Here is a 121,896-nt window from a genome sequence, read left to right on the forward strand (position 1 = left end):
CTGGCGCTGTCGGGGAAGAGAGCAACCAACTGAGTCCCGAGCATGCTTTCCTTCAGCACACAGAGAAGATTTCTGATGCTGCTGGACACTGACATTTAGCTGCAACAAGATCCAATGGCTGAAATCTGAAGTCAGGCAAAAAAAAAATGCATTTGTTTAACAGCAAGGATAATTAAGCACAGGGACGAAGGGGATTTTCTGTCATGCAAATTCTTTAAGTTGGGATGGAGCCTGTTTCTAATGCTGCTTCAAACAGAAATTGTGGGCTCAGCTCAGGAATCCCTAAGATTCCCTGTATACAGTACTGACCAAATTAGACAAGTCCTTTCAGCCTCTCAGTCTGTGAATCTAATGGCTCTTTGACCCAAGGAGGCTCAGAGGAAGTCCCCAACTAATTCCCTTCTGAGCAGACATCAGCACTCAATGCTATAGCGTTCACTATTTGGGAAGCAGTATAGGAAAGGCAACACATGTGGTCACCATATGAGCGAGAACCCACAAGATAAAAGACAGCATGAAGATTAACTTGAGAAGAAAAATGATATCTGAAAAAAGAAAAAGAAAAACAGTAGGTGAAGAGCCATTACAGCTATTTCTGAAGAACAATTTATTTAATTTGGCCCTTCTGTTTCTGAATTGTCTGTGATGTGGAAATGCTGGAGGGATTTTTAAGGGGGGCCACAACAATGATCTCTGGGACTGGAAAACAAATCTTATGAAGTGAGATTTAAGGAGCTCAAACTATTCAGCTTATCAAAGAGAAGGATGAGAGGGGATTTGATCATTGTATGCAGGTACTCATGCATGGAAAAGGCATCTGATAGTGGGGTACTTTTTAACCTTTCAGACAAAAGTATAATGAGACCCTATAGCTCGAAGCTGAAGTCAGATGAATTCAGCCTTGGAATATGATGTGATTTCTTAGTTGTGGTGGTAATTAAACAATGGAAAAGATTACCAGGGGAGGACATGGATTCACTATTGCTTGGCTCTTTAAAACAAGATTAGATATCTTTTTAAAAATCTATGCTTTAATTCCTCCTGGGAGAATTTTATGACCTGTATCAGGCTGAATAGTGGCAGCTTGCAGCCCTTGTCTGGCCTGGAATCTGAATTCCTAACTTCATCCCCTTGCTATGTGGGCCATTCAGAAAACAGGTTTGCTTCTATTACCCTCAATGAGCTCATAATACTAGCAGCTCTGCATTATGATGGCTTACAAGAAGCTTCAGGCTTCAGAGCTTCAGGTAGTCACCAACAGGGATTGCTTCTCCAGTCCCCAATTAGTTAGATATATTCTGGGTTGATTTTTTTTTTCCCCACATTCCTCTGAAACATTGTAGATTGGCCATTGCTAGAAACAAGATGGGATGAAGTTAAGGTACTACAGCAAAATCTCTGTGTCCGGACCCCTATAAGGAGTGTCTTCTTATGCTAGATGTTATATTGATCACCAGATTTGGAACCAGGAAGGAATCTTCTCCTAGGTCATCATGGCAAGGGCTTGGTGGGGAAAGAGAGAAAGAGGAAGAGGGAATCTCACTTCCCTCTGCAGCATGGAATGAGTGCCCGCTGGAATCATCTAGGCCAGGGGTGGGCAACCTTAGGCATAGGTGCCACACATGGCATGGGCAGCTTGTGTGTATAGCACTAGGAAGACCGGACAGGGGACAAGGAGCAGAAAACAGAGTGACAGATCAGGCAGGGAGCCCAGGGAAGCGCAGCTGATCAGGGAGACAAAGCAGATAGAAGTGATGCTTGGGGAGGGTGTGGTGCTAATTTGTGGCACATCTGCCAAAAAGATTGCCCTGCGCTGTTCTATATACGTCTCGCCACTCAGTTTCTCTTGTTCTCCGTCTGTGGCACAGTTTGGTCTCCTGAAGACCAACACTAACAGTTTAAGTTAACTGAAGTTTGAGGGTTTAGGGGAATCTGGGTCAAATGTAATGGCTGGAGGTATGCAGGATATTGGACTGGATGATATGAGGGACCAGATCTTCTAGTTTACTTACCCTGAACTGTCGCAGCTATAGCAACATCCCAACCCTCCTAGATGATCTCCGTAATCTTTCTGGTCCTGAATTCTCTGAAACTAAGAAGTATTAAGAGTACTTAATATTTGGCATTGGGTGTCTGGTTATCTGAGTTGCACCGTGTGTTTTCTGTTCTCTTTTATAATGAGCAGTAATACCTGAAGAAACCATTAGAGATTTGAATCTCTGGGGAAAGGGATATGGGGCCCTTTTACAGAAAGAGCCATAGAAGATAAATGATCCTGGAAAATTAAGGTATCTGAAATCTTTTCCTTACTTCCTTTGCACAAGAAAAAACATGACATCTGACTGAGCTGCTGAGGGCTACTGAAAAGTGCCACACATGAGCATTATTATTATTATTATTATTATTATTACGTACATGGCCATGCATTTAAAAACTGGGAGAGGCAAGTACTAGTTAGATTTATTGTCTTTCTAGTAGACTTTATTTGTCAAAATTGAATAAAGAATGATTTCTATTACAGTAGTATGTACAGGCACTGACTGTAATGAAGGCACAGTTTTTCTATATACAGTACAAAATATAGTAAGAGAAAGTCTGTGCCCTAAAACAGTGGTCTCCAAAGTGGGGTGCGTGTACCCCAGGGGATGCGCACGATGATCCATTGGGGTGCAGGAAGAAAATATTAGAACTTTTATTTATATTTATATACATATACATATATTGGGGGTGCGTGCTCAAAAGTTTTTAATGATAGGGGTATACAATCAAAAAAGTTTGGAGACCACTGCCCTAAAAAGCTAAAAGAGACAGATGGGTGTTTTGCAGATGGGAAGTTAAAACACAGCGACACCAGATCACGCTGAACCCTGTTTCTCACACCACTGTCCAGTGCCTTTACCACAAACCATGCTTCCTTCCTGCTGCAGGGCTACGAAATGATCATAAATATATACACAGTCATGAATATGGTTGATCACAAGGATAAAAGCACCTGTTCAAATATTCAGGTGAGCACAATCAAACAAGCATCAGTAAAGCAGAGAAATAAAAAAAATAAAGGACTAGATTTGGCTGGACAAGACGACAAGCTGGATTTAGCCAGCATATTCACAAATTACTATGTTTGCTAAGCTGGTCAAGAAAATGATTTTCTTTAGAAAATGCCAAAATCAGCAAAATGGAAGCTTTTTGAAGTAATATTTCATAGATTCATAGATTTCATAGACATTAGGGCTGGAAGGGACCTTGGGAGATCGAGTCCAGCCCCCCGCCCAAAGGGCAGGAAGTCAGCTGGGGTCATAGGATCCCAGCAAGATAAGCATCCAATTTACTCTTGATTTCCTTTGATGGAAGTTTGTTGGGAAAGTTTCTTTCCAATGGGCTGGTATATCTGCTCAAAACAAGAATGAGAGAGAAAGCGGGTTAGGGTAGATGGGATGTGGAAGAAGTCCCTACTTTGAATTGGGCCCTAGCAGAGGTGTAGCAGGGCAACTGTGCTCCAGGGCAGCCGTGAAGCATGGTGCAGCACTGACTACAGGGGAGCCAGCTGCAGTGCCCAGGGCTTCAGGGTGGTGCCAGGTGCTGCTGCCCACTCCGTTACACTGCTGGGCCCTAGCCACTGGGCAACTAGCTATGCTGGGTTGGGACTTTCTCAGTCTTTCCTGGCACAAGGCAAGGCAGGGTGGTACCTTACAGATTAACTGGTTCAGAGAGGCCTGAGCTTTCGTAGCCTGCAAACTACTTTGTCAGATACTGCTTCCCTCCCTCAGTCTTTCCTGTTGGAGATGTTCCACTTTTGTGTAAACAATTTTAGACGACCTTGATTTTACCCCAGCATGGAACAAACCCAATGCCAAAACCTCAGTTTTCTCATGAACTGAAACTGGTTTTCCAGATGACTGTCATGTTTGCTCAGTTCTAATCTGTAATGCTGTGTACCTCTGATACCCCGTGCCAGCCAATTGCCAGGAAATAGATGGTGCAATTGCCACTTTTCCCCTCTACAACGTTCAAGAATAAGTTCTTCGTGCTGTTACTGACCAGTGTTTATATACTGCTTTCTCCCGTTACAAAATGGTGTTCCTTGTCGATCGGAGGCAGTGTAGACATACCCTTGTAGATGGGAAAGCAGCAGATATAAACAGGCTGCAGTGCTCCTGGCACACGCGCAGATTTGCAGTGTGAGGGTACTAAGGCTAAGCTACAACTCCATTGGAGGGAAAGTTTTCAACAGGCAGCAGAGACATTGTTAGGGGAGGAGTAGATCACTGTATTTGTCAGACAGGCATACATATTCCAGATTTCCTGGCCCATTTACAACTGCAGACCTTTCTTCTATATAGTTATAATTACAATTATGAATACTGCTGAGTGCTCTAATTCCCATGCTTGAACTTTTTCAGCTGCTGTCTAATAATGTGCTTTGTACTGCTTTATAATTTATTCCCTATAATGGCTTTTTTGGAAATGTTTATGGGGGAGTAAAATTTGGTTCTGAGTCCTAATTGACTGATTAAAGCACTTTGAAATCCACAGATGAAGCATGCTATGTATGGGCAAAACAAACACACAAACAAAATCTTAATGGTATGGCATAGGGAGGAATAAGCTTAAAACACAAAAAGTGCCATAGAGAAAGGCTTGCTTCTTTCCTCGCCTTTTTTGGATTTTTTCTGAAACGTTGCCCTTGAAGAATAAACTCAAGTCAGAAGGGGAACATCTAGAACTGGGCAAGCTGGAGCGGTCGTGAACGTTTGTTAGGATTCCAATCAGCTATTCACTTTGACCAGGTCCATGCCCCATTAAGTTTGCTATTCATTAACATTAGAGTAAAACGAGTTTTTTGTTCATGTCAATAATTAGGGCTTTGCTTGACTCCATATAAATAACTGCATTTGCATGTGAATATGGGTATTCATGCCTATTCATTACACAATTTTCCTGTTTTGGTTATCCAATCAGGTAACCGAAGCAATACCATATGATTTAGGTTACCAGCCACTCACTGTGAATAGCCAATATGACCAGTTTGCGAACAGTACGTGAGGTGAAACTGGTTTGCATGAAATGGTTAGAGCACTTGCAAATAATGTGTTTGAAAAATAAAAGCTTGTTCATGAACAGAAATGATGGGCTCTGTTACTCTAGTAAAGCAAACGGGGTAAAGAATTTGGCCAGATGCACTGCAGATAGTTATATTCTAAATATAATGTTTAATAGTGTCATAGAGAAAGCATTCTAGCTACAGTCAGAGAAAAGGCAGAAGTCCATGAGCATTTCAGGCTTGGTAGCTAAACTGTAGGCAGATCTGGTAGGTATCATTTATGTCTAAGTCTGTGTCTTGTGTTTCAGCACCTTATTTGGATATTGCTGCTTTTGAAGAGTGAGTAGTTTTTACAAACAGTGGGAAGAACTCGCAGCTACTTTACTGCCTCTGACGCAAGCGCCTTGGTTTTTCATTTGTGACCCTGCCTTTGAATTTCAGTAAAGAATTTGAGACAATGTCGACTGCATATCTGCACACACATCAATCGAGCAAGAGTTCTGTGAGCAAAGAAAAAGTATTTGGAAAAATGTCATATTAATGTTTATGAAAGCAAGGCACAAAACTGCATTGATCAGAGCTTTGCCCATTTTAATTCAAACAGAAACTTGGAAGGAATATCCCTTTATATTATCATCCCATTGCTTTACATTTACAGCAATGTACTATGATCCATTTTTTAAAATGGAGATTACAAAGCTGCTCCTTTTTCCTCAGTCATTTGTCATGTAAGCTAAGTCTATAACATCCAAGTTTCAAAGCGGGGTAAGGGGGAAAGCAGTAGGTAGAGAGAGATCAAGTGGCAGTGAGATAATAGCCTTCATTTAGAGGCTACCAGAATATACAGTTGTAAGGATAGGAGGAAAGCAGGGGAACAAACATTTATAAAGCTATAAATGTCTAGATTTACAATAGAAATTGTAAACATGCTGTAATAGATTACAATCTCTATTACAAGGTTATTCCTGCTCCCATTTCAGACAACAGAAAAACTGCCATTACTTTTAGTAGCAAAGGAGCAAATTTAACTCCTTGTGGAAATATATTCTCTAAGGTGGGGGTGTCAAACTCATCTGGCTCCATGGGTAGGGTGAAGGTTGCTGGACCAGGCTGCAAGACGGACCAGAACTGGCCCCCTGGGGAGCGGGGTCCAGCCCACAAGCCACGCAAAGCACGCACTGGCCCCAGGGCTTGCTGTGCACGCACTAGTACATGTGGTCGGGCACAGGGTACACGCTGCCAGCAGCACAAGCTGGACCCAGCACTGCAGGCAGCACAGGATCCAGCCTGCATGCTGCATGCTAGGCATGCGGCGTTGAGTCCAGCCCACGCTCTGTGCAGCACGAGGCTGGGGCCAAGGCAGGTGCATGGGTTCAGGTCCAGTGACCAATGGGCCAGAACATATAGCTTTGTGGGGCTAACATTTGATATCTGTGGTCTAAGACACTACCATACTGCCAAAGAAGTTGGTAGGGATAAAGATTTGGATATGAAAAGACTAGAGATTGTCAGGATGTGTGCTTCTGCATGAAAAATAGTGCATCCCTTTTTAACATCCCCTTCAAAACTGTTTTTATATATTATAATTAAAGTTGTTCTGTCAGACATCCTTCTCAGGAAACCTCAAGCTGTGTTTCCAAGTTGTTGCCTTGGCAAGAGACATGTGTATCATTGGGTGGAGGACTGCAGGAAGCAGAGATCTTTTTTTCCCCCTACATCAGCTCAGACAGTTTTAAAATATTTTTACCAGTTCCTAGATTCACACAAGGACAGAAGGAACAATTAGGTTTTCTAGCCTCAACTGCTTTATGGCACAGGACATTGACTATTACAGGCCTTATAGATGATGTTTTCATCTATTACAAAATATGGACTGTGAACTATTTACTTTATAGCGCTCAAAAAGTGACAGCTAGCAATCAGCTGTTAAAATTTTAGGTCTGGTGAAAAGTAGAACAATTTAGCTTGCACTTAAAAAAAGAAAAAAAAACCCCTATTGAAGCACACCACCCAGAGAAAAATTTAGCCTGCAATAAATGATAACAAAATGGATAAATGGGGTGCGTGATGCAAACATTTGCTCAAGCTTTATATATGTAAAAATTCAAAAAGAGAAGCATCAGTTTAGAATCTGCTAGCTTTTTAAATGATCAAGCTCTATAGAAAAACTTTTTTAAATGATAGAAAAGGAAATAAAACAGCAGAAAATGAAAAGCCACCTGTTTAAAAAAATGTCACTGGAATGAAGATCCTATCAACATTCCCATGGACCACATGAGGTTCAGCAAGGGCAAGTGCAAAGTCCTGCACTTAGGACAGAGCAATCCCATGCACCGGTGCAGGCTGGGGTGACTGGCTGGGCAGCAGTTTTGCAGAAAATGACCTGGGGGTGACAGGGGAAAAAACCTGAATAGGAGCCAGCAGCGTGCCCTTGTTGCCAAGAAGGCTAATGGCATGCTGGGCTGCATCAGTAGGAGCATTGCCTGCTGATCAAGGGCACTGATCCTTCCCCTCTGTTTGGCACTGGGGAGGCCACATCTGGAGTCCTGTGTCCAGCTTTGGGCCCCCCACTACAGAAAGGATGTGGATAAGTTGGAGAGAATCAGCGGAGGGTGACAAAAATGATTCGGGGACTAGTGGACATGACTTGTGAGGAGAGAATGAGGGAATTGGGTTTATTTAGTCTGAAGACTGGGGGTTGATTAAATAGCAGGCTTCAATTCTCTGCAGGGAGGTTGCAAAGAAGATGGAGCTGGACTGTTCTCAGTGGGGGCAAACGACAGAACAAGGAGCAATGGGCTCCAGTTTCATAGTAGCTAGGGTTAGGAGGGACCTGAACAGATCATCTAGCCTGACCCCCTGCCACATGACTCCAAGATCCCTTCCTGCCTCTGTGCTTTCAAGAGGGGAGCTCCCCAGCCTTTCTGTGCTGTGGATTCCTTCTCCCAAGATGCAGCACCCTGCATTCGTCTACGTTGAACCCCATCCTATTCTCATCTGCCCACTTTTGTAGTCTGTCTAAATCTGTTTGCAGCCTTTCTCTCCCTTCAGGTGTGTCCACCTTGCCCCACATCTTAGTGTCATCAGCAAACTTGGACAGCGTGCTTTCCACCCTCTCGTCCAAGTCGCTGATGAAGATGTTAAACAGTGCAGGCCCAAGAACCGAGCCCTAGGGTACCCCACTGCTCACATCTCTCCAGTTTGAGTACAACCTGTCCACTACTACTCTCTGGGTGTGCCCCATCAGCCAATTTTTTACCCATCCAACTGTGCAGGCATCAATGCCACAGTCGCTTAATTTATTGATGAGGATGAGGTGAGACAGTGTCAAAGGCCTTCTTAAAAGTCTAGACACCATCATCCAAGGATTAGTTACTTGGTCTTAAAAGGCAGTCAGGTTGGTCAGGTAGGACCTGCCTTTGATAAACCCATGCTGATTGCCCCTGAGCATGGTCTCCCCTGCAGGCCTCCTCCTCTCCCCCCCAGATGCCCTCCTTGATGATTCTCTCCAAGATCTTCCCAAGCACTGAGGTGAGGCTTACGGCCTATAGTTACTTGGGCCCTCCTTCCTCCAAGGGAAGCTGAGTTTGGATATTAAGGAAAAACTTCTCACTAGGAAGGTGGTGAGGCACTTGGGCTACCCAGAGGTTGTAGCATCTCCATCCTTGGAGGTTTTTAAGATGCAGTAGACAAAGCCTTGGCTAGGATGATGTAGATGAGGCTGGTCCTGCTTGGAGCTGCGGGCTGGACTAGATGTGACCGCCTGAGGTCCCTTTCAGCCCTCGCTGCCTAGGATTCTACGGCCTTTGAGAAACAGAGTTTCAATAAGCTCTATAGAAAAATCCCTTTTGATGCTGGTCCCATAAAACCATTTGTTCTTTCTACTTAAAATTTCTTCCCAGCATAAGATGCTTGTAGAAAACCAGCGCAGAGCTCATCTATGCTAGAAGGCTGTACTGCTTACAGCCTCTCCAGCATGGACAGTAGTGCCCAGGCACAAATGCTTATATTGCTTACTTACTCCCCCGTGGAAAGAGAAATAAATACGCATGTAGGAGCCCCAGTTATCTGGGAAGCACTGTGTTTAAAGAAGTGTTACTATCCTGGTTAACAACCACACCCAGCCCAAGGCAGCTGGAGGGGGCTGGTTATCCAAAGTGGAGACCTGCCTTTTCCTAAAGCCTGATACGTGAGCTTTACACTTGCCAGAGTCTGTAGGACTCATGGGATGCTACTGCTATCAGAGGTTCCCAACCCCTGGGCCACGAAAGGTTGGCTGCTGGTCCACAGGAGGCTTGGCTGCTGGACGAAGTCTGGAAGTGACCAGCATACTGCGGACCAGCAGCCATGAGTTTTATACTTAGTATGAAAAAGGGTTGGCTGTCAGTCCACAGTGTGCCGGTCACTTCTGGACTGCAGTATGCTGGTCCCCAGTTTGCCGGTCCACGGTCACTTGTGGTCCATGGTTTCCCAGTCCATGGTCTAAAAAGGTTGGGAAGCACTGACCTATATTACACAATTCACTGATGAAGCACGCAATACATGTAGACGGGCCGTATGTTACCTATATTATGTAATTCACTGGTTAAGTGTCACACAGACAGGAGCTATGCCTCTTCAGCTCTATTGAGAGCCGACCCTGTATAAACTTAGGGCTTGAAAATGTGTCACAACCCCAGAGCAGGTTTCTCTCTGGCTTTCATTTGAAGGTGAGGCACCGGGCGCCGCCATGCTGGTGCACACCCCCGCAGCTGGCCGGCGGGGACGCAGGCTGGGCGGGAGAGCGGGCTTGGGTGTGGGACCGCAGAGCTGGTGCGGCTACAAAGTGCCTAGAGGCCAATCTGAGGTGACCACTTCCCCTGTGAGCTGGCTGCGGCTTCCTCTGCCCTGCTGAGGCAGCTCCTCCGCGCCCTCGTGGCCCTGAGGCGAGGGAAGGAGCAATTTTCACTTTTGCCTCTGCACCCCAGGCTGCCTGGCTCTGGGGCAGCAGCGGCGGGGAGGGCTCCGCCGCTCCGCACCTTTGCCTCAGCACCCCGACTGTTGGGGGCACATTCTCTCCCCCACCCACCGTAACTTTTGGGGACACATTTGCTCCCCCCCATGACCACTGGGGGCACCCCCCCATAACCATTGGGGGTACATTTGTCCTCCCATAACTGTTGGAGGGCATGCTTGTCCCCCTTGTGATTGTTGGGGTCAACACTCACCCCCTCTCCCCCCAGTGACTGTTGAGAGCACACGCCCCCCATCAATGACCACTGGGGGCACACTTGCCCTCCCATGACCTTTGGGGTACTCGTTCACCCCCCCCATGACCGTTGGGGGCACATTTGCCCTTCATTCCCATGACTACTGGGGGCACACACCCCCCTTGATGACTGTTAGGAGGTTCACTTCTCCCCCTTGTGACCATTGGGAGCACATTCACTCCCCCCGTGACCATTAGGGGCACACACCCCCTTCACTGACTGTTGGGGGCACATTCGACCCCCCTCCCATGACCACTGGTGCAACACTCGCCCCCTCAATGACCATTGGGGCAACATTTGTCTCCCTCATGACCGTTAGGGGGGCCCGTTCATCTGCCCCCCTCATGACCGTTGGGGGCACACCCGCTCCCCCCTCACGGCCGCCGGGGTCTACCAGACCCGCTGCGCCCCGCCCCCCGCCGTGTCCCGGATGTGAGCCCCACCCCTCCGCGCGCTGCCCGCGCTTCCATACAAGGGCAGCGCCTGCGGCCCCGCCCCCGCTCCGCCCCCCGCGACCCCCACGGCTCCCGGCCCCTCCCCTCGCGGCGGCCCCCTCAGGCGGCGGCGGCGGCGGCGGCCGGGGGCGGGGGTGGGTGAGGCCGCTCTAATCCGCTCCGCTCGGGCTGGACGGCGCCTCCATTACCCCGGGACCGGGAGCGGCACACGGCGCGATGGCCCTGGACGGCATCCGCATGCCGGACGGCTGCTACGCGGACGGGACGTGGGAGCTCAACGTCCATGTCACGGACCTGGGCCGCGACGTGACGCTGCGGGTGACGGGCGAGGTGCACATCGGCGGCGTCATGCTGAAGCTGGTGGAGAAGCTGGGTGAGGCCCGGACGCCCCCGCCGGGGTCGAGCACCCCCGGTCCCCGGGCACGTGGGCTGGGCGTGGGGGGGTGGCGAGCCCCACACCCGTGGCTCTGAGGCCGGGTTTGCAGCTTGGCTCCCGGGGCTCGACCTGGGGGAAGATTTGGCCTGGGTCGGGGGTGGCACGGGGCAGCCTCGGGGGGCTGGCAGTCGTGTTTCCTGCCTCCCGGCTCGGGTGTAATCCAAGCAAATCGCCGCCGCGGATAACAGAACAGCCAGCCCCAAATGGCAGCAGGGGAAGCTGAGGTTGGATATGAAGGAAAAACTTTCTCCCTAGGAGGGCGGTAAAACACTCGGGCTTCCCGAGAGCTTGTAGCTCTCTGTCCCTGGGGGGGTTTCCGACCTGCTTGGGCTGGGGTGATGTAGCCAGGGTTGCCCTGTGAGCCCTTGTGAAATAACGTCTCCAATTTGTGCCAAGACGGTTGTCCGTCTGACCGGGGATCTCTGACCGAGTGAAGGGTCTGGGCAGGCTTGTCAAGGTTCGGAGAGGCCGGCACGTCATGGGGTTGCATAGACCCGGAGGTGAAGTGGATTTTGCGCTAGCCAAAGACAACCTGATATTGCAAAACGCAGTTGCAGTGTTAGGGACCATACGTACGTGACCCTCCACAGGTAATATTGCTGACTGAAAGCTAAGCTGGCCCCTTATTTGCTGCACATCCTCATGTTGGTGTCAGCTCGCAGAAGTTGACTTGAGGCAGGCGGAGAGCACTTGTACGTGGTTTTTTGGGGCGAGTAGAAAACTTCTGATAGGAAAACCTAAGAGGGCCAACAAGAAAATTCTGTCTGGGCTGTCGAACGTTAATGACAGCATTGCAAGAGCATGTTATTCCTTAGTAATTATTACACATGTTTGTTCCTCTTCTGCCTGAGTGTGAGTGCCTGGCATTGGGCATGCTAAATTAGGACCTGCGCACGGGTTGAGTAGGAGGAAGTTGATTTCTGGGAATATTTGCAGGGGGCTTCCCAGTTTTACGGGTAATACTAATTACCTCTATTTTTGAATTGAGGCTTATCCTGTAGCCTTCCCTTAAACGCATAGTTCTGCTGAAGTTGGTGCAGCTGTTCCCGAGCAAGATTGCAGTTTAGTCCACTGACTTCAATTCAAGTGAATCAGGGCTTGTCTTTGCACCAGGTCTTTCAGCATTGAATGGAGAGGAGTTGTGGGCAGCATCATGGTATCCCCATAACCTTGAGTTTCACACCTGGACAAAGGACCCATTTGTGTGAGCTACAGTGAAAAGGAAACCTGAACCAAGAGGTATAAAATAGCTGGCTTTACCAAAAAGCTAATTTCTTTAATATCTAGTGGGTAAATAGTTTTACAGTACCTGTCCTAACTGAGTACTCCTAAAACTCTCCAGTCACAATGAGCTAACACTTAGTCTGAAATGCTCATCAGTAATCACAAACTTATGTCAGTAGTCATGCTTTTGTTCCTGTAGCAATATGGTTTACACTGATTGACGTAATTGCTCGAATAAAATAAGTCTTACACTATATCTGATCTGATTTTTAGCTGTACCTACAATTCCTTTCAAATAAGCTATTTATGTAGCCTGGAAAAATCCTGTCATGCACAATACTAAGATTTTGATACTAGTTTATTAATTATCTGAAGTTGAAGGAAGGAAAAGGCAGATATAAATATACTGGCTTCAAAAGGAAACAAGTGTTTGTACCTAGGATTTTTGAGCTTGAGATCTTTGGCTCTATAGAAAATTGGTTTCAGTATGTTATTTTTATGTCTTGGCTACAAAGGGATTTTCAGAAGGTGTTGGGGGGGGGTGAGACTCAATCCAGTCAGCTTTCATAAATGGTAAAGCAAAACTACTGCTTATCATGTAACAAAATAGTAATGTACCCTTTAGTCTGTGTTTTGTTTATAAGCTTATATATACAGGAATTTGAGACAGGAAGCTGCTTAAATGAACCAGAGTGCTCTGAGACCCCCAGATCAGGACAGTTGAAATGACTCAAATGGGATGAGTTTTGCTAAGCTTTAAGACCATACTGAAGTGCCTGGCTGAACTGGGCATTTAATCAGTGGCTGATGTTATAAAAAATACTTAATTCCCATAATGATTTCCTTATTTATATGGCATTTATTTGGATCCATATTTTTACACTGCATTATCCAGGGAAGTGGTAACTATCACATTTTAGGTTCCAGAGAAAAGAATGGATTTCACATCTGCAGCAGATTTATTACTGTGGGTATACAGGTAGCACCCTAAATAACTTCTCTACTGAGGATGGTCTCATCCTTAAACTTTTTTTTCTTGCATTGCTGTCCTCCCCTTCTGCAGCTTTAATCTTTCTTTATGTAAGTTCTTCCCAGCCCCTAATTATTTTTATTTGCTTTTTATATTCCCTCCAGTCTGTCAGGATTTTTCTAGCGCTGAAGTATACAGCATTGGGAGCAATGTTCCTTTTACAGTTGCATTAAAATTGTATAACAGGGGTGTCAAGCTCATTTGGTCCTGTTTTCCCCTCTCACTCCCACCTATTTCCAGTATATCAGATCTGGTGGCCAGTCCAGGACCACTGCATGTGGTGCCTGCTCCAGCTGATCCATGCTCCAGCCAATCCAGGTTTTGTGCCACAAGTGCCAGAGGCGCTGGATTTGGCATGAGGAGGGGTATGTCCCAAACTGGGCCCATATGTGCCGAACCAGGTGGGACAAGTGCCTTGTGGATCAACTCAAACTGTGGGGGCAGCACCGGGGTCTAGATAATGGGGCTTCACGAGCCAGATCCAACCCAGCCATATCTCTGATACTGCTGATGTATAGAAGAGGCTTGTCTACTCAGGCATGGCATGGCACGGCACTGCTATGTAATGTGGGGAAACAAAACAGCTGGTGACTCCTTGTAGGCTAGCACAGCCTTAATGTCCAGTCTTGGGATTTGGGATTGCTTTCAGAATGCCTCTTTCCCAATGCCTTCTTTCAGCTAAAGACCTGTGTCTGGAACTTTTTTTTTCTTCAGACATATTGGCTTGTATCTGTGTTTAAAAATCTTTTTTGTGCGCATGTGAAAAACCTTTGTCCTTACTGGTCCCGTTGTAGTAAATGTCCACTTTTTATTATGGTTTACAGTTCCGTCTTTTCAGGTTAGTAATGAAGATTTTAATGATTTCCTTAATTTGAAGATTAAATTCTATGTGCAAATGTTGAAACTTCTAATTTTAAGTAATGTCTGTGATTGCTATATGCTGTTCTGTTCTAAGGGATTTTGTTGGACTCGTGTGTTCATTAGGTTTGTACAGTCATTCAGCAGGGAGAAACTAAGGCCCTTATCCTGAAGCTGAACCCTGCAAGTTGATCTTTCGTTCATCCAGAAATCCACTGATGTCAAAATTTCTTGTTTCATAGTTTCTAGGGTCGGAAGGGACCTGAGCAGATCATCTAGTCCGACCCCCTGCCATGGCAGGAAAGAGTAGTGTGGTCAAATGACCCCAGCAAGATGTTCATCCAACCTCCTCTTAAACACCCCCAGGGTAGGAGCCTGCACCACTTCTCTTGGAAGCTGGTTCCAGACCCTAGCCGCCCTGACCGTGAAGTCGCACCTCCTGATATCTAACCTAAACCTACCCTCTGCCAGCTTGTGACCGTTATTCCTGGTCACTCCTTGCGGTGCTCAGGGGAACAGGGACACCCCCAATGCCTGCTGATCCCCCCTGACTAGTTTATAACAGGCCACAAGACCCCACCTCAGCCTTCTCTTTTGGAGGCTGAACAGGTTCAGGTCCCATCGCCTCTCCTCATAGGGCCTGCCCTGTTGTCCCCTGATCATGCAAGTGGCCTCCTCTGGACACTCTCCATGTTGTCCACATCCCTCCTGAAGTGTGGCGCCCAGAACTGGACGCAGTACTCCAGCTGCGGCCTGACCAGTGCTGCGTAGAGGGGGAGGATCACCTCTTTGGACCTGCTTGAGATGCATCTGTGGATGCATGACAAGGTGCGGTTGGCCTTCCCAACTCCACACTGCCGGCCCATGTTCATCTTGGAGTCAGTGATGACCCCCAGATCCCTTTCTGCCTCCATGCTGACAAGAGGGGATTTCCCCAACCTGTAGGTATGGCGCTGGTTGTTCCTCCCGAGGTGCATCACCTTGCACTTGTCTGTGTTGAAACCCATCCTATTCTCGTCCGCCCACCCTTGTAACCTGTCTAGGTCTGATTGTAGCCTGTTGCATCCTTCCAATGTGCCCACGTCCCCCTACATCTTAGTGTCATCAGCAAATTTGAACAGGGTGCTTTTTACCCCCTCATCCAAATCACTGATGAAGATGTTGAACAGTGCGGGCCCGAGGACCGAGCCCTGCGGAACCCCACTGCCCACATCCTTCCACGTTGAGAAGGACCCATCTACTACCACCCTCTGGGTGCGGCCCTCCAGCCAGTTGGCCACCCATTTGACTGTGACCATCCAGTGCAAGGTGGCAAAGGCATGCAGTAAGGCAGCGGCCCTAGATTTCAGGAGGGCAGACTTCAACGAGCTAAGGAGGATAGTTGGAGAAGCGCTGAGGTCCCGGAGGGGAGGGGAGCCAGGTGTCCAAGCAGAGTGGTCGCTCCTTAAGGAGACGATCCTCCAAGCCCAAAGGAAAGTAATCCCAACGAGGATCAAAGGGAGCAGGAGAGCACACAAGCCTCCGTGGCTCACCAAAAGCATCCGGGAATGTCTCCTTGCTAAAAAGGCTTACACCCAATGGAAAGAAGGGGTCATCACCAGGGAGGACTATTCTGTAGTTGCTCGGGGATGTAGGGGGGTAGTTAGGAAGGCCAAGGCAGAGATGGAACTGGGGCTAGCTTCCCAGATTAAGGACAATAAGAAGTCCTTTTTTAAATATGTAGGGGGTAAAAAGAAGGTCCCGGGTAATGTGGGGCCCTTGCAGGACGCGATGGGAAACTTGGTCGTCACACCAGACAGCAAAGCTAACATGTTTAACGATTTCTTTGCCTCTGTCTTCCTAAGTAGGGGCCAGAACGGCCACCTCCCTGCTGGGCCCCCCTCGGGCCCCAGGGGAGGCACACATGGGCCACGGGTTAGCGAGGATTTAGTTAGGGGGCTTCTGGAGGGGTTGGATTGTATTCAAGTCAGCCAGGCCCGGATGATCTGCTCCCTCAGGATATAACCTATCTAAATATCATAGATTCATAGATATTAGGGGCTGGAAGGGACCTTATGAGATCGAATCCAGCCCCCCTGCAATAGGCAGGAAGTCTGCTGGGGTCAAATGACCCCCTCAAGATAAGCATCCAAACACCATTTGAATGAGTCCAGAGTAGGCACTTGCACCACCGCTGGGGGGAATCTATTCCAGACCCTCGACACTCGGACAGTAAAGACATTTTTTCTTATGTCCAGTCTAAATCGGCCTTCCAGAAGTTTGTGGCTGTTAGACCTTGTTATCCCTTGGCGTGCCCTGGTGCACAACTGTTCTCCCAGATCCTGGTGCACCCCTGTATGTACGTATAGGCTGCCATCAAGTCCCCCCGATCCTTCTCTTCGCCAGGCTGAAGAGTCCCATGTCCCTCAGCCTCTCCTCCTAAGGCTCGCTGTCTTGGCCTTTGATCATATGGGTGGCTCTCCTCGGAATTCTCTCAAGCTTATCCACATCCCTCCTGAAGTGGGGGGCCCAAAACTGGACACAGTACTCCAGCTGCAGCCTCACTAAGGCTGAGTAAAGCAGGAGGATGAAGTCCCTGTTTTTGCTTGAGATGCATCAGTGGATGCATGCCAGAGTTTGGGGAATGGAACTGATTGAGCCAGATGCTCTCCTTTCAGGACTACGTCTGGGTAAAAAACAATTCTTTCCATTTTACTGGACAACTTGGCAAAGAAAAGTGGTGAAGCTCCAAATTTATATCTAGCCTCACTCACATCATGGGTATTTGATAAGATTGTATGGGGAAAAATGGGGTCTACATACTACCATTTGTTTAGAAAGAAAAAGGTCTGTTTTTAGCCTCTGGGAGGTCTGGAAATGAACTGGTATGTTCAGTGGGATGCTGTCCTACACCAGAAGGAAAAGAGAACACTTTTCTTCCTCCTTAGCTGCAAGTTTGTAAGCAGAGAGGTCCTTGCAGATGCAGTCTGCATTTACAAGTATCAAGTGACTATTCAAATCTGGAAAACCCATGAAGTGTATGCACTGTACAGAATCTAGTTTTGCTGTTTCAGGCAGTGATTGAAAACACACCTGAGCAACAGATGAAGATCTGGGGTATTCAGGTGAATTAAAATGATCTGTTCATTTCCCTATTGTAATGATCAATATACAAATATTATTACATACAGTATTATTTAATGTGAAAAGACCATGTTTTTGGCACTGTCCTCTTTAAAAGTAGTAGTATCTGTTATGTAGCCAATGCCATAATAGGCTTCTTGTCAATTGTATAAATACTGAGGAGAAGCACAGATCACTACTGGAAATCAGTTGTTAATCGTATAGTGTATTGCATGTTATGACAGTTGTCACAAACTATCGATTCAGCATACTGAGTTAGATTTTATTCAGTGTTATCCTATAGCCTTTTTACAACAATTTTTTCCAACAAACTTCCAAACATGGCTTACAGCACATCAGTTTGGTTAAACCCTCAGAATCCGAAAAACCTGGTATGTCTGGAAAAGGATTGCTTTGTGCTGGGAAGCAGTGCTTTAGATCTCTTCCTTCACAATTTATAAACGCTGCTTATTGATTCTTCTTACCAAAATGGGGATCTCTTGGGTTGGAGGGCCCGCAGTGAAAACACAGGAAACTCACATTGGTTGCTCTTGCAGTGGCTTTGGAGAGTTTTGCCGTGCTCATTTGTAAACAGAAAGCTCTTAGTAACATTGGTGAGAGCAAAGAGATGATGAACAAAGATGGTTGACTACCTATGCTTTGTTTTAAATACTTACTGATTTAAATCTTACTCTTTTAAAATAGCACAGCTTTTTAACATGCTGTGCATTGAAGAGTACATTTAAGAGGTGCATTCTTTTTATTATATAAAGTATTTGCACTGCTGACCAGCTGCATTCACAAATAACAAATTCACATGGTAGCACCAAATGACAAACCTAATCTCTTTAATAGATTCTTTGCTTCCACTTTTCTGAGCAGGGACAGGGACGTCCCCCGCACGGGGATTCCAGATGGACCCAGGGGAGGCTCGACCAGGCCCAGGGTCAGTGAGGACCTAGTCAGGGAACTTCTGGAGGGACTAGATGTGTTCAGATCAGCAGGTCCTGACGATCTCCACCCCAGAGTGCTTAGGGAACTGGCAGAGGTCATTTCAGGACCCCGGCACAGCTTTATGAGCACTTGTGATGCTCTGGTGAGGTGCCTGACAACTGGAAAAGGGCCAATGTGATCCCCATTTTCTAAAAAGGGAGGAAAGAGGACCCAGGAAACTATAGGCCCGTTAGTCTTACCTCAGTCCTGGGGGAGCTCTTTGCACATCTGCAAGGGGCCAGCAGGGGACTTTATGCTTGGGGGCAATCAACAGAGGTTCATTAGAGGCAGGTCCTGTCAGATCAACCTGGGGGCCTTCTATGACCAGGTCACAAAAGCCTCAGATGCAGGTGTCATGGTGGATGTAGCCTTCCTAGACTTTAGGAAGGCCTTCAACACTGTCTCTCACCCCATCCTCATTAAAAAATTAGGGTTCTGTCGTGTCGCCGCCTACACAGTCAGATGGGTCACAAATTGGCTGGAAGTCCTCACCCAGAGAGCGGTGGTGGATGGGTCATTTTTGACCTGGAAAGATGTGGGTAGTGGGGTTCCCCAGGGCTTGGTCCTCAGGCCCGCACTGTTCAATATCTTCATTGGCAATTTGGATGAGGGGGTGAAAAGCACCCTGTTCAAGTTCATAGATGACACTAAGATGTAGGGAGAAATGAGCACGCTAGAGGAGAGGGACAGGCTACAACTAGATCTCAACAGGTTACAGAGATGTCAGTATTGAATCCCATCCTATTCTCATCTGCCCAAGTGCTGGGTGTTGCACCTGGGGAAGAAGAACCAGCCCCATACCTACAGGCTGGGGAACTCCCTTCTCAGCACAGAGGCAGAAAGGGATCTTGGAATCATTATTGATTCCAAGATGAACATGGGCTGCCAATGTGGGGATGTGGTCATGAAGGCCAGCCACACCTTGTCATGCATCCATAGATGCATCTTGAGCAGGTCCAGGGAGGTGATCCTGCCCCTCTGCGACACTGGTCAGGCCACAGCTAGAGTACTGCGTCCAGTTCTGGGTGCTGCACTTCAGGAGGGATGTGGACAACATGGAGAGGGGCCAGAGGAGGCCACTCGCATGGTCAGGGGGCAGCAGGGCAGGCCCTACGAGGAGAAGTGACGGGACCTGAACCTGTTCAGTCTCCACAAGAGAAGGCTGAGGGGGAATCTGGTGGCCACCTATAAACTTCCCAAGGGGGACCAGCAGGCATGGGAGAGTCCCTGTTCCCTCCAGCACTACCAGGGGTAGCAAGAAACAACGGCCATAAGTTGACTGAGAGTAGATTCAGGCTAGACATCAGGAGGTGCTACTTCACAGTCCGGGTGGCTAGGGTCTGGAACCAACTTCCAAGGGAAGTGGTGCTGGCTCCTACCTTGGGGGTCTTCAAAAGCAGGCTAGACAGCCACCTAGCTGGGGTTGTTTGGCCCCAGCATCCTTTCCTGCCCATGGCAGGGGGTCGGACTTGATGATCTGCTTAGGTCCCTGCCGACCCTTGGTGTGGGGTTAAGCAATAATGTAATAGATAATGTAAAGGTTTATCAGGCAGATAATGTAAAGGTTTGTCAGGTATGCTTGCAGAGCTGTACAGTAAAAGGATGTCTCTTCGTCAGGGATTCTTTCTATAAAGATGCCTGCATGTTAGCATTTGATAAGGATGTCGTTTATTGGGGGTGGGGAAGAAAGCACAGTTATTGGTATCTAATAAAAACAGCTAAAGGGAGTGGGGACTAGACTAAGAAAACTAACTGTTTTTGGAATTTTGAGTCTTTCTGTTTTGAAAATTAAACAGATCTAACATGGAAATCTCTCAGGTGTTTTTCATGAAAGCCAGCAAATGTGACAAAATATCCCATGTGTGTGGAGAGATTTAGCGATCTGTCTTGGGCCTGAAATGCATGGTTCCTAGGAGTCTGTGGCATCTTACCTTTATGTGCAATAAATATAAAACTGCTCTTGATGGGTTGTTGATAAGCTTTTATGTAGAGGCAGTAAGGTTTTTCTGATTTAGCTTTTTATGAATCGCATCCATGAATGTGACTTCCTGTCATTAAAAAAATGTTGTCACTGGCAACATTTTGCCTCTTCTCATTTTAACAATGAGTTGTCAGCTGCCTGGGAGGTGGTGTGCTTTGCTAGGTCTGTGTTTGCGTATGGGACATGTCCAAAATGAAGTGTAGGGAAGGAGTCACATTCAGTATCAAATATTTTTTCATCAGTATAGCTCAATTGTATTCCTGCTTGTGCTTAAAACTTTGAAATGGGAGTTCAGTTCATGAAATTAGTCAAGAAAATCTTATGCTCTGTAGATTTATTTTGTTCCGTCTGTCCTTCTTACATTGCCAGTAAATTTAGTGGTATTATACCTCTTTAGGGAAGATCAATTGTACAATTCGTAGCAACAGGTCATCTTTTTTGTCTTAATGGAACATTTTAGAAGGTTATGAATAAGGTACCAAGGAAACGCAATGCTATTGATTATCAATTTTGAATTTGAAGCTTTATAGTACTTGATAAACTGCCTTGTACACTGTGAATGCTGTATGCAGAAAATCATTATCCTGAACTTGTAATGAGCCCTCTTTAAACAATTTAAGATCTAATAAAAATTTAGTCTAAACCTAGATTTAAGAAAAGTTTAGCACTGGAGTTCCTCTGTTGTCTGCATTACAGAACATGGTCCAAAATGACTTTCTCAGCTGCTGCTCTCTTCCTTATGGCTCATTCCATTTACTTCGAACTTCTGTGAGAAGGCTTAAACGAAGGCCAGTTGGCGACTGAGTTTGCTTTCCCATAATACAAGAACAATGGGGCACTTGAAACTGAGAAGTAACAAACATAATATGGCTATAAAGGAAAATCTTTTCTTATACAATGTATAATCAAGCTGTTATTCTCAGTGCCCCGGGGAGAGTGAGACAAGGCGTTTATTCAATAAAGATTAGCTCTTACTTTCAGAGCATCTACACGTAACTTGGACAAAGTTTTATAAGAGCTACAGCTTCTGATCATAAACTGATCATCTCCATGCATCAAAAGGAAACTTATTTTTAAAAAACAACCATTTAAGCAGTCCTTAATGTATGCTTATATAACTTGTTGCTATGAAGGACTACTCTGTATGACCCCCACACCTTATTTAAGGGTGCATACACTTGAAAAACTGCTTATGTTTTTTTGAGGCATGATAGTGAGTGGTTTTCCTTGTATAATGCAGTAAATGGCTCAATGTGCTAAAATTCCATAAATTTCCTTCCTAAACAGGAAATGACTTGTACAGTTTGGCATGCTCTCTGTTTAACAAGCAGTACTTGCTCCTAAATGCAACTTCAGCTACTTGAGTCTTGTGTAAAAAGTATTTGTCAAACATTTAGTATTTTTAGTCATTTGAATGGTTGTATATATTTTAATTTTGGTACAGGTCACTTTTAAATAGGAGTGCTTAAAATGGCCTGGGAAGATGTCAGCTAATGACCACAAAAGGTATTCAAAGGTATGAGAGAGGTGGAAGGTGGAGTGGGGAGGGCTTAAGGTTTCATAGTTTGTAGGGTCGGAAGGGACCTGAGCAGATCATCTAGTCTGACCCCCTGCCATGGCAGGAAAGAGTAGTGGGGTCAAATGACCCCAGCAAAATGTTCATCTAACCTCCTCTTAAACACCCCCAGGGTAGGAGCCAGCACCACTTCTCTTGGAAGCTGGTTCCAGACCCTAGCCGCCCTGACCGTGAAGTCGCGCCTCCTGATGTCTAACCTAAACCTACCCTCTGCCAGCTTGTGACCGTTATTCCTGGTCACTCCTGGCAGTGCTGGGGGGAACAGGGACTCCCCCAGTGCCTGCTGGTCCCCTCTGACTAGTTTATAACAGGTCACAAGATCCCCCTCAGCCTTCTCTTTTGGAGGCTGAACAGGTTCAGGTCCCGTCGCCTCTCCTCATAGGGCCTGCCCTGCTGTCCCCTGACCATGCGAGTGGCCTCCTCCGGACCTTCTCCATGCTGCCCACATCCCTCTTGAAGTGCAGCGCCCAGAACTGGACGCAGTCCTCCAGCTGCGGCCTGACCAGTGCCACATAGAGGGGGAGGATCACCTCCCTGGACCTGCTCGAGATGCATCTGTGGATGCAGGACAAGGTGCGGTTGGCCTTCCTGACCGCGTCCCCACACTGCCGGCCCATGCTCATCTTGGAGTCAGTGATGACCCCCAGATCCCTTTCCGCCTCCGTGCTGACAAGAGGGGAGTTCCCTAACCTGTAGGTATGGTGCCGGTTGTTCCTCCCAAGGTTTGGCTTGTGGCGGGGGCCAAAGTTATCCTTCCTTCAAAACCTGCCAAACGCTCCCTATTTTGAGAAGTGCTCTGTATTCTTAAATTCTTTAAACTATGTTTATTCAACCTATGTTTATTCTCCCAGGCAAGAAAAAATATAATCCCTTCTTTAAGACAGTAGTGGCCCCTAGCATTAAATGACTTAATAATTTGTTGGCAATATTATCTTTTGCTTTTGATGTATGCAAAACTCTCCCTTGACCTAGAACAATTCAATATCTGGAATACAAATGGAAGATTTTTCTGAGCGCTAGAAGACTGTCTCCATTTTCTCACTTAGTTATTAATTTAAACAGTTAATCTTATGCATTCAGATTGAACCCTCAGATGGATCTGGGTGATCAATAAACCCCTTGCCCCAACACTGAGCTGTCTGGACTCCAAAGAGGTACAGTAAATTGCAGAATGAGAACTTAAGTGCTGTAGCCTTTATTTACATAAGTGAAATATTCACCTCTGCCTCCAAATGTCTGAAAACTGGGTACATTTTCATCAACTTTAGTGAAAAATATTAATTGATTTAGCCAGTATTTGCAGATGGCTGTATAATCTTGTATTTAACAGTCTGTCCCCTTTGTGTGCAGTCTGCATTGATGGTCAAGTCAAATAGAAAGCCGTAGCTCAAAGCTTGGATGACACTGGCAGCCAGTACCTGCAGATGAGGGAGAATTCCCACAGATCTCCGTCGTCTTTGGTTATCAGTTTACTTGAGTGGGGTTCAGTTTACTTTTAAGCAGATGACATGGATAGCTTTCTAAGTTCCAATTAACTCTTTGCTTGAAACAATTCTCTCCTGTTTCTCCGTAATTTAAAAGCTTGTGCAGTATTGGAAAGAAAAATCTGGGAGCTGGTTTCCTTTAGTAGACTGCGACAGTCTTCTCATGAACATCAAAGCAAAGCTTGTGTTATACCACAGACAGGAAATTGTTGGGTTGCAGTTTAGACCCAGCCCAAATCAGTAGCTTCCTCTTAAGACTTTCAGGTTTCTGTCTTACGTAATGTGTTAAAATAATCTCACTTCTGGAATGATACTTGCTTCTCTTTCTATATTTGAAATTGTTTGAGTTTGTGCAAATAGGTCTTCTAATGTGTTCATATACTTCCCTTTCTGTTTCTTCCCTTTCCTCCCTCCCACACCACCTATTTATTTTATAGCTTACCATTTTACTAAAATGCTTGATATTCTCTTTCTGCTCTGTTAAAATCTTTAAAAGTATTCTGTGGTGACTAGCACTTTCAAAAGGTGAATTCAACATTTATGTATTACAGATGAATCTGAAAATGTCCTATACACTTTCTATTGGGTAATACGTCATGCTTGGCAGTGTTTTTCCAACTGCATAGTGGAAAATGTTGGGTTTTTGGTTGTAACTATGTTGGTCTAAGGACAAAGGCAGGCATGCTTCTTTGGGTAGATGTGATCTTTTTAGACCAACTGAGTAGTTGGGAAAAGTTCTTAGCAAGCTTTTGGGCAAAAATGCTTCATTATTGTTGCCAAGGTACGAATCTGTGTTGAGTACGTATGGGGTGTCTTCCCTCTTCTGAGATGAACAAGGAAAAGGTAGTATATAGGGTTTGAAGAGAAAAAGGATTAATGATATAGAGATACCTTCTTAGATGCATGATGTTTAATCCTAAAACCTTACTAATCAGTTTGGGAGCCGTGTTTATAAATGCCTGTTGCTACGACTTCAGCTGGGTAGCTGTTTAGATGATGCCTCATGATAGTTGGTCTCATGTGGGAAAGTAGATTGAAATGCATGCCTCTTGCCATAGAGAAAAAATGGCTTGAGTACCTTGCTTTTCTGTGCTTGCGTAACAGTCGTTTCTCTTTCAGACACAGGTACACACTAGGATGACAGCCCAGCATCTAGACTTTTTATGTCACTTCCTGATAGTCTTTGACGCATGTTTTTTATGACCCGAGGTAAAAACCAGGGTAATTAAGTGAGCATAATTATTTTCCTAGGAGCTGGGTGGATTGGGTATTTGCAGAAGTTGAGGCAGAGACTATGGAGAAATATTTGCACTTAAAGTCATTATGACCTCCTAGGCAGCAGTAGTTTGAGCATTGTTGTAAACCAGTAACTGTGGGGCAGGAGGCATGTGCAGGAGAGGGGTGGCTGTTGTTTTTTAAGAGCTGGTTGGGGTCTGACTAAATATCTTTGTCAAAAAAGCCGATTCATTGAAACAGCCTGTTCATAGGAATGGGTGAATTTCCTGTGTCAAAAATACATTGGCAAAAATCCCTTATGCTTGGATGTTATCCTGATTGTTCTGGACTACTCTATACAGCTAAACTAATAATTCTATCTTCAGATGGGGGTTTGAATAGTACATAGCAAATAAGTCATGGAGTGAGATGCTGAACGGCAGCATGGATTTCTCTGCTGCTGTGACTAGTACCTGCACTAACTCGTTTAAATCTAGCTGGGATTTGTCTAGTGACACTCCATTCACAGGAATGACTGCACAAAAGATGTATTCAAAGGCTATTCAGTAGCACAGACATTTGTAGAGATTGTGTTTGAAGAGTCTAATGACAGCTGGATATTGTAATGTGATTGATTTTCAAAAGGAGCAGCTGACTGTATGAATTGCTGCATCTATGTATTCTTTGGTATAGCATCAAATGGTACACATGTAAATAGCGTATAACAATTTAAATGGGTTTCTGCAAACCATTGTATCCATCTTTCTGGAGTCTTCATCCAGAAAAGTGGGTAGTTGTTTCCAATTTTGACAAAACATACTTGTCAGGATGGCCAACACAGGCTAATCATCTTTGGTCCTTCTTATGGCATGTGGCAGTATTGTTTCTCTCTTTGCAATACATTCTTTGTCTACAATGAAAATAGCTTCTAGCATAACGTTTCAGTCATTTAACTTCCTAAAGTTGAGAAGTTGCTAATTCTTTAACAAGCCAGGTTCCCTTCTGTAGATTACAAAATGTCAGGCTGAATCTTTCTTTTGAACTCTTCTGCCCTTGCAAGTATGCAGATGAATTAATTGACAGTCCAAACCCAAAAACTGTTGTATGGCATTTTGCACCCAAACTAAAACAGTATCAAACCAACTAAGCAACCTGGTTTTTCAGACATCAAGCACTCTTCCTCAAGTCTGGAGGCCTTGATGCCCAATAGCTTGTCCAGCAGCTCTCTCAACTATACAGAGTTAGTCCTTTTAAGATACCACAAAATACTTGAACAGTCCCTGGACCATTATGATGACTACAATACTTCAACTCTACTATGGCCTGCAAGATATTGAGATTTGCTGTTTAAAGCAGAAAATCCACAACCTGAAGAAGAAAGACGACTGACTACACAGTGACATCTACTTAGCCAGTGTGAGAAACATAACATCATCCCCTGGGGTCTTACCACCTGTAACTCTCTGGCTAATGCACACAACTCCAAATATGCAACCCAGCTATGTCAGAGGATGTCAGATAAACTGAGAAACCATCTTCTTCAACTAACCCCCACTAAAAGAGACCAACTAAAAAAACCCACATCTTGCTTGAGACCTTAGGAGGGGCCCTGGATGCCCAAAAACTTATCCAACAACTGTCACAACAATAAAAGATATCACAAAAATCCTTGCCTCTCAGAAAAATACTTTCCCCAAAACAACGTGTTTTTTATTTATAATACAAATGTAACTATTCTATTTAATATATTGAGAGGCCTGGCAACCTGCCTGAAACACTAGACGGGTAGAAGCGGGCTCGTGCTATATAGTACCATACTTTTCAGGTAGTTCCATTGAAATCAATAGAGGGGTAGTTAGCCATGTTCGTCTGAAGTCAGGTAGAAGGCAAGGCATCTTTGGCCTCTGCTACATGTATTAGTCAATTAACTGGTTAATTGCACAATAAATTTAGACTAGCCACAAGTGCAAAGGAATTAGTACACCATAAAATGACTATCCAGCTATAAAAAGAGCTAACCAACTGCAAAGTTAGTGCTTAAAAATGTGTAACAACTCTATAGCTGGTTTCTATCCAATTTTATTTGAATGTGTGGCATGGCCCTTAGAAACTAACTGATTCAGAGAGGCATAAGCTTTTGTAGGCAACAGCCTATTTAGTCAGATGTATGTGTCACCTTGTGCTGCTTCTTACTGAAGTCAGTGAGACTGCTTAAGGAGTAACATGAATGTATGGACTTATTTCACAGACCAAGTAAGTGTATCATCTTGAACAGCCCCAGTGATACTAGCTAGTGTGAGTCTGCCTCCTCCCCCCCCAGCTTCATGCACCCCCACTTGCTGCATAAGCCACTCTGGCCCTGTCAGAGCTGCAACAGCTGCTTGCCTGGCTTGTACTTGAATTCAAGACGAGGGTTTTTTTTCCCCTTATGCTAAATTGGGGGGGGCTTATCTTAGATTTGAGTATTGGTATGAACTCAATTACCATATTTACAAGTCATTGCCTGGTTCTGCTTTTTTCCAGAATAGTGCTTTTCAGTGGGCTTAGGGGTTGGTTTTTTGTCGTTGTTAATTTATCTAGAACTAGCTAACTGGCTGTCAAGAATGACAGATTTTGGGGAGTATTTACATGGCCCCCTCTTGGCCCCCTGCTCACCCTTTGGAGCCAGCCATGTAAAGACTCTCTCTGCCACCACCACTGCTGCCTCCTCCAGCCTTTGGTGCGGGGGCTCCCTCCCCTTGCCCACCTCCACCTCTCAGTGGGGCTTCTCCCCGATGGCTGTTGTTACAGTTGGGCGGCAGGGGGGCGCCACCACTGTGACCCCTCCATCCCCTCCCCTCCCCTTTCTGCTTGCTTCCCTTCCTTCCTTCTCTGCTGCCTGTCCCCAACAACAGCCTCTCCCCTTCCTCCCTGCCTGCTGCCTCCCCCTTCCTGCCAGCTGTTCTTGGGGCAGCAGGAGGGCCCCGCCACCGCAACCCACCCCCTTCGCTCTCAGGCAGGGAGGTGTGGGGAAGCCCCACTGCTCGGGTGGCCTATGCATGTTTACCGCCACCACAAACCCCCCCGGCAGCAGCTCAAACTTAAGCCTGTGCAGCCAATCGCTGCCTGTCCTGTCGGGGCGCATGTGCAGCTAGTCAAAAGTATGACAGGCAAACTAAGCCCTATTTTTTATTTTTTTTTATATATATGTGTGTGAATTATATGATATGATATTAATAATTATTTTGTGTGTGTGTGTGTGTGTGTGTGTGTATGTATATGTGTGTGTGTATATATGTATGTGTGTGTGTGTGTGTATATATGTGTGTGTGTGTGTGTGTGTGTGTATATAGAGAGAGAGAGAGAGAGAATTACTGAATGGGAGTAAAAGTCAAGACAGATTTCAGTAAGCTTCTTCATTTGCCCGCCTGTTTTTGTTCACAACTGCTTCGCTATATCCAGTTGATGTCTCAAATTGAGCTAATGTCCAGAATCCAAAATGTTCTTTTTGAATCTGGCAAATACACTGCAGGAAAAAGGTGGTTTCTTTCTGTAAATGGCAGTAGCATGTCTTGGAACTGATTCTCCCATCACTTCCGGGGGTTTTTTTGATTACTTAAGCAAAAGCACGTTTGTTGGCAAGTGGCTTTTTAATGTGCACTTTCTTTTGACTAGTTAGGAAGATTTCGATCATTTAATAACATTTACTGACTTTACCTTGTTAGCTGGGGTGGGGACTCTGAAGTTGTGCATTGCTTGCTCCACCTGTCTTCTGCACCCCTTGTAATAGAGGCTTGTCCCAGAGTATCTGTTCCTTCAGTGTTTCCTGGCACTTCTTCATCAGCACTGTAACAGCTGTCTGTCAGGCAAAAAGCTGGCCAAGAATTTTTTTTTTAAATAAATGACAGGTTTTGGCTCCTTTTTCTTTTTTTTCTGGTGATATGGTGTTTGTTGTTGTCAAGTATTTCATGCTCAGCCCCTTGGAAGGTCACATTCTGCTGCTACTGGAAAGCAATAGATTGTTCTGGGAAAGCTGTAGCCATGGCAGAGTGCCTACCTTTTTATATGCAGTTCTAAAATAAAAGGGAAAAATAGCCCAAAATCCTTAATCAAAACACTATAAAGAGTAAAGTGGACAAACTTTCATTTCAAACTCCTAGTATCATTCCAAGGTTGTATATAGAACAATATTTTTTGTGCCTGATCTTGGCTTAAAGCTTGTTTTGTTTTTTAAATAAATTTTAAAAATATGAAATCAATACTATCAAGTGACGCAACAATTCAAAAATAATGTTTTCAGATAGGATCTTTATGACCTGAAAATATATATTAAGATTCTCACTTCTGCCAGGAAAAAGTCCGTTACATCAAAATTTGGGTAGAATTGTTTAAAATGTATTTAAAGCAACTGTGTGTTAGACTTTTTATGAGTACCCTCAAACGATTTGGTTATAGGAAGTAATTTGTACGTGGGAAGGAATTATCAAGGCTGTGTAACATGGCAAATTAATAGCACAACTTGAATTCTTCCTTGCTGGGACTTGTCGTTTTTTCCGCCTCCTTGACTGCCTTTCCTCCTTTGTGCTCCTCAGGAACAGTGTTGGAAGTAGAATATTCTTCCCTTTATCCTGCTGATACAGGAAGTTTTTTAGGTCATCATAACAGAAGAAGATGCATTCTCCTATTTCCATCCCATCCCTATTTGACACCTACAGAAACATCACAGACCTACCTGCATGTTTGCATACTGGCTTCTGTCCCATCCAGGAGAGCACAAAACAACCGCAGACTCGCCCTCTGCCTGAAGAAGGGTGTTTGTACCCGAAAGCTTGCAGAGAACAATTTTCCCAACTATTTAGTTGCTCTAATAAGAGATACCGCAGTTACCCAGAGAAGCTCATCTGCCTCTTCCCTTCCAGACTTTTCAGTCGGGGGGGTGGCATAGGCAAGCCATTTGCTTTTTAAAGAACTTGTGTCTATTTTATATGATACAAATGTAGGATTAGTAGTTCAGTCAAAAGATATATGGGACTTCAAATTACAAGCATGGCTGACTGGTCTGATCTCAAGGCACACCTTAAATGTGTGTTTTGGTCTTTGGCCCTAACATTGCCCACAAACCTTGGAATATGTTAGCAGTGCAACACTAACACTTATTTCTACCTCTTTTAGAATTACAGAAAAAATAAAAATTACCTAGCTAGGAGAAATGTTATGTCTGGGACAAGGCTTTTAGTTTAAAACCATTTTCTTCATTTGCGTAAATTAAGTCCTGACCTTAAGCCTCCCAAATGTCTTTCAGCAGAACCAAGAAAGAACTGACTTGACTGTTCTGATGCTTACAGGTAAAAAGATGCGGGATGGCTTAATGGGCGAATCTAGGATTTTTGGAAAGGGGAGCGGCACATGCAAATGGCATGGCACATCATCCCATCCACATGGGGCTAGCACTGTATTATTCAGTTTAAGATCAAAGCAAAAACAAATGTCAGTATTGGAACGTGCACTAATTGGTAGATTATATATAAAGTTTAACAACACCACACACTAGGCAAAAACAGTCAAATGATAAGGTGTCATTACTCCTGTAGCTATTATGGTTAAATTCACATCACATTCAGATTTATAAAACAAAACATAGCCTGTCTTGAGTGTCTTGACAGTGCCTCCCGTATTTTTCTGTCAGTCATTTCCACATCTGAATTAATATCACCATGTCTGAGTTAAGGTTTTTAACTAGAGCTAAAAACATTTTGCAGGGCTGTGAAATAGAAGACAGACATTACCAGGAATGGCTAACAGACAGAAAGCAGAATTGCAAAGAGAGGATTCTTTGAATAGTGGAACGTCAAGACCATTAAAAAGGAGAGAGGGTTGTTAACGCCTGTGGAGTGGAGGAATCGGGGAGAAGATTATGAGCCATGGAGTGAATTGACTGTCCCAGCACTGTCTAGGAATGCTGCTGCCACTGCCAGGTAGTTGGTATCAAGGTCTGGGTGGAGCAGGAATCGGAGGGGCGTGCAATGGCACCATTGAACCCCCTGGATCCCCCGTGGCTGGTTTGATATTAAGTTGCACAAAGGCAGAAGCCCTATTTCAAGTAAACTTTAAATCGTGGATTACCTCTTGAAGATGGCAGCCTTTTTAAATGTGTCCTCTATCAAACTTTTTGTTGCAAATGTTGTAAGAGGAATGCCACCACTGTATACAAAACAGTCCTTGGCAGAGATCCAAATGTGGTTTCTGACAAACGTAAGGTGGCAATGTGGTTTTTGAAATTCTTTTATCTCTATATTTAGTAAGTGTACCTATATCTTGTAGTTTACAGATACAGTTACATAGATCAGGGGTGTCGAACTGTGGCTGTGGCCTGTGGAGCAGTGTCATGTGGCCTGTGGCAGTGGAGCAGCCAGAAATTTGGGGGCTGACCCGCCATCAAAATCCAGGGTAGGGAGCCCCCTGGGAATGTGTGTGGGTTGGGTTGGGGTGGAGAACGGTGAGAATTGTCTGCGTTAACCTCATCATGGCTTGCCCCACCGCTGCATTCTGATCCAGCCCGCGAGGAGCCCCATGGTTTGTATCTGGCCCTGGGGACAGGGTGAGTGCTTGTACAGCCAAGCTGTAGACTGATTTCAGACTTTGTTAAATGCCAGTATCAATTAACTTTGTCCCTGGGCTTCTAAGGATAACTAGACTGAGAGAGATTGCATATGGCATTCAGCGTTTGTGAAAGTTGGAATCGGGGAAAGGTTATGGGCTTCTCAATTCTTTCCCACCCTCCCCCCTTGCCGTGGAAAAATAAACAACTGGGCCGAGACCGCAACTGCCATGGTCTTGTTTTGGTTAGGCTGAGGTTTTGGGGGACCATGACTCTTTATGTTTGCTCTTCACTGATCTTCCCAGAAGCACAGTGAGACTACATGCTGGCTTGGATAATAATTTAAGAACTAAATGGGAGCCTTTGTCTCACAAGATCTCCAGTCCTTCAAATTAGTTTCTTGCCTAAGAGCCTAGGGGCATGGGAGGGAAAAGCATATTTAGCTAAAGGTCTTTGATTTCACTCTTCCTATACCTTTTAAAAAAATCCTAGGGTGCTCATACCAGGCACACTCATAGAAATGTTACACCTACTTACTCAAGTTCATGCAGAGAAAGGATTCTTTTTGATATATTTTCATTGCTAACTTTATGACATTGCGGGCATTAAACAGTTGAATCGAGGTTCCTTGTATAGCAATAGCTTCATTAGAGACCCATATGTAAAATGGAACCTACTCTGCAAAAACGGTTTCCTGAGGTGGGGACCACTGCTATTGCAGTTTCCTGTTATCCTAATATAAATATCAATATCACGGAGGTTAAGTGTGCACAGAAAAAAATGTGACTTTCAGCACCTGGTGGTTAGATCGTTAGCTCTCTGTTCTTAACAGTACATAGCAGAAAGATGACTTTGTCTTAAATGAGGGAAATCCCAAAATAACAAGGAAAATACACTGTTGTTTATATACTGCCAGAATCTTGTATACTGTTACTGGTAAGTCATAAGCCTGCAGAGAGTGTTTGCCAAGTAATATTAATACCTTCATTGAAGGGAGTAAAAATACCATCTGTTGAATTGGAGAAGAAAAGTATTGTTCTTAGTGGGTAGTAGTTTATACTCTACTTTTAACAAATGGAGTAATTGTCCAGCAAAAAAAAATGTTTTGATCAGTTGGACTTCCTGGTATAAAGAAAACAAGTCAAAAAGCTTTCCATAAGCAATGTATGCAGTGGCCTTCTTTGGTATCCTGTGCAAGAGAATAGAAGTAACCTTAAACTTTTTCTTCTAATCATGCAAGTGGACCACGCTGCATAATTTTCGAAATGTTTTCCCTTTAAAACTCCAAAGGTGCCACTAGTGCAATAGTAAAAAATGACTCCCATGATCAAAACATGTAATGGAGTTTCACTGTAAGACTTGGAAGCTGGGGGCTTCATTTCAAAACTTGCAGAACTTCATCTTAAATGATGATACTTCAGTAACTTGGACATATGCCACTTCCCAAAACTGCTTCACTTTGAAGTGCCTGTATACTATGCCTAGCAGCACCAGGTTTTTAACCTTTTTTTTTTTTATCTGCACATTGACAATCCAGAAGCTAAAAACATGCACAACATGCAGCTCAATTAAGGCATGTTTTCTGCTGCATAAACTCTAGATTTGAAGTCAGTGGTGGTTTTAAAATAAAATTATCATTTCTAATTGCAAGGATTGATGGACTGGCATGCTTATAACTGCGGTGCATCTGCATGAGTTAATAACAAAGGCAATTTTATTGTTAAAATATTCACACAGCAGACCTTCGCCTCTGTCTCTTCTCTCATCATAAGGTTCTGCCCTTGGAGAGTTCTTTCCATGGGAATTTAAAATGCTTCTTAGGCTTGAAAGGCTGTTTGAACAGATCCAGGCTTCAAGGTGAACTATAGAAAGTTGACCCTGTCTTTGTTTTCTTTTGTTTTTTTTCTATCTATAAAGTGGTTTCAAAGTCCTTTTTAGTAAGGACTCCTCCTCTGCTCTTGCACCTGGTCTTGGTAGGCTGGGCAAAATATGCATATTCTTTCTGTCTGGGTGTGGGATTGTTTTTTTCCCCAGTTCTGTTAATTTAATATGATTAAAAAAGCCATATTAAAAGGACTACAACAGTGATCCTCAACGAGAGTGTCGAGAGACTCTTTGAGGGGTGCTGCAGGGCTTGGTATGCAAATGCCTATTTATAATTCACAAAATAAACCCAAAGATTTCAAATAGGAATCCATGGAGTCAAAAACATTCTGATCTGTTGTGGTCTTACAGCAGTTCTCCTGTTGCAAAGAATTCAGACTGATTTTTCTGTAGTCAAGCAATAAGTAAAAGCTATGGGTTGGCATTTTTTGGGGAGGTGCCTTGAGTTTAACAAGGGGTGCCTTGAGTTTGGAAAGGTCGAGAACCACTAGGCTATAGAGTCTAAAGCTGTGTTAGCCGGCTGGATTGTATGTAGCTTTTGCTGCAGAACAACTTCTGATGTGTTAGTCTTCGAAAAATCCCATTGAGTGCTGTCTGAAGCAGGTGACAGCATTTTGTAGCCCAATCTGTATTACAGCCAGCTGATGCAGCTGCTGACTTCAGTAGTGTGCTCTTTTATATTTTTAATGTTGTTTTTGCAGTTGTGTTAAGATGACCTGATGGGAGAAAAGGGAATACTTCCTCACACCCAATCTGGGGGTCCTTACTTCTTTCTGGTTGCCAGAGGGGTGTGAAGCACTGGACCGACTTGGTCATATGGCTGGAATATACATTTCAACTTCGTGATGCATTATTTGAGGAGAAATGTTTGAGGTTTTAGACTGTTCAAATTTCGGTAAACCAGTGTCCCCTTTTTCAAATTACGTAGCGCTGGATGCAAGTTAGGACCTGAGATTATTTTTAACGCAGGAAAGGAAGTATTGTTCTTCCTTTTCCCACCAACTTTGAGCCAGTTTCTTTGTATTGCGATGGAACGCGAGTTGCCCAAGCCGCAGGCCCACTTCAGCTGACAGCAATAGGCTTTGTGTAACTAAAAGTCACCCAGGAGCCTGTGAACAGTTGGGCCTGTCTCCTGAACCTTTTGAAATCCCTTGGCCACAAGAGTGTTTATTTTTATCAGAGCTAACTGCCACTGACAGTCTCACATTACTCTCTTAATAAAGCAAACAAAAGAAACAGGTCTCCTATAGAAATGCCAGCCATTCTTCTCTTGAGATCCTTCTGTGGATACCCTCTTCCCAAGAAAAGCGTGGAAGGAAGGAAGCCTTTCTAAAATGGACTATCTCTGTCCTGAGAATTAGCAGACAGTTGTGGATTTCTGAAAAGGCCTGTGTGCACAGGCCCACTGTATCACGTCACTCAGATCTGCAAGTAAATTTTACAAATGGATGCAACGTGTACCTTTTCTCTATCTTGGACCAATGCTTGAGAGGTCTGTTTGTTTGGCAGGGCTTGTTTTCTTTGGCCTGCAAATAGTCTAATTGAATTAAATAATTTGTAGTTTTTCTTTCGCATAGTATGATTATAGGGCAGCGAAACAATAGCTAAAAATATCAGTGCGTGAGTATTATTTGGTAGTTAAAGTAAGGCTTCTGGTCCTATTACCATCCTTACTTTGATTCATTGTATAAGGTATATATGATGATTTTTAGCTTTGAGATCTGAACTCTCTGAAATAGGTATAAATGTACCGCAGATTGTAGGGCTGTTGGAAAATTTACTGCTTGAAGGGAGGGAAGCAGTGTAACACCCTTGTTAAATGCTCAAACTCTGTATTTGTAGTAGGGAATACATTTCCTAAATGAAGCATGGAACTTCAAAACACTTTTCCTTTTGCCATTACACTGTAGTAAGGACAAATTGGCAAGTGACAAATTCAGAGCATAGCATGTGTTTAAGAACTGACAGTAAGGCTTAGTTTCAGATGTCTATTTGCTATTGACCCCTGTGTAAGAAAGTCACAAGACTCTGCAGAACTGTTTGATATACCTGTCTTAGCATAACCATTTGCTACACTCTTCTAAGTGTTAATTAGTCTCAGCTTAGGAATTTGCATGATATTGTCTTCTACTGTGGCTAAAAACTACTAATATACCATGTAAAGCCAAATCCATCCATTTTGCACAAAATTCCATGTTTGTGAGTTAAAGTGCCTCTTGCTTTCAGTGCCAACTTTAAACTTCAAGGGTAGCAGAAGCTGGACTTCATTACCAAAGTTCATTGTAATGATTTGTCAGATTTTTTTGAGAGTAGTCAACACTTGTGCAAGTTTACATGCTTTTCTATATTTGGTTTTGTTTAGTTTTAATTGAACAAAGCTCTTGAAAAGTCAGGCTGACATTCTTGCTTTATGTCTGTATTAGTATACTAGAAGAGGGGGAGTTTATATTTTTTTTAAGATTCTATACGTGCTATAACATTTGTTTATCTCAAGATCAAGTGCAGCATAGAGGTGAAAAGGAGACAGAAAGTTGATTGTAAATTAATTTCTTCCATCTTCTTTCCTTACTATAGAACCAGTTAGTTCCAGAAGTTCAAAGATAATACTTGTGAAAATGTTCCTTCTGATAAAAACTTCTAGAATATAGTACTTGGTACACTATTGGCCATCTGACTTGCAGTTTACTGCCTTAAATTATCTTGCTTTGCTTGTTTTTTAGCTGGCTAGTGTGATTATTTGTAGTCCAGATTTTAGGCATGAAACAAGAGACCTTTCAGTAAATGTTAGCAGCCATCCATAACATGGGGCAAACTAGTTCTCTGTGTTATCAGGATCCGATCACAAGAGAATCTGGAGATGGGGACCCAAGTGGTGTTCATATGACACCAGCAAGTTGACCAAAAGAGCCTTTCATTTGTTTTATGTGCTTTGGCAAGAGGCACTGGGTTAGAGTTTCCTTTTTATTATTAAAATCCTAACACAAGCCACCTGAGCTTGAAATACGCTGCTGATGTACGTTCTTCCTAATGATACTTAGTCTGTGAAAGACCCTACACTTTCTTTCCTATAGGATAAGTAAATATATTGAGAATCTCATGTATGGACATGTGAGCATTTGCTTTTATTGCAATAAAAAAATATAGAGACTGCCATTTGTCACAGCTCTATGCTTGCACAGACCCTAGTATTTTTCAAAACTGAATTCTCAAGTGCAGTGGAGCATGTTTTGCAGTACCAGTTAGACATGAGAGAGCAAAAGTGCCTGCATATCCCCCTTTTGGTTCCTGTTTGAAACTGGTTTGACCCTCAATTTTAACTTGGAGCAGCCTCACTAATCCCTTTAAGAGCTATTGTGAATTTGGCAGGACTGTCTGCCCCACAACATCAGGACCTCCAAAAAATGTGATAATGACAATGAAGGATGAGTGAGGAAGGAGAAATCAATGCGATAGATGCACTGTAGACAAGCAAAGTCCTACCACTATACAGTACTGTGCTCTCCTTGTCTCATCATGTCTGGTAACATTTAGCTAGATAGTAGGATTCTTTAACAGGCACCCCATCATTATTCTGTATGTACGGCCTTCACCTAAACTGCTAAATACAGATGTTAAATACGTAGCTCAGGGGATCACTTGCTTGGTTGTTAGACTTAGGTTTTAAACTATGACTAAGAAGCAATGCTTGTAATGAAAGCACTGAAAGAGACTCCATGCCATGCAGCACGTGGGATCCTGGACCTCTGAGCTGAAGTGAAAAAATTCTGCGTGTGCACAGCAGGTCAATTTACGCAGTTGCTAGCCAGAATTTTCAAGGTTACTGTTGATTATTATGTACCTCAGCTTTCAGCATTTGCAAAACCTTTTTCAAATAGGGCTGGTTTTATTTCAAAAGTCTTGGAAGAGCTTAATGTTAGTAGAAGTTATTTGTGACTGTTGACTTTGTCATTAGATAACTGTAGAAAGGAACTTTGCAACCTCTCTTCTAGTAAAAAATATTTTACCTTGTTAATTAACACCAGGAAAAAATGGGGGGGAGTCTTCATCTTGCAGTGCTGATTTGGTTTCACTGCTTTCCATGTGTCGTAGGAGTTCTGTTCCACCTTTTGGCAGTGAGGACCTTCTTTTGTCATAACCAGGAAGAAATTATTTTTGTATGAAAATTCAAAATATGAAAAGGATTTGAGGGGATGAACAGTAGATACTTTTTCTAGCTTTAATATATTGGGCTAGGACTTGACACCCACCTGGTCTTCTCCCTACCTCTGCCTCCAGTTGGCTGCAAGATACTTGGGCAAGTCACTTTACTTCATTGCAGCCTGCCCCTGCCCGTTGACTCTGTGTTGGCTAATCTAAGTCATGCAGTGCATGGGGAGCTCATACCTAGGTCAGGACCCCATAGTGCTAGGCACCAAACAAACACAGAACAAAAAAATGGGCTCTGCTCCAGCAAGCTTTAAGCCAAAGTAGAAGAGGTGAAAGGTGCATGAGAAAAAACACTGCTAAATGGGGAGAATACAAGGAAACAGACGGCAGAGGTCCCTGTGAAAAGTGCCCACAGCATACCAGCTTCTTAAACACCCAACCTGTAAACTCCTTCAGACAGGGCATGTCTCTGCTGTATTTCTACAGCACTCAGCGGGTGAGGGCACTGACAGTAGTTGTTGCCTGTGGGCACAAGTGGAATACAAGCAATTATGTATCTGAAATTTTGTATTTCAAACTCTCTGGCTAGCTTTCAGGTGGATTTTCACTTTTTAAATGAGACCTTCTTTAAATAGAAATAAAATCTTGTGCTTTAATATTTTCCTGTTGTAGCTTAATTTTTAAAATCTCTTTTCTCCTAGATGTCAAGAAAGACTGGTCAGATCACGCACTGTGGTGGGAAAAAAAGAAAACCTGGCTCCTCAAAACTCACTGGACCTTGGACAAATATGGTATACAAGCTGATGCTAAGCTCCAGTTCACTCCTCAACATAAATTACTTCGTCTTCAACTTCCAAACATGAAGTATGTGAAAGTGAAAGTGAATTTCTCTGATAGAGTCTTCAAAGCAGTATCTGATATCTGTAAGACTTTCAGTAAGTATCAGATTCTTAGCAAGCTCAAAGGTCTTTGCTCCAAGATCTAAATGGCTTTACAGTAGTTCTTGCTGTATGTTAGTTTGAAGTGACATTTTTTCTACTGTCAATTATGTAGAAAATCAAACATGAAGCTTTAACCTTTCTTCTGTCTTGAGTTCTATACCTTTCTAACTAATTCTTGATGCTGCTCCATCTTCAGCACTTAAAATCCAGATAACTAAATTGTCTGTGTGTGTGTCTAGTTACTCTAGGATAGGGTTTGGCTATCTTAAACTGTGCTTAAGATAGCCAAACCCTACAAAAGTAATTGGTAAAATAATGTTGTTGTTGCAAAACAGCATTTAGTATGGAAACAGATATAAAAATAAGATGACTTACGAGGCAAAGCTATACCAGTTTTGCTTTAAGTTAAAATTGTTGGTGTCGCCTCTTAATTTTCATGCAAAACAGTACACTACATATTTAAAAAACTGAAAAAGAATATGTGCCAGGCTCATAGGTCACCCTCCAGTGGCTGATCATGTTGGTGATCAAGCCATCATACTTCACTGTAAAATTCTGTGCATTGGAAGTGCTGGTTCATTCTCACTTCCCCTCCTTGATGAGAACGAAGGGGCAATGGAAGGAAGTGTTCTTCACTGAGTTCATTAGGCTCCCCACTAGGGTAGCACTCCTATGTAGAGGTGCACTGATGCATTGGTCCAATATTGGATTGGCACCGATATAAAGAAAATTGACTATATTGGAAATCAACTTTTTTTGCCTGATGTAGCCAGTAGTGTGGACAATAAATGCCCCATGCACACCTTGGGTTTCTGAGGATATAAGGGCCAGATCCTGGAGACTAACAGTATCCAAACAGCTAAGCCAGGTAGAGATCCATACAGGAGACTTAAGATGCAACATAGGAGTAGGGGTGCACCGCTAGAGATTTTTTGGGCCAATACTGATAGCCGATTTTTAAGGAAGCATATCAGCCATACCAATCCTATTTCCAATACGCAGCCCGGCAGCTTAAAGAACAGTGTCCAGCTGGTAAGTCTGTTGTGGTAGAAGGGAAGGGGCAGAGGGGAGAGACAGATCAAGGCCCCCGCGGTGAGGGAGGGAGTGGAGCTGGGGCTCAGTCTGCTGGAGTGAGGCAGGGCATGGGGCAGAGCTGCGGCTCGTCTGCGGGGGATGGGGGTGGAGGGAGGCTCCCGCCACTGTGCACCCTGGGAGGGTATGGGGGGAGGGGTGTGGCTCCCGGATCTGCATGGAGCAGGGCAGGGCAGCTGCCATTGCTGACTGAGGCTGGTGTTGGGCTCTTCCTGGCAGGGGCTGGGCCGGGCTGTGCTCAGGGTGGGTGGCGGCGGTGCTGGGAAGGGGGTTGGGGAGGCTATTGTGATTTTGGGGGGGGGAGGGCTGGCTGCTCCCATGCCCCTTCCCTTCCCGTTCCATCACAACAGACTTACCAGCTGGACACTGCTCTTCAAGATGCCAGGCTGCATATCGGATGGGTATTGGCCGATATGCCTCCTTAAAAATCAGCTATCAGTATCGGCCCAAAAAATCTCTGTTGTTGCACCCCTGCTCCTATGTTGTATCTTAAGTTTCCTGTAGGGACCTCTCTCCCTGCCTTAGCTGTTTGGATGCTGTTAGTCTCCAGGATCCAGCCCTTCTATCCTCAGAAACCCAAGTTGTGGCTTGTAATCTGAGTATTGAGCACAAAAGGTGGCTATTTGTAGATGTCTATCTTAAATTTTATGTTCCAGTTCTGTGGTCATCTCTTTCTATTTAGCACTGCCTAATAACAGTATTCAGCCTGGCTTATCACACTGTGTTCCTTCACTCAAGGGCAGTCTCTGTTCCAAAAGGAAATGAGCATCAGCGTGTCTTCCTAACTGGAGTCTGCAATTTGAGCTTTGTCATAGTAAATCTATTTCTGCTTTCAAAAAGAAGATATGGATTACTCTTGGCTGACCCATTTATGTCATTAGGCAGGAAGTGCTTAGCTATAAGTGAACTATTATGACATGGCCTTAATATGTATTTAGCTACAAATGCATGTGGTTGATTTAATTCTTTCACTAAAATAGCAGTAAAGAATCTTAAGTTTTCCCTCTTTCAATTAGGCTTTAAAAGCTTTATTTGAATCCCCTTCCATCCACCATTTTTTTTTTTAATACTTTATCTATCAAGTATTAAACCTTTTGCTGCCAAAGATGTCATGAGCTTCTGCTTTGTTGCTAGTGAATCTGCAGAAGTGAGTCACATCAGGAAATTCTGGTAAGGTTAATCACTTAAGATCTGTTACTGATGCCACAGAACATTCAGCGCCTTACATGGGTTTAAGCATAGTAGTTTATATTATGTCTGAGATGTTTTTGATCAGTTTAAAGAGCAAATGCTCAAAGATGCTGGTAGGTAGGATAAGGTAAATGATTCCATGCAGCTAACTGAACCTCAGCTGTGACTTTGTATGGGTGACAGGTATTTTTGTTGCAGCTAGAACCTATGCAGTTCTTGGGAGCATGTTCCCATCCCTTCCACTCTTCCCCTAGAGCGCACGAAGAGTTTGAGTCAAGTATCAGATTAGCTCTGCTGGTGTAGAGGGGAGTGTTGTAATTAACCCTGTCCACCTATCTTTAGTTAATTTTATTTTCTTACTAGGCCAGATTTCTTAGATCAAAAACTATTTGATTTATTTATAATTGGATTCCCACTGTCTAGTCTTTGTCCCTCTGGGTTTACTGGGGGCCACATATTACTGGCTCCACAGAGCATAGCTACCAAATCGAGTAGTAGCAAGATGGAAGGGGAATAGCAGTGCTTGCAGGATGAGATGTGGAAGGAGGGAAGTATCTGAACAGACCTCTCTGAATTTTCTTGGGGCTGCACCAGAAGCTGTTCATGTGGAAGTAATGGTACCCAAACACTTCTACAGGAAAAAGGATATAAGAGCTGATTAAAGGCATATGAAGGACAGATGATATAAAGGGCAAGTTATCTTGTTTTTTCTGTAGTCCATGAACTTCCTGAGTGGATCTTGGAATCCTTCCTGGCTGCTAAAACATACCAGCATTTTGTTTATCCTCTCTTCCCAGAGTTTGCCCAAAAAAGCTGCCACTTAGACTTCTTCTGTGTCTGAGACTTACTTGAGATATATGTGAAACCTTTTAGGAAAAGTCTTGAGCACTGGCTCTGCCCTTTTTCTTTCCTGTTTGTGACCTCCATGGTGGGCCAGGATTCAGAGGAGGGAAGGGCATGTCCTTGGACACTAGATCAGTGTGCTGCATGCCTGAGGATTGGAGAATTGAAAATACTTATTTGAGGCTTGTTATCTTGCAAAATTCCTTTCCATGCCAAGAGACCACATGACTGTTGGGCAAAAGGAGTGGTGCCTTGCTGAATCTGCACAGGGACTGTTTGCTGCTGGAAGATTTTGGAGATATGTGGCTCTGTCCATTTGTCAGTGGATTTCACATTTGTGTCATTTCCCTCCTCCACCTTCCCTTTCCCTCTGTATTGTGGGCTCCCTCCCCCTCTCCCCAAGACCTCTTTTATGAGTGAGTCAGCCTAAAGATCTGTGGGTGGGAAAACAGGAGCCCTGCTAGACAACTGAGTGCTCTGTGGCTTTTGGACACAGGGTGGTCAGACAGATGACAGACTAGTTAGTTGTAGCCGCAAGGTTTTTGTTCTTTACTTCCCCAAAATGTGTGTGTAATCATGGGCTAACAAGGGTCTCTTGCAAACAGTAACTTGGACACTGTTGTCCATGGTGTTCCCAAGTTTGGGTTTGTTCCCCCTCTCCTCCTCCAGGGGAGATGACTCTTTTGGTGGCTAGGTCATCTCAGCTCTGCGGCCCCCCCATTGGGCACCTCAGAGACGGCCACCCAGACGGAGCCCATGGTTCCAGGCTCCGCGCAGACGGAGCCCCTGGCTCTTGGCTGCGGGGGCTGCCTGTCCCTTTTTCAGGCTCTGGGGCCAGGGAGCATGGCCACCTCCCCTTGCGGGGTCTGCTCCCTACTGGGGTCTCTGGCGCGCCAGCTGGAGGAGCTCCAGGCCACAGTCCAGAGACTGCGTGCCGTAAGGGACTGCGAGCAGGAGATCGACTCCTACTGCCAGGCCCTTCTCCCCCGGGAGCCGCAGGGGAGAGCACCGTCTCCCTCCAGGACTAAGGAGGACTCTGGGACCTCCCGCTCTGCCCAGTCAGGGGCATGGACCAAGGTGGTCAAGGGCCCCAAGGCCCGCCGCACCAAGGCCCCTGCCCTGCCGGAGCTTAGCAACAGGTTTGCACCTCTTGCAGCCCCGGCAGAGCCCGCGCAGTTGCCAGCTCCCGCAGGCAACGCAGGCTCAACCACAGCTACTGCCCCCGCTCTCCCCAAGACGAAACGAAAGGTGTTTGTTGTGGGAGACTCCATCCTGTGGGGCACTGAGGGGGCAATCTGCCGCCCCGACCCCTTAGCCCGGGAAGTCTGCTGCTTCCCTGGGGCCCGCATCCGAGACATTGCGGAGAGGATGCCGCAGCTCCTCTGGCCCACAGACCACTACCCCACGCTCCTTATTCATGTGGGCACCAATGACACAGCTCGGAGCACCCCCAGCCAGGTCATGAGGCGCTACAGGGAGTTGGGAGCGGGGCTTAGGGGTCTGGGAGCTCAGGTGGTGTTTTCGTCGATCTTCCCAGTCTCGGGCTATGGGCTGAGGAGGGAGAGGAGGATCCACGCAGTGAACCAAAGACTGCGGAGCTGGTGTCATCGGGAAGGCTTTGACTTCCATGACCACAGCCCACTGTTTGGCGAGAGAGGCAGCGAGCTGCTGGGAAGAGATGGCCTCCGCCTCTCTCCCCTGGGGAGGAGGCTCTTCTCAGCCAGGCTGGCTGACCTGCTCCACCGGGCTTTAAACTAAGCCCGCTGGGGGATGGGGGGACTACTGCCCCTGCTGGCCCGCTGAGCAACCCTTGCAAAGCCAGCAGACCAAGGCACTTAAGGGAGCCCACCCCTGCCCCAGCCCTGGCACAATCTGTGGGCAAGGCAAGAGCCCCCAAGGGGACACTTGCCTGCCTGTACACTAATGCCAGGAGCCTGGGCAACAAGCAGGAGGAGCTCGTCCTCCTGCTCAGTGCAAAGAATTATGACGTCATTGGGATAACGGAGACCTGGTGGGACTCCACCCATGACTGGACCACAGGTATAGAGAGCTATACCCTGTACAGGAGGGATCGTGTTGACAAAAGGGGCGGGGGTGTAGCTCTCTATGTGAAGGAAAGCTACATGTCCCTGCAAGCTGATGTTGGCGACCAGCATGGACAGCTAGAGACCCTCTGGGTAAAAATTCGTGGGGAATATGGCACAGGGGACACAACGGTGGGAGTCTACTACAGACCTCCCACTCAAAGTCCTGAGCTTGACCAGGAGTTCGCCCGGGAACTGACTGAGGCCGCTCGCTCCAGGACCTTGGTTGTCATGGGGGACTTCAATTACCCGGACATCTCGTGGGAAGATCACTCAGCAAAATCCGAGCGGTCGCAAAGCTTTCTCTCGTGCGTGGATGACCTCTACCTGACTCAAGAAGTCTATGGACCAACAAGAGGCAAAGCGCTGCTCGACCTGGTACTGGCTACGGGGGACGACCTAATCGGCAACCTAGCGATCGATGGGAAGCTGGGTGACAGCGACCACGAACTGATTACCTTCGCCATCTGCCATAAAGCTGGCAAGTCAGTCAGCAACACCGAAGTCCTTGACTTCAGAAAAGCTGACTTTGACAAGCTCAAGAGGCTAGTCGGTCAGGCCCTCAGGGACCATGACGCCAGGGAGATGTGAGTTCAAGAAGAGTGGTTGCTTCTCAAGGAAGCGATCCTCAGTGCACAAGCTAAATCTATTCCAACACAGAGGAAAGGCAGCAAGAAGGCACAGCAGCCCTCCTGGCTCTCCAGGGACCTAGCGGACCTCCTGCGGCTAAAAAGGAAAGCCTACAAAGGATGGAGGACGGGATTCACCTCCAAGGAGGATTATTCTGCGCTGGTCCGGTCCTGCAGGGACCAAACCAGGAAAGCCAAGGCTGCAACTGAGCTCCAACTAGCTTCAAGCATCAAGGACAACAAAAAGTCCTTTTTCAGATATGTGGGGAGCCGGAGGAAAGGCAAGGGCAATGTTGGACCCCTGCTAAACCAGATGGGGCAACTGACATCTGACGCCCAGGAAAAAGCCAACCTATTAAATGGGTACTTTGCGTCAGTCTTTCATCAGTCCCATGGGACGCCCATGCCTGCTATGGGACAGAGAGATCCGGGTGATGGGGATCCCCTACCCTCCATCAATGCTGACCTCGTGAAGGAACACCTTGAGAAGCTGGATACCTTCAAGTCAGCCGGCCCTGACAACTTGCACCCCAGGGTACTCAAGGAGCTGGCGAGCGTCATAGCCCAGCCCCTGGCACGGGTCTTTGAAAACTCCTGGCGCTCTGGTGTAGTGCCCGAAGACTGGAAGAAGGCCAATGTGGTGCCAATCTTCAAGAAAGGGAGGAGAGTGGATCCGGCTAACTACAGGCCCATTAGCCTGACTTCTATCCTGGGGAAGATCCTAGAAAAGTTTATTAAGGAGGCTATCCTTGATGGACTGGCCCAGGCTAACATCCTGAGGGACAGCCAGCACGGGTTTGTTGCAGGTAGGTCTTGTTTGACCAATCTCATTTCCTTCTACAACCAGGTGACCTATCACCTGGACAAGGGAGAAGAGATTGATGTCATATATCTTGACTTCAAAAAAGCTTTTGATCTGGTATCCCATGATCACCTCTTGGCCAAACTGGCCGGTTGTGGCCTTGGCTCCACCACGATCCGCTGGCTGGGAAACTGGCTCCGTAGTTGGACCCAGAGGGTTGTGACTGATGGCAGTCACTCATCGTGGTGCCCTGTGACCAGTGGGGTCCCTCAAGGCTCTGTCCTGGGACCCATCCTGTTCAACATGTTCATTAATGATGTGGACATTGGAGTCAGAAGCGGACTGGCCAAGTTCGCCAATGACACCAAACTTTGGGGCAAAGCATCCACGCCAGAGGACAGGCGGGTGATCCAGGCTGACCTGGACAAGCTCAGCAAACGGGCAGACGAGAACCTGATGGTGTTTAACACCGAAAAATGCAAGGTTCTCCACCTTGGGAGGAAAAACCTGCAGCTTCCTTATAGGCTCGGCAGTGCTACGTTGGATAGCACTACAGAAGAAAGAGACTTGGGGGTCATCATTGACCACAAGATGAACATGAGTCTGCAATGCGATGCTGCGGCTAGTAAAGCGACCAAAACGCTGGCTTGCATCCATAGATGCTTCTCGAGCAAATCCCGGGACGTCATTCTCCCCTTGTACTCGGCCTTGGTGAGGCCGCAGCTGGAGTACTGCATCCAGTTTTGGGCTCCACAATTCAAAAAGGATGTGGAGAAGCTTGAGAGAGTCCAGAGGAGAGCCACGTGCAGGATCAGAGGTCAGGAAAACAGATCTTACGATGACAGGCTGAGAGCCATGGGACTCTTTAGCCTGGAAAAGCGTAGGCTCAGGGGTGATCTGATGGCCACCTATAAGTTTATCAGGGGTGACCATCAGGGTCTGGGGGAACATTTGTTCACCAGAGCGCCCCAAGGGATGACGAGGTCGAATGGTCACAAACTCCTGCAAGACCGTTTCAGGCTGGACATAAGGAAGAATTTCTTTACTGTCCGAGCCCCCAAGGTCTGGAACAGTCTGCCAGCGGAGGTGGTTCAAGCACCTACATTGAACACCTTCAAGAGTAAATTGGATGCTTATTTTGCTGGGATCCTATGACCCCAGCTGACTTCCTGCCCTTTGGGCAGGGGGCTGGACTCGATCTCCCGAGGTCCCTTCCAGCCCTAATGTCAATGAAATCTATGAAATCTATGAAATTGGGTTGCAGAAGTATGAGACTGTGTGTTTAAAAATAGTTTTTCCTACCTGGTATGAGTAGCAAGTTTTATCTTCTGGTGCCAGTCTCCAGGTACCATGGTTCAGTTATGGGAAACCTGCATCATGGTCCAGTTACGTGAAATGGGTCAACAGTTCATTTTTCATAATAAGCCTAGGGTCTTCCTTTCAGGCCAAAGCAGGAGTGCAATAGATTTGGACAGCTGACAGTTTCCCTTCAGATTTGCCTTCATGAAAGGGGAAGCCAAGTGAGAAGCCAGCTTGGCTTTTTCCATATGCTTCCTTAGTTTCCAAAGGGTTATCCTGTCTGTGTTCCTTCAGCTTACTTTCTTCCTCAGAATAGTACCTTTCTCAAATCAGGAGAAATCAAAATAGTGGAACAGGAACTTTAACTTTTAATGCCTTTGCCCTTTCAGATGTTTATGGTACCTGTCTTAATATTATACTGCTGACCATCCCCAAAGTATTTTAGTACAGATGGGGAGATGACTGTTTCATAGTATTTATTTTGCTGATGGTCTTGAGACTATTTCCTCGTTGTATCCCTAAAAAAAGAAGTTAATACTATTGGTGTGGTTTAAGAAGAGACACTGCATTTAGTCAAGTGATTACAGTCCAGTTTTGTTAAAACCAAAGTGTTGGAGGAAAAATCTGTATTTAAATGTTCAAAATCACTACCTCTCTCAAGTCCCTCAAACGGTGCAGCACACCTGTGGTATGGCTTCTACCCCTTGAATCAGAGTGGGCAGGTTGCTGCATAGGAGAACCTACCTTACTGCAGTCCTGGAGGCCATGTAAGGCTGGAAAATGTCAGATTGCTGAACATTAGTGCTAATTTTTTTTCCTAACAGCTGACACAGACATCATGGTATGCTACCATAAAGCAGAACTAAAGACCAGTACAGTAAGTGGGGACTCCTGCTGCATGAGATCAGGCTTTCTGCCATCAAATTATCATGAAGGTCCTTTGTAATTGAAGGGTAGTAGCCTGTACTACACCAGGGAGGAACCTGAAAATCCAGTTGGGTTATAATCTGCCATATTCCCAAAGGACAGCATAATGGTAATTCCAGAGTGGCACTGCATGTGAGAATTGGAATGGGAGATCTAAGTATCTTTCTCCCTACTTCACTCCTACTTGTGACCACTAGTGCCAAGGCTGTTCATGGCTGAAGGAGGGGAAGAAAGAGAGTTTGCCTATGCTAGTTCATCTCGTACAACTGGAACTCTGGAAATGCCATCTAAGCAATTTTGGAGAAAGGTTTTATGCTCTGTCTTTACAGAGGTGATGGTGATGGTCTTGCTCAGGGTTCATTTTGGGACATTGTCTGGAGAGCAGTAGGGTAGCTGAAAAAAATGTTCAAGTGTAAAGTCATGTTTGTCTCCCCGCCTCCCTCCCTCTTCATAGCTAGGCATTAGAGTAGAAAAAGTAAAGCTTCACTCTTAATTTTTTGAGTTCATGTCATATTACCTGGTTATGTCTTTAGTGTTCTGTCTGCCTTCCATATTTCAGATACAAATCAGTAGAGCATGTTCCTGAGAGCAGTAATGTCCCTGCCCCCCTTCTACACCATACACCACTGGTGCTTGTGTGTGCTTTTTCCTTTCTCAGGCCCACCAAGGATTTTTTATATGGCAAACAGCCCCCAAAATATTCTTTTGTATTTTCAGAGATCACTATAGGTTTGGTTAGCCTCTTTTTTGGGCATAAGATTTGGTGGTAGAAGGGAATGTCAGGATTGTGACAGCTTCTGTCTATTATTGAGCATCACTCGCTTCTTAGGGCACCTATACACAAGCAGTGAGGCTGTCTTGACATGCTGTAATTACAATGCGTTGGAGTGTGCTTATATGCTCCAGCGAACCCCAGCATCTCGTGTATCAGCATCCCTGCACTTAAAGCACCCCCGCTGCCATTTTTAACTAGAGCTTTCTTGACAAGCTTTAGTTAAAGCGCCCCTGCGAGCATTTTCAAGAGCAGGGAGACTGATACATGAGGTGCTCCGGGTGCTTTAATTAGAGCTGCTCTAAAGTATCCCCTCTCCACTTCCGGAGCACATGTATAAATGCCCCTAGTTTTGAGCAAGTAGTAACTCCTATATAGTGCAGCAGTTTTTAATGCTGCCTGAGTACTTCACGTAAGCGTCAACAGAAAAATCTTTCTTTGTTGTATAGTGGACCCTTGGAAGCCTTGCATCTTCCCATGCCCTTGTACAGCTGTCTTGCAGGCTGCTCCCACTCATACTTCTGCTGCTTGTAGCTAGCATTTTGTAGTGTTTTGGCAGGAGTCACAAAGTCACAAGGCAGGAAACTCCTCTGCTGCTGTGTGGGCATATGTGAGAGGGAAAGCAAACAGCAGACTGCAAATGCGAAGCATTTCTTCAGTGCTTCTGTTTTTGCCCGTCATGATGCTTTTCCTGGAGCTGTAGAGTGAAATTTGTGGAATAAACTCCCTCTGGAGGTGGTGCAGTCACCTACCCTGGAGGTTTTCAAGAGGAGACTGGACAGTCACCTCTCTGGGGTCACCTAACCCCAGCTGCTTTCCTGCCTAGAGCGGGGGGGCTGGACCCGATGATTTGCAAGGTCCCTTCCAGCCCCTAACAAGGTATGAATCTATGAAATGGAGTCAAATGTCATCATCTTTTGTGGAAGAGGAAATACTGTATGCAGAATACATATCTGAGGGAGCCAAAAAAAGGAGGAAGGATGGCCCAGGATAAGTGAGGAGATGCACCTTGCAAATATTCTTTATGCAGGCCCTAAAACAATCTGCCAACCAGAGGAATAAAACATTAGTGGCGAACAGATCATTTCTATTGGTGGAAATTTCTGAGAAGCAGGCAGGGCAAAACATACAGGCATTCAGTCTCCCAGGACAAACTCTCCTAGGAGCGATTTCTTTCTGGTTGTTGCCAGATTATTTTTCTCCCAGAGTGATCATTTTTGCTCCAAGCCAAAAAGCTTGAAAGCTTGGGGACACTCCTGTGAGAAATGGAACGGCTGTATATAGCTATAGTTTAATTTTTTTTCCTTTTGAGCCTACTTTTATTGGCATGTTACCTGGGACAGCTGAAATTCAGACTGCTGAAAAAGTGTTATACTTTGCCTCTTAGCTGTGGATGTTCTGTAGTACTCTCCAGGGAATGCTTCATGTTTCCTGCCTTACTAGTGGAAAGGAAGTGCAAGACATGACACAAAAATTCCCTTCCCTTCTCCCAGAGTAGGAAACCAAACCAGACAGAAGTGGAAGGATATCAAGAGAGGGAAACTATGCAGGAAAAAGAATCATTACTCTAGGGCCTTCTACACATAGATTCTGTAGTAATCCTGCAGTATAAATGTAAAGCCAAAAAACAGAGGAGGAAAAGATGGGGATACTTAGACCCCTTACTCTCTGCTTGACATAACTCTTTGATCTACAGACAAGAGGCCAGAAGTGTGGTTAGCACCTATGAATAATGTCCAGCAGCAGACAATATTAGTGCCTCATCTCTAGCCATCCTCTTAATGAACTTCAGAATATTGCCACCTTAAATGCTTTGGTGACTCCAAAGCAAATTATGGAGGTCACCGTGCTAGCACTGGGCTTTGTACCCAGAACCCCAATATAGGAGGGAGAGTCACTGGCAGGGAGAGAAGTGAAAGAACCTGGTCTATGTGGATGGGGCGGAAGACAGGGAGGGAAGAGAGTGTGGGACCCTGGCCTGCGGTGGTGATATATAGACCCCAAGGCAGGAGGAAGAGTTGCAGGGAGTCTCTGAAAGAGGGAGAGGGGAGGGTGGCACACTCAGATCTTTAGGGATGGAATGGACGGATGCAAGGAGCCCCTCGGGCCCACATGACGCTTTGTCGAGAACAGTGGTTCTCAAGCTTTTTGAACTCAAGGCACCAATAAGAGAATTTCAGCTCCTAGTTTTATTTTTTATTTTTTTAGTACAGGAAAATTTTAAAAAGCAAGTCTTCTGTTGCAAAGAATTCAAAGACCACAAAAAGGAAGAATAATTTTAACACTCTGGATTTCTATTTGAAATCTCCTATTGTCATGTCAATCGTGTTTGTACAGATAAAAAGCAGGCAGTGGTGTCCTGCAGGGTTCGGTCCTTGGACTGGTGCTATTTAATATCTTCATCAGCGATTTGCACAAGGGTGTGGAGAGCACCCTGTCCAAGTGATCTGATGGCCACCTATAAGTTTCTCAGGGGTGACCACCAGGATCTGGGGGAACGTTTGTTCACCAGAGCGCCCCAAGGGATGACAAGGTCGAACAGTCATAATCTCCTGCGAGACCGTTTCAGGCTGTACATAAAGAAGAATTTCTTTACTGTCTGAGCCCCCAAGGTCTGGAACAGCCTGCCATCGGAGGTGGTTCAAGCACCTACATTGAACACATTCAAGAGCAAATTGGATGCTTATCTTGCTGGGATCCTATGACCCCAGCTGACTTCCTGCCCTTTGGGCAGGGGGCTGGACTTGATCTTCCGAGGTCCCTTTCAGCCCTGATGTCTATGAAATCTATGAAAGTTTGTAGATGACACCAAGTTATGGGGCAAAGTTAACGTATGGGAGGGCAAGAAGTGGATATGGGCCGATCTGGATAGGTTGGATCAATGGGCAGAACGCAACAGGATGCAACTTTAACAAAGACAAATGCAAGGTGCTCCACCTAGGGCGGAGGAATCCCCAACCACCTATAGATTGGGGGATCACCTCTTCAGCTCAGCAGCTGAGAGGGGTCTTAGAATCATAGTTGACTCCCAGATGAACGTGAGCCGGCAGTGTAATGAAGCCATCAACAAAGCCAGTCACACCTTGTTGTGCATTAGCAGATGCATGACCAGCAGATCAAGGGAGGTGATGCTCCCCCTCTGTGCGGCATTGGTCAGGCCGCAGTTGGAGTATCTGTCCAGTTTTGGGCACCGCACTTCAAGAGGGATGCAGAGAACCTGGAAAGGGTTCTGAGGGCCACTCGTATGATTGGAAGCCATCATGCGGCACCCTATGAGGGAAGGTTGAGGGATTTCGATCTTTTCAGCCTTCACAACAGACAGCTGAGGGGTGACCTTGTAGCCGCCTATAAGTTTATCAAGGGAGGACAACAGAGAATTGGAGATGCGCTATTTACCAGGGCACCCCTAGGAGTAACTAGGACTAATGGGTACAAACTAGTGGAGAGTAGATTCAGGTTAGACATTAGGAAGAAATTTTTCACAGTAATGGTGGCCAGAATCTGGAATGGGCTGCCAAGGGAGGTGTCTAACTTAGAGGTCTTGAAGAGGAGGCTAGATAGACACTTGGCTGGGGTCATCTGACCTCAGCGCTCTTTCCCGCCTGGGGCAGGGGATTGGACACGATCCTTCAGGATCCCTTCCGACTCTACAGTCTAGGAAAAGTACGAACCTAGCAGTGCTATTGCATGGCACCCTGCAATACCCTTGAAAGGAATCTCAAGGCACCCCAAGGTGCTGTAGCAGCCTGGCTAAGACTCTAGTTTAGAAACTGTAAGCATAACGTCTCTTTCCCCTTCTGCCTTTATTTTAAAACAGCAAGGTACTGTAGAAGATGACTCAGGGGCAAAGGGAGCGTGGAGAGGAGTAAATATGTTTCATTCCTAAAAAAATGCTCTTGCATAAAGCCACTAAATGCAGCCTGACATTATGTGGCATTGGCATTTTGAAGCAGCATGATGCAGGTGGGACTGTGGAACACAGCTTCCCAAAGGGACACAGTCACAATCAAGCAGTCTAGACACCAAATTTGACCTACTGTAATAAAATGGTTTCTCATTCAGTACAGAATGTCCTCTGACTTCTGAAATTTAATATTTCCACCTCCTCCCCGCCAAAAAAATTCTATAAAAAGCTGCTGCTTTTGTAAAATGTAAGCTGTTTGGTGCTCCTAGTAGTGAACCCACACTGTTCCCAGAACTTTTGCCCAAGCTTGGTGACCATACATAAGGGAATAAATCAGTATGCAGCAGGTATTAGCCTTAGGAGCACTGTTCATGAATGTCTGAGAATTACTGTAAAAGCAAGTGCCAGAGGCAGCAGCCAGGGGCAGCGGGAAGAAGCAAAGGATTGTTCAGCCCATGTCCTGCCTCCCTTGCAAATATAAATAAGTCTTGTCATGGTTTATCAACAGCAGTATGTGGAAGGGTCATCTGATCTTGATTCAGTCTTTGTCTCTTTAAAGACTCACGGAGGACTGTTCATCAGAGAGTGGCTCCACCTCTAAAATCACTTTTCTTCTGGGAGACAGATTAGTCTGGTTTCCCTTCTAGACTTTGTGCAGAAATAAACTTAATTTTCCATGGCAAATTGGTAGAGTCTGAAAAGCTGCAGTAAAGACCACAGTCCTGGTCCTGCTTAGTAGTAGGACGTACACCTGTTGCATTAGTGATTAATTTCTCACATCAGCACTGTCTCTTATCTCTCAGGACTATAAATGTTAATTTAGGTGTCATCTTCATAGAAAGAATTCCAATTATGAATCTCTTCTCCCTCCCCTCCCCCCCACCTCCTAGCCATAAACAGAAGCAACATTTATCTTAATGTCAGGACCTAAATGAAATCCTGATAAATCTTTTGCAATGTCTTGGTACTATCATGTAGCTAATAAAGATCTTTGTAAGCTGGATATACAGCTGGGAAAATATCTTGAAGGGACAAAGCACTTGGGAACTAACAAATGTACCAGTTTACAGCATGGACCCAAAGCTAGTGAAAAATGAATAAATAAGGTTTGCTGACTTGATACTATGATGATGGAAGATTTAGCAATCTTCGGCTGTCCCTCGATGTGAGGATGATGTCTGCTGGGCCTGGGGATTACTGAGTTAGCTGAGCAGTCCAATCCATGCTCTGCAAGTTTTCCCACAGATGTAATAAGCAGCGCCTTGAGGGGAGCACAACTGTTGGCCAGGATGGTGTGCACTTTCCTTCCTCTTCTGCCATTTCTCAGCTGCCTGAGCAAGACAGTTCTCTTTGAAGTGGGCTGTAGGTTAATGTGTGGTGCCGTGCCATTGAGACCTGTTACCAGCCAGCACTTCCCAGTTTGTAAGGTAGATGCCACCTGTCTTAAGGCATGCTTTCAGGTTGTCCTTTGTAGCACTTTCTCTGTCCTTCACGGGTCCTCTTAACATGACTGAGTTGAGAGAAGAGGACTTGCTTCAGGAGGCGAGTGTCAGCCATCTACACACAGTGGCCAGCCCAGTGGAGTTGATGTTTCATGATCTTTGCATGATCTTAGCTTGGGTGCGGTGCTCTTCCCATCTAATGCGTAGGAACTTCCTGAAGCAACACTGATGGAACCACTCTGGTGCTTAAGATGGCTTCAGTATGTCACCCACATCTCTCCCCCGCAGAGGAGCGTGGGGGTAACCACTGCATTATAGAGCAGGATCTTAGTTTCCATCTGTCGTATGCTTGGGAGATGGGATTGGAAGAAACCCTTAAGATGGGGAGACGCAGTCAACTCTTCAGTTTTGTTTTGTATTTAATTGCAATTACTAAATGCACCCCAGCAGGGTGGTGTGTGGGGGAAGGTGGATGTTGGGTTTTTTCCATTGTTTTGGTTTGGTTTTTTCTACAATTGTACTTCAGAACAAGTTTTTTTCTCTCCTGTTCCTGCATAAGAACCAAATATGAGGAACAAATTTTAAAAGATAATTAAGCTAAGTGTCCAATGTCCACTGGGTAACAGAAATAAAATTCTCCCCTTATTGTTCTTCTCAACTAATATTACGTTATATGAAAACAAAAAGTGTCTTTAATTTTTTTTCAACCACTGCTTAATGACAGTGGTCATTTAAATAGGTTTTTTGGATCATAATTTTGAAGGCATCATTCAATGGCAATGAACTTGACCTTGTTGTATTTCTTACTTATTCTCTCTCTGATTGCTCTTTGTAGTTTGACATGGAAAATATAACTGGATGTATTCACTGTGTCCTGATTTGAATCCAGCTACAGTCCAGGATTTTTAGTAAAAGGAGTTTGGGGTGCTTCCAGAAGGCCTCTGGCTCATTTGGGAAAAAGACAACTTGGGGATTCATTCCCACTTGTGGAAAAACATCAAGTATGCAGCAGTTGCAGACCATTTTGCTTCTGACAGTCTTTTTGTTGTATATGCCTTAACATGTGCTCCACTGCAGCACTTGTGTCCTCCTCTCTGCTAACTCTGCGTGACTTCTTTCTACTCTTAGTAGTTCGCTCTCTTGTAGCTGGCATCTAATACAGACATGCTTGCATGCCAGCATTAATACTGGAACAAAACAATTAGATAACTGTCAAGCATGCTCAAATTCCTATCTGATCTTGCAGATAATCTAGCATAGATTTTGGCCTCCTACCCCAGTTTAGGGAATCAGTGGCCTAGGGACTTCAGGATGTAGGAGAGGAGAGAGAGTTCTCTTTAAACCAGTCTGTTTTAGGAGAACTGGAGTTGTACAACAGCTGTCATGACTGAGTCATTGTAGTTCATAGTCCTATCACATTCTGCCATTCAAGTGAAAATTTCCATATTTGATCTCCTTCTAAATGTGTACTGCCTGTTATACATGTTTGACAACCTGAGCAAAAAGATTCCGCTATCCTTTAATTAAATAAAAGAGCTAATGAGTGGAGGGGCTACTTTCTTGGTATACCAACCCCTTCCTCTTGTCCCCCATCCCTACAACTTCCCCTCCTCCTGCATGCAGATATTTGAGGCGTCTGCCAAGTCATTTCCACAATTTCCAGTGATCCAAGTGATGGAGTAGAGAGAAAACGACAGTAGGATTTTGAATTGACCTGAGCGTGGCACAGTGATGGTGTGAGTTCTTACTGTTTGCTCACTTCACCATACAGACAAGCCGCAGTGTGAATCTATAGGGTGCTAGCTGCTCTACGCTAACTCTGCATGCCTTAGCACTTTCTTTAGGTGAAGGTGGCCAGCTCCACTTGAAAACTGCTTCACGCTACTTTTCTCGAAGGCACTGCTTAGGGTCCACATATGAGTTGCATCAGAATAGCTAGTCCCCTATAGAGTTGCGCTGTCTTGTCTTCATGCCAGCTTCCCCATGCAGACAAAGCCATTGGAAGCTGGCAAAGAGAAAATTAGCACTTGTTCAGTCTTTCCCTTACTGCCCCCTTCCTTAACCTCGTCAGCCTTTCCCTTTCCTTTTTTTACTGCCATATTTTCAGAGTGCTGGGATCAGATCCAATTTGTCCTTCATCCTCAGAACTTATTGGGCATTTCAAGAGGCCTTTCTTTGAAAGAATGTTCTCAAATAGCTGTTTCAGCTTTGGAGGCGAGGCAAGGGCTTGGCCCTCACCCAAATAGCTATTTAAACAATTGGCCAACTGTAGGAACTGTAAAGCAGTGTTCTAAATATTGTCCATTACTGCATATACGAAGCCAGTAAAAATTCATTGAGGGCATATTGACTGGTTTTATACTCTAATAATGCACAGCTTCTAATACAGCCACAGTCTTATCCCACCCTTTGACTGGAAAACCAATTTTTTTTGCCTTTGGCATGTGCTCTAAAACTTTAACTGATACAGTTGTATTATAAAGACAAGCCTATTGTTACTTAATTGCTCAGACTTTATCCAGGAAACAAGATCTGTACAACTTCACAGGCATTCAGAAAAAAGTATGGGTTTGGGTCCAAAATGGTATGGGAATGGTTTTTGAGGTTTCATGTTTCTAGGAATCACCATGCAGATGTGAAACAGCAGTAACTTCTGTGCAGTGGTGAGCTAGCTGAAAAATATTCCCACTTTAAAACACACTTCTAATTTAGGGGAATTGCATCAGCACTAAACACTGTTTGCATGACTAACCTGTAACTTTTTAAAAATGAAATTGTAGGGGTTCTTGTATGTTTAGACCTATTGCTTTTCCTTTAAAAGAGCCATGAAATGAGGCACTCTGAATAAAAAAAGCTGAAGCTGAAGAGCATATCTTTCTATAAGATGAAGTTTTCAAAACCCAGTTGGAAACCTGTATAAACATTTTACTCACTGTTACAGTTTTGAGTGGTTTTTTACTTTGTATTTCTGATCATATAAATGTTACCTGTTGAATAATCACTTCTATCAGCATCAATTCCTGCAACAATCTGTGGCTTTATTTTGTACAGACAAAAATGTGCAAGCGGAACTATGAATTAAGCTGGCTATGTTGTGTAGCAGTAGCCTTCTGTAAAGTATTTTGTTTGGTTTTCCTCTGTAGTCCTAATGTGACTTGTGCTGCAGAACACTATGTCTCTTCAAGCCTGCTGAGATCTGAAAATTATTTTTTGATAACCTTATCCTATCTTGATGCACACAAGTATTTCTATTCAGACAGGCAGATAAAATATACAAAAACACTACATATTTACAACCATGGATTTCTCAAATGAAGGAGGAAAACAGCCCTGAAGAGTCAATGACAATAGGATTAATCAAGGTTACTTCATATCCCTTAAACCATTTGCTTTCCCAGAAGCCTGGGTAGGAGAAAAGTGGCTATTGCTTTGCTCTGCATCTTGATAGCTAACAGCCATTTAACCCATACCATTCCATAAGGTATTATTTAATCTCCTCTGAACTCTGCTATCATCTTGCTGCCACTGAGGGAGGAGGGAATAGGCAGTTAGAATGACAGGTCCCAAGCTAGATCAGCGAGGCATTGAGCAGGGAGGTACCTGCAGAACATGTCTGTCCATGCTATTAATGCACAGTAAGGTTACTGCATATTAAAATAAGGTGCAGTAAACTGCACCCCAGAAAGGGTCTACATGTGTTCCAGTTTGGGACCAAATTTGCTTCCAGCCAGAGCTGTTGAAACCAGGCGTGTTCCTGCCCTGCTTGGCCCCACTGCAGCAGCCCAGGGGAGCTCCAGGCTCTCCCAGGTGCCAGCCTGGGGATGGCAGGGGGCACAGAGTTAGTCTCAATTCCCCATATAGGGGGAGGGGGGGAAGAGAGCTGTCCCAGCAGCTGGGACTACTGCATTCCAGCCATGTGGGGATAGGAGCCAATCCCCATATGGCTGGGAGAGATATTCCTGCTCAGCAGGGATGCTCTGTGGGGACACTGCCTGGCAGCCTCATGGGGTTCAGGAGAGGGGTCTCTGACTGGGGAGATGCTGCCTAACAGCCACATGAGGATCAGGAGAGTCCCGATCCCCACATGGCCAGGAAAGGAGTTTCCACCTGATGAGGATGCTGCCTGGCAGCCACATGGGAATTGAGAGACTCCGATCCCCATGTGGAAGAAACGGGCCCGTGGGGATTGGAACCCTCCTGATCCCCACATGGCTCCCAGGCAGCTTCCCCACCAGGTGGGGACATCTTTCCCAGCCACATGGAGATCAGGAGGGTCCCAGTCCCCACATGGCTATTCCATGCCCTTTCCCCCCACCCCCCAAGTTATTGACCCGACCCAGTCGCCACCTGGCTGGGATGCAGCAGTCCCAGCTGCCAAGATGGCTCTCCTGGCCATGTGGGGATCAGGACGGTCCCATTCCCCATGTGGCAGAGACAGTTGCCATTACAGCTAGCATAGCATCCCCTTACATGAGGGCTTTAGCCAGGCAGTAGCGGGCCCCCTGCTGCTCCCCCCCTTCTCATCACATGAGAAAATGGCAAATTGGCCACATTTAATGTTCCACATTACTGTAGAACATCTTTGTGGCTGGTTTGTATCATGCTTTAATTTGAACATGTGACATGTTTAAAGCCCTATGATACAGTACAGCTGGATGCTGGCTGCGTGATTTGGGCAGGGGAATCCAATGAGCTCCCTGTCCCCAACAAGTGTAAAGCCCTATATGGTGCCACCCCATGTGGGGTGTAGCAAGCAGGTGTACGGGTAATGCTTGGGGCTTTAAACTTGCATGGTTTGTGTAGCCTGTCGGTTCCCCTTGCCCAGCACGTGCACCAGGCTGAACTGTGCAGATCTCTGGGACTGCACTGCAGGCTTTAAACTTCAACGGCTGAGGGAGCCAACGGCTTACATGATGCAGGGCTGCACCATGGGGCTTTAAAGTTGCACATGGATCCTGGGATCAGGAGTTGGTAAGTTGAAAGGGCACAGAAGGAAGTGCAGCATCAGGAACCAGATCTGAGGCCAGGCTCCCTGTGTGGCAGTGGTCATAAGTTCTGAGAGAAAATCTGTCAGATCCCAATCACAGAAATCATGCATCCTGCTATGATAGCTGAGAGAGTCATCAAACCCTAATCACGTGACCTGATTCAATATCCTTCCGGGGCTAGTGTGGCTAATCATGAGGGTGTCCACCTTTTTTGCATAACAGCCTATTTGTAAGAGTATTTACGCAGGATGTGGGCAACCTGGGTTCTAGTCCTTCCCTCAGGCTTAGTCATGCATTTCACTTTCAACAAAAGCAGAACCTTGGGCTCCCGTCTCCCAAGATCCCGTTCTCATGGGATCAGAGTTAGATTCCCACATTTTTTTGCCAAAATCTAGTTAATCTAATGAAGGATATCACCTCTACCATGAGTCCTGATTGCTCATCAGCCCAATGAATTCTGCACTGTGGGTGACCAGAGTCTAAAGGAGGAGTTGAAGGGTCAGCCAGTTTGTAGTCAGGTGGTTAGAGCACGTTCTTGGAAAGTGAGAGGTGTGGTTGAATCCCCTTAGGCAGAGGGCTCATTTTCTGGGCAAGTGCTCTAACCACTTCTGCAAAAAAAGGCACCACCATTGCCTGTGCCTGAGAGCGAGCATTCTGTGAAGTGGTAGCCAGGTGCGCTCTGCAAACACTTGCTAAACTAGAAACAGTGGCAGAGTGTAGGTTCCTGCAGCACCAGGTTGGATCCCATTGCTCCCAAGTGGCTTGGTCTGGATTGCTTCTGAGCATGTGCACAAGCCCAAGGCAGGACACCTCAGCAGTGTTTTAGGCACTTGTTAATGAATTAGGCACTTGCATGGTTTTGTGGCTGCTGGAGCAGGATTGTGATAGATCACTTTTTAAGACCTGGACATTTAAAATTCCACCAAAGTCTCATTTAGGCACCTACAAAAATGATTTGGAACCATTGCAATGTATCTTGAAATGTGGGAGTGAAGATGAGAGAAAATTTAAGAAAGGGATGATTAAATGAGAGGCCGGGGAAGTTTCTTCTACTAGCGATGGTGTCTCTGGTCTGAAACAAATTGCCATTTGGGGCCTTTGGGAGTAAGGGTGCAGAAAAGGGGAAGAGGAAGTATGATTCACAAATTGGAGGGACATCTGCCTGCTTACATTCCTGTCCTAAAGCACATGAAATGGGTTTGCGCTTTATTAGCTTAGTATTAGAGAAGGATTTTTCTCATTAAAAATATGTCTGGAAAGGACCCATAGTCTTTCTGGTCATTGCACTGTGCTTCCTTTAAGATATTTCTGGTTAGCGTGAATTTTGCAGCAAAATGGCTGAATGCTAAAGGAAAATGGTTTATGTGGGAAGCATAGCAAGAATTGACACAACAGTATCAAGAATATCTCACTCCCCCCCACCCCCACCCCGGCTTCCTCCTCTTTACTTCTTTTACTTTAGTTTCCCCTTCAGGCTTCTGGGTCAAATTGTATCATTTTAAAAGTGTTCCTGTTGCAAACTAATTTAAGTCAGAGATGCACTAGAGAATAGTACAACCTAACAGCATCTGTACAGACCTGAGCCCAGAGCCTTTTAACCTTCCAAGGAGGGGTTGGGCTGGTCTGGGCTGCGCTCCGGGTGGGTGGCAGCTGTGCTGGGAGGAGGGTCGGGGGGTGTATAGTGAATTTTTGGGTGGCTGCAGTGGTCTGAGCACAGCGTGTCCCACCGCCCCCACCAGAAAGAGCCTGGCCTCAGCCTGCAGCAGAAGCCAGCCTTGCCCCACGTACAGATCTGGGGGCACATGCCCCCTGGATGAGCCACTCGCGGCTCAGTCCCACGCCCCGCCCTGCTGTGCAGGGCCTGCCCCAGCCCCATTCCTTCCCTCACCGCTGCTGCAGCTGTCCACGCTGCCCTGCATTTGGGGGGGCACATGCCGCCCCCAATATGTGCATGGGGCGGAGGCGGCTGCTCTTGCAGCCTGAAGCCATATGGGTCCTGCTGCTGTGCTGAACCACATGTGCACATGGCCAGATGCAGTGGGGCTTGAGGCACAGCGGGCAGTGGCAGCCGCCTCCACTCCATGCAGAGTTGGGGGACCATGTGCCTCTAGGGCCTCTGGCTGGGTGTGCCCAGCAGCGGGAGTGGGTTTTTCCCCCCCCACACACCCCCTCCTGTGCCCCTGGAGGAGCCTGCCAGGCTCCAGTCCTCCCAGCACCCAGCCAGACTGGGGCCCCGCTCACCTTCCCCTTCTCCTGGCTGAGCCACACCATCCATCCCACACTGTGGGGGCCTCGATCTGGCCCCTTCCTCTTCCCTCCCCCAACAGATTGACTTGTTGGGCTAGTGGTGGGGGATGTGTGCGTGCATGGGTAGGCACCCAGCTCCCCCCACCCCCAGCCCAGGATCCACCAGAAGAGGCTCTGCGATTGACCAGTCGATCATGATCAACTGGTTGGGGACCACTGTACTAAACCTTTTGCTCCAGCTTCTTCTGGGGGTGGGAAGGGAAATAAACCCTCTGGTATTTCTTTTCTAGAAGCAGTATTTCGCTAGAAGGTTGTGTCATCAGAGTGATTCTTTGCCAGCTAGATCCTGCTTCCCCTAAAATAAACTGCCCAAGTCCAGTTAATTTTCAGTGGTGAATTTCTCACCAAGAACAACACCTTGGCTTGAGATACATTACCCCATGCACTGGGTGTACTTAACAGCAAATGTTTCCAGCATTTTAGCCAGTCAACTGACGTGAAACTTTGCTAAAAGTGCAAACCTGCTTGGAGGCTTAAATTGTGTTCTCCCACTACTGTCCTTTAAGGGAATGTCTCTTCCTCTATCTAACTAAAATAGAAAATCTGGAGCTAATAGTAACTCCTTGACTCAGTTTCTAATTTACTAGAGCATTACCATCTGGTAGTCCTTAAACCTGTGGAATTTCTTTGCTTTAACTATAAAAACCAAGCAACATGTTTTCCAAGACTGTCTCTTTATTTAAAGCATGTTTTAAGATCCTTTGTAAACCTATTAATCATGTGGTGAACTTTTTTTCCACCAATAATTTACTAAGTAATTAAAAAGTACTTCAGTAAAATGCACAAAACCTACTGCTTGGTTGTCACTGTCTAGATCTATTTTTCCATACTTCTGATTCTTGTATAGAAATTTAAAGCTGTGTAATGAGCTCTTTTTTCACATAAAGCCCCTTTTCCATCATTTGTTTTAAAAAATACTGTGCTTAGCATTCACACTGAAGCCATTACAGGTTCTGTGGTGGGGAAAAACATATCTAATGGACTAAAATTTCTGTAGCATTTGTGGTTTGTCAGTGCAAAACTTCCGAGCCTGCAGAGAAATGGGTATAGTGGTTGTCAGCAGTCTAATGATGCAGGACAGCAGTTGCCTTTTACTAGCTCTCCTTTGAACATTTTTAAGGCAGCTGCTTTATAATTTTCAATATGCAATCTTTGTAGTCTTTCTATCTGAAGATAGCTTTGTAAGCAATTTAGAAAGAGCTATAAAAACTTGCTTTGAAATCAGATGGTAAAACTTGGTGAACTTCCAAAACAGATTTCTTTCAGGAGCTGAGGTTGGCCTGTAGCCCACCTCTCTGTTGTCTCTGTCACTTGAATTACATTTGAATAGCTTAACTTGAGGCAGAGTTTCAGTTGTTAACATACCATAAATAAGCATAGGAATATAAAATTTGCAGAAACATTAAGGCAACTTCATATTATGCTGCCTCTTCCTTAATTGCACTGATGTTTCTTGCACTGATGTTTCTTGCACAACAATCTTGGCTATTGCAGCAGATTTTCCATAACAGTGTTATATGCATTTGTGTCTTATTTTTAAATAAAGCCATGCCTGCATGTGTTGCTCACAATTATGCAGTGGTGGTGAATGTAACTTGTCAGAGGGCATAAAATGTATTTTTTATTTTGGTAAAATAGACTCATTCATTTATTTGAATTACAATAGCATTTAAGTATATAGCCAACATAAAACCTGAGGAGATTTAAATCAAGCAAACTGGGGGGGCGGGAGGCAAGACTAGAACATCTGGCAGTTGATGGAAGCAAAGAGCAAAAGTGAACATTGTGATTTTGCCTTTTTGAAAAAAGATAAAAAGTTAGACCATTCAGGTACATACACACTTCACTAATCTTCCTTCCAAGCAGTCACAATAGTTCGTGCCACCTTCTTGCATTGTTACAGATAGGGTATACGGAGGTTTGGGACTGTCACCATCTAACGGGGGTCTGTTTTGTGACAGTGTTTGAGACATGCCTAGATTAATAACCTGGCGCTGTAGCAGAGCATGGAGGGCCCTGCTGGTAAAGTTGCTGTGTCGTCAGAGAATGTTGTCTCGGTCAGATCCTCAACGTTATCAGCTTACAGTACAAGCGTAATTCAGATTTTAAAATAGTCTCTTAGCACAATAGACTTGTGTAACAGCAGTGATGATGCTACCAACATGTGCTACAGGGAACTCTTAATCTTTAGATTAACATCATAGAACAGAACAGCTTCTTCAGAACTGATCAGATCGCTGTTCTGGATGCTTTAATTCTTGAGTTATTGGCACAAAGAGCCACAACTGCTCAGAGGAAATGTGGTCTATCCTGTCACTGGGTTCATAGCTTAAACAAAAATACAAATAATGTACAAGCACTACATTTCGAGACAACCCAATAAAGGCAGTTTTATGTGGATAAATGCAATATAATTTTATTCCAGGTTACTAGGTTACTGATGTGCATAATTTTTACCTTTATTTTTTATATTGATGTTATTTGCTGGGTTTTGTGTAGGGCATTTGTTTTTTTTTCAGGGGGAAATCTGCATTTGCATCATAATAACTCTAAACTTAAATTATAGAGTGCAGAGGCCATAACTCAATCTTTATTACTATGATAAAAGTAAGATAGCACCAGCTCTTCAGTGAAAGATTTGGGTTTGACAGGAGCAGTTTGGGGGATGACACACTCCAAAGCAGAGAAAATCAGACACGTCTGTCTAGACTACAGTAGCCATCTGTTTCTCACGTATTACTAATAGCGTAAAGCAAACACTGTGCACTTGGCTTGCAGTGTGTCCCTGCGAGGGGTTTTTGTTAAGTTTTATCCTAATGCTCCACTAGTAGTTTTTCACAGACATGGATAATGTATGTCCATATGTGCAGATGCTAACCAGCAGTATAGGAAGTGCATTTGTCTTGGTGTGCGGTTCAAATGTGTCCAGTGCATTATGTGATGAGGCCCAAATCCAAGCTTTATATTCCTCTGGTTGAGGTTATACATTGTACACAGATCCACAGCAAATTCCTGCTTCTGTAAATGGAAAGACTGCAGAAAAGATCAGGGGTATAATGTGACCCATTTAACATTTAGTTTATTAGCATCGTTATTTACTGTTTCATTTAGCATCCCTCTTGTTCGGAGAATATGCTCATGCTGTAATATTGAAACTACTTCAGTCATTTGTTTCTAAGCCTTCCCCTTCCTGGCCTTTGTCTCGTTCTTAGTTCCTTCCTTTTCCTGTTCCGCAGCAATTCTCCTGTGTGAGGTTTTCTTATAAACTGTTCTCCTTACAGAGTATCCAAACAATCTGCAGTAAAATTGAATTTGACATTTGAAGTTTTGTTTGTTCTTGAGTTAACGCATAAGGAGATGAATCGGGGTGGATGTTGTTCAAGTCTGTGCATAGGTATAGTCAGGGAAACATCACTGCTGGACTATGTTCAGTTCACAGCCATGGGAGTTAGGAAGGTAGCTTTCTAGGGACAAAAAGAAGTCCAGCAAAACCACAGAGCTAGGGACCGAAATAACACATGAACTGATATTAGTGATCGGAAACCAGTTCATATCTGTAACGCAACAGAAGTTCAGTGCATATAAACCACTTTTGAAATGGCCAAAACCGGCTTCAGATCAACCTGGGTGGATGTAGTATCAGACTGAACTGATTTAGCTGAAATTTGGTTTATTAAACTTCTGTCCCAGATTCCCTCCAGATTCAAGTTAACTCACAGTCCTCCAGCATCCCAGGGTGCTTTGCACCTCTCCCGCAAATCCCCGCTCACAAAATGGGCAGGCTAGCCTTGGCTCAAGCTGTCTGCTTCAGCCCAGCAGGGAGGTATGCTCTAGCGTGCCCCCCCCGAGCTGCTGGCCTGAGCCACTGCAGGCATATGGCTGCATTTCCAGAATCCAAAAGTGAACATCTGTTCACTTTGTTTATCGGTTCAATCTATGTAGCTTAGACTAAGCTGTGGTGGTTGAACTGATTCAGCTGCAGGCTTTTTGACTGGCTGTACTTAGCCGTGTTTACCTGGAAGTCATAAAAATAGATCCAGAGGGCCTATGTTCGCAGGCCAGTAGCTTGCTGTCAGTGCAAATAATGGAATAGCAGGTTTCAGGCAGTGGACTATGGGATTCCTCTAAAGAACATCATCAGTAGCTTTATTCTACTTGTCTTTGAAGCTGTTTAAGGGTGAGCTTTCAGTTAACACCTGTGAGCTGCCCAAATTGAAGTGGATTAACGAATAGGTTGAAAACAGTGAAACCATACCAGGTACCTCCATTAGGTATTTTAAAACCTACAGACTACAAGACCTGCTCATGAAGAGAGCAGGTGGTGGTAGAAATTGTGTATTTTGCTTTCCTTACTCCTTATCGACCATATCTTACATAGCGCTGTCTTCATATAATTAGCCATTGTCACATGGAATATGCCGACACGAGTTAAAAACAAAAGGAGTCAAAAACACAGGTAACTAGCCTTGAAACCCTAGTTTCCAGATTTCTAAGTGTAGTTGATAATATTCTTTTTTTAATACAAGTCATATTTTAGACCTTCTAGATCAGGATTCTGTGGGCTTTCATCATCACAGTAAAATGGATTCTTGCCCAGGTAAATGATTTTCCAGGTCAGGTTCTTAAATATCAATCCCGTATAACTTGTACAGTATTAGACAGAGTTTTGTTTTTTCAGTGTCAGCAAGGGGACCTGGATTGCATCCAGCCTGTTTACAGTTTAATCCAAGCTCCAGCAAATACGAATTTCATTATAGACCCATTTTCCCAGTTAGAGCTGCGTACGGACAGACATGAGCATACGGAAGCACCAGTATCCTCCAGTGTATTGGTGTTTCTGGTCTGGAATGTATATGTTATGTAATGTGTACGTTTTTGTTGTTGGTTGCTTTGGGTTCAACACTTCTTCTGGCTATGCTGGTATTATTGCTATTTCTACAATTCCTCAGTATTGCAGGTCCATTTCTGGTAATGCAAATACAGACTGGTTGCCATTCCTTAATTAACATGTCACTTAACCCTGCCCAGTTGTGAGTAGATGACTGACAGGCTAGCTAAAACTAGTATTCTGACTATTGATACATCTCATTCATATCTTCAGTTTGGCCGGGGGGGGGAAATAGCTGAAAAGGTTGTATATAAATATCAACAAAAAAGAAAACTGCTGCATATTTTAAGGGATTTCTTTTTAATTTAGGTCATATCATGCATCCTTTTTAATATCAGAAAAATGAAATTTGAGTATTTGTCACATCCAATAATACCAATTGATGCTATCCCTTTAAATCAAATAATAGGTCTTTTTTTAAAAAATAGTCGTCAAATTACATCATTTTCTCCCCTCTGAGAAAAACCTTTCTGGATTCTGGTCACTCTTACTGATGAAGGAGCAGATTTTTATTTGTGTTTCAGTAGGTGATCTGTAAATCCTCAGCTCTGGTACAGGCTTGCCTGACACTGCTACCTGAAGTCCTTCCCTAGGGTTGTATGTTCTTACTTTTTGTCAAAACAAGCTGTCTTTGTATATTAGCACTTTGTAGAAAAAGTTTCATGTTTGTCTCTCTCCAGCAAGCTGGTCTGAAGCAAGTATAATGTCCCAAAACACCTCTTTTTTTCTCGGAACAAATTAAAAAATCATAGTAAATAAAATCATATATGAATAGCTATGTCTTTCACAGCCATGTTTCTGTGACAAAAACTTTAACTTTTTAAAAATGTGGTTTTGTTACTCCCTTTTTTTGCACAGTGAAGACAGTGGTATTGTAGCAGGGCACTGGTATGTGTCTGCTCCTTCAAGGGGAGCTAGCAGCCTGCGAGGCTGCTTGCCAGTGGTACAGGGGACTAATGAGAGACTCACCTGACCAGAAGAGGGCTTAGGCTGGAGCTTTATAACTCTGGAGCCTGAGCCAGTTAGGCAGTCTCCCCCTGGCAGCCACAAAGTGAGGAGCTTCTGGCAGTAGGGCTCCTGAAGGGACTGGAGTTTATATAACCAACCCTGCAGGCACGGGAACAGAGGAAGGTTACCTGGGCAGAGGAAGGCAGAGTTTTGCAAGCAAGTGGCCTTTTATTTTGAACCCACAGAGGGCCCATGTGCCCAGGGAGGGGGCAGTGTGCAGGACCAGGAGCCCAGGGAAGGGGCGGTATCTAGGACCAGGGGTCCAGGAAGGGATGTGTAGGGAAACACCTGCAAGGCTCGTGGCACGGTGTAGGGGAAGCAAGGAGCCCTTAAGGAGACAGGTCCCCAGTGGGCTACAGACAGGCTGAGAGGGCCTGCTAACCTGGGGGCTCAAGACTGTGACTGAGGGGACCCAGGAGAGGCCCAGTGGGGATTGACACAGGCTCAGGCTCACTTGGGCAGTCTCCCTTTTATAACCTTCATTAAGAGCAAGGTGTAGCAGGCGAGATTCAAGGGTACGGCTGCAGCCGGGCAGGGGCTACATGGCTGCCAAAGGGCGTCCTGGATGCTCCTGTGACCAAGGATGTGCTACAGACATAAACGCTGATAGATTTTTCCTAAATGACATGATTGTAATGAGGTATAAGAATGTGTATGAAAAACCTGCATCATGTATCTGTCATTAATATTTAAAGAACATAAAAATTTTCCAAGAGCAAATAGAAACATTACCTTGAAAATAACAATTTTCAAGAAGGGGTGGCTGAATGCCAGGCTTCTAAAATCCATAGTCTGGTACCTAAATAAGTGACTTGACTTTCTTTTGAAAACTGTCAATTGCTCATTGTTCACATTGACGTGAACAAGCTGACTTTTATTGAGTGCCTAAATGTAGATTTCAGTGCTTATTAAAAATTAACCCAGTCCAGATTAAAATATTATTTGAAAATAATATCAATCTGTTTTGTCACAACAAGCAGCTTGTTATAAATACTCAAAATGTTTCAGTCTGATGCACTATGGACCTGAAAGACATGGTCACTGTATAAATCAGTTAGCCCAACTAATGGGAGTTCATCCCAGAGGACTGCTCTTGACCTGCTTGCATGAAATTCATCTTCAGCCTGTCAGTGACCAGCAGAAAAATCCCTGCCAAGAATCATTACATATAACCCATCACCTTTAACCATGTCACCCCTTCTCTTTGCATTCCTCCACTGGCTCCTTTTACTCTGTAACAGCAGCTGCAACTTATTTGTCATCAGTCTCAGCTCTCTTCACAACTATCCTTGCTATAACTCTGCTTTACAGCTTCCAACGCTGAGGCCTGCTGAATCCTAATTTGGAGGCTGGAGCTCTACTGTCTTGTTTAATAACCACCCCTTAACCTGTCCTGCCTGAATTTTGAACATGGTTAAATTGTCATCTTGTGGCAGTGAGTTCCATAAGTTAATTGCACAGTGTGTGTAAAAACAAACAAACAAAACTTGCTTTCATTAGCTTTTTAACCTGCTTCCTAATGACTTCCTTGTATGTCTCCTAGTTCTGATATGTTATGAGAGTTGGTAAATGGTAATCTCTCTCTACTTTCTGTGCGCCATTCATTATTTTATAGGCCACCATCATATCCCCATCACTGTCATCTTTTCCTGAAGCTAAAAATTCCTGGTCTATTTAGACTTTCCACGTACAGAAGCTGCTTCAAGCCCATATGATCATCCTTGTCACCCTTCTCTGTACTTCTTCTAGATCTATGGTATCCTTTGAGGTAGGGGGCACCAGAACTGCACACGGCATTCAAGGTGTGAATGTATCAGGGATTTATGCAGTGGCATAATGGCCTTTTCTGTCCTTCAGCCAATTGCTGATCCATGAGCAGACCTTGCCCCTAATTCCATGATGGCCCAATTTCCTCCACAGCCTTTGGTACAGGACTTTGTCCAAAGCTTTTTGAAAGGCAAAGTACATTATACTAACCAAATGGCCTTTATCGACATGCTTGTTGATACCCGCAAAGGACTCTGGTAGGTCGGTAAGGCATGACCTCCATTTACAAAAGGCAAGCTGACTCTTCCTCACAAGGCCTGTTCACCCAAGTTATAGACCAGTGGTGCTCAGCATCTGGCAGAATGTGGTTTGTGGAGCTTCTCATGGGTCTGCGTTTGTCAGTGAGAGAGAAGTGGTAGCATTTATTGCTGTGGCTTCCAGAGGACCCCATGCTAGATGATGGACCTGATCATCTTCCAAGGTCCCTTCCAGCCTTACAATCTATGAATCTATCTAGCTCTGGCCCATGGGGTTGAGCAACATGGTTGTAGACCACCCTGATTTTTATTATGGGTTCTACCAGATAGCCAGGAGCAGAAGTTAGGCTCTCACTGATCTGTAGTTCCCTAGAGCCCTTCTTGTAATCCCCTTTTTAAAGATTGGTGCTGTGTTAACTACCCTCCACTCCTCCAGTACATAAGCTATTTTTAGGTTACATGCCATTTGTTTTTCCATTTTAAAAATGGTTTTGATTTTTCTCCCTAGACATCAGACACCCAGAGGAACTCTCTCTTTTGAGGAAACCCAGAGATCCAACAAAGAAAAAAAAGAAAAAGCTAGATGATCAGTGTGAAGATGAAGCACTTGAACTGGAGGGACCGTTAATCACTCCAGGATCAGGTGAGTCTAGTTGCATCTTCATTGGTTGTGTGAAGTGGTGGATGGAAACGGGGAGAGGAAAGGTGCTAAGGAAAGGAAAGAAGAGTCAAAAAATGTATATTGGAGCCCCTGTGAAAAGGAAATGTGTACTGGTCACACCTAATCAATTGATTCTGGTGCACTGCAAGTAAACTCTGCTAAAGTCATCCAAGATTATATAATGTTTTGCAGTGACTATGAATGCATTCTCAGGATTGTTTCAGTCATAAAATAATGAAACACAGATAAAAACCATTGAACTTGATCCTTGTAGAACTTGGATCTTGTTACTGATACGCTTTCTCACCATGTTCTGTGGCAAATTAAATAGGGTACCGTTCTTAACTTTGAATTTCCAAGCTTTTTGTCCAATATGATCATTCTAAATCTTTTATACAAATATGTTGCATATTGGCCTGTGTGTGCAGAAATTGTTCTTGTATGAATTATGAAAGACCAAATGGTCAGTGTTCTCTATTCTCAGCAGATTCTACAAAGCTTTGGCAACTTTCTGCTCATCTTAATAGTCTTTATTATTTTTAATATTAAAGTCTGCAGCTAATACAAAAGCCTGATGTTCTTTGTTCTGTCTGATTTTCTAATGGTTAAATAATTGGCAAATCTGGTTTGAACTAAGATTCTGTTAAATATAAACTGCAGTTCCTGAGATGTGCTATTGTACCACATCTCAATAGTGATGTTTGGGAGTTCAGGGTTTGAAAGAGCCATACAGTATCTTTAATAAATGACCTCACCAGTCAGTCAGATGAGACTATTTGACCTAGAATGGCCCTGTAACGAATCTTGATAATATGCACTGAGTATTTGCATGCACACATTCCAAAAGACTTACATATAAGTCAAACAAAGGGTAGAAAATGGGGACAACTGGTTAGTAAAAGACTTCTCTGAGTCGGGTATGTCATTGTTGATTGACTTTAAGCAGATACTAGAGGACAATATGATAATTCTATTACAAGAAGAAACAGAGGCTTTAGACTAGTAAAGAAGTCAGGTAAAAATACACTTTTTAGATGTTTAGATATCCAGGTTTAGCGTTGTTCCAGGCAAAACTGTATGGACCTGGTTTGAAGGAGGTCCTTAAATCCTTGATGCCTTCCGTGTTGGAAGTATGTTCTCATCTTTTAACTAGCACATACATAATCAAGTCCATAAATGTTGAATAACTTAAGAGGCAGCTGCACCTGGCAGGAATATTGACAATGGATCTTTTGGAGTTGGGAGGAAAGAGAGAAAGAATGGGAGTGTCCCCTGGAAACTGTCTGGCAGTCTTCATTGTTATTGCATTGTATTTAAATAATTAGTTATATTTTCAATCATGCCAACTGTGTTCTTGAGCTGAAAAATCACAATATATGATTGGCATTTTGGGAGTTCATCTCAGCAGATTTCTATATAAAATGTTGTCTGTGCATTTATTTTTGACAAATCAATGTGTAATTTATCAGAAAACTTGATTTAAATATTCTAAAGAACCAGCTGTAAATGGCTAATGAAAACTAAAGCTAGGAATTGCATGTGTCCAGTAGCCAGCAGGCAGATAGACCTTAGAAGTATTCCAGTAGACGTCCCAGGAGTGTCAGATTTTCACTGGTTGCATTATGAATTCCTCAGTTAGCGAAGAAGGGCTGGAGAGAAAGCAGTCTTTTTGAACAAGTTAGTTAATACTTATTTCTGGAATGCTTTCCTCCCACACATTTAAACAGCCTGGTTAGTAAGAGCATTCAGTACATATTTCTAAGCTTAACTCAATTTTAATTTTCGTTTAGTATTTCATCTTTAAATGTAGTAATTGGCCTATTTAAAACCAGTGCTTAGGAAGGGTATCTCTTAGGGTAAAGATGCACTTTCTGTAAAATACGTGCAAAACTGTCTTATTAAATGAGGTGTTCATACTTCAGCAAGATATTCTGAACTACATTACTTTTTTTTTACTTTTCTGCCTTTGCTTTAGCGTATGAAACTATCTTTGCAATGACTTCATTTAATACTGATCTACAAAAATTAGATCCTATTTGGTAGAAAATGCATATTTTTAACTTGAATATTCTCCCTTTAGTTAACTGTTGTTTCTTAATCTCCTATATACTGTATTGACGTTATTTCTATGCTACTGCGTTTTAATATAAAATTAATTAACATTGTGGATTCTGTTTATTCCATGGATTTGGGTTTATATATAGATATGTTTTGCATGTTGAAGGACCCTGACTAGTAGTTTGGGTAACTGCCGATTAAAACCAAATTTTAATTGTTATACACAGAGCCGTTACAACAACCTCTTTAAAGAAAGTTGTCTGACACTTTCCAGTTTAAGTTCCTATGGTGGCTTTAAGTTTGCCTGACTTCAACTGCAGAGGCTGAAATGTTCCATGTCATTGTTTGCTTCATGCTGAAATTTTTTTAGAAAGTTGGTGGTAAAATATTTCAGCTGCTTTAGAGAACAAATGTTGGGGGGATATATATCATTTTGCCCACATAAAAAATTCTAGTGACTTTTTGAGTGTAGTTTCACCAGGCTTTAGAGCAGATGTTTAAAATCAGGCTGGGTATGGGTGACCTCTGATTAAGGGATGTGCATACAGAGTTGTGAAAATCAATTAATGTTTGTTAAGAACTTGGTGTAATCGAGCAGAAGGTAGGGTAGGACACTTATCAGAGCAAACTCCTTTGAGAGGTTGCAATGCCTTTTCCAGAGCAAGGTTTAAATAGTGTGCAGTAAGAGATTCATAGATTTAAAGTGAGAAAAGATCGTTTTGACAATTTGGTCTCACTTTATGTATAACATGGGCCATGGGATTTTCCAAAAGGAGTTCCTGCCTTGAGCCCCAGTAGCTTGAAACAACATATTTTTTAGAAAAGCTTTCAGTTTTAATTTAAATTTTTCCGGTGGTACGGAAGCCATCCCAACCTTTAGTAAGTGGTTAATTAACCTTATTTGTGCCTCATTTCTGATCTTTCTCATTTCAGTTTCCAGCCACTGAATCTTATTATACCTCTGTCTGATAGCCAGAGGAGCCCTCTTATCAAATTTGGTTCTCATGTAGGTACTTATCAAATTGCCTCCTGCCCTTCGCATTGATAAGTTGAGTAGATTGAGCTCCTCCAGTCTCTTACTAGAAAAAAGGTTTTGTAGTTAATCATTTGAATAGTATTCCTCTCCAATTTTTCAACATCTTGAGGTGTGGGTGCAAGAGCAGTAGTGTCAGCTATAGAGGTATTATTCAATATCCCTATTTGTACAGCAATGGCTGCATTAAGTTCTGCAACTACATCATCTCACTGGGAGCTCACATTTATTATCCCCTGTGAATCCTCCTCAGATTTTGTCAGTCATAGGTTGCTAGAGCAGAGTCTTAAGACCAATTAAGAATAAATAATGTAGGTTCCCGAAAGATATTTGACTTTATACGTGGCTTCTTGAAAACACATTGATTGCACACTAACAGCCAGGGTGGATAAAAATCAACAATTTAAAAACCATAAATAATTAAAATCACATTTAAAAAAAAAATGTAATTGTATTTTGGGAAGAGGGTTGTTAAAGATGCTTTTTTAAATTAAAAAAAACCTATCTAAAAATAGTTTGAATTTAAGATACGTTAAAGCTCAGATATAATCATGGAATACAGTTTGTAAGTTCTTATTATATACTATTTGAAACTATATATTCATGTAACCTTTTTAGAAAAGTTTTATAAATGGGTCACAGCAGGCCATGGACTATATTAAGGGCCCAATCTCATGGGGGTTCCCAGAGGCTCCTCTATAGATTAGCAAAGATTAAAGAAAGCCACCCTACCCAATGAGACTCAGTGCTCAGTCTAGAAAAGGGGTAGGCAATGGTTTTTGGCTGGAGTGCCAAAAAGCACCACAATGCCTACCTTGGAAGGTGCCAGAGTGCTGGCATGCCAGAAAAACAAAATGAGGGCAGGGGGTACATGGCAGGGTGCCCTACTTATGCCCCTTGTCCCACACCCAAAGACCCTGCATCCCAGCCCAGGCTCTGTGGCTGTCAGCAGCTAGCTCAGCTCTGGGTAGCTGCTGGAGCCCAGGCTGCTCCCAGCAGGGCTTGCAGCATCCCAGCTAACTGCTGGAAGCAGCCCAGGCTCCCGGCTGGCAGCAGCTCCCCAGAGCCAGGGCCAGCTGCAGCCAGGAGGCTCCAAACAGCAGTGCCGGGCTCCAGAGCCCCAGCATCAGCTCCGTACCAGCTCATGTACCTACGCGTCAGACCTGGCGGTGTGGGACGGGCCTGAGGCAGCGCAGTCCCAGTCTCTCCCCCGCTCCTGGCACAGAGCTGGTGACTGGGCTCCGGAGCCTCGCACAGCTGTTTGTAGCCAACCCCGGCTCTGGGCAGCTGCAGCAAGCAGCAGGCAGGCTGCAAACAGCTGCGCTGGGCTCCGCAGCTCTGGCATCTGCTCCGTGCTGGTGGTGACTGCGTGTGTACCTTGGGGCAGGCTGTGCTGCCCTACTGTCTGCCACGAGGTGCCCATGCAGTTGCCACCAGCATGGAGCTGATGCCAGAGCTGTGGAGCCCAGTGCAGCTGTTTGGAGCTTCCCAGCTGGAGCCAGCCCTGGCTCTGGGTAACTGCTGCTAGCTGGGAGCCCAGGCTGCTCCCAGCAGGCAGCTGGGATGCTGCAAGCCCTGCTGGGAGCAGCCCAGGCTCTGTCGCTGGCAGCAGCTACCCAGAGCCAGGGCTGGCCGTGGCATGCTGAGCAAAATGGCCTCGCATGCCATGCTTGGCACGCGTGCCAGGGGTTGCCAATCCCTGGCCTAAAAGATCCCATTACGCATCTCTGTGATGCTTGATTGCAGTTCAAACTGCATTTGTCTCCAGAGAGAACATCCTTGTTAACAGCAGAGTATGGAGATGCGAGATAACAGACCTGATTACCCACCCATCGTCCCTCTTGTCTCCCCCTGCAAGTTTATGTACACAGAGTCAAGCCCTTTCCTCTCTCTAAAAGTGCAAAGTTTCAAGAAGTTAAATGAATAGAGGATTTCAGACAACAAGAATGCACCTTTTGTAGAACACAGTGATTAGATCGAAGCTTCCTGACCAGTGATTTAAATCGTGATTTAAATTGATTTGATTTAAATCAAATCCACCTTCCTAGCAGGTGATTGCCATAAAATCCAAATCTCTCTCTGTCAGGATAGATCTTCTTTATTTACCATGCCCCAAACTGTATGTTAGATCTATAAGTTGTTTTATTATTACTTTATTTTTGTCCAAGTATTGAAAATATTAAATAACATGGACACCCCACTAGTGAAGAATCTGGTATGTGATTTTTTGTATCATTTTAGTTGCATAATCTGTGTTATACAGTAGTGCATTCAAATACCTTATGGGACTTTCAGACTCCTAGAAAAGTAGGGATGGAAGGGCCCCAGGGAGCTCATCTAATCCAACTCTGTGCTCAAGGTGGGATCATCTCTGTCCAAACCATCCTAGACAAGTGTTTGCTTAACCGAGGTGTCACACAAGCCTGACTCCCTGGGCTGGATCCAGGCTGCAGGGCCAGGATCCTCCTGAGATCCACTTCCAGAGGTGGGGCAAACAGTGCTGTGTCAGCTCAGGGAGACATGGAGATTATCATGGCCATGGCCTGCCCCGACACTGCCAAAGCACGTCCCTAGTATGGCTCTGTACCACAGACTTTAGCAGTGAGTCCTGCCCCCAAATATCTGACTCTGCAGGCTATACCCTGCCATAGACCAGTTTTAAAAACTCTGTGAAGAGCCATCTCAGGCAGCTACCAGGCATGATTCTTGCTGCCATAGGTGAAGCAGGGGGATGTGGGCACTACCAGTGGCCTGGCATTGCAAAGCCAGGAAACAGTGTTTTAATGACTGCTGGGTGTGTCTATACGAGACGCTAACTTTGCGGTAGCCTAATAACACTGCATGGCAGCGTGCCAGGCAAAACCCATGCTAATACAGTACTGCACAGTAGTATTAGGCTACTGTGCAGTTACTGTCCAAAAAAAACCCCTGTGCAGCAGCACTACTGTTTGGCAGTGCAAGTTACTGCACGTTGATTTAGTACTTGGGTATCCAAATACTAAACTCATTGTGTAGTAACTATGGCACATTAATGAACGTGTAGATGCACCCACTATTACCTTTATCAGACTGGTATTATGATCGCACTGTAAAATAATCTCAAATTAATCTGATGAGCCTTGCTCATAAACTCATGTTGATTAGTATCAATTAAATTACCCTCCATTAATTCTTTATTGCTGAAGAGTCCTGTATTGGCTGTTGTGTTGTTTTGTCTAGGGTCAAAGTCAGGTTGATAGGTGTAAAATTGTTTAGACCATCTTATGGTCTGAACCTGCCTGATAGGCTCTAATTTACTTCTTGAAAATATGCATTACTGGTGGAGAGAGCTCCTTGAGCAGTTCTTTTAAAGCTTTTGAGATGCAGGTTATCCAGCCTGCCCATTTAAGATGTCTCATGCTCCTTGAACATCTTCCTTCGTAAGCTGCTGAAATGGAATGTATTTTCTCCTCAAAAGATAAGACTAAGACTAGGTCATTAGGGGTTTTTTTGTCTGAAATACAGAAAGAACAGAAATATTTCTTGAACATCTTGGCATTCTCTGCATTACTAGTATAAATTTTTCTGTTTTCTTTTAGTAACAAACTCCAGTTGTCTGGTTCCGTTTGCTTTGGATATACTTAACAGAAAGCTGTACCTTGCTTTCCTTTCCTTTACATGCCATATATTTTTTCCCTTGGATCCTTGTATTCATTGTCTATAATTTGTCATTTATTTTCATTACTGTCAGCCTCAACTTCCTTTTCCTCCCCCCCCATTTCTTACAAACTATTGCTGTTGTGGCTAATTCCTGGTTTGCCTTCAAAGTCAGGCCCTTTTTTTTGCCAGGGTAATCTTTCACAATTGTGAAATTACAAGTTTTGGGGCATCTCGCAAAATATTCTTAAATAGCCCCCAATAATCATTGGCATTTCCTGTTTAAAATGCACAAGACCACCTAGTGAACAATGAGGAAGAGCAAAATATGGCCTGCGCCCATTTTGTACTTTGAGTGAGGCCAGGCTGCTCTGGAAAAAATACTATATAATCATTTGATTAGCCCATAATTAAAGACTTAGCCAACTGCGGTTGCATGAGGGGGCTAAATTAAAGTAACTAAGGCAATCTGAATTCTTGCATTTTCCAAAATTTTGCTTGCTTGACTCTCAACAGTAATGCTGTAACTTGTGTGTGTATGAATGTAATTTTATGCAAATCCCTCAAGAGCGTGTCTTGTCCTCACCCCGCAGTCTTTGAGGCAGAGGAGAACTGCAGCGTTGCCCCAGGCGTGATGGGACGGCAGAGCTCTTCCACAGTTGCAGATACTGCACCAAGGCAACTGTTGGCTCTCACCATGCACAGTTCCTGCAAGGGGATGCCAGCAATATTTCCATGTACTTTAGGAATATTTCTTCCCATCCTTTTTTCCCTGGGGCTGTGAGAATACAGAAATCCTCAAGGAATTACAGTGTTATAAATGCCCTTGTGCCAGGTCCTCTGCTGTCACCCGCATTCTTCTCCCTGTACAGCACAAAAGTACCAGCTTCACTGGTGGGGCTGGAGAGGCAGGAACCAGAAACTTGGCCAGGTAGGCAGCAATCCCAGGACTAACTTTGTTACATATGGAAACAAATGTGTGATCTGTTTTAACAGGTGGGTTTTGAATGCACATTGATCCAAATAAGGTTCAAATCCTAATGCAGAGGCATTTTGTCATTTTATGGTTTGCACATGCAGGGTAAATCCCTTTAGGTGGAGTGTTTCTCAACTAGAGAGGGCCAGTCCATTCTCAGCATCTGATCGAGTGAGCTGCTGCTTAAGCATCTCTGATTTAGTTAGTCTATAAGGTGCGAATCCAGCCCGCCTTCTCTCAGCAAGCCAGCAGCTTAAAACAGAAAAACTGCCTTGTATACCCTAAGATTTTGGCATGTTAAAAAGACATTAAGGGAACAAAAAGTTGTGAAGAACGGGGCACAGAATGGAGAGCGTTATCTCCAGAGGACAAGAGGGCTGGTTGCTCAAGACACTTAAGAGTGGGGTTTTCTAAAATAAACGGCATTGGGCAGATTTCACTGAAGTCCGTAGCATTGCAGCATCCTTTTCTGTAGGGCGTGTTTCCTTGAGAGTTCCCTGCAGCAGTCTAGGAGGTCTTCATCCTCGGCCTTTATTTACAAGGAGAGAGAGAGGAAGCGAGCAAGGTAGAGATGGGTTTTTCATCACTCAAAAGCAGTAATCTATTCCATTGCCAGTTGTGCAGGCAGGAAAAGATCACAGCTTCCTCTGACCTGGCAGCATTGTCTCCCCAGCACTGCCAGTAGTAGTTTAAAGGGATGTGGGACAGTTCAGACAGATCCAGCTGAATACCAGGAGTAGATTGGTTGAAGTTGAAGTTGTTGGCACCAGCTTTACACAGTTATGCTTCTGACCACACCTGCACTTTAAATCTGGTTAAATTTTGAGTGCTTAGAGCATCAGTGTGTCCCTATAAAAGTGACTGTTTTTTAGGCTGCCATTCCACAACGGAGCAACTTTTAAAAGGTGGCATGAAAAGTGGTGAGTAGTTTTAAGCTAGCGGTTCTCAACCTTTTTAGACTCATGGGCCCCTTTGGAAAATTCTCGCTCTTTGCTTTCACTCATTTTTTGACTACGGGGAAAAATAATTCCTCTGTTGCTAAGTATTCGGCCCACAACAGGTCAGAATGTTTTTGATGCTGTTGATGCCTCTTTGAAATCTCTGGATTTATCCTGTGAAGCATGTGGAGGTGTTTGCATACCTAACGTGCTAGTATTGTGTGGCACCCTATAACACCTTGATTGAGAATCACTATGTTTCATAGATTTCATAGACATTAGTGCTGAAAGGGACCTTGGAAGATCATCGAATCCAGCCCCCCGTCCAAAGGGCAGGAAGTCAGCTGGGGTCATAGGATCCCAGCAAGATAAGCATCCAATTTGCTCTTGAAGGTGTTCAATGTAGGTGCTTGAACCACCTCCGCTGGCAGGCTGTTCCAGACCTTGGGGGCTTGGACAGTAAAGAAATTCTTCCTTACGTCCAGCCTGAAGCGGTCTCGCAGGAGTTTATGACCGTTCAACCTCGTCATCCCTTGGGGCGCTCTGGTGAACAAACGTTCCCCCAGATCCTGGTGGTCACCCCTGATAAACTTATAGGTGGCCATCAGATCACCCCTGAGCCTGCGCTTTTCCAGGCTGAAGACCCCCACGGCTCTCAGCCTGTCGCCGTAAGGTTTGCTTTCCTGACCTCTGATCATGCGCGTGGCTCTCCTCTGGACTCTCTCAAGCTTCTCCACATCCTTTTTGAATTGTGGAGCCCAAAACTGGACACAATACTCCAGCTGTCACCTCACCAAGGCCGAGTACAGGGGGAGAATGACATCCTGGGATTTGCTCGAGAAGCATCTATGGATGCACGCCGGCATTTTGGTCGCTTTACTAGCCGCAGCATCGCATTGCAGGCTCGTGTTCATCTTGTGGTCAATGATGACCCCCAAGTCTCTTTCTTCCATAGTGCTAGCCAGCGTAGCACTGCCGAGCCTATAAGGATGCTGCAGGTTTTTCTTTCCCAGGTGGAGAACCCTGTATTTTTCAGTGTTAAACACCATCAGGTTCTCGTCCGCCCATTTGCTGAGCCTGTCCAGGTCAGCCTGGATCACCCGTCTGTCTTTTGGCGTGGATGCTTTGCCCCAAAGTTTGGTGTCATTGGCGAACTTGGCCAGTCCGCTTCTGACTCCAATGTCCACATCATTAATGAAGATGTTGAACAATATGGGTCCAAGGACAGAGCCTTGGGGGGGCCCCACTGGTCATGGGGCACCACGACGATTGACTTCCATCAGTTACTACCCTCTGGGTCCGACCATGGAGCCAGTGTTAAGCCATAAGTAGGTAGACATTTACAATCCGGGGCTCACTCATTCAAGAAATGATTGAGTTCTGTCACTGTAGAAACACAAACCAGCATATGGTTTTATTTGTGTTAATGTAGTGTCAGACTCATTGGCAAATTGATTTCCATATGCAATGTAGCTATTCAGGGTAGGGGCACAGTGGTGGGCCTCCGCTGAATATCTGGATTTTACACTGATCATTAGGGCTAGTACTTCGGTGGATGAATGGTGGCAGTCCCCTTCCCAGCTGTTTCAGCTGATGTACAGCTGTCTCAGGGAACAGCTGCACTTCCGTCCTCTCGTGTTTCAAATCAGCTTGATCTTTGTAAGCAGATGAGCTTTATTTTACAGCATTTGAACTTGATGTAGGAGCCAGGTAGATAGCTTAACAGAAATAATTGTCCTCCAAAGATGGACCTTTATACTGATGAATTCAAGAAATACTGAAATAATGACAGTTGTGTTTGGAGCGAATGAAATGGCTATTTTATGAATTCTGGACCAACTGCTTTGGGACTGAGGAAAGCAGCTTGTATTAATCATGAACTAATGGGCCATCCAAATGAACGCTGTTCTCACAGTCAGCTAATCTCTCTTATAACTTTCCCTGCATTTCCCAACTTCTCTTTTTTTTCCTCCTGTCCCACCTTACAACAGAAAACTCCTTTCCTTAACACAACTCAGATAGTAACTTCTGTACCCTGACAGTTGTTCTTTGATGAGTAATAATGCTTTAAAAAAAGCAATCTTGGGGCCACCTAACTTGTGCTGTCAGACACTACTATTTTGTCACTCTTTAAATTGGAGAGAGATTTTCTCGAATGAACCCACTGTGTGGCATTAAGTGTAACTGCAGCATAAATCATATTCCAAAGTGGTGATATCACTTGGCCTATGTGCTTTGGTGAAGGCCAGGAAACCAACTTACTGGCACTCTTAATTCCCCAGAATGGCAGTAAAGAGAAGTTATTTTTATCAGATATCAGTATGCCAGAACATGCAGTGAGAGCGCCCCTTCCATGTGCTTCTGAAAGTTTTGTGAATCTTAAATGCAAGAGCTGAAATAGAAACGGTGCTTCCTCAGCACCTCTCACTTCTCATTGGAACGGAGCTGGAAAGCCAGGTTGCTACATAGCAGGTTTAAAGCTGAACTTAAACCTACCAGACACCACAGGCATTTATGCATATACATTTTTGTGCTGGGACGTGCCGGAGTTCTGGTACGTTGGAGCAGACTCGATTAATCGAATCTGTCCCGTACACGAGCTGATGTGCGCTGCGCTGCATCGCTTGCCGTTGTATAAGAAGCTGAATGCGCATCAGCCTGGAGAAAATGGCGGTGGTGCACTTCTGAACTAAAACGCTGCCGTTTTCTGCGCACTGACGCACGTTTCCCTGCTTATACAACTGTAAGCAATGCAGCTCCAGGCGCTTTTCAAAGCACCCAGCGCTGGGGCACTTGTATATGTAAAAATGCCCTACGTGTTTTAAAGTAATATGCTTTTTTTCAGTATTGATTGTCTTGTACAACGGAAATAATCAAATAACCCCACTTAATATGCATTGACTATGACTTGCGTATTTTGTAAAGTTTTTTTTCCCCACTCACTTTTTAAAGAGGCAGTCAATGTAGAGGCCAAGAACAGTGGAAAACTGCATATTTCTTCCTTTTCAGCAACAGCTGAAATGATCTGAACACACTCAGGTACCTTGGAAATTACTAAATAGGAACTGCCTGGCTTCTGGGTAGCCAGACTCTCGTCAACATTAAGTGCAGTAAGGAAGCAAGGCAGCTTGCATTTGGCATTGAGAAACTTTGACTCGTTATTATCTCCACAGTTAAATAAAAGCTGTTTGTAGTTCCAAGAAGGAGTTCAGACGTGCCAAAGGTTTGGCGTGCAATTGAAGCCATTTTATGAAAAGAAGTACTTTGTGAACCAAATTCACAATTTCTCAGTTTTGTTTTGTTTTTTAAGACAAAAAATTTCACCTTTGTTCCAATGTGCAGTAAAATTCACACAATGGAAAGAGTTCCAACTGCTGGGGAGAGCTAGCAAAGACGGAGCTTTAATAGGCCTTCATCATTTGTTCCACAAAGATGAACTGTGCAGAACAACCCATACAACACGCCCAGAAAAAGCATTTGAAAGGAATATTGAAAACTTTGCTCAAGTAGAACCTGTGAGTTTGAGATGTTTACCAGACTCAGTGGAATAATTACAGGCTAATTTAAGGGCTGGTCTGAAGACTGAGCAACAAGACACCATGCTGGGGGAAAAAATGGTACATTTCTTAATGTTCGGTAAATAGGCAGAAAAATCTGCTTTTACTGTCTGATGTTACACGGAGGAGGCAGTCAAAATCGCCTCCGTTAGAACATGGTTTAAACAGCCTAACTTTCATCTCAAATGGGAATATGACATGATTAAGCTTTCCAAGTTATTGCATTTCTGCATGTTTTTTCACCTTCTGTCCTTTCTATTTCTGACTTTTCTCATTGTCTTTCTCTTACCTTCTCACTTCTCTGTAGGCACTGATGTTCTTTACATCGGCCCTGTGAAAGGTGAGCGCCATCTCTTTAGGACTTTTGTGCCCTGTCTTCTGTGATTTTCTTGGTGTCTCCTTACCTGGTTTTCCTGTTCTTCTGAACTTGGACTTTTAGAGTTCTGAAGCATCAGATTAGTTCTTACAGTGTTGTCTCCAGTAGAAAGCAAGTGTCCAACCTGAAGAAACACAGGAAGGTATATTCCACACCCAAAAGCATGGGTGTCTGAAGACTTTCGCATGGCTTAATCTTCCATGAATTTTCCATTTGTCTTGTTTTTCAAGGACAGATAAGTCAAATCAGCTTTTCACAGAAAAACAAGCATCACAATGTCCTATTTAGAAAAAAAATCGCATGACTGTCTTTTTTTAAATCTACTTACTATATTGGCTTTCTTTTAAGCATGCAGAATTAGGGTGTAAACTAACTTCACTTCTTCATTCCTCTTACTGCTAGGAAACATATATTCAAGCCCTGGACTTTATAGTAAAACTATGACGCCAACGTATGATTCTCACGATGGAAGTCCTCTGTCTCCAACTTCAGCTTGGTTTGGAGATAGTGCTTTATCAGAAGGAAATCCTGGCATACTTGCTGTTAGCCAGCCAATCACTTCCCCAGAAATCTTAGCAAAAATGTACAAGCCACAAGCGCTTCTTGATAAAGCTAAGATCAACCAAGGGTGAGTTCAAGTCGTATAATAAACGCTTAAATGGCATTTTTAAACCCATTACAAAGATTCAGCCAGAACCTATATGTTTTCATTGATGACTTCCAGGTGGCTGGACTCATCAAGATCTCTCATGGAGCAAGAAGTGAAAGAAAACGAGGCCTTACTGCTTCGGTTCAAATACTACAGCTTTTTTGACTTGAATCCAAAGGTACAGAGGTATTTTTAACATGCACATAAGGCCAAACTTTAAAAACGAGTGCCTGCATTTGTAGAGAGAAATACTCAAGTATCCAGGCTTTGAAGAAGTAATGCTGTACATGTCAAATGAATAGTATAGTGCAGGGGTCAGCAACCCCCAGCATGCGTGCCAAGCATAGCACACGAGGCCATTTTGCTCGGCAAGCCACAGCCAGCCCCGGCTATAGATAGTTGCTGCCAGCGACAGAGCCTGGGTTGCTCCCAACAGCGCTTGCAGCATCCCAGCTGCCTGCTGGCAGCAGCCCGGGCTCCCAGCTGGCAGCAGCTACCCAGAGCCATGGCCGGCTGCAGCTGGGAGGCTGCAAACAGCTGCGCCGAGCTCCACAGCTCCAGCATCAGCTCTACGGTCACCATGCACACACCTTGGGGTGGGCTGCGCTGCCCTACTGTCTGCCCTGAGGTGCACACGCAGTGTCTGCCAGCATGGAGCTGATGCCAGAGCTGTGGAGCCCGGCACATCTGTTTGCAGCCTGCCAGCTGCAGGCCCGTGCTGGGTCCAAACAGCTGTGCAAGGCTCCAGAGCCCAGTCACCAGCTCTGTGCCAGGAGCTGGGGAGAGACCGGGGTTGCACTTCCTCAGGCCTCTCCCCCACTGCCCACTCTGAGGTGCGCACACGTGTGCTGGTACAGAGCTGATGCTGGGGCTCTGGAGCCTGGCGGAGCTGTTTGGAGCCTCCCAGCTGCAGCTGGCCCTGGCCCTGGCCCTGGCTCTGGCTCTGGCTCTGGGGAGCTGCTGCCAGCGAGGACCCCGGGCTGCTGCCAGCAGTTAGCTGGGACACTGCAGGCCCTGCTGGGAGCAGCCTGGGCTCCAGCAGCTACCCAGAGCTGGCGTAGCTGCTGACAGCCACAGAGCCCAGGCTGGGGGCAGGGGCTTTGGGGGGCGAGGGGCATCAGGGCTGAGTGGCAGGGGCTATGGTTGGGGGGGGAAGGGGCAGAAGGGCTAGGGGGCAGGGGCTTTGGGTTGCGGAGCAAGGGGCAGCAGGGCTGGGGGGCAGGGGCTTTGGGTGGGGCACAAAGGGCACAAGCAGGGCGTCCTGCTATGTGCCTCCTGTCCTCATTTTGTCTTTTTTGGCATGCCGGCACTCTGGCACCTTCCAAGGTCGGCATTGTGTGGTTTTTTAGCACTCTAGCCAAAAAACATTGTCTACCCCTGATATAGTGCATCCCTTTACATATGAGCCTTCTGTTAAACAAGCGGACTATAATTGTTGCCAGAGCTGCTGTAAAGAAATCCTAGTCATTTCAGTGACAAAGCCTTTTAAATTTGTGGTTGTAAAATATGAGTAATTTCTCATTTATGCTCTTTTGAAATTATGTGTACTTGATGTATACAGGGCCATGGGCCTTGCCTTTGAAGGGGGTTTTATAAATGTGTTGTGTTTATTTGTATTATATTGTAGTATGATGCAATCAGAATCAACCAGCTTTATGAGCAATCTAAATGGGCTATTCTTTTAGAAGAAATCGAATGTACGGAAGAAGAAATGATGATGTTCGCAGCCTTGCAGGTAAGAGATGGACTGCAAGCTGACTTCAATTGAATGAAATCCATTGCTTTTTCTAGAAAGATAAAAATTAAATGGACTGTAACTAGTGTCCTCTCTGCTGGGGAGCTAGAACGATTTGTTCTAGTATAACTTGGCTTGTTTCCTATTCTCTAGTGTTTACTTAAACTTTTAGGTAATTTAAATATTTGCTGCTTATTTCTTCTCATGAAAAGGAATTTGGATTGTTTTCTCTGAAGACATTTATATCTATCTTGACTTTTATTTTTTCCTTTAAATAATACAAATAAGTACATTAGGTTACTGAACTGCGTGTTTCTGGCACTTTGCCCCTGGACAGCTGGTGGCAAACTATGGTCTTCCCAGAAGTATTTCTTTATCTGTGTGCAATATGATGTGTATATTCTGCATTCAAAATACACCTGAAAATGCTTCTGCTATTGACTTTAAGATGGATCGCATACCATTTCTAAGTGTGGTCTCAAGTTTGTCTGGCAGTCCTCCCGCTGCTGCTAGGAGGCTGCAGAAGTATCTCCTGCCAAACCAGCACTGTATAGACTCCAGCTAGAGCTGGTCATTTTCCTAGGAAGGATAAAGAAAGTAAGACTGCCAAGGTTCCATCTAGACTATTTTTCCTTAAAAAGTAACCCAAGGTGGACTGTGTGTGACTTCCACTCTAAAATTAATTGCATCAAATGGATAGAATGCTTCTCAAATAGAGAAATAAAAATGGTGTCTGCTGTGTGGATGCTAACGCTTAATCAAAAGTTTTCTGGTTTCAAGTGTACCTTATGACTATCAGCAGTTCTCCATTACAAGGTTCATAATTATGGTAGGGTTTTATATTGGTGGTGTGGGGTTGACAGTAGCAAGATTACTAGTGGACTTACTGGAATCTCTGGCTCTTTTTCTTTCTCAGGTGATAGGCTCGGTGCAAGTAGAAATAGAGGTTGTAAAATGAAGCGTGTCAGCTGTGCTGTGCTGGATGTGTCTCAGCACAGCTGATCTGCTTCACTGGGGAAACGCACATCACCTCTTGTACCTCCTGGGGATGCTGCAGAGCAGCAGGCAACATGTTCTGCCCAGGCTTGACCAGCCTGGTCCTGCACACCTTGGGAATGCCCACACAGGACCAGGCCCCTCAAGCCCAAGGTTTCCCTGCTTACCAAGAGTATCTCCAGGGTCTCTGGGTTGTGCTTTGGTAAGTGGGAAAACTCCACTGAGATGCAGCCCAGAAATGTGGGGGGTGCATCTGGTAAGCGGGAAAGCTAGGCAGGTGTTCCTTGGGCTTGAGGGGCCCAATCTTGCCCAGGAATTCCTGGGGTGTGGAGGATCAGTCTCCCCATGCTCTCCCACCATAAAGTAAGCAGGTGTCTGCCGCTAAGTAGCGGCACGAATTCATACCACTGTCATTGCAGGCCCTGTTTGTGGTGCAACAATGGCCATGTTTATGGCGGCACAAAGGAAATGAAAGTTGAAATTTGTTTCCAGCAAGTTTTTGTTTGTTTGTTTGTTTGTTTTCAGTTCAGCAAAAGAGAGAGTAGTTGATGCTAGAAATGCCATTCAGGCTATGGTAGAAAAGCTTCAGTAGACAGGGTTTGTAGTTTTTTTGTTAAGGCGGTCAGATTGTGGGCTCATCTGTTCTCCTTCAGAAGCATGTGCCATAGCAGATCTCAGGTCAGAAAGCTCTGTCCCCTGTTCTTCTGCACGTTGTCCTGTGATCTGGGTTATCCCAGAGGAGCACAGCCATGCTGGTTCATAGGTGGAAACGGGGCCTGTAGTGTAGGTGGGACTTGATTCATCAGCTGCTTTGTAGGCTTGTTTTTGGTGATCTAGATTGTTGCAGAATCTGCACACTTTCCATGGTTTCATCTTAGGGAACATGGATACTCTTCTAAACATACACAACACTACTTTTATTGTTAGCAATACAAGGAGGAAAGGCTGGATAACAGCAATTGCAAATAACTATTTTGAAATGGCAAGACCAGCTATTCCTGTTTTGAACCCTGTATAATCTTCTGTTGCATTTTTCTGGCATGTATTAAACAGTGCGGCTAGAACAACATTTCTCTCTCAAATATGTGATTTAAGTTAATAGTTTGGGGTATTCTGTTAAGTCTCCTTCCTGCAAAACCCAATGATATTGAGAGTTTACAAGAGCTGAGATGTGCTGAGGGTTAGTTAGTTAGCCGTGTCAGTCTCAAATCAGGTGGAAGGCAGGTTAGATTTGTACCTTAGACCAGTGGGGCAGCCTTTTTGGCACAAGTGCCATAAGTTAAGCCCCACGCCCTCCCCAAGAGCCGCTCAGATCCCCTTCTGCTGCCTGATCTTCCACTTTGCTTTCTGCTTCCTGCCTGATTTGCTACTTGGTTTTCTGCTTTGCCACTGTGTTGCATGCCCCCTCCCCAATCTGTCATATCATAGACACAGAGATGCCACTTGTAGCATGTTGGCCACCTGTGTTATAGGCTAATTCAGAGAGGCAGCCAGGTCATCCATCCCTATTACAGAGTGTATCCTACAGTGTCTCTGGGGAAGACCTCCCAGAAATCATAAGACAAAGCGGCACGAGCAACTCTGAAAGAAGTGGTTTCTGAGATGTTTGGTCACATGCTGAGCTGGAAGGGATAAGAATCAGCTGAATTGGTTTCACCAACGCTGTTGAAGGGTTCCTTCCTTATAGGAAGATAAGTTTTATATGGTCACATAAAGACAGTTTCACGCTATCTTATGCCCCTAACAAGCATGAGGTCCTCAGCAGTTCTTTGTTCACCGAACATTGTAAAGCTAAATATGTCATTAATTTGGTAGGCTAAAAACAGACATTGCATTTCTCCGTGGACAAAGCCTTCTGTTCTGGGAACCTACAGAACCACAAGCCCATTGTCCTGCTTCAAGTGTCTGTGAAGTACCAAAAACACCCTCTCCAGGACAATGGGGAGAAATGGGGTAATTTGAGCTAATTGCCATTCAAACTGTGTGTGTAAATAGCTGTCCTGCACTTGTTTTAATGCAAGTTAGAGTCTGGGACAGTCGGACCCAATATAAATCTTGCATCTGTTATAAACTCAGTAGGAAAGGATGGGTTTATGACTAAGGCACTGGAATAGGACTCAAATCTGGTTTCTATTCTGGCTTCAGTCATATTATATAGTCACTGTGTGTGTCTTCTTGGACAAGGAACTTGGGGTGTGTCTGCCCTGTCCAGTGCAATGCTGTGAAGAGATGAGCTACTTCACTAGAAGCAGCATAGTCATATTTGTGCAGCAGTCCACTGGGCTAATTTACACTGATAAGAAGCAGAGCTAATTAGCCCCAGAGAAGCACTGTGCTGGCATGGGTAAATTGTTTCTGGTGCTCATCTGGCTTGGATGTCTCTACATGGTGCAGCATTGTGTAACCTTACATTGGGGTGTTCAGAAGTGCTCAGCTTCGAGCTTATTCTGTTGCCTTTGAAGTTGACGATCAAACCCCCAATTGACTTCCATTACCTTAGCTAGGCTCATGGTAAATAATTCTGAAATCCCCTCTTATATCACTATGCTTGAGATCTCCAAACATAAAATTTACTGTACAGCTGGAGATGGAAGTTGTTACTGGTATCAGTTGAAGCGGAAGACTGTTCAGTACAGCTGCTAGACCTTTATGTGATCAGTCAGGGTACAGGGCACTAACACACGTTATCTTGTGGTTACTAACATTTGGAATGGCACAACACCCAAGTGAATGGATCACCAGGCGTTTCTCTGACTGCTGTTGCTGTGGTCATTCACAAGTATGATTTTCCCATACATGCTATAATACTATGGGTTTTGTTTGCTTTGAGCATAAAAGTGTTTAAGTGCAATGACTGTGAATATGCAATTCCTATTGGGTCATAGAAGTGGCGTTCTTTTCTATTGTTTTTAAATTCTGTATTTTTAAAGGCAATTCAAGCTTTGTAACGTCTCTTTCAGTATCACATCAACAAGCTGTCAATCATGTCTTCAGAAAATCACTTGAACAACAGTGACAAAGAAGTGGATGAAGTAGACGCTGCCCTTTCTGACTTGGAAATTACTTTGGAAGGTGGTAAAACATCCACTATTCTGGTAAGTGTTGATGGCTGCTTAAAGCTGGCTAAATGCTAACAATAATGGGCAACCTGGTGTGTCCAGCTACTCTAGGTTTGCTGGTGAAGCAACATCTCTCCTGTGGTCCTAACTTATGCTTCTCCTCTCTCTGTTAAAAAAGCCTAATTTTTTCATTTCCCTTGTGTCAAAGTCTTTCCATGTATCTAAGAATGTTTGTTGCCTTTTTTTTTCTGAATCCTTTCTATTCATGTTATTTGCTTTTTGAGGGAGGGGATGAACTAGAACTGAACATAATATTGCACAGTAACGTGAGAAATGTTAGCAGTTTATAAAGTGGTATTTGGCATTATGTCCTAACCCTTAGATAATGCAACATAACACTCGTTGATCAACCCAGCAAGTTGAATAAGTAGGACTTTGTTGATCTGCTCACAGTTAAACTCTTTCTTTCCTGACTCTTTACTCCTCTGCAGAAATAACAATAAATGATTACCGTAATTTATTTTAGATGTAGCAACAAACTCTGAGCCTTGTATATTATTGGACACTAATCCATTAAGAACTGCAGTCTGTCTGTGTGGCTTCAAGGAAATGACACTGTCCTCTTTAAGCCTTAGTTAACCCAAGTTGAAAATTGGATGAAAACAGATCTCAGTAGAAGGCCTCCTGTATCAACTGAGCCATGTTACTGGCAAAATATATTTCTTAAAATACCTACAGAGTCCAGGAAAACTCCAGTTAACTTAAATTATCTTTCGTCTACTTGCTGTTAAAATACTCAGTTCTTCATATTTAGCTTTTCTTTCATGATTCCTTCTTTTACGGACAAAGGTTTAGATTGATATTCACAACTCATTCTCAAAAGTAACTTCTTAACAGATAATTGTGACAGTATAATTGGCATTATATCACATCTTGTCCTTAACCCGAAATGCATTTAACCATTTTTTTTTCCTACATACGTATCATGTGCTTTAAAAACACCTGCGGGTTTCATACGTTAAAGCTTCCAAAGCCCAGAAGCATTGAAGTGCTTGTGTCTCTTCTATAGAGTAAAACAGTGAAAGAAGGGCCGGATTCAGACCCGGTTATATCCATCTTCGTTCAGAAGAGCAACTTGGGTTAGGCAAATTTCATATGCGTATACAAGCTCTGAAACGAGCTGTCTATATTCTAAGCATAAAATACCCTAAAACCTTTCTGTGTTAAGTTTTATTAAATATGCTTTTAAATTGGTAACAGTGAATTTTGAGATCAGCATACCTCTTTAACTAGGGTATTGTTATTAATATGAATTTTAGAAGTAGGAAAAATATTTTCTAGGTGTTACATAAATAGTAGCTTTCTGTATATGAATATATGTGTGTGTGTGTAATATGTATATGTAGATATATAAAAAAGGGGGGCGGGGTAGGGACTGCTTTGGATTTGTCTGAAACATTGGTGCCAGGTTAGAAATTACAAAATGGTTGCATTGAATCAGGTTGCCCATTTCAGTAACTGTGTCAATACAATCCATATCTTAGTAAATGAATGTGCATACTGGGCAGTTATAAAATAGTTTGTCCATAATAAACAGCAAAGGCCACAGTACTGTTTCACCTGTGCATCTCAAGAAATCCAGAAAGCCTGTACAGAAATGACTCTTAACATTTAGTATATTTAATAGTCAGGATCCTGCTGTTTATAGTGGATATATATTTTTTTGAACTCCTTCTCTGAAATAAACTGTATTCTAAGAAAATACAGGCTGCAATCAGTGAGTCCTGGGCATTTGACAGTGCAGTTTTGTCAAGCATTTTTTTCCTTCATAACCAAAGAAATTGCTTTTGAGTAATTGTAAGGCATTGTCCAGTAAACGGAATCAGTGCTTCTAAAGTCTTCTCCTTGTGGACCCACCTGTCTTAGAACTGAGTTTTAAATCTGGCAGATGAATTAAATGAATGATCTTTTATTTTCAGGGTGACATCACTTCAATTCCTGAGCTTGCCGACTACATTAAAGTATTCAAGTAAGTCCTGATGGGAAAGAGACACTGGTGAAAGTGATAATAATATCAATGAATAATTAATTATAATACTGCATAATATTCTTTTTTTACTGTCTTGAGATTTTACTGCACACTACTACTACTTTGGTTTGCTTGCAATGTCATCTAGCACTTTGACGGTATATTGTTGTAGCTAAAAATACCATGGTGCTCATGATATTACAACTTTGTTTATGTTCGATTTGCCTAGCACCTGCCAGGGCTCTCTGCTCCTAACCTAATTGAAATCACTCTACTACAACTTTATTTAATATTGTAAGACGTTAATTCAGTTCTTCAGATGAAAACTTGTATTTTGTAACGTTTTGCCCTCAAATGCATGTATATACCCTCACTTCAGAGTTGGTGAAAGAGAACTTCCTGCCTATTCTTAGCTAGTGACTAGTGCTTAAGTGTTTGTGTAATGAAGTTAATGCCAGTACATTTAATCAGGCTCTCCTAAATTTAGCTATGTGACTCTATCACCTAGCTAGAAACTTCACTCAAATGCTTTTCTTGGTTTGAGAGAGGCTAGGTGACTAGCAGACAAGTGGGATTCTGCCTGCTTGTTCTCTCGTAACTGCTAACAGGAATAGATTTAAGTTAACTGCATTGCTCTTCCATTTCACTGAAGAGTGGATTTTTTTCTGACTTGGATCATGATGCATGGAAACTGGGAACAGTCATGTCTGGACCTGAGTAATATTTTGGCAGTCACAGCTCTCTCTTGCAATTGAATGCACGCTGCATTTAGAATATGATGAAAGTTCTGGAAACTGGGAATAGACGTAGATCCAGCTTTCATGGGTTCGGTGCCACACCAAAAGCAAAAGCATTTGCAAAAAGTAGCATTGTGAAGAACCTTTCTTCTATATACTGGCTTGATTCTGGAGCTAGAGCACATCCCATGAAATCTCTTTCTCATCTTACAATACATATTTATCAAGTTTCATAGTTTCATAGTTTCTAGGGTTGGAAGGGACCTGAGCAGATCATCTAGTCCAACCCCCTGCCATGGCAGGAAAGAGTACTGGGGTCAAACGACCCCAGCAAGGTGGTCATCTAACCTCCTCTTAAAAACCCCCAGGGTAGGAGCCTGCACCACTTTTCTTGGAAGTTGGTTCCAGACCCTAAACGCCCTGACCGTGAAGTAGCGCCTCCTGATGTCTAGCCTAAATCTACCCACTGCCAGCTTGTGACCGTTATTCCTGGTTACTCCTGGCGGTGCTCGGGGGAACAGTGACTCCCCCAATGCCTGATGATCCCCCCCTGACTAGTTTTACAGAATATAAGACATAGGAGATAAGTATTCCATTCTACTTTTGGCTGGTGAGGCCTCACATACAGTGCTCTTAAAGGCATTGCACAGATGTTTATAGACAGGCCTAGGTCTCTCTAGTCTCTGTTTGATTCCTGTACTGTGGTTTCAGGGCTGGAATCTCTGTTCACATAGGTTAGGGGTCAGCAACCCCCAGCACACGTGCCAAGCATGGCACACAAGGCCATTTTGCTCAGCACGCTACCCCCAGCCCAGGCTCTAAGCAGCTGCTGCCAGCCATGGAGCCCAGGCTGCTCCCAGCAGCTGGCTGGGAGGTTGCAAGCAGGTTGGGGCTGCAAACAACTGCTCCGGGCTCTGGCATGTTGTCACTCCAGCACCTTCCAAGGTAGACATTGTGGTTTTTCCGGCACTCCAGCCAGAAATGTTGCCTATCCCTGATGCAGGTGGATGTTTTCTCCTTTTTAAAAGAGTCTTAATTGTTACTAGTATACTTTTGTTAACTGGCTTCTTCAATTGTGGCAATTTTATTAACTGCTAATTGGAGTTCTAATCAGAAGCAATCATGGTGTATTGTTTGGAAGTAGTTTCATGAGACTCCCTCAGATCAGTGTGATGGAGGAAAGGAGAGGTGAATATTTTGAAGCTTTCTGAATACTCTTCCATATATACTTGAATCTGAGATGAGGATTTTCCCCCAATCAGCATAGAGGGAAGAGCCCCTTGGCTTAGATTCATGCACAAAGTGGAGCTGGGGCAGGAGGCTGCTGTGGATCTGGCTCAGCCCTGAGCCCCAGTACCCCACTTCTTTTCCCCCTCAATGTTAGCCAAACCTTGGCTCTGGCTGGGTTCTTTCCTGGGCACGGAGCAATGGGAAGTCCTTCCTCTGCCTGGGCACTCAGCAGTACCAACACTGCAGCATGGCCCAGCAAGGGCTGAGCTTCCACATGGTGGGCTCCAGAAGGGAAGGGAGGCCTAGCAGCATCTGACAGTAAGGGTGGGGAAGGTGATGGGGAAGAAGCAGAGACTGGGGAGAGTGGGGCAGAGGTGCTAGGGGGGGGTGGATGCAGGTGCCGGGGCGGGAGGCAGGAAGGCTGCAGGGGGAAATAATGGGGGGGGGAGGCAGAGGATAAGGGGTGCACCTGACACCCCCCCACCCCCTGCTACTGCTTTTCCTGCTGTAGCAGTTGGGAAAGAGGGTGCAGATTCAAGACAACCCTCCAATACTTAAGTTCTGTACCTGGAATATCATAACAAATTTATAAATTTGCCATGTATAAAATCTAATGATTGTGGGGGGGTTGTCTTAAATTAGGGGTCATAGATTCATAGATGTTAGGGTCGGAAGGGACCTCAATAGATCGTTGAGTCCGACCCCCTGCATAGGCAGGAAAGAGCGCTGGGTTCAGATAACCCCAGCCAGATGCCTATCCAACCTCCTCTTGAAAATTTTATTTCCTGCCATGGCGGGGGGTCAGACCTAGATGATCTACTCAGGTCCCTTCCGACCCTAGAAACTATGAAACTCCCGGGGTAGGGGAGAGCACCACCTCCCTTGGGAGCCCATTCCAGACCTTGGTTACTCTAACTGTGAAGAAGTTCTTCCTAATGTCCAGTCTAAATCTGCTCTCTGTTAGTTTATGGCCATTATTTCTTGTGACCCCCAGGGGCGCCTTGGTGAGTACAGCCTCACCAGTTCCCTTCTGCGCCCCCATGATGAATTTATCGGCAGCCACAAGGTCGCCTCTCAACCTTCTCTTGCAGAGGCTGAAGAGGTCCAGGTGCCCTCGTCTCTCCTCGTAGGGCTTGGCCTGCAAGCCCTTAGCCATACGAGTGGCCCTTCTCTGGACCTTCTCCAGGTTATCCACATCCCTCTTGAAGTATAGCACCCAAAACTGGACGCAGTACTCCAGCTGCAGTCTGACCAGCACCCAGTAGAGGGGAAGTATCACCTCCTTGGTTCTGTTTGCCATGCATCTGCTGATGCATGATAAAGTGCAATTAGCTTTTCTGATGACTTCCGTCACACTGGCTACTCATGTTCATCTTGGAGTCCACTAGGACTCCAAGATCCCTTTCTGCTTCCGTGCTGCCAAGCAGGTCGTTTCCTAGGCAGTAGGTGTGCTGGACATTTCTCCTCCCTAGGTGCAGCACTTTGCATTTCTCCTTGTTAAATCGCATCCTATTGTTTTCTGCCCGTTTGTCCAACCTGTCCAGGTCTGCCTGTAGTTGTTCCCTGCCCCCTGGTATGTCCACTTCTCCCCACAGTTTTGTATCATCCGCAGACTTGGACAGAGTACACTTCACTCCCTCGTTCAGGTCACTGATGAAGACATTGAAGAGTATCGGTCAAAGGACAGAGCCCTGCGGGACCCCACTGCCCACATCCTTCCAGGTCGATAGCAACCTGTCCACCACCACTCTCTGGGTACGACCCTCTAACCAATTTGCCACCCACCGGACTGTGTAATCATCCAAGTCACAGCCTCTTAATTTGTTCGCCAGTATGGGGTGAGATACCGTATCGAAGGCCTTCCTGAAGTCTAAGTAAACACTATCTACCCCTACTCCTGCGTCCAGGTGTTCTGTAACCTGGTCATAAAAAGAAACTAAATTAGTCAGGCATGATCTACCTGCTACGGACCTGTGCTGGTTTCCCCTCAGCGTAATTTTTCCTGCTGGGCTCTCGCATATATGAGCCTTAATAATCTTTTCAAAGACTTTGCCAAGGATGGAGGTGAGACTGACTGGCCTATAGTTGCCTGGATCCTCCTTCCTCCCCTTCTTGAAAATAGGGACCACACTGGCTCTTTTCCAGTCCTCTGGGACCTGGCCCATGTGCCACAAGTGCTCAAATATTCTTGCCAGTGGCTGTGCAATGACATCAGCCAATGCCTTCAGCACCCTCGGATGGAGCTCATCCGGGCCTGCCGACTTAAATGCATCCACGCCTTCCAAGTGACTCTGCACCGTCTCAGGGTCAGTGCTTGGTAGTCTGGCACCCAGCTGTTGCCTCTCTACAAACCCATTGTGAGACTTGTCTTGCCCCTCGTTTAGGAAGACTGAGGCAAAGACCTCCTTGAGGAGTTCAGCCTTGTCCCCCTGTCTGTCACCAATTGCTTTTGCCCATTCAGTAGTGGTCCTGTACCGCCCTGGGCCTTCCTTTTACTCCCTATATATCTGAAAAAACAATTTTTTGTTATCCTTAACTTGGGATGCCAACCTGAGCTCCATGGTAGCTTTGGCCTTTCTAACTGTCCCCCTACAACTTCAAGCTAAGGAGGCATACTCCTCTTCAGTGATCTTTCCCTGTTTCCACTGCTTATATGCCCCCCTTTTTGCCCTTAGGCTAAGGATCATAGATTTGAGTAAATACAGAATTTCAGTTTTAAACAAACCCACAGAGGTAACTCCTGGATCCCCATCTTTCTAGTTCTGGCTCTAATTAGCATCTTCTCATCTTGAAACTGCCACGTCTGCTTCATTTTAAGTGGCCGCATTTCGATCAAATATGTTGCTACAGCTTGAGACAATGGGGCTAAATTGTGTTTCTTTAGCCCTCAAACTAAACAGAAAGCCAAGTTTCTCTAAGTTTTTGGCAATGGTCTCAGCAAAAACTGCTGCAACTTCAAAGGCAGCAGATGTAGATTGAAACCAGAGTGTATTCTTTTTGTCATCTGGCATTCTACATAGAATATCTTAAATGCAAAGAGGTCTCTTCACCTCATAAAAAGGCAAGAGTATATATTAAGACTTGTTTTTGAACCGGGGGGGAGGGGGGGCAAACAGTATTTTATGACAAGAAACACATTTTAACATCTCGGTCTTGGATGGAACATGACTCTTACATTCTTCTGACCCATTTTGCTGTGCGAAAGTCAAAAAAAAAATCATAAAAGAGCCATTGGCATCACCGGGGCTCAAGACATTTACCTTGAACCTCCCAGCAAGATGACTAAGCTTAGTAGCCAAACAGTTCTGCCCTGCCCTGCCCCCAGCACTTTAAAGGAATGTAACAGGGATCACAAAGGGAAATGTGGATCCAGGCATGTCGACAGATTATGGAAAAATACTCTTGCACTTCTCCCCTGGCTGAAGACTGGGTATTTTTTGAAACTGGAGACTTTTTTCCTTATTGTAGAAAACAACATTTTTCCATGATTCATGGAGGTGTATTTATTAGTATGTCTCTTGAGAGCCTGGAAATATTAATGGGGCCTATCTGGATACTTGTGCCCATGAAAGCACTCGAATTAGAGATCCTAAGTTCATGATTTCTTCAGGTTTAGTTTAGTTTAACAAGTCTCACCATAGTGGGATAAAGAAAATATAAAATGTTGAAATAACATTCAGTTCTTTGTTACTGATCTAGTGTTCCTGCATCGTAAAGGGGTTTTTAAACCTTGCTGCGGCAACACTTGCATGGGGAGATGAGCAGGGGGAGAGTCCTGGTTTCCTGAATCAGGTTTGTCCATATGGAATATGTTCAAAGAACAGAAGGTCCATTTAAGAACCTGAGTTACCCAGCATCTCTTGTTTTCTAAACCTATTACTCAAATGAGCTATAGATCTAATGCAGTATATCCATCAACCTGTCTGGCAGGCCTAAGAAGCTGACGCTAAAAGGTTATAAACCATATTGGTGCACCTTCAAAGATACCTCTATTTCCTGCTATAAAAGCAAAGAAGAATCCAATGGGACTCCAGCTCACCAAATGAACTTAAGAGGTAAGGAAACCTCTTTTGATAACTTTATCCAAAACAGGTCTGCTACTGTTGGTTTTTATTCTTTAGAAATCAATAGTGTTGAATTTTATAAAAGAAAAACATGGGGCACACAGAGAGAGAGAGAGAGAGAGAGAAATCATGCTGAAGAAGTGTACTGTGTGGATCGGATGCACATTGGAAAACTAAGCCTAGTTTTCTACCATGAAACTATTCAAAGGTCATTGTTAATGTCTGTAATTTTCTGAACCATAGGTCTGACTTTACTGTAAAGCAAAAATAGGTTAAGAAGTATATGGTATATACACTTTGTAATTTTACCTTTTGTTATGAAAGCAATTTAAAAAATGAAGTATATAGTCAGCCTTTAAAAACAAGTTAGGACCAGCAAATAGGGTTTGTGTATCAGTGCCTTCTCTAAATGCAGCCTGTTATTCTCTCTGTGGGCTTCCAAATTTTAATCAGATGCAGTCTCCAAAGCTTTCATGTTACATTAAAAAATCCTAATGCTACTGTCCCTTATATCCAGAAGTAACGTATTCCTACGTGGAAAGTTACGAGGCAGCAGAAAGTGCGGACATACTTCATTTTTTACCATGGAGACAATAGCCGACAGGCTGCCAAATGATCTCACACTACAGTTACAGAGATGTGCAGCCTGGAATAGCCTAGAATACCTTTTTGGGAGCTTTTGACATAGCTGCTTCTGACTGCATTTTAAAAGAATTCTGGAGACTGAGTTGAAGCCATGCCCACGTGGTCTTGGATGGTTCAAGAAATTGGAGTCCTCATAACTCTTAACGCTGACTATAAAAAAAATTAATTGTTAAAAGAGACTGGAATTTAGGGAAAGTAGCACCTTATCCCTAAAGACAGAAGTACCATGCCCCGTCAAAATAATATCATAGGATGACTGGTTTAGATTACTGACACTCAACCCAACACCCAAGGTAGTTTTTTCTTCCTCTTTTTCCTTCCGTTGGTTTGGAAATGATTCACTGCTGGACCCAACATGTTAGAGCCTAGGGTCTAATTCAGACAGTTGACAAAGTCCAACAATGTAGTCTCACATTATTTTCTATTGCATCACACCCATTTCAAGCTGGCAAATAACTCTGCCTTTCAGCCAAAGCCATCAATCTGTCCTCCATAGTGTGTTTTGTGGTCATTGTCTAATATTCTGCCTTGGCTTTGGAAACAAAATGTAGCATATATTTTACTTCTGTGGTGTCTTAAAACCATCATATAATTGAGATATCGTTCAATACCCTTAGATTAGAAATCTATTTTTTTTTAAGCCTGTGTGTATTTGTGCACTTTAATCTCTGGTTTTGTATTACAGGCTGTGAGGTTACCCCTGATGTAAACATCTCTGGTCAGAAGTTTAATATCAAACTTCTGATTCCAGTTGCGGAGGGTATGAATGAAATCTGGCTTCGCTGCGATAACGTAAGCGTTTTGCTTGGACTGTCCATGTATCTTGCCTTCTGCTTGCTTCCACTCATCCTCTACACTTACTGTTTTCCTTTTATTAAAAAAAGCAAACCAAAGAAACAAAACGTACAAATGGAAATGCTCGGTAGCAGTCCTTGAAATGATTCGTGGGATTGGCCCTTCCTCCTTTTTCGTTACATTCCCTTGTCCTAAGCAATATACACGTTTTTGTATTCTGCCTGTTCTGATTCTTTCACCGAAAAATGCAATGAGCCTCTGTCCACGTGGGCAAGACGATGCTGATGACACGGACCTTCCCTTGAATTCCAGGAAAAGCAGTATGCACACTGGATGGCAGCCTGCAGGCTAGCGTCCAAGGGCAAGACCATGGCGGACAGCTCCTATAACCTAGAAGTTCAGAATATCCTGTCATTTTTGAAGATGCAGCATTTGAACCCAGACCCACAGCTAATGCCAGAGCAGATCACAACGGACATTAATCCCGAATGCCTGGTGTCACCTCGCTACCTTAAAAAGTACAAGAACAAACAGGTACTTGATTTTAATTGTTTTGCAGAAATCTTGCTTTTGACCATCCCAGCCCTGGGTCCCTTAAAAAAAATAATTAGTGACATGGCAAAATTCTCAGGGACATCTACATGGCTGTTAATTCACCCGAACTGGAGCAGATGGCAATGCATTTTAACAACAGTTACCCACCGTGTTTCTAAAAATCCTGTGTTCAAAATCTAATTTGTGGTTGTGATTGAAATTAAGAGACAGAAGCTTATCACATCAGTAATCTTAACTGTTCAGGCCACATTATCTAAGAAAAGGTACTGAGTTTTTTCTGTGAGTTGATGAGCAGTAGCAATCTACCAAGAGTTTGATCAGTGGGGGTTGGTGGTTTAAACACATTTTTTAACACCTTTTCACTAAATCATGGTGTAAAATGACAATACCTGCATGGTGCCAATAATTAAAAAAGGAAGAAATATGTACCTCTGAATACAATCATTCATTTTAAAAAATGGGGATTTTTACTTTTTGAATGCTTGTAGCTATTCACTGCATGGCAGAGTCGGACTGTTTATGATGGAAATAAACAAATACTGTATTTTCTTGTATACAGCATGCCCCAGAATAAAATCCGCACCTTGTTTTTGAGAATAGAGCGGGGGGAAAAGATTTGTTTTCCAGAATTATGGCTTTATAGAGCAATGACACAGCTAAAAGTTCTGCGAGAATGTGAGAGACCAAGGAGGAGAAGAGACAGACCAGGAGTAGCTAGCAGGAAGCAAGATTGCCTGAAGAAAGGTTAGCTTGATTAGTGGAACACCAGGACGTTTAAAAAAGAGAGACTATTGTTAACTAACACCTGTGGACTAAAGAACAACGAACCATTAAATCAGCTGACTCCCTGCACTGCCTGCCGAGATGCCACCACTGCTGCTGGGCAGTTGGTTTTGAAGCAGGAATCAAAATTGGGTGCGTCTGTTCTGGGCAGAAACGTACCGGTAATCTTCCCCACTTAAGACTTGCACCCCAAATTGGAGCGGCTGATTTTTGGGGAAAAGGGTGTGTACTATGTGAGAAAATGCAGTATGTGAGTTTTACAAGGAAATATGGTATTTTGGTACAAAAAAAGAAATAAAGATTGATTGCTGGCTTCTGAGTAAGTTTAACTGAAGTATGCTGCTCAGATAGTTAGTGCATCTGAATATGAACTCTGGAAGGAAGTTGCCATTCAGAAAAGTGGAGAACTGCAACTTCTATTGGCACATAAGAGCTATGGAAAGGGAATCCTGCAATTCTCCTGGCTATGCCTTTATATAGCCACACAGATGGGGCAAGATGGCACATACAATGAGTTCTGGTATATAAAGTGTTGTAGACATAAACATAGCAAAAAGAACATATCTGAAAAAATATTTTCTTGGCGTGCATATGCGTTGATTTAAGAACTAATAGGTGCAGCACTGGAGATAAGTAGGGACATCTAAAAATTGTAAAAAAGTCACAATTAGCCCACAATTTATGGTGGATCCCCTTGAAAATTAGCTGTGGTGGAAAACAACCTGTTCACCAAGGTAGTAAGGATCCTCAGCAGTTTTTCTCCTTTTTGTTTTGTTTGGTTTCTTCCTCCTTGCTGGAGGTTATGTAAGATTGCACTGAGAGAGTTTATCCTGCACGATGATGGGACGTAGGAGACCGGCATGGAGGAAGTGCGGCCCTAAGGGAATCCTTGGAACCTAGACTGGCGAGAGAGGAGCCCCAGACTACTGGATTATATTGATCTGGTGTAATTGCCAGGGGAAAATTTCTTACAAAGTGCAAATTTATCTGGAATATAAATTTACAACATCATTAAAATGATATTTCAGGTTTTCACTAATGCCTTCAACCTTGGTATTAGACCAATGATAGATAAGTCAATATGGACGTGCACATCCTGCAGACTGCCTTAATTATTGTATCAGTTCCATGGACGGAGGAGCGGTTGATACAAAAGTCCAGACATTTGATTTAAAAACCAACCTCCAGCCTGTTCATATCACTCTAACTTGACATTGCGTTAGGACAGGTTTAGGAAATGGGAAGTCAGTAAACAAAGCCAAAGTGCTCAGAGTCCTGGGGCCCAGAGCAATACATGAGTTGTTCTTGTGGCATCAGCTGCTTGGGGCAGAGTTTCTGCTGTTTTACTTCTAAGAGAAATTCAGTGTAGCTTAAACAGAAGATTTCAGTTACAGCTGCAGTCCCTAAAGCAGGGGTTTCTTCCAAGAACAGGTTGCATTAAAATTGCCATTTTCTTTATTTTTGCTTTGCTTGTTTGATGTTAGCATCATGGACGGCACTGCGTGCTTTTTATTACGTTCCAGGAGAAAAGGTAGCATGTGGATATGAGAAGAAAATACCTAAGTAACAGAAGCTGCTCTTGCTTTTTTTAACAGCAAAATGGCTTTGCACTCCTTATTAAACTGAGTACACTTGAGTTCTGCTCAAAGACCTTAAAATGAATGGTGAAAATGGAAATTTTCACTCTGGCTGTCCGGTTTGGCCACCTTTGAAATTCTGAAACATTTGTAAAGACTAAATAAATGTCTGAGACCATCCTATTTTGATGGATCTAGAGCAAGGGGTTGCTCTGTGCTTCTTTGTTCCCTTTTTCATTCTTGCATTCACTTTTTGCTGCTTTTTTTCTTCCTCAGGAAATGTGCATGTTATTGCTTGAACTTTGGTTTGCAGATAATTTACACTTTTTCTTTGCTTTGTTGCCATATTTCTGATTGCTTTTTTTTTCTTTCTGCCTCCTTTTTCTTTTCTTCGCATTGTCATCTTCAGCCAGGCTATATAAGAGACTTGGTAAGTGACAGCAAACCTAAAATTAAGATGTTTGATTTAAATAAAAATAGTTTAAGACCTTACTGCCCTGTGAGTTCTACTAGAACAAAACACACTGAGGAACATAGAAACCCTTAACTTTTTCATGCTGATCCCCAGCAAACTATGCTGCAGAAGGGTTAACTAGAATCTTTTTTATACTAAAAACTGGAATCCGTTCCCATCTTGCATGCTGATGTTGAATGTGTGTCCAAATAGTTGGACATGGCAGCTATGACTGGTATTTAAAAGGAAAAAGTCCAGAGGTACAAGGGTGAAATCAGCTTCATTTTATCCTTTATTGACCATGATAAAAATGGCAGCTGGTGTTTCTAATACTCCATTTGATGTCCAGTAATATAAAGGGTATGACTTGCAGTTCAGAAACAGTAGAACAGCTGTGTAACAGCATCAGTGACTTGTTAAACCTCCCGAAGACACTCTGAACCATCCCCTATTCATCCTGTTGCCAGTGGATCTAGTATCTTGATGCACACTTTTTTTTGCTTGTTTGCGATATCGCAAATGTAGCACCGTTGCGTAAAGGCAGTGTGTCTAATTGCATTCAGATCACAGCCAGGATTCTGGAGGCCCATCAGAACGTAGCTCAGATGAGTCTAATCGAAGCAAAGATGAGATTTATCCAAGCTTGGCAATCTCTACCAGAATTTGGCATCACACACTTTATTGCAAGGTCAGTGGTTCCTATATATGGTAAGATAAAGCGTCATGCATAAACAACTTGAGCTCTTTCCTGTATTTTTAGCTGCCATGAGGCATTTGTAGTTGGGAATGATGTTGTTCTGTTGGACCGGTTTCTGTAAATGTTTGCGCATGCAAAACTCAGTCCACACCCTGAATGTTCACATGTAAAATCTGAAATCGCTAATGTCAGTGGAAGGATTTGAAGCTGTTCCTACATTAACTGAACTTGGCTGTAGCTTTTGAGCAGTCAGTCACATCAGTGCCGGAAAAAAAGTGAATATTGCATTGATTCCAGCGTGTGTTTTAGCAGGGAGGTCAGCAAGTGAATTTAAAGCATTTTTGCATGTGTTTAAAAATTCTCTTTCTAAATCTACGCATGGTAGATTCCAAGGGGGCAAGAAAGAAGAGCTGATTGGGATTGCCTATAACAGACTGATAAGAATGGATGCGAGCACAGGAGATGCAATTAAAACATGGCGATTCAGCAACATGAAACAGTGGAACGTGAACTGGGAGATCAAAATGGTAAGAGGATGTTGTTCCCCACGCGTCCTTGGCCCACACATACCTTGCAAGGCTTGGCTTGAATTAGGACTGCTGTGTGTCACTTTAGGAGAGAGCTAACCTTTGGCTGGGCCCCCATCTTGTTTCATGGAAACGTGCTGCTTCATTTCTTAAACTAAACAGTATAAGGACTCCATGTTGGGCTTTACTATGGTCTCCTGCATCCCCGAGCTAGAGGGTTGTGTTGATGGTATCGTTTGGCTGGCTGTATCTCGTTCACGTTTTGCAGGGGAGGGGGAAGAGTCCCATAAATAGTTGTAGGAAGGGCCTTATTCAGCTCCACTGTAAAACGCCTGCTTCTGCATTAGAGTTATAGAAACTGCTTCTGACTTTGACCAGAGTTGAACCCAACCCCGGGAGGAAGTCTTTCAGGCTATCACTCACCTCTTCTCACTACTTCCAGTGGGAGACTTGGTTACAGAGCCAGCATACGCTGGTTGGAAATAGTCGTAACTTGGCAGAAAAACCTGCCCTCCTCCCGATTTCTATCCAGTCAGTATCTCAGAAAATAATCTTTGCTGCAAAGGAGCCATATTCAATCCTGAGGAATGAAGGAGATTGAAAGTGTTTGGGCCTGGAAAAATCCAGCTCCAGACCTGGTTTTGTTCAGACAGTCCCGGAAGCATCTGCCCTAAAGGAGAAACAAACCAGTGTAGGGAGATCCCAGTGCTGAAGCCAGCACAATTTGTTCCAGACCAGCTCGTCTTCCCTAACCTGTATGCCTTGCACTTCAGGTCACGGTTGAGTTCGCAGATGATGTACGGGTGTCCTTCATTTGCACCGAGGTGGATTGCAAGGTGGTTCACGAGTTCATTGGTGGCTATATTTTCTTGTCAACGCGGGCAAAAGACCAGAACGAAAGTTTAGATGAAGAGATGTTCTACAAACTTACCAGCGGTTGGGTGTGAGTTTGATGTACTGTTTACAGAGAGAAACCCCCATGGCCATATTAAATATTTAACTTTAAAAGCTGTTGTTTGAAATATGCTGCTTAATAAAGTAAGCCTGAAATGTATCTTTTTTTATTTTTTTTAATCATGAAAATTTTTGCATTACCCAGAGCAGTTAATACGTGCACTAATGAGCACTTCTGTTAATCTGCTATAACGAGACAGTATGTGAGCTGTGTTGTGGCACGTTCTGCCTATAGCCGTTAGGCACAAGCCGTGATGAGCCAGTTGGGATCTGATTTAACTGATGCAAGCTAGCCAGATTCATAAGAGAACTCTAAGCCATCTACTAGAAAGCTGTCCAGGCCTTAAACGATATGAAGTCTATTTATCATGTTTAATGCATGTGGTTTTTACTTTTGTGCTTTTTCTGTAAATTAGACATGTTTTCGAAGTTGTTCTACCTTTGAGTAGAAATTTGATGTTTAATTTCACACTAAATGAACTGGCAGGTGCCTGATGCTATTTTGAAGATAATGTGTGTGGCCTTGAAGAATGTTCCTCTGTTAGTCTGTTGTAGCGTGATTTATTTGTTAACTTTCCTTTTGATAATCATTTATATTGTCTTTTTTTTATTTTCACACCGTATTGTATTACGACACTTTTAGTATTCACCAGCATAGTCACTGTCTGCCTATGATATGCAAACCTTTTCATTATGATATGAAGTAAAGGTCTATGAAGTATAGGTTTTGTGTAACTAATGTAAAAACACAAATTTTATAAAATTGTACAGTTTTTTTAACTAGCGTCACAAGCCAGCTAGAGTACTGCATAGACCTAGTGCATCAGCATTAATGCTATTAGGCTTCTAAAAGATAAGGGTAGCAGTTTAGAAACAGATAATTGCAGTTCAGTACCTTTTTATCTAAGTTAAGTCTGACTTTTGTTAGAGCCAGGCCACAGTGTCTTTAATAGGCCTGCCCAGAGTCAGCAGGTCCCGCCTGTGCACCAGCACCAGTGCCGAGGCAGCCTGACCCACCTCATGCCAAGGAATTACCAGTCTTGTGTCCCGGTAGCCTGTGGTGGAAAGACTACGTATAAATGCATTGTATTTTAAATAAAAGGAAATCTTTTATTTAATATTCCATTTCTGGTTCCGGTTCTTGTGCTCTGCACAGTAAATGGGTTTACTGGCCCAGTCCCTGGGGTTACACACGTTGTTGCTGCCAGGGGGTGTAGGAGCTGCACCATCCTCTGGCACGACAGGAGATGCAGCTGGCAAGGGATATTTAAGGTGCCAAGGGGGTGAGGGGTCTACCAGTGTCCAACAAACTGGGGCTCCTGCTGACCAGAGAAGGTGAGCTCCCAGCTGAAGGTGCAGAGAAGACAGAGCTGCTCTTGCCTACTTGGCTTCAGTCTTCTCAGACACCCTTCCCTCCCATCATCGCTTGAGGGCAGATGCGTAAATGACTGAAATCCCCACGTATCATGCTCATAGGTGCGAGGAGGGTGTTGCTGGCTCACAGCTCACCAGCAGGTATTCAGGGAACTACTGGTTCCTATCGCTATTGTAAAGGGGTGGAGAAGTGCTGTGTACACGTGTGTACAAAGCTCTTGCACAAGCCATTGTTTCTGGTGAGGACCTGCCACAGTTCTTCCTTCCAGCTTCCTCCGATTGCACACATTTCCTTGTGGCCAAGTGCCTGGATGATCAGAAGCCAGGAATCTCTGCCAGGATGGAGGTGTCTGCATGCCCGAAATGCTGCAGGAGATCCTCCAAGCCCAACAGGCAACTCCAGCAATTGAGAGACCTACAGGAGTACAGGTGAATTGGAAAGAGCTAAGGACCTGGGAGTCTTCCATCCCAGAAACAGCACTGGTACGTGCAGCCCAGCCGCACTGCTGCAGCTTTGCTGACCGCTCATCCATTTTCAGCCAGACATGTGGACTCTCCTAGCAAATGCCAGGTGCTTCCTATGCCTTCTGCCTCTCTCCCAATGCACCACCCAAGTTGGGGCAAGTGGCACCTCCTGCCCCCTCCATTAGCATTTTCGCTGGAGGGTGGCTGTGCTCAGTCTCTCGTGGAAGAAAGGACTAAGAATTAAAGTCTGTGTCTGAGGGAGGACAGAGCAGGCAGGAGAGGCCCTGCCTTCCCCAGGTTTGAGGGGAAGCTCCGCTCTCGGCCCAGGTGCACTTGCTGTGCATGAGGAACGGACTCCAGGTTTGGACTCCACCAACACCCGCAGCTCTCGCCAAGGGCACTTGCAAATTCCAGGCAGTCCTTTTGGGTTTCACAGCACGCCAGGGCACACACGGGGGTCAAGAGAAGTAAATCCCCAGTCCCCCACTGCACTCCCAGGCCCATCCACCTCTCAGTAGACCTTAGCTGAGTACCTCGGAGAAGGGACAAGCTGGTCTTCCCCAACAGGATCCTGCACTGGAGCAGAGAAGCCCCAGCACCTTTTCCTTCCCCTGTCACTGGAGCCTCGATTGAACCGCTTCACTTGTGGGAGTGACGTCAGGGGCCAGCGTGTGGCACACATGGACTGGGTCGAGTCCCCCCTGGCATGTGCCAGGCTAGCTGCCCACGCAGCACGGCCAAGTAGAGGATGGGGAAGAAGAAGTCAACATGATGTCTGTCCCACATGCTGCCCGCTCTCCCCCTTCCAGTCCTCCCTTAGCTCCCCTCTGCTCCGGCACAGCCCAAACCGCTCCCTGCTTTGCTGACCGCAGGTATCTGGTCATGTCCTCATCCTCCCCATCGGCTGGATCTGGTCTTCTGTTAGATGGCAAGTTCTCCAGAGTGGGGACACTGCTGCGTGTGCAGTAACGCAGTGGACTCCTTTTCAGCCTTCTAGATAGTGCAGCAGTCCTGATGACCATGGCTGTCGGCATTTGCTGTCCCTGAGCAAAGAGAGAGCTGCTCGCTACGCAGCACATCCGGAGGGCTGCCTCCCCTCTGCTTACAGGTGCCTGGAGGAGCGAGTGAGGCTCGGGCAGCACTTGTAGCAAAGCCTTTCTCAGTCCTGGCCTTGTTGGCAAGTACCCCGGTGTGCCCTGCTGTCATTCAGTGCCTCGTGGGAAGCTTGTAGATCACAGCATGCTGCCTCGGTCCTGAGACCCGACGGTGGTTTGCCGTCATCCTTTTGTTGGCAGGCTGTGACCAGCCCGCACCCAACTAGGCAGAGCGAGAAGCAACCCCTTTGCCTCAACATCAGCTTGTGGATTGTGATTCCCAGCAGCTCCTTCACCTGCACCAGCTCCTTCTCTAGCAGCACACGCTTGTCTGGCTCAGCCGCCAAGTAGCAGCCCCCACACCCCTCCCAGAGCCGCACTGCGGGACCCACCGCTCCCGTTACAAACAAGCTTCTGCACCCTCCTGTTAGCCGCCTCCTTTGCCTGGACACGGGGGTCTCTGGGACTGCGACTCGTTTCACCATGCCGTGCTTAGTGCCGTAGGGCAGGCCTGAGCCTGGGGAGCATGCATCTTGCAAGTGCAAAGTGCCGCCCTGGACACGGTGCAGCCCTTCCCGAAGTAGGAGAAGAGGTCGAGCTCTACATCCACAGGTGCCCTGCTGCCTGGCCGCCTAGCCTGCCACGCCTGCAGCCCCTGGCCCTTTCAGGCCTGGCTGTTCTCCGCTGGTGCCCAAGGCAAGTGCTGGTGTATTGGCCATGTTCTGCCGACATCCCCAAGAAAAGCTGTTTTAGGAAAGCGTTTTGCTTCTCCCCCCTGAGTAGCCACACGGGGCCCTTTGCGCTGCACTGCAGTGAGAAGCCGTGCTCTTGCGTGGGGCAAGAGAAACGTTGTGGGGGGGTGGGGGGAGTTATTTTTTTGGCAAGACATTTTCACATGAGGCTGTAACGGCTCCACACTCGATGCTAATTCCATTTGAGAGAAGAAAGCACTGATCTACTTATGAGGCTGGCTTAAAATGTTTGGGGGCAAACATGCCATTTCATCCTCTCGGCTGACGGGTAATGAGATTCCAGCGCAATTTTGCAGGGGTGGGGCGGGGCAAGGGAAAACAACACATCCTGATAAGGCTTAATGCAGTCTCCAGAGCTGTATTTGCAGGCTCCTCTTGCTATTTGTGAAGCAAGCTTATTGGGAGAAGTGGGGCTGGCATCGATCCGGCACGATGCTCCAAGCCCTGTCGGCAGGAGGCTCCCGGGAGAATGCAGCAGCAGCAGCAGCATCGTGGGGTCTGCTTCCAGCGCTGCGTGCCAAGACTTGGGCAGAGCAGCCTGGGGCCGAGCCCACGCTGGAGCCAGCTGGACTCCAGAAGCTGGGTATCCCCTGCCAGCTGCCTCGGGGGCCTGGTCTGGGTTCTCTGAGCACGTCTAGCGGACCGGCTCCTGCGCAAAAGAGGCTGGTGCCTGCTGCTTTCTTTGAAACCAGGTGAGGGGGTGTCCCTGTTCTGCAGGCGCCTGGTGCTGCACACGCTCAAGAAAGAGGGAAGCTGGGCTTTGATTGCTGCAAGGTTCAAACCCACATCACCCCCTCCCGGAGGGGCGCCATACAGGCCCTGCAGGCCCGGGCAGCGTGGCATGCTTTAGCCCCAGGCGTACGCAGCAGAGCTGTAGGGCCAGGAGCAAGCTGGGCCCCTCAGTGCAGCCCCGCCTGAATTGGCTGGCACAGGGCACTGCTGCAGGGCTGCCCGCACCGTGGTGCCCTCCCGGAGCAGCGCGGTGGGCACGGTGAGCTTGCCGTGCTGGCCTGGCTGGAGGGCCTGGGATTCCAGGACAACCCTTGTACCCTCCGTGCTTTGATTCCCCCCTTAGCTCAAGATCCGCTGCTGTGCCTGGAGGTTGGGTTGGTCTTTGGAGGAAGTAATTCCTCTCCCTACTTTGCGGAGGTCCCTCAGTCAGCACCGAGTCCAGGGGCTTCCATGCATTGGAGCTGGGCTGCAGAAACTGGACCGGGCCCTTTACAGCTAAGCCATTGCCCCCAAAACCACTGCCACCTGCCCTGTAAGTTTGCAGCGTGGACACGGCCAGAGCGCTGGGACACCCGGGTTCTTCCTCTGCTGCTGCGAGACCCCGGCCGGATGCTTTTCTTCCCAGAGCGTCTGCTACATGTGAGACTAAAGGAATTCAAAAAGTCCCTGCATTCGTGTCCTGCCCTGGCCCCTGAGTCCTGGCTGGTGCTTGTGGGGTTACAGTTCCACTTCCCCAGACGCTTGCCCTAATCCCTGTGCGACGCACCCTCGCCTCGCACCTGGCCGGGGCTTTCCCCGCACACTTCTGGCTCCTCGCAGAGGTCTGAGCACCCTGACTGGCACCGTGTAGAGAAGGGTGGAGACCTGTCCAATGCACTGCAGGCGGGCCCCCCTACATGAGTCTACTGTAGCCCCCCAAGGGGCCTATTTTGTGGAGATGGGAGATTTTCCCCTAGCTTGCTCCTTTGGCCAGTGGGCTACAGGCAAGCAACGCTCAGGGGCATCCAAAGCGCAAGATCGCCGAGCTTGGGCCTGCACGTAGGATGCCTGCCATGGATGTGGGAGTACCTGAAGCCCCAGGATGAAGCGTCTCGGAGGAAAGGTACTTGCTGGTGGCAGTGCCACATAGATTTCAATGCCTGAGCTCTGCTCAGGTGATGGAACTGGGAACAGATTTGGCTGATTTAGCCTGAGACCTGAAATTTAAATTAAAAAAAAAAACAACTGGCAGCGTAAGGACCTGCCTGCTGCTCCAGCTTCCAGCACCTAACACCAGAGCGTCACCTGCGCTGCAACGCGCTTGCGTTCGCTTACCTGCTTTGGTCCCCCGCAGCACACAGGGCTCACCAGTTACAAACGCGTCCGTCGCCCGCAGCTCTCAGCTCAGCAGGGATCGTTCGTCCCGTGGGGAAAACACGTCCACGGCTGCTGCTAGAAGATCCGTCCTCAGTGATTTCTTGTAGCAGCCGCAGCTTGGGTCCGTGCTGGCAGCTCAAATCCATCACGAACTGCACAGCTCTGCCATAGCCATCTCCCGGGCAGCGGGTCTGACTGCTTTGAGTTGCCTGTGCTTGTACAAATACCAAGGGAGCCTGACAGCACTGCAGTAGTGCCCGAGGCCCTGCCCTGCTCAGAGCTGGCCGAACGCGGAGAGCCCCTGCCTTGAGATGCCTACATGCAAACTCGGGTGGGAGGACATGACTTGCTCAGGGTCACTCAGTAAGTCAGTGGCAGAGCTGGCAATAAACCCCCATTGCTGCCACGTGTGCACGGCTGCTGCCAATACAGCTCCTCCCTCGTACAGTCCCACCAGCCATCACCCCGGCCCTGTGCCTAGTGCCAGCTTGCCCCTGGCTGGCAGTCCCTGCCCTACGGTTCAGGCCACTGACTTCCTCATCATGGATATGCCCGGGTGTAGCTGCAGCAGCTGTGCAGGCAGCCCTGCTGCCAGTCCCTTGTATGACTTAACCTGATTTTACAATGAAAAAGCTAAAGCCAAACCTAAAGCGATGCACCAGGCATGTCATCACCCCGCGCCCTTCACAAGACTGCCAACCAACTCGAGGCCCCCAGGCCGGGGGGAGCAAGCGTGGCTCCGGCGGGCACGCGGGTATGCGCACGCTGCAGCGCTGGCCGCACAGTCAGGGCCGTGAGGAGAGCGAGCGTGCAGCCGCAGGGGTTGTGGCAGGGCTAAGCCGCCGTCCAGCTGGTGTTTCACCCTGCCTGACCGCAGGCAGGGCCATCAAGCAGGAGGCATCAATCAATGGCTTGGTTTTGGGCCTGCTGGCGGGTTGCATCCCGCGCCGCGGGCGAGCACCCCAGCTGTTAGCAGGGCAGCCCTGTCCCCTCCCCGCCCCAGCTGCCAGACGGCAAAAATCAATAGCAAAAGGCAAGGAAAGAGTTCCTCGTATTCAACGCCCTCCTCCCCTTCCCGAGAACGGCAGTGGCCAGCCCTCAGCAGCCTCGGCCTTTCTGCAGGCGGCCGCGTCGTCTCCCACGCCGGCGCCCGAGCACAGCTCGAGCGTCTTCCCTGCCGGCCGGGGTCTCTGCGGCCGGAGCCCGGGGGACCAGGCAGCCGCCCCAGAGCCTTTTCCGGCAACGCCTGGACCCCAGTTACCGTAACGCCGGACAGACGGAAAGGGTTTGCAGCCGCGAGGACGACGACCCAGCGGAGCAGCTGCACGGGGGCGCACGGCTTCGCTGGCCGCGGCAGGCCGGGGTCGACCGAGGCCTTCGTCCTCACCGCCGTGAGGAGGGGCTGGATTAGGCCCATCGCACAAGTGCGGCCTGATGGCTTGCCGCGTTTTCACGCTGGACCTGTCGGGCGGGGAAGGAAGCGGGGGGCTCTGGTCCTGAAGTTGGACCCTTTGCTGTGCAAACGTAGGCGCGACCCGGGCCCTGGCGGGGTAGCTCGGCTGGCCTCGCAGCAGGCAGGGAACCACGGCCGCTCGCGTGTGCTCTCGGGGCTCGCTGTGGCCGCTCACCTCTGGTGACCAATGTCCACAGGAAACTTGTCGTGACATTTCCTCTTGCTCGTCCGGCCCAGGCCGACGGGCACGCCGGGAAAGGAGCGGTCCTCGATCCCAGCACTGAGCTACACAACGCCCTGCGGTGTGTCCGTTTGCAGTGTAGATGGGGTTTGTGCAGGCTGCCCTCCCTGTTACACACATGCGTGCACACACAGAAACACGTGTGCGCACGAGCTACAGAAGAGAAAAGGCTTGGGCGTGTGGCCCGTGCTGCTCCGGCCCCCGCCGCTGTGCTGGGCAAAGGACCTTCGCGCCACTCCTGGTCCCAGGCGAGACCCGCTGCTGCGCTGCCGGCCTCGGGCTGCCCCCAGCCCCGCAGCCCGCCCGGCACCACCTGCCTCTGATGCAACGTGTCGGTGTCGCCCCAAAGCAGCCGGGACCCCAGCGTTTTCCACCACCGGTGTCGTTTCCCAGCCAACCCCACCCTGCACTCTGCCACTGCTTCAGAGGAAGAGCACAGCCCTCTCTGCCCACTCCGTTACCTTTGCTCTCTCCCTGCCTCCCTTCACTTCCAGTTCTCAAACACAGCCAGCAACAGGCACGGATACGCCACCAAGCCGGCTCAGGTTGGCTCACCACGGACGAGTGGCACTGCCTCCTGGCTCGCAGGGCATGGCTGAAGCCCGGCGAGGCCTCACCCTGCTGCAGGACGCTCGCCACCCTCCTGCAGGACCCAGCAGCAGCCTCCCAGCCCGCAGGGGCCCGGTGGCGAGCAGAGCGAGCGCCAGGACGGAGTCAAGCATCTGATTCAGAAACCGAATGAGATTCGCACGGACCAGCCGGCACCATCGCTCAGCTACGCACGTCCTCTGCTGCCTGCTGGCTGCAGCAGGCACCTCCTATTCGGTCCCGGGCCGATTACGCTGCTGAGAGACATACAGACGATGGGGCTCTGCCCCACCAAGGAGCCGTGCGTGCCTCGTGCTGCCAGCAGAGCTGTGCACCCAGCTCTGGCCCCGGCAAGGTGCCTGCTAGAGCCCAAGCGAAGGTCTGCTGGCGGGGGCCGAACGCCCCGCATCTGCCTGGCACGCTGGTCCTACCCCGTCCTCTGAAGCACCCGGGGCCGGAGCCTGGGGCTGCCCCAGGTCTGCGGCCCTGGGCGCTGCTGAAGCAGGGCCCCAAGTGGGAGCTGCGGGAGGAGCCCAAAGCCTGGGACTAGCTGACCGCTTATCTCCGGATTGTGCTTTCAAAGTGCGGAGGCGGAGGGCCAGGCCAGGCCGGCAAGGCAGGCCGCCCTTAGCACAGCCGCTCCCTGGCTAGGCTGCGACGTGCCGTTTCGGGTGCCGGCAATGCCGGGAGGGGGCAGAACCGGCGGTAGCTGGGAGGTTTCAGGTCCGTGGGAGGTGAGCGGGCGGAGCGGAGGTCTGCCGGCACGGCGTTGCCGTCAGCCCGCGGCGTCGTTCAGCTCCAGGCGCGGGCCAGGCGAGTTGGAGCAATTAGGCCGGCTCTGCCCTGGGCCCTGAAGACAGACGGGGGACGTGGGTGGGAGCCGCTAGCGAGCAGGTGGTAATTAGCTAAGCGCCACCCAGGAACACCCGCTCCCCAAGGCACGGGGCTGGCGTTTCCCGCCGGACGTTGTGGCGGGGGCAGAGGGAGCACGGTCCCGATCCTCTCCGGCCAGCTCACCCGCTCTCCTGGGGCCGGGAGGCGGCCGCCGACGCGCCTCGGCCTGGCCGGAGCCCGGGGAGAGCGAGGCGGGCCCGGCTGCGGCCCCGGGCTTCGCACCCGCTCCATCCCCGTCCCTGCGGCCGGGCCGAGGGAGAGGTCGCCCCGAAACGCCCTCCCCGTGGAGCTGCCGTCTGTCCCCTCCCCGAGCCCTGCTTCCAGTTGGGTCTCAGAGGATGCGGACGGCTACTTCCTAGGCCGCGACGTCCGGGCCGTCTGAAACGCACGTTGCGGTTGTCCCGCTCGTCCGCACCTGGCTGCTCCCCGGATCCAGCCGCCTCCCCTGTCCCCCCTGGGGAGCTCCCAGCACGGGCTGGGGGAGCCCAGGTCCAGCGGGCACCACGACCGTGCAGGCGCCAAAATCTGCGCCCGTTCTGCACGGCGTGCCAGTGCCCCTCGCACGCTGCCCCCGCGGCACGGGCGCGCAGCATCGGGGCGCTGGAGCTGGCGCGGACGGCGGCGCCGAGAACAGGGGCGGTGGGTTTGGCACGAAACAGCTCTGGCAGGGAATAAGCGGCCTGACTCTGCGGGGCACCAACGTCCGGCGGGCACGGGGCTGGGGCTGGTCCCAGCTCCGGCGCCGCTGGCTTGCGAGACCTCCCCAGTCGCACCCCTACCTGTAGCTGCACTGCCGCTCCCACGCAGTCCCTTGCCCTGCCTGTACAGCGCCTAGCACAGAGGGGCTCTCGCTTCACGCGGGCCCTGCCGGCGTTCCCGCGCCGCAAACGGATGCGATGGCGCCTTTTGAGAACGAGCCATGAAATGCAGGGCAGAGAAAAGGAAAACTGCTGACTCCAAGAAAGGCAAGACCGAGCGAGATGGATGTCCGCACACCCCTCCCTCCTCCCCCGGGCTTGCCTGTGGCTTTCTTTGAGCCTTGCAATTATTCACCATTGAAAAAAAAAGCAAAAGGAGCACTAATGGGAAGTGGCTGTTTGGGCGCAAAACCACTTGGCTTAATACGAGCGGGGATTTGTGCGGCGGGGCGCACGGGGTGTCATCGAACGCTCCTGCGGCTTTCTAAGCCGGGAGTAATTTAACACCACGCAGATGGGAGGGTCTCGTGGGCTTCTCGGGGGGGGGACTGCGGAGATTTATGGTGGTTTTGCAGGCCCAAAAACTGGCAAGGGATCCGCAGGACACGGAGCAGACGCTGGTGGGACGCGCCGTCTTCGTCCTCGGCGCTACCGCCGGCGAGCTCCTGCCCGAGGCACCTTGCGCCGGCAGAGCGGGGCGTAACGTAGCGGTCGGACCTCTTCCCCGCGCGAGCAAACCCGGCGCGTTGCGAGACCTGTGCCAGGCAGACGAGACGCGGAGCTGGGGGGACAGCGGCGTTTCCCAAAACAGAATTGAAGGCAAGAAGGTCAATTCCCACGAGGCAGCCGTTTTCTCCCTATGGGACACGGCCCGACCTCGCTGGGTCTAGGACTGGGAGGGCAGGGCAGTCTACCCCCGTGGACAGCTGGGCCGGCGTTACTTGCCGGCACGTGAGTTTGGGAGCGGGTGGCGAAGCTCCTCTTAACGTAGCTTGGCATCAGCGCAGAACCAGGCGCAGCCCGCGCCGTCCACCCGCACTGGCCTCGCCGGGGCCCAGCGGAGCACCCGCGGGGTCTCTCGCGTGGGCGCACGACAGGAAGGCAACGCAGGAGGTGGGAGTCGGCGCCGGTGCTCGCAGGCCCGCACGACCTGCCTTACCTCCGCGCGGGGGAGCCTGCTTGGGGCGCCCCGGGGTCTGGGAACCGCGGGTGCTCCGGCCCGCTTGCCGGATGCCAGCCACGCGTGGTGTGCCCAAGGGCAGCGCCCACCCCCAAAAGGCCCTTTGCTGCAGCTGGCTCTGGAAGGGACCTGCGCGCAGGCCCTGCTCGCTCCGCTGCGACCACGCCGAGTAACTCGGGCACCGACACTGGAGCCCAGCATTTGAGGCTCCTGGATCCAGTTTGCTGCCAAGAGCTTTTGCGATGCGAGTGATGTCTGTCTGGCGGGGAAGGCTCTTGAGGAGCTATAGCAAGAATACAGCTGCTTGTACACCCTAAGCAAGCGAGCCTGCTAGCTATCCCGTGCTTGTTTTTGCGTTTTCTAGCAGCCGAGCTGCCTCGTCCCAATCTCTGCCACAACGGTATCGTTACAGCAAACTCCTCGGAGACACTGGCTGGACCCAGGGCTTACAGCGGCATCTCTGAGCCCGGCAGGACAACACACGGCCGTGCTGGGGACGCAACGCCTTGCGTGACTTTTTGTCATACCCCCACGCGCACTGGGGAAGCCCGGGTCGGGGCAATCTGAACCGGGACCCCACTTTGACTACAAGCCTCAGTCTTCCGGCTCACGCTGAACGGGCCCCGGGGATAAAGCACCCACGCTACTTGATAACCGGAAACTGTACAAAACCCTGCCCAGACGCCGTCGTGTAACACGAGACACGGCGGCACCGACAGTGCACCTTGCCCCTGCCGACGTCAGGGCCCGAGGACCGGGCTCGGTGCCTCAGTTAGGAAAATGACCCTTCACCGGGCGATGCAGCCGCCCGCGGGTCCCAGGCCGGGCGGAGAGGCCCGGTCTGTAAGAAGCCCCGCGCGGCCCCGTGGCATCTCTCCTGCGCTGTTCGTTAAGCGTCGGCTCTCGAGGGTTTGTAACGAAAAACTGTTTCCAGCCGTTTTAAAAAGGGACCCAGGGCAGCACGACGCTGCCCAGCGGCTGTCGGGGCCGAGCGGAGGAGGTCCCTCGGCCGGGAACGGGCCGTTTCCTCGCATTCGCTTGAGGGAGGGAAGAGAAGGCGCGTGCTAGCGCAGAAACAGCGAGCAATGGTACTTCGCTTGCTGAGCTCGGCACGCTTCCCTCCCAGTGGTAATCATTTACCCGGGCAAACACTGCCGGCGAGACCAATGTCACTTCCTCTTCCAAGAGCTGAAAGTAACTCGCAGCAAGTCAGCGGCCTGCGCCGACGTGGCCCGCACCCCGCCAGCGCCCGGTAATCCCCGCGCTACCAGGAAATGCTTTTCACGGTGTGTTTGGAAATCCCTGAACCAGAATGTGTGTGTGACCATTTAAGGCCCTGCCGTGGCTCTGCAGCAAGGCCCGGGGACTAACTCGCAGGGGCTCGGGGCTCGGCTGGCATCGAAGCCTCGTCTCCAGCGGAGGCGTGTGGGCCCGGGCTGGGCAGCAGCAGGAGATGCTCACGTCCCGCTGCGTGACTGAACCGCCACAAGGACGCAAGACGCATGCGGCAGGTCCTTTGTTTCCCGCCGCGGGCAGCAGTAGCCTTTGAAGGTGAGTTAGCAGCGATGCTTCCAGCGCGGGCGTGCGCGTGGTCCGGAGCAGTCACCAGCAGGGTGAATCGGCTCGCCGCGGAAAGGACGGGGCCGGGCGTCCCCGGGGTCGGGACGGGCCCGCCGGGAGAGTTTAACAGACTCCTCCAGCTGTGGCGATCTGCTGCATGAAGCCAGACCTTTCCACCTCGCTCCGCGCCGAGTTACTCACCAAGCTCTTCTTCAAACCGCGTCTCGACACCCACCTTGCTGGGGTCGCCCAACGCAAGGTCCTTTCCAGCCCCTAACAACTATGAATCGATAAATCTTCGGATAGTTGCAGTTAGCGCGGCATTTCCCCCCTCCTGTGTGCTCATGGGTGTATGTCTCTATTTTATTAGATGGATAATGCCTCTCGTCCCAACAGAGGCTCAGGGCAGCTTACAGTAAGAAAGAAAACAACCTAGAAAAGCAGGCAGACTACTGAAGGCAAAAAGAGATGGAAAACAAGACCTCCCCAAACGACACGTCCCGGCCATGACTTCCCGCGTGTTGTTGCCAAGCGGCCGTGGCGCGCTAGGTCCTGGCTTTGCCCGGATGGCCTCGTGGGGCTGCTCGTGGCAGGGAGCGCCTACAAAACCCCAGTGCTGCAACCTCCAGAGCCAGGCGGGTAGAGGGCACCTCAAAACCCTAGTCCCCGCTGCCTTGCGGGTGCTCCCTGTTGGAGGAAGGCTCGGGGCATCGCCCTGACGGAGCCGCGGCCTGGCCGAGGCGGGGGGCAGGCCGCAGCGGTTCTTATCTGCTGCTCTTTGGCAGAAGCGACGCCATCGAGGCCCTGAACATCTGGACTGGGCCCGGGTTTGCAGTCTGCCTGCCTGGTCTCAGGTGGCGATGGCAGGTCTAGGGCAGCCTCCGCTTCCCCGTGCCTTGCCTAGGCATGTGTCGAAGGGCTCGGCGTGCAGGTTGCAGGATGCCGTCCAAGTGGGTGCGACGGGCAGCTGCCTCGACCCCCTGCGCACGCCGCGATGCAGAGGAGCGGCGTTCGCCTGCTTGGGACTGGTGGGACTTAGCGTCGCAGGATCGTAGCAAAGCAGGGCTGGGAGGGCCCGCAGGAGGCCGCCTCGTCCAGCCCCCTGCTCGAGGCAGGAGCATCCCTGACGAAACCACCCTAGACAAGCGTCTGTCCGTCCTGCTCTTTGCAAGCCGCCCTCGTGCACACCTACCAAGCACAAGGCTGCAAATATCAAAACCACCCTGACTTGCCCCGGGTCAAGCAGGGGGACGAGGGCTGCCAGCGGCCTGCCACTGCGGGGACAGGAAGGAGTTTGTCGAAATACCCGGGAGCGATCCAGGGGAGACGCTGCCCTTCCCTCTCCACGCTCACGCTGCAGAGGAAGGCAGCCCCTGACAGCTTCACCACGGGGTAAAATTCCCTCCTGATCCCAAATGTGGCAATCAGTCTGACCCTGGGCAAAAGAACGAGCCCCTCGAGCCAGGAACCGCTGAATTTTTTTAAGTCCCAACAGGAGCGTTGGCACAGCCCCGTCGAAATCCCCAGGCTGGCTGCAGCCAGCACCCGGTGCAGCTGAGGGGGTGGAAAAAACACCCAGAACAACAGGAAGACAAAAATATTCTTCCCACCCCGGCGTGGGAGCCAGCAGGACAGACGCCGGGAGAATACCAAACACCCGGGGTGCCGCAAACACGACCCCGTGCCTCGCGCGTCCCAACTGGAGCCAGAACTGCCCTTTCTGCCGTCCCAGCCCCTCCACACGCCTCGCCCAGCTCCTTTCTCCTCCGTTCATACATTTGCACCTGCTCTGGGCTGCAGGGCTCTTCTCCTGGTCCCTGAGTGATGCCGTGTAGCGGCTTCACGGAGCACTCCCAGAGCGTCTCTGACTATCGCTTCTCCAGCCCTGCCTCGAAAATCTCCAGTGCAGATCCTCCAGCCTCCCGAGCAGCCAGGTCCGTGTAACCTCCGGAAGAGAGGGCTGCAGCCTTCTCGCCCGTCGGCGCTGGTGCTGGTGCTCCTAGCTACCGCGGTCCAGGAGTTGCAAACCTGAGCGACAAGGGAAGATTGAACCTCTTCGGGAAAAACCATCCCAGCCCTGCCCCAGGTCGGCCACCTCGGTCTGCGTCCGGCTTCCGCTGATCCACCCGCGTCCGATCCCCAAGTGCAGCCCGGCCCCGGGAAGGACTGAGACGGCAGGCCCCACGTCGGATGAGAAGGAAAGCTAGAGCTGGGCGTCGCTGGCCGGTTGGTGTCACCTCCCTCCGGATCGCCACGCAGGCTCGTCCAACGCCCCCGGCCACGCTGAACAGGACGGATGGCAAACTGGGCCCGGGGCAACCCCGCAAGACGGGTGCCGAGGGGGCGAGGCGCACTCGCCCATGGCCGCCTTCTGGGCCGCCCTGCTGGGAGCGAGCAGATCCGCGTGAGAGCAGTGCACGGACACCCACCGGGTCCTCTAAACGCGCTAGCAGCCCCCGAGGCCGACTGCATCGGGGTTTGCTGGAAGACCTTTCACCCTCTCGGTGAACGGTGTCAGGGCGCGAGCCCGGGCCTCACTCAGGGTTTCGTTCTGGTTTCAAAGGCGTAGAAGCACCGCGATAGTCACACTGCAGCCTTCAGGCCCACGACACCGGTTTTCCTGCCAGAGCTCAAAGAAGCCTGAATGGTGACACCTAAATGAGCTGCTTCTCTTGATTGCCATCCGTTGCCTCCTGCTTGGCTCGGCCCCGTTGTTTTCTCCCTTCAGGCTGTGAACTCGTTAGGTAAGTGCAAAGCAGCCGGGACTGCAACCCTAGTCCCAGGCTTAACACTGGTTTGGAGGGGGGAAAAGGCCAGGGATGCTGCCAGTTCCTCATTATTAGGTGTAGTTTCATCCTGGCCTGTGCTGAGTCCATCCTGGGAGGGCCTGAGTTACCAGGAGCTGGGGACCTCCCTGGAGGAGCTTGGGATCAGACAGGATCTGCTCTAAGAACCGGCGGCGATCGTCCCCAGGGAGGGTCCGTCTCGGGGAGGCAGAGCCGTTTCAGTTAGTACCAGAGATGAAACCAGACGCAGAATTCAGTTATCCCTGTTACGGTCCTTGCCGGCTGCCAAGTCCCTGTGCGGTGCCAAGTTTTCTTGCTCCAGCTCCAGCACGATCAGCGAGACGGGGACGGTCCAGTGGTCTAATCCATTCCTCATTGCAGGTAATGTGCCGTTCGCCTGTAAATCAGAGATCCCCTCCCTCCTCCCATAACCATTTCCTGTGTCTGGGCTGAAAACGGGACTTGGACACAGTTTTGCAGATGATGGCTCCAGCACTGCTGTCAGGCTGCCTAGTCCAATTAAAATGATCTGATTCATTTGCACATTCGAGGGGAATGTTTTTAAGCGTGTTTCTGAATAACCTTGTGCATTTATTTTAAACGGGCTTTACAGGGGCACCCAGGGGTAAGAGACTGTACTATCTGACTCACTTTATGCATACTCCTCTCCAAATCACAGAAAATGAGGGTTGGAAGGGATCTCCGGCAGTCATCTCGGCTCCAAGCAGGGCCAGCCCCAACTACATCATCCCAGCCAGGGCTTTGTCTAACCGGGTCTTAAAAATCTCCAAGGATGGAGATGCCACCACCTCCCTGGTGTCCCAGTGCTTCACCACTCTCCTAGTGAAAGAGTTTTTCCTAATATCTAACCTCAGCTTCCCTTGCTGCAACTTGGATGCTGCAAACATCCCAGACCCTCCTCACTCTTCCCCAAGCAGGCGGCACCTGCAAAGCATCCCAGACACACACATGCCTCCATTTTCATTGGCATCTCCCCCATGTCTTTTAAACCCGGCGCACGCATCCAGCTGGACAGCATATTTCAGAGCTGAGGCTCTTCCTAAGACTGGTAGTTTTTGCTTAAGCTGCGTTTCATGTTGGAATACAAAGGAAGACATTTCAAGGCCGCACATCTGCTCGCAGCCTGTGATAAACTAAGGACTTTGTGCATTTCCCATGTTATACCAAGAACCCTTTTACTAACAATAACTTCCCCTCCAGGCAACCACGAACACACGCCAGGTAGAAGTCAGGGAAAGCGCGATTATCAGAGCCAAGGGGGAAAAAAAAGGAACTGTCTGGTGAAGGGCTTGCAGGGGGCAGGGTCATTACTTTTTGGTCCAAATGGACTCTTCGGCATTCTGACATGTAAAAAGTATCCATTTGGGAAGGGTATTTTTCAAATGTGCCCAGGAGACTTAGGAACATCAGTCCCACTGGTGAAAGTGATCGTGTCATGTGGGAGTCCAAGTCATTTAGCTGCGTCTGACCATTTCCCCCCGATCTACAGCTGGTTAAAAAAAAAAGAGTGTCTTTGAAATTGCCTTTGCATCAGCTTGCCTTTGCAGGGGGGAGAGGGAATTAAATCAGCAGTTTCTCACTGACATGTAGAAACTCAAAGGCTCTACAAAGCGTCTTGAGAAAACAAAGCACAGACTCGGTCTCTGTTTGCTCTACAGAAACAGCCACCACAGCCAAAAAGGTACTTTATATGGTTACTGCTGAAACAACACTCCTGACTGTCACCAGCTCCCGTCACAGAAAGCCCCGTCAGCAGCGCTGGCAGCACGGGAGGGGCTGATGTCAAGGGTGGGCTGCCGGGAAGTCTCAGGCATTCGTCCTCCCCCATCTGAGAAACAAGCATCTTCATCAAGGAAAGACTTTCCTCCTTTTCTGGCTTATCAGCAGATGACTCGACCCTCAATGACGAGCTGTGGTTTTATTTCCTGCCTGCTCCAAAAAAAAAAAAAATAAATAAATAACAGCATCCTTCGGGGGGAAGCGTGACTCACACGGGCGGAGGGTCCCATCCTCCCGCTCTGCACTCGGTCGCCCGTGGTCCTTGCTTGCAGAAAGGTGCACCACATCCCTGAGGACTCCTGTGCGGAGCAAATGTCAGAGGCACATTACAGACCCACAACCCCTTCTGATTTCCTGTAGATGCCAAAATGCCCCTTGTAAATCCCCCGACCCCTCTTAAACCGTGTAGTCACAGAGCAGTGGGGCTCCAGAGGTCACATCTAGTCCAACCCCTGTCTGAGGCAGGATCAGCCAAACCACCCTGTGCAATCCATCATCTTTACTCTGCGTAAGACGACCGTCTGCCCTGACATGACGCTGACCTCGCACGCGAACCTGCCCCAGGGAAAGAAGGGCGACCACGGCAGCCAGCGCCCTGCTGCTAGGAAATGTGGTTGCTATATGATCGAGAGGCAGCCCCCCTCCCAGCCCATACCAGTCTGACCAGAGGCTCAAATCCCTTCCTGACCCCAAATGAGGCATCGGCCTGACACTGAGCGGAGGGGCAAGACCTAGCCAGGACCCTCGGGCTTTGCTTTACAACACTACAGCCTGGCAGGACGCACTCACGCGGGGCGAGTGACCTGATGCGTTCTCCCACCTTGATCCGGGACGGGAGCAGGACACGACGGCGTGCATTCGAGCATCACAGCCACGGAGATTTTAACAACGCCAGAAGGCCAGCCCAGCTTGTGCCGCCCCCCACGAAGGGGCCACCCGGCCACGGCATCGCTGTGTAGGGGAGAAGGCGTCGCAGACGGAGGACACAGATGGGCGGGGGGGACAGAGGTGGCAGCAACACCGGGCCGCCACTTCTGTTCCCCCTGCCCTGTACAGGAGCCTGCAGCCCCTTGAGCAGCAGGGCTCGGACAGGCTCGTGCCCTCTGGGAGGAGATGATGTTTAAGGACCATTTCCAGCGTGCTGCGGCAGGCTCCAGAGCTCCCCCATGGCCAGGGCTGGCGCACGGGCACTTCGGTCACCCTTGCCCCATCCTGGGCCACGGGGCGCATCTGCCCTGGGTTGATGTCCTGTGCCAGGCAGCGCTCTGCTCCCTGCAGGCTGGCTGTGGAGCCGGCAGCCACGTCCCGCCGTGCTGCACCGAGGCTAATCACCTATTCAGCGCGCCGGGGGCGATGCAGCCGAGTGCCGCGCGAATGCAGCCATCTCGCTGCGCGGGGCCTGGGGTGCACGAGGGCGCGGCTGCCTGGCACACAGCACGTGCGGCTCAGACGTGCCCGCAGAGTGGCCCCAAACACCCCGAAGCTGCAGGGTCACGCGCCTGGCTCGAGGCCTCTGCAATCTGGGGCCCTTTTCCCCCTTACCACCATCACCTCCCCTCTCTCAGGGGACCGCAGGGTCACCCCCTGCTCTGGGGTCCGGCCCAAGCACCTTTGGGAGTTCAGGCTGACAGCCCCACAGAAGGAAACCCCTTTGGCTTTGCTGAGGGAAGGCCAGTGTGTAGCACCAGCGCGCGTTACATAACGCGCTGGCAGGCCCCGACCGCTGCTGCTACCACCCTGCGCCTGGCCGCCCCGCTGAGAGCCGGTGGGGCTGCGAGCCGGGGCCAACCTGGGCGCCTGCCCAGAG

The 121,896-nt window shown here is 46.8% G+C and overlaps 1 protein-coding gene and 1 long non-coding RNA gene across 6 annotated transcripts; one reads left to right on the forward strand and one right to left on the reverse strand.

Annotated features, from left to right (window-relative positions):
* The first annotated feature begins 10,819 nt into the window (after positions 1-10,819).
* Positions 10,820-104,234, forward strand: FERMT2 (FERM domain containing kindlin 2). 5 transcript variants are annotated; one of them, XM_090034388.1, is made up of 16 exons: positions 10,820-11,121; positions 37,956-38,189; positions 68,904-69,038; positions 81,562-81,594; positions 82,033-82,258; positions 82,355-82,457; positions 83,907-84,014; positions 87,971-88,105; positions 90,049-90,098; positions 95,996-96,120; positions 97,460-97,566; positions 97,882-98,103; positions 100,894-100,914; positions 101,502-101,626; positions 102,021-102,162; positions 102,936-104,234. In XM_090034388.1, exons 1-16 carry the CDS (start codon positions 10,965-10,967, stop codon positions 103,107-103,109), a joined length of 2,097 nt encoding a protein of 698 aa, XP_089890514.1. In that variant the 5' UTR covers positions 10,820-10,964; the 3' UTR covers positions 103,110-104,234. The 5 variants fall into 5 exon arrangements, with proteins under 5 accessions (XP_089890514.1, XP_089890515.1, XP_089890516.1 ...); XM_090034392.1 differs by lacking the exon at positions 10,820-11,121 and adding an exon at positions 30,568-30,601; XM_090034389.1 differs by lacking the exon at positions 100,894-100,914.
* Positions 104,235-110,178: 5,944 nt separating this feature from the next.
* On the reverse strand, positions 110,179-113,174 carry LOC149872397 (uncharacterized). The gene is made up of 3 exons (XR_016440621.1): positions 112,845-113,174; positions 110,518-112,021; positions 110,179-110,350 (listed from the first exon to the last, which is right to left on the reverse strand). It is a non-coding gene; the product is annotated as an uncharacterized LOC149872397 (long non-coding RNA).
* Positions 113,175-121,896: the final 8,722 nt, after the last annotated feature.

Source organism: Crocodylus siamensis, chromosome 2 (genome assembly GCF_052110815.1).
Source record: "Crocodylus siamensis isolate JL-2025a chromosome 2, ASM5211081v1, whole genome shotgun sequence".
NCBI classification, from domain to species: domain Eukaryota; kingdom Metazoa; phylum Chordata; order Crocodylia; family Crocodylidae; genus Crocodylus; species Crocodylus siamensis.

Bases quoted from the DNA above. Each gene is read 5' to 3' on its own strand.
- FERMT2 (XM_090034388.1), top strand. From the start codon at position 10,965: ATGGCCCTGGACGGCATCCGCATGCCGGACGGCTGCTACGCGGACGGG. The intron at 11,122-37,955 runs GTGAGGCCCGGA...CTTTTCTCCTAG, and splicing joins GAAGCTGGTGGAGAAGCTGG to ATGTCAAGAAAGACTGGTCA. The intron at 84,015-87,970 runs GTAAGAGATGGA...CGTCTCTTTCAG, and splicing joins TGATGTTCGCAGCCTTGCAG to TATCACATCAACAAGCTGTC.